We start from the raw sequence: 104688 nt of genomic DNA, 5'->3' as shown, positions 1-104688 counted from the left end.
CATCCCCACACTCAGGGAGGGCCAGGGGACCGGAGACAAGCAGAACCATAGGAGCACATGGCACAAAGGTTATGTGACCAAGTACCATCCACCCCAAGTGCCAAGGGACCAGAGATGAGCAGAGCCATGGGTGCTATGTCAAGACAATCCCTCCAGCCACACGACTCGTATCTTTGACTCTGTGCCACCAGCTGGAGAGTAGAGGGCACCCTGGGTATCAGATAACACCAATGCTCATGGAGCTGGTGGGTTTGGCCACTGAGGTCCTTCTTCACCTGCATGGAGACTCCTTCCTGATGTTGCTGCAAGGTGGCACCTCAGGGAACCCAGGTAAGGGGCTCTGATATACATCTGGGAGACCTGGGCTAGTTAGGTCTACTGCCTATCCTGGTATCCCATGGGGCCCAGCCCCTCACCCTCTCCAGCAGCACCTGGCTCTGGTGGTGCGGTGGCATGCGGTTGCACAACGCCCCTCGCGTGGGCTGGAGCGCGACGCAGGTCCTGCCACTCCCTGCCCGGGCATGAGTCAGGCAGCAGCCGGGAGCCGAGTCCTAGGGAGCAAGGCGGGGGCCCTGCTGCAGGGGGTTCCTCTGCACAAGGACCTCGCCATGAGAAAGCACTGCCCACTTGGAGCTTGCAAAACCACATCACAGTATCACAGTATCACAGTAGATCAGAGGTTGGAATGGACCTCAAGAGATCACGGGGTCCAAACCCCCGTCCAGCCTTTGAGCTTTGGGCCTGGCAGAGGGACAGCACACGACTAACACCAGCTGCCCCAGATGGGGAGATTTTTGTGCCTCAAAAGGGCCTGGGAGCTGTCATCAGTGGGGTTTATAGGTGGCTGTGCCATACAGCTCCCTGGGGATCTCCAGTGCCTGCTGGGCACCACACACAGCCTGCACATGGGCTCCAGCCCTGCAGTAGGTCCTGCGGGTCATGGCCATGGCTGCTTGCAGGGAGGAACTGGCACCCTAGGAGATGTGGCCTGACCCTGTGTGCTGGCAAGGATGAACCTGGGAGATGGCCACTGGCACATTCCTCCTCTCCATAGAATATTTTTTATATATATAATATATATTAAAATTACATTTCTCTTTACAAAAACAATTCAAGAAGGGGCCAGAGGACGGAGTCCATTGATGACACCAGGGTGCAGGCACCTTGGCAAAGTCTGGCGGGCTGGGCAGGCTCCCTTTTGAGGTGTCCCCATCCCCTAAACAGGGGCTCAGTCCAGAGTCCAGCAGCAGGTTGTAGGTGAAGGTGGGCACCAGGGGCATGGCCCCACAGTGAGATGCCTGCTCGGGATCCAACACAGCTCACCCCATCCCCGCTGTCACCGCCTGTAAGAAGAGAGGGCATGAACTCAGGAGGGGTGACGGTGTCAGCTGGCCAAGAGCAGTGTAGTGTGGAGACACCACCCTCCCCCCCAGAGAAACAACATCCATGCCCCTACTTCTGGCGGGCAGTGCTGTAGGGTTCAAGAAGGTGGGAGCTGGCCTGGGCGAGGTTCCAGTCAAACATCTCCAGCACCCGGTGGCACTCGCCACGGGACCTCAGCCCCAGGCAGAAGAGCTGCTCCACCTGCAAAGGGACACGGCATGGTGAGGGCAGTGACAGGAGTGCCACCACCCTCAGGGGAGCCAGGGTTGGGGTATGGGAGCATATGGTACCTTCAAGTACTGGATGGCTCGTTGCACACTCCAGCCATGATTCTGCAGGGCTGCCTGGCACTCCTCAGTGGTCACACCATGCACTGTATCCTGCACCTGGGAGGAGCTTGTGGTCAGTGCCTGCCACCACCCCTGGGCAGTGGGGAGCCTGCAGCTGGAGCAGGGGCACTGGGGCTCTGTCCCTGTCCCAAGAGATTTTCAGCCTCTCCTTGGATCAAGTACAGACTCCTGGTCACCACAAACACAGTCCAGAGAGCCTGGGGGACGGCAGCAACAGCCGTGCTCCTACACCCCTCCCTGGGGTTGTGGGTAGGGCTAATCTAGGATAAAAGGGGGGTTGATCCCCATTTTGGAGTTGCAGTGACGCTTACGTCCCTCACCACATCTGGGCAGCTCTTGTCGCCAACCCCCAGGGTCTACCTTAGGGAACCCAAGTCACAGGGTAGGGATGGCTCTTATGCCCATGGCTACCTTGTCCCTTCTTGCCCATGGGTACTGGGGATTCTGCTTACCAGCCGGATCTTCTCAAAAAGGCGGCAGCCATCTGGCCCATCGTAGACAATCTTCTGGAGGCTGCAGGAGGCTTTCACCAGACACTTGGGCCCGAGGTTGCTGTTGTTAGAGGAGAAGTTGGCCTTGCAGTCTGGTGGCGGCTGCTGCACCATGGGACGGACGGTGGCTGTGGTGACCAGGCGGGATGCTGGAACCTCCTCGGGACTTTTGGCCTCCTTGAAAAACTTCTCGTACTTGTCCAGGTAGGCAGGACGCTCAGGAAGAAGGTAGTAGTGGGTGCTGCTGACCTTCTGCCCATCCTTCACGATGGGAAGGATGCAAGGTCCCTTGGAACAGTCCTTGCCCTGTGCCTGGATGACCTTGGGGGTGGCGTACTTGGGGTCAAGGGCAAAGCTCTGTGTGGTGGGCATTGGCTTTCCTGGTGAGGTGGAAAGGTAGGAACAGAGGGCGGCACGTTGCTGGGGGGAGCCCACCTGCAGAGCCATGGGGCTGGGTGTTCGGGAGGTGGGCTGCGACAGTGGGTCCCGTGGGGGAATCTGGGGAGGCCGATCTTCCTCACCCCCTGAGGCTGGAGAAAGCTCCCCCGACCAGCGCCCAGGCTCATTGCGGCGGAGGGGCCGGGGAGGGATGGGGACACGGGGTGGGATTTGAGGCTTGTCATCCGTAGGGGCAGCTGGTCCCAGGGGGACATTGAGCCTCTTCATACATTCCTGCTGAAGCTCCTCAAAGAGCTCAGTGGTCTGCGTCAGGCTGGGCTGCTTGGTCTCCTTGGGGGGCAAGAAGAGGTTGTCCTCCAGCGGTGGTGCTCGCTCGCCTTCATCCACAAAGCCGTAGTTGGTCTTGCCCCGCCGACATGGGGGGCTGGTGATAGAGCAGACCTCGAAGTCATCCTCATCCTGTGCTACATCATCATAGGCAGGTGGTGGGGGCAAGGGGCGGGCATCCCAGTCCACCACTGGCGTGGGGTGGAGGGGCCGGGGTAGAGCTCGTGTGGGGCTCTGTGGTGGGGTCTTGTCCAGCAAGGAGAAGGCCTCCATGGCCAGCTTAGCCAACGATGGAGCTGTCAGCTCCCCGACTGGTGATGGGCTACCTTGGGGCACCTCCTCCTCAAAATCAATGAGGGTTACCTCACCAACCCCTGGTCCCTCACTCAGGGGCCGGCTAGGTTGGCGCTCACCCACTTTGGTGCCTGGCACTCGTGCCGATGGTTTGACTGGTCGCAGACCTTTCCCTGCACCTGGCTTCTTCAAGCAGAGCTTCCGGAGTCCACCTGGCAGACCCTCCTCCTCCTCACTGACTGGGTCGTAGCAGGGCTCTAGGAGGGCATGGAGAGGGAAGGTGAGTGTCCTGGTGCCCATCCCTGTGGTGCAAGATGGGGCACTTGCACCCTCAAGCCCTCAAATTGCCCCATCGTTTCAGTGACCTTTGCCTGCCCCTTGGGTGCAGTTGTGCACACCAGGGCACCCTGCCCCAGGCTGGCCACTGCTCCAAATCTGTGTTCCCACCACCCATAGGTGCAAGGAGGGCAGAAGGGGGCAAAAGGATCTAAGAGAGAGAAGGGGGGGTCACAAAGGAGGGAGAGCAGCACCTGAAAAAGCCTGACTTACTGGTGAGCAGGATGGTAGGCTGAGGCGGGCGCGGAGGTGGCTGCCCTGCGGGAGAAGAGAAAGCCCAAAGAGGAGTGGAGGCAAGAAGTGAGCAAGTGGAGCAAGCAGCAGCCGCAGTGCTCCTTAGCAAGATGCGTGCATTGCTGAGTCCCCTGTTGCTGCAGGGCGCAGGGAAGATGCCAATAGGAAGTTCCCCCAAGGGGAAATTGCAGGTTTAGGAGGGCTGTAGCACACACACAATGGCTGAGCTCCCTCCCTGTGGCAGCTCTGCTGAGATTCCCTGCACCAGGGAGCCCAGCAGTGGGAGGCTGAGATGGGACAAGGGACGCGGACGAAGGGCAGCAGGGCAGAGTCCAGCCAGGCAGAGCCACTGGCCGCCCACGCTGCTAGCAGTGGCACACGGCCAGGTGACGTGTCCCATCATGCCAGCTCCCCCCAGGTCTGCAAAAAGCAAGTGGCAGTAGAGAGATGGAAAGGAGAAGGTTCAGCCCATCACTCTGGCAGCAGGTCATACAGATGGGGGCTTCGTGCAGCCAATGGGGAGGGGGAGGGGGAAAGCTGCTCACTTTTAGCCCTGCCTGGAAGCTGAGTTGGTCTGGCAGCACTTGGGTCCACACCTAAAATATCAGGAGGATCCATGGGATTTCCCAGGTACAGCCTGTGGGCAAAAAAGGAGGAGAGCACCTGTGGGTCAGCAGGGGCCATGAGGGACCCTCACTCCCACACCACATGCCTCAGGACACCCCACAGCTCCTCCCCACCATGCACCACACCCCAACTAGGACCATCCACACAAGCATCAGGGTACTGCACCCCAGAGGCTTCCAAAGCTACGGTACAGAGCCCAGCACTGTCCCAGTGTCACCCAACCCTCTCCAGCTGTACACTATGTGCTGTACACAGGAGATTGCAAACAGGGTGCCATGCCCAGGGTACTTGCATGGGGTGTGGTGCTCGGGACACCCTCACAGCACCAGGGTGCCACAGCATGGTGCTGTAGCGTGCCCAGGGCACGGCACCCCGGTACAGCATGCCGGTGGGCCCGGGCGAGCCATCGCAAGCCAAGCGCGGTGAGGCAGGCAGCCGGTGCAGCCCGAAGGCCTGGGTGTGTGCCGAGCTCGGTGCTTCTCGGCAGCCCAGGCAGCACGTACCCAGTACCCATGCCCACGCAGCGGGGCGCGGGAGGCCTGCTGGGGCACGAGCCAGGGCTGCATGCGTGGTGCCTTGGTTTGGCCCTCCAAAGCCTGCTGGCACAGCCAGTGACACAGGGCATCAAGGAGAGGGTCAGGCTGGGGCTGAGGGCACTGGCAGAGCTACCTCAGGGCTGGGATGACCAAGAGCAGTGAGGATCGTGACCCTAGAAGATGCACTGAGACTGATGTGGGAGTTGGCTCTGCCCTGTGGGAGCTTTCCAGGCTTTGAAATCCTATCCTGCCACCCCCTCCCAGCTCTCCCGTGTCTCCCAAGCCCAGCACTGAAGGAGAACTCCCATGCCCCCTGCCCCAAGCCAAAGCACCCACCACTCCTCAATGCCTAGCACTCATGCTGAGCACAGCCAGCCTCAACAGGCACACTGGAGTGCAGACATCCAACTTCCCCCCTTCAAAGACCAACCAAGGTCTCTCTTGATGGAGGATGGGAGGAAAAAAAAGAAGAGCATTTTGGTGGCTTGTTTTTTTTTTTTTTCATATTTTTAAGAGAATTCATGCCATCAAAAGCATAGTGCCAGTCTGCACCCCTGCCGTAGCTTCTACGTGGAGAGGTGCAGGTTTAGTAGCCCTGGGACACCCCAGAAGCTTTAATATGGCCACCTCTAGGGTGGTACTTACTGATGTCCCCCTGCCCTGGGACAGCCACGAGGGGCTGTAGGGCTAGGAGAAGGTGCTCCTCCTTCCCCAGGGCAGCCCCTCACAAGCACAGCAGCCCCCCACGTCCCTGATCCCATTAGTAAGAAGAGGCGAGGAAGTTAGTACAGCCATGAGACTACCCAGAGCCACTGTCCCCAGCACAGCAGAGGGGAAAAGATGCTTCAAAGGGGGGGGCAACCAAGCCACAGCTCACTCCCATGCCTGGCAGGCAGCAGGAAAGGCAGAGAGCAGGCAGGGGATGCAGAGAAGACAGAAAATTTTCTTACTCATCAATTTTATCAGGAAACCCCCAGCAGTGCTGTGGGTTGGTATCTCCATGGCCTGTGTGGATGAAGCTGTTTTTAAGCGGCTGGCTGATGTCGTGGGCTGACAGCCCTGCCACCGAGGTCACCGTGTTTCGGGGGAACTGGCCCACTTTTAGGGTCCGTTTATTCTGACCCCGCCACCAGTAATTCTCAGCCCTAAGGAATAAAAAGGACCTCATTACCGGTGAGGGGATGGGAAAGGGACACGCGCCTGCCCCGGTGACAGGGGAGGAGGTGAGGGGACTTGCCCAAGGCCACACAGGCAGGCAGTGGCACAACCGGGAAAGGAACCCAGGTGCCCAGGATCCCAACCCTACACCACAGCATGCTCTGCCTCCCACCCTACATGGCCCCTGCACAGGCAGGTGGCAGGGATTGTGGATGGCAGGGAACAAAGCTCCCCATTTGCACCCAAAAAGATGAGCCTCTTCATCCTCCTCCTTGCAGCTGCTCCAGATAGTCCCACAGCGGGACCAGCGATGAGCAGCTCAATGCAAGCATCACCCCAAAGCTCCTGGATTGTGTGGGATGGCACAAGAGACATGCATGGTGTCTCTTGATGAACACTCAAAAATATCTCAGTCACCCAGAGGAAACTGGAGGGGAAAGGGGGCATGGTGAGGGACAGGGAGTCTCCCTCACTCACATCCACTTCATAAGTTCCTAAGTTGCTGGTGAGCCCAGTGCAAGCTGGTGTGGAGAGCAGGAGATGGGCAGGCAGGCTGGAGAACTCAAGCTGCAAAACCTCCTGTAGCTATGTGGGTAAGGTGGCCAGGATGCCAGTCCTCTGGAGAGCCCAGTGCATCACAGGAACCAGTCAGGAGCTGCCTGCCTGCCCCAGGACGTGGCTACCTCCAGGGTGAGACAGGGCAGTCACCCAGCCGAAGGGGACTAGGGCAGGAAGGGGGGCAGGAACAGGTAGGATGCAGGGAAGGGCACCTGAAGGGGGACCTGCAGCCAGCCTGTGCCAAACCAAAGGCGGCGGGGGGGGGAGGGGGGGGAGGAGTATGACTGTGATCCTAACTCCCATCCCTGCTCCCACCATGTCATTCTTCTCCCCACTTCGGAGCCTCCCATATCCCACGGGCAGGGCAGGCACCGGCGGGGGGCGGCAGGCAGTGCGTGGTGCCAGCCTGGCGAGGCTGGCACGGGCCCCACGGTTTCCTGGAGTCACCTGTGAGTCACCCCCGGCCACCAGCTCAGCCCTTTTCCTGTTTACCTTCCCTGCTCGCCGCCAGCCTGCCGCCTTGCCGGGACCCCTCGGCACAGCCCAGCCAGTACCAGGCGCTCTCCCTCGCCCACGGCGGATCTGGGTGAGGGGCAGGACGGTCCTGCTCACCGGGAGGTCCCTTCCGCTCGCCTTCCCTGCGCCCTGACACCTTCGCATGCCGCCGCAGGGATGCTGCAGCCGGGCTGGCCCCTCTGCTTCCCCCATCGACCAGCCACATCCCACCAGATCCGAGACTGGACCCCCGACACAGACCCGCTCAGGCTCTGCCCTGGCATCCACCCCGAAAGCCCCCGCCTCCCACGGCCGGCTGGGTCCCCGAGGGGCTTTCAGGTAGGTCCCTGCCCCTGCCCACACACACGTACGCAAGCCCAACACCACCGAAGGACAGGCAGGGGCTTGAAAAAGGGTGGGGGGTGTTTACTGTGCCCCGGGCAGCCTCGACGGGGCCGGATGCGGCCTCTGGGAGGAGCGCCCCCCCCCCCCCCCGCTCCATTCCCTGCCCAGGCAGCCCCGCCGGCAGCGCGATGCGGGGCAGTGGCCACGCGGGGAAACTGAGGCACGGGGAAAGCTGTCTCCCCTCCGGTAGTACTGACAGCCGCTGAGGCTCCTGCCACCCCCCGGCTGCAAAGCCCGACCTCAGCATCCCCAAAACGTGCCCACCCCGCGGGGGCCACCGGGGAAACTGAGGCAGGGGAAGTTGCATCCTGCTCCACCGCGCTCCCAGCCCTCCCCGACCCATCGGCAACCCCTAGCACGGCCACGTCTTCCCTTGCCGCGCTCCGAACCCCCCATCCTGCGGTTCACCTGAGACCGGTAGCGGGGCGGGAAGGGCGCGGGAAGAGAATCCCCGTCCCGGCCGTGATGCGGCGACGGGGCCGATGCAGACGCACTGGCGCGGCCGCGCCGCCCTCCGCCGCTCCTTCCCTCCCTCCTTCCCTCCCTCCGCCGACGCCGCTTCCCTTCCCCTCCCCTCCCCTCCCTGCAATTAAACCGCCAGACCCTGGGCAAGAGTCATCCCTGACGGCGGCTGCAGCGGCCCGGGAGAAAGCTGGTCCCTGAAGACACACAAATCCGGCCTGATTCACCTCCGGGCCGTGACTAACCCCGGGCAGCCGGCCCCTGGACGGGCCAAACGGGATGGGGAAAAGACAGAGCCCATGTCTCATCCTCCCGAGGCCACCGGGGCGGGGAGCAGCCTCCTGTATGCCAGCGGTGCAAAGGGACACCGAGCTCCTTTTAAGTCCCCATTGTCCCCGTTGAAGGGGGATGGAGATGCGGGAAACAAAGGTGCTCTCAGGTCCCCAGGGCAGCAGAGAGGGGTGGCTGTGCCTCCGGGTGGCTGGCAGAGACCGAGGAGCCAAGCCTACAGTGCAGGGGGTGACAGGTCATGTCACCGTGGTGCTGGTGGCACGTCCCCACCAGTATCAGCAGGGAGTGGCCCTGGGGCAAGGCCGGGGCAAACCCAGAAGCACAGCGAGGTGAGTCAGCAGGGGCGGGTGGTGCAGGCAGGGCTGCACTGCCTGCAGGCACACCTGTGTCCCTGTGTTCCCCTTCCCACACCCGGGTAGCCCCCCGGTGCTGTGCTGAGGGTGCAAAGCCCCCCTCCCCATCCCTGCTCTGTCAGTGAGTACACTCTTCTTGTTCAAGGGGTCCCTTGAACCCACATCGGCTAACAGCCAGTCCGTGCCCCCCACCCCAATACCTGCCACCCCCCTCTGTGCAATACCTGCCCTCGATGACCGTGATGATGTCGTTCATCTGGATGTGCAGCTTGTCAGGCTCCTCGAAGTCCTGCAGTGCCCTCATGTCCGTGGGCTGAGCCTGGGGCGAAGGGGTGGGGTGAAGACGGGACACAGCCCCCTTACATGGATCCCTGCCCCGTTTTTATGCCATGCCCAGCCCCATGCAGGGCAAAGCCCCAAAAGCAGGCAACAGACAGCATCATCACTCCTAGGCTCTCCTCAGCTGTGACACCCCTGGGGAAAGGTGGCACCTGGGGTCCTCCTGCTGTGAGCTTGTCACAGCCTGTTACTTCCCAGCCTGCAAGGCTGCCTGGCCTGAGCCCTCTCAAGCCTCTCCTGCCTCAATTCTAGTCACACTGAAGTAGAGCTAGCGAGAAGGGTTGCAGATGCCCCTGTCCTCCTCCCTGCTCACCCACCTCCACCAAGAAGTCCCGCAGGGCCACGAAGGTGGGTCGGTCCTCAGGCTTGTGTGCCCAGCACTGCAGCATGACATTGTAGACATCCTGGGGACAGTCCTCGGGTCGTGGCAGCCGCTCACCCTCTTTATCTATCTTGTGCAGGATCTGTGGCACAGCAAGCACTGTCAGGGGGTCCCAGGTCCCCTCCAGGACTGCCAGGGTAATGGTGTGGGGGGGCAAGTCCTTGCTGTGCGCCCACCTGGCTGCCATTAAGACCGATCCAAGGCTCCTGCCCATAAGTGAACATCTCCCAAAGAGTCACCCCAAACATCCAGGTATCACTGGCATGAGAGAAGGTGCGTGTCTTCAGGCTCTCAGGAGCACACCTGTGGTGGGAAGAACATAAGCATCAGGAAATCATGGGTGTTGCAGTCCCAGGTCCCCTGCTTCCCAGGGCTCACCAGGCAAAGGGGACCTTGCGATGCTCCTGCATCACATAGTGGTCGTCATTTTTGGGCAAGGCTCGCATCAGTCCAAAGTCCCCAATCTTGACCAGATCATTTGAGGCCAATAGGATGTTGCGGGCAGCCAGGTCACGGTGGATGAAGCGCTTGGACTCCAGGTAGGCCATGCCCTTGGCCACCTGGATGGCATACTGGCAAAGGGTGGAGATGAGGAAATGGCCCTGGTTCTTCCGCAGGCGGTCCAGGAGAGAGCCCAGAGGGGCCAGCTCTGTCACCTGGGCCATGCAAGAGAAGAGGACAGCAGATCAGTCAGGCTAGGGGGCACCTTGGTCAGGCTGGTGTCCCACCTTCTTATGCTCCACTAGGGATGCCAGTGGAGGACTCAGGGTGCAGACTCAGCCCGGCTTTGCTTGCCCCATCATGTAAGACTCCCCACAGGGCAGCACTGGGTTCAGTCCCATCCCCCTACTCACCATTTTCATAGGGTGGGAGAGCACCACACCATAGAGGCGGATGAGGTTCCTGTGGTCCAGGGAGTGCATGGCATTCACCTCCCGGATGAAGTCATCTAGTGCCTCTGGCTGGCTCAGCACATCTGTCTTGAGGCACTTCACCGCCACATTCAGCTACGGCCAAAGTGGGGATGAGCCCCGAAGTGTCTTCCCTCAGGGCGGCCCCACTGCCCATCTCCCTCCCTCCACAAGCAGCCCCTCACCGTCCTGCCAGCAGGTGTGCACCACTCGCCGCGACGCACAACGCCGAAGGAGCCATCGCCCAGCTTCTCAAAGAGGGAGAGGTCTCGCTCCCGCACCAGGCAGGTGAGGGAGTGCTGACCCCCAGCTTCAAGGGGTGGTGGTGTGGGGGGCTTGCGGAAGGTGCTCTGGGGCTGAGGTGGCATGTCCGACTCAGGGCGCTTCCCACTGAACACCTGCGGGATGTGGCAGCAGGTGAGAAGCGAGCACAGAGATGCTCCAAGCCCTTGGATCTGTGAGTGAGCAGTGTCAGGACAACCCCCTGCCTGGGGGACATGATGACTCCTAACTAGCGATTACCCAAGGCAGACTGGCTGCGGAAGAAGGTTCTGACACTCTAGCTGCCTGCACACTGAGCTGTGTTTTATACGAAGGAAAGGGGTCATGCCTCTCGCCCCAACGCAGCTCCCCAGCAGCTCTGGCAAACTAGGCTGGTAGCCAGAGGGCCCTGAGCACTCCTTGGCCAGGCTGCGGCCACACAATGTGCCTGGGCATGAAGCCAAGAGAAATCTCCAGCTTGGGTAAAGTGTGGTGACGCATCCTTGCAGCAACACAATACAAGCTGCTACCACTGCCAGCACAGAGGAGACATGGATGGGCTCTCCCTTCTTCTCTCACAGCTGGGACCAGTGATGCGCCTGGACTGCTGATGTGCCCCACTGGATGAAGTCCATCCCAGCCTTGGCAGTCAGGACCTATGCAGGGTACATGGGGGCTGGGCTCAGCATATGGCTGGGGTGGGAGGTGGCATTTCTCTGCCCAGTGCAAGGCGGAGTAGCCTTCTATTAAAAGCCTATCCTTGTCCCATCCCAGCCCAGAGAAGTCACACAGAGGAGAGGCCACAACCAGTACCCATCTGGCAAGTGCCTTGCTCTTTTGGGGGGCACAAGGTGCTAGGGGGTGCGAAGGTGGCAGCAGCACCAGGTTTGGATGGGATGGTATCAGGGGCATATGTAAGTATCCCAAGCTCCCTGGTTCTGGTGTGCCACCAGCCTGTGCCCACGTAGGTGACTGGGGCAAAATGCAAAGGCTCTGTGGCTTTTTGGCTGCATCTCATGCCAAAGAGGCAAGTAATGCAAAGGAAATTAGTTTCCCAAATGCCAGGGCAGCAGGGCTGTCCTCTGCCACAAAGTGACACAGAAACCCATGGAGGACTGGGGTACATGCTAGCAGGGCCACGCCGCAGGCAGGGTATGAGCAGCAGGGGCTTCTGCACATCTGCCTGCCAGTCCCCAGGAACTGGTGACATGAGAGCCAGGCACCAGGGAAAAGTGTAAGATAGGTCCAGTTCCTCTTGCCTGCCTCAGTTTCCCTGCTACATCTGCCCCTCTCCCATCTCTACCTTGCTCATCCAGGATTTCCTCTTGCACATGGCTTTCCTCCGCTTCACTGCCTCCCATAGCCGCCGCTGGCCTGCAAGACACAGGGACTGTCACCAACCCAGCACACAGAGGGGGTTCCCTCCAGGCCCATGGACTGCATGCTCCTCTGGACTCCCCAGAAGATGCTGTGCAGCCAATCTGGAGGTATAGGGGGAGGCCTTGCTGGGGCGGCGGAGGGATGTACGTACCAGGGCGTCCCATGCCAATCTTCTCCAGATCCTCATTTTTGACATACTCGAAATGGGAAAGGCGGGTGACATTGAGCTCGTCCCGGATGCGAAGGAAGTACTGCTGCAGCTGCAGCTCAGTGAGCAGCTCCAGCAGCCAGTCTGTCCCCTCCTCCGCCTGCATGCTACAGCTCAGCCTCTGCTGGGACATTGCACTGGGTTAGGGGGGGACCCTGCTCTGCTCCCTGCTGCCCCACCTCCCTGGAGGAGTCACTCAGAAAGGCTGAGTGGAAGATGTTGTGCTGCCTTGCGTAGGGTGTGAGGGATGGTAACAGGTCTGATTTCCTGAGCCTATCCCCAGATCCCTGGGTGGGGTGGGAGAAGTACTCTGTCATGAGGACCCCCAAGAACAGGCAAGGAGTCTTGCTCTGCCTGGACAGAAACACCAACCCCCCCTTCTGCTCTAGCTTAGCCTGTTCTGAGGCAACAGGGGTAGAGGAGGGAGCAGAGCCTCAGGGCATGAGATGGACATGCCCAGCAGAAGCTCCCAGCCAAGGGGCACCCAACAGTCTGACATTGTAGCTGCACAAGGGGTGCCCCAGATCTGGCCCCATGCCTGCCAGGCTACCTTTGCTCAGTTGGAGGGACTGACTTGGGAGGGGATAGCTGCTTCAGCACCACCACTCGGCCCTCTATCATGCCAGCACACCTGGCTGGTTTACAACACAGATCCACAGCCGGTATCCTCTGCCACAGGGGGTGGCACCTCCCTTGATGGTCAGCCACAGGGAGGAGCCTGACAGCGACATCAGGGCCTCCGGGGGCTCCTGATGCCCTGGGGGTGGAGGCACAGGACAGCCCAACACTGCTGGCATCACCCTCCTAGCTCTCCTAGCTCAACAAGAGAGAGGGGATGGGGCCAAGGTTCACCTACAGTTTCCTATGACCCCCCTAAACATGTCTCCCTACCACTCCCCATCCCTGCTCACTGTCCCAGCTCTCGACGTTCACTGCCACTTTTCCGGGAAGGGACACGGCTCTGCCTCCCACTGCCGAGAGCCGAAGGGAAGGTGGGAACCCCGATCCTGGCCCCACAACGGGACAGGCCCCTCCATCCTCTCCTCTCCCCAAGGAAACGACGTGGCCCCCAGCGTCTTCGCCCCCCGCACTCAGGTCCCTTGTCACCACACTTACAGCCCTCAGCACTGGGCTAAAAATACGGCGGGTGCGGCCAGCAGCTGGGCACGGGGGCGCACGGGGGCATGCGGGGCGAGAGCAACCGCCGGCCTCTGGCGTGTGCCCGCAGCTGACCAGGGACGCCCGGTCCCCTCTCTGCAGGCAACGGGGAAAGGGCTGATGACAGCCAGCGTAGGGTCTGCCCGAGGCTGGGGTCGGCACTTACTCGGTAGAGGCGGAAGCGAGTGAGGAAGGGGAAGGATCGGTGCAAAGCCTGGAAGCGTCGCATCCTGCCTGGCTGCCCGCCGCGGCTCCTGGCACCGCTGATGTCCCTTTCCCAGTGCTGACGTCCCAAGGCAGAGCCCGCTCAGGGCAGTCGGGGCACCCGCAGCCCCATCAGCTTGGCTACAGAGATGCCCCCCGGGCCCGGCTGCCCCACACACCCCCGGGAGCTGGCAACGGAGCTTGGGGCGTCCGTCGGCCGGACACAGGCTACGGCTCTCCCCCTCCTTCCGTCCGGCTCTTAACCCTCCCGGCCGGCCCTCCCCTTCCCCAGCGCAACGGGGCCGGGGCCGGCGGCAGGCAGGGCTGGAGGTTACCCACCCTGGCCGGAGCTGCCTCCTGGGGACCCACGGCCGGCAGCGAGACTCGGTCCCGGCTGGCTGCCTGCGCAGCGCTCCCCGGGAGGGGTTATTTTCGGCTGGGGCTGGGACGCACGCCCAGGGGGCCGGGCTCCCATCAATGTGCCGCTTTCTCCCTTGTTCGGCGGGCGCCGGCAGCTGGGAGCCTGGACCCCCGCTCCCATTTCCATGGAAACTCGTCCCGGCCTTGGGAAACGCTCCCGGGCCTCAGTTTCCCCCCCAGGAAGCGGGAAGGGAGGGAGGGAGGCGAAACATCCGGCTCTCCGCTCCCCAACCGAGGCCGCAGGCACGATGCCAGGGGAATGGGCACTGCGGGGGGAGCTTCTGGCTCAGCAAAAGTACCCATTGCCCAGCTGCCAGCTCCCGTAGGGCTCTGCCGTGAGGTGCCACCAGCACCCTGGGGCTCGGTCCCGTTCTCTCGCAGGGCTGGCACCCGACGCCAGCGCTGTTGTCCGCCCATGGGCTCCCCAGGGAGAACAGCTGGCCGTGCCGGCAGTCGCGGCGTGAGAGAGGAAAGACCCGCAGCAACCTTTTGCTACGCCCCCCACCAGCACGTCTCCCTTAAACTGCAGCCACCGCTGCGCTAAGGGGAGAGCTGGAGGGCGGTTAAACACATCCCCAGGTGCAGCCACTCTGTGGCTTCCACCCCCGAGATCCCAGCTGGCACCCAGCAGTACAAGCACCCGACACAACAAGCCCATTGACTGGGAACACCCGGGCATGGTGCCCTCGGCACCAACCTCTGCCACGCGCCAGCTTCCCCCTCTCTGGACCAGGGGACACCGGGGATGCAGGGGGTTCCCTCCCCTCCAATGGTGCATCACCCTCATCAGCTGCTAACAGCACCCACCAGGGGTGGTGTGCTGTCTCCTGCACCCCAGATCACCTCCTAAACCCCAGGGGAGGCTGCCCAGCTCAGCACCTACACTGGGAGCACTGGTGTCCAAACGGGAGCAGGGGGATCCGGGCTTGTCCACTGCACAGGGGGGAACTCAATGCCCCAATCTCCCCCTCCATGATAGACCCACACGTACGAGGTGTAACACTGCAACCTTGTCTCCAAGATGGGCAAGCAGAGTCCTGACAGGGAACCCCCCATTCTGGCAGGGGTCACAGTTCCCCGCCCAGCCCCCACGACACGGCAGGCAATAAAGACCCCCCACTGCCCCAGCCGAGTGCCCCAGCGTCACGCACATCCTCCCCAGGGTTGCACCCAACATGCACCCAGGCTCATGCACGGGCAGTGACGACTCTCACGTGCACCCTGGGACCACACAGGCTCAGCCCCCAGCACCCCGCGTACCTCCCGCCACCTGCACAACCACAGCCGCCCACCAGGCGCACGTCACCTTCCGCGCACCCCCGCAGCTACCGCCCCGTCTGGCCGCACGTGCGCAAACACACTGGCGCCGCACAGCCGGCGGCACCCACTGGCTCTCCCCCCTGCTTCCATCTGACGCACACCTGGAGCCGCCTGCACCACTCTGCACTCACGACTGCCCGCCCCCGGCGCGGCTTGCTCCTTGCCTCCACACTTGCTTGGCATCACGCACGGCCATGCACACCCACCCGAGCTGGCACACAGATGGCCAAACGGTCCTCAATTACAGTAATACCCCAACAGTAGCCCTACACCCTGACGGAGCTGCACCCTCCACACGTACCTACATGCTCCTTATCCCCTCCAAACCGAGCCCCGCCCACAGCCTGACACCCCTCCAGTAACAACTCCATATGCAGATGCCAGCTTGCATCCTGCCACCATCCTGTGCTGGACACTACGTCCCTCCCAGAGCTATGCTGGGCCCAGCTGAGCCACTCTGCCACACACTGTTCCTCTGTGCCTCAAGTGTCCCCATCAGGAAGGAACAGGCAGTCCCACTCCCAGGGGTTGGGACAGGAGTGTAGCTTGGGCAGGGGCTGCCATCCCCACAACACGCCAGATGCCATAGGGTAACTATGAGCGCTGGGAGAGGGGGGATGCCATGCACGGACCACCCCCCCAGCCCCATGCCAGCCGCTGACCTGTGCGCAATAGCAGGGTCCTGCCCCTCTTGGAGACACTCAGTCTGGCCGGATACCCCCTACCACTTCCCCCCACCTGCTCTCCCCGCACTGACCCGCGGGCATGGCATGCTCGGGGCGATGTCCAGCCGCGGGGATGGCATGGGGTGCCCGCTGCCCGCTCGCAGGGCCCGCTGCCCGGTGCTGTCCGAGAAGCTGTGAGGCAGAGGGGCAAGCATCTCCTCCTCCTCCTCGGCGCTGCTCAGGCGCTGGTAGTCGCATCGCTCGCTCATGGTCGGGGCGGCGGTGGCGGCTGCGGCGCGGTGACGAGCGAGGGGCTCTGCGAAGCCGCCCGCGCCTGCCTGGGGGTGGCGAGGGCTGGAGCCCGGCTCGGGATCACATGGCAGAAAGTTGCTGCAGTTCCGGAAAACAGCAAGAGGGTGAAGGTGACCGCGACGGTGATGGAGGGGAGGGGGGAATGGAGGGATGCAGAGACGGGGAAAAGAGAAGGGGGGCGGGGGAAGGCAGCCGCTCGAGCGCCCATCCTCACCCCAATCCCAGCCTGGCATGGCTGTCTTCCTCCTGGTTCAGCAGCCCAACCGCTTGCCCGCCGTCCCCGCGCCGGCACTCGAGCGGGGAGGCGGTGGCATCACTGCCAACCCCAGCGCCGCGCTCGCAGCCCCCTTCTCCCCCCACCGCATCACGGTGCTGCCCGACAGCAGGGATGCGGAGCAGGCAGCCGGGTGGAGGAGGAGGAGGGGGGAGCATGGTCCAGCAGCCAGGGCTCTGTGGAAAGTCAGACGAGTGAGGAGGCACCGTACCCCCCTTCTAGGTACCTGCAGAGGGGCGGGGGGCGCTATGGGGCTGACAGCATCCCCAGCATCCCTCCCGCTTCCCCGCGCCGCAGAGGGGGATGGGATGCGCGGGGAAGATGGCTGCTGTTCCGCAGTAGCCCGGCCAGCGCTGGCGCAGGCACAGCAGGGCCGGGAGAGCAGCCAGACCCCAGCGGGCGCTGCCGGGATGGGAGTCGAGGGGGGCACACCAGGAAAACTCTTTCCAGGATTAATCCTTGGCCCCCACCTCCTCACAAGGACCTGCGGGTCTCCTAGACCTCTGCACTGCACCAGGCACAGCCACCAGCAGGGGCAGGTGGCACTGGGGAGCCATCTTCCCAGATGGGGAACCCCTGAGCTGCACATCGGGACTGGCCCACACCCCAACACTGCCCGGTCACTGCCCCTCTCCTAGCCCCCTGAGTCAGAGCTATAAAGAGGGTGATATCACGGTGGGATCCTGCAGCCCCCTGGGACCTGCCTGTCCTTAGCACATGGCACACCCCCAGGGACCAATCTGTCCCTCATACCAATGTCACAGGGTATGATATCCCATTCCGAGCCCCAGAAGTGCCCCGGTGATCCTCCCTGCTACTCCCCACACACCTACACCCTCTCATCCTCCAAGATACTGGTGTATGGGGGAAACACAAAGCGACACCAGACTGTCACCATGCTAGAGCAGGGGGTACAAGCTCATCCTGCCTTCTTCCCCCATCTCTTTCCTCCCTGGAGAAACACCCCTAATCCTGGGGAGCACCTGCCCCAGTCTGGGGGACTCCAGGGCCCTGGCTGGGTCAGCCCTTCAACAGCTCCTCCTGCCATACCACAGAGGTGAGCTCAGCTGTAGAGCTGAGGCGGGTCAAGCCTGCGGCGTGGGAGCAGCCGGCCACCCCCGCACATGGCCTGCCGGCGTCACCGTGCTGGCATGCCGCAGGATGGTGACTGATGCACGTGCTATGCCACCTTCCCTCCGGTCCTGGGCGCCCTGTGCTTGACCGAAACCCTTGCCAGCCTGACCAGCAAGAGATGGTCTGGGGTCCTCAAGCTGAGTAGGGACAACTCTCATCCCTACAGACAATGGCATAGATTTGAGTGTTTGGTCCCTCCTGGTGTGTCTCAGGCTCAGCTGAGATCCAAACGAAGAGCTACCCTCTAAAGGGGCCATGCCCCCCAACCCATCTGCCTACAATTCCTTTTTCAGGGAGGACTCCCACCATAATGACAGCTACAGGGGCACGCTATACCCTGCTCCCTCAGGCGCTGAGATTCACACTGACCACAGGGTGTCCCTCCCCTCCATGGGGAAGACAGATCTCTCCAGCCCTCTGGAACAGCATGCTTGCCCCCACATCCCTCCCAACAAACCTGAGGCCCGAGACCACAGCATCCCCTGTGCTCTGTGCCCATCACCCTGCACAGAGGACCCCAGGAAATGCTGGGTCCCCAAAACAAGCTCCCAGAGTGGGATAGGGCCCCCCACTCACCTTCAGCACATCACCCTGTTTGCTGTCACAGACGGCCTACCACCTTCCTGCTGGCCATGTCACCTGGAAGTGATCTCACCAGCCACAGCAGCACCCCAGGCTGGTTCACTCAGCCTTGGCAGGGCTCTGGGGGTGGCCCCAAATTGTGGTGACACACTCCCCAGCGCAGGCACCATGGTGCAGGCATGCGGGCACACACATACCCATGCATACAAACACATCCTGTTCCCACTAGATATAGGTCTGCCAGCTGCATCTTGCCTACCCCTAGGGATGCTACCACCATTCACCTCCCTGGGGACCATCACAGCCCCTCACTGGATTGCACCACCCCACATCCCTCCCTGCCCTCCAGGACCTCATACCAGTGGGTGTTTTGCCTCCCTCGGTGCTGGCACCTGGTGCAGCTTGCTTGGCTGGCTTGGGCAAGTTAGAAGTCTTGAGGAGCCAGCATGAAGGACTGGTGACCCCTGTGGCGGGGGTGGCCGGGGAGGCCGAGGTGCCAGGTTTCTCCTCAGTGCCATCTCCGGACTCACAGAGCCTGGCCCCATGGCCCGATCCTGCCCACCAGCACGGAGCATCTCCCAATCCGCACCTCTGTGTGCAGCAGTAGCTGCCTGGGGAGAAAAGACGTAGCCGAGTGGGCCCCCCGCCCCAACCCTGACAGAGCCTGGCGCAACCCCAATCTCCTCCCTAAGCCTCTTTCCTCTGCTAAATCCCCTCTGCAGGTCAAGCCAGGGTGGGCTGAGCCCATCTTACGCCTCCCGGCTTCCTGGCACAGATGGGACAAGCAGGAATTGCCGACCCCATAACCGATTCCCAACTCAGTCTCAAGCTCTCACACCAAGATAGGGTCACAGTGTGGCATTCTGGGGGACAAGCAAGCAAAGCAACACCTCTCAATACCCGCGGCGTCCTGTGTGCCCAAGTGCCATGGAGAGGGCAGCAGGCTTGGCGTCATTGAGCCTTGTGTTGCTGAACCCAGGGACACTGCCACCCTGCCCTAGTGCAAGTCTGGTTTGCACCTGTTTCCCCCCACGCTTGTCTCACCTGGGCCATGGTGGCAGTGCTGCGGGGGTTGTATAGCAGCGCAGCAGGCAGTGTGCAAGGGGGCACAGCATCAGGGCTCAGCCATGGGGCTGGCAGGGCAGTGGCAACACCAGCCGTGAGCTTCCCCTGGGGCAAAGTGGGAGGGAGAGGTCAGATGCAGCCCCTAGCCCAGCACCTATCTGCCCACCCTGGACCCTTCAGAATCCCTGGGCGGTAAGGGGTGGGAATGTCTCCCTGCAGTGAGGGCCACCACCCCTTGTCCTGCCTAGGCAGCTGAAAGTGCCTCTGCGGAGCTGCCTTGTCACCTCCTTGGAGCATAGGTGGGCTTTGTCCTTGAACCTGCCAGGGAACAGGGTCCCCATCACATGCACCGAGCTGTGGGTCCAACTGCCCCCTCTACCTTAGAGGTGCTGCCTCTAAGGTAGCCACCATCCCCACACCACTGCAGGACATGCCCTCAGTTGCAGCTGGCACAAGTTTGTCAGGTCTCAGGCCAGACAGGCATAAAAGCACATCTGCATCACAACATCTTCCCTCTGCACTGGCAGCAGGGAAGGTGGGACTCTCAGAGCTGGAAGGGGTAGAGGTAAAGGCTTAACCACCCCCCCACCCCCTGCCACATCCCCAGCACCATATCAGAGCAGTGTCTTGGACAGACCATCCAACATCTGCTCACCATTAGCACTAACTGTCAGTAGCCTTATTAGCCAGGCTGCAGCATGGGCAGTGCCCTCCCTGGGATTCCTCAGCAGAGGGCTGAAGCAAGACTTTCTCCTTAAAAGCTTCCTGTCCTAGCAGAGGTTCTGTGTGGTACAGCCAGACACAAGCAGGTATTGCTCCCTAGGATGCTTTGTCCCAGCTGGCTACTACCCCTCAAGGACATGACTGGAGTCAAACCCCAGGTGCTCCAGGGCAGGATGGAGCCTCTCATGGGGAAACCGAGGTACACAATGAGGTCTGGACTGCAGAGTAGCTCGGACAGGGCTCAGCTACAAGCCCATAGCAGTTCCTGGTCATGCAAGGGCTGCTCCTCTACCTATGAAGAGCCCCCATATCCCCCCAAGGTGAGGTTGAATCACAGCAGGACTGTAGGCTGACAGCTGCCTGAGGAGGAAGGGAGGAAGGCATCACCAGCTCCCCCACCCCCCCCAAGCCATACCCACAATACCCTGCCAGCAGGGCTGGCCCACACCCTACACTAAGGAATACCGGGCTAACGAGGCCCAGGTAGCTCCAGGGGCTAGTAACAGGTTGCACAGCCTGCACAGCCCCCATCCCACACCCCTGGGCCTTGGCACAGCAGGACAAGGGTGCAGAGGCTGCTTTTGCCCCACTCCCTGTGGGAAGCAGTGGGCACGGGGCTGGCAGCGGGACCAGGGTGGCAATTAAGGGAGGGCCTGAAGCACCTGGGGGCTGTCCTGGACCCTTATCCTCAAGAGGGGCCTGGCAGTGCAGACTTGTTCAGAGACATCCCTCCAGGCAGCTCCTGGGTTTAGTAGAGTTTGCAAGACCTGGTGCTGAAAAACTTTGTTCAAGGGCTTTGCCTTGAGACAGCTCAGCAAAGGGCTGAGTAAGGGGGGGAGCGGGAGAAAGGGGGAGGAACCCCCAAAGCCCACAGGACTCGATGAGGGAGAACCCACACCGTGTGGGGCAGTGAGCCGACACCAGAACCTAGCACTGGGGCACCCTGGGAACACTGTGCCAAGTGGGCCCCAAGAAGGTGAATGCGTGGGGAAGCACCAGCGTCGGGCTCTGCCCCAGCCTGCCCTGCCCAGACGGCCCTGCCCCAGCAGCTCTGCGGGCAGAGACGCTGCCCCTGCCTGGGCTTCTTCAGCCGCCTGCAACCCCATCCTCAGCAGCTGCTTGCAGAGCAGACGAGTGGTTTGACATTGCTGGGAAAAGCCAAGCTGTCACTCGAGCTGTCAGTTACCATCTTACCAAGTTTATCTTAAAAGTTTTTATTAAAAAAAAGAAAAATAAACCCAACAAAGAACAAAAAGTACCCAGAGGATCCTGAGCATTCAAAGAAAAACCTGCCACAACAGGACCGGACACAGCTGTGGTGCTGCCTGCCGAGCTGGTGGGCAGAAGTTCCCCTGCACCTCATTGCTGCTCCAGGTTTCAGCAGCAGCACAACACCCCAAGGCGGGGAGGACAAGGCACCTCTGTTCAGCGCCGGAGCTCCCACGAACCCGCGGAAGAGGAAGAGCAGAGCAAAGCCGCCTTTTCTCTAGGAACAAAAAAAAATTCTTCCCCCGGCTTCCGCTGCGGTTTGGGAGGGTTCAATGGCACCGGGCACCCACTGGCACCAGACCCCACTGCCGCCTCCGCCTTAGCAGACTGGGGCTAAGCAGCCCTATAGGTCTTGGGCACGATGGCTGCATCGACAGCCTGCAGTGCTGCAGGGAACAGTGCCAGCAGCACCCAGCGAGGCGCAGCGGGCACACACAGATGCCGACCCGCGTAATGCCGTAGTGCCAAACCCCGAAGTCCCCTCCCGTCCCCTGCTTCACACGGGGTCGCGCCTCGCCCCTTACCTCTGTGCTCACGCTACTGCCACCGCATCCTGTGCTGAGTCTGCAGCGTCACCGCAGGGAGAAGACGGGCACGGCGGTGCTCCGGGCAGCCGACATGCCCGGTAGGATGCGTGAACCCTCCCGTGCGCCGGGGCGGGGTGGTCCGATCGACGCTGGCGGCGGCCAGGTGGGAACACCAGCGGGGCAGCAGACACCGGATCCGGCCTCACACCCGGGCAGCCCTCCTGCGGCTCTGGCGCTGCGCCGGCGTCCGTGGGCCAGGGGTGCTGCCAGGGTGCTCCTGCTCCCCCGGATAGAGCTCGCCCTCCTCCTGCACCCCGCCCTGGGCCTCCCCCTCCTCCTGCCGGCCTCGCCGCACCCACCAGCGAGCGCGGGCCGGGGGAGTCACCTCCCGCCGGCCCCCGCCCCGCTCCTGCTGCGCCCGGCGACTCAGGCCCTGCTCCTGCCCGACTTTGGGGCCGTGCTCTTGCACTCCCCGCACCGCGCCCCGCGCCCGCCGCGCAGGCTGCGCCCCAAGGCTGCCTCCCGCTTCCCCTGCCGCCGCTTCCTCCGTGTCCCGCGCCCGCCGCCGCGCCCGGGCCGCCCCTCGCTCCCGGGGCCGCCGCGGCTCCGCGGTCTGCTTAGGGCTGCCGGCAGCAGTGACTGGCCGGGGCCGCTCACCCCACTCCTGCAGGCCCGTCCGCTCCCCCAGCGGCACCCAGTGCCACCGACCCGGCCCCCTGCCGCCCCCTGTCTCCCCACCGTCACCGGCCACCAGCTCTTGGCTTCGCGGAAGCAGCCCCAGCCCCGCCTCCTGCACTCCCCGGGTGAAGCCCCCTTCCTCCTGCACCCCTGGAGCCACCCCGCCGCCCTCCGGTACCCCTGGGCTCAGCCCCCCACCTTCCGCCACCCCCAGGGCCCCGCTTGCCCCCTGTCCCCGGATGGTGCACGCGGACTATGGCTTCGCACTCCGGGGAAGTCCCCTATGGGGCCGCCGCGAGCCCCCTCCGCCGCCCTGCTAGAGCTAGAGCTGCAGCCACAGCCCCAGCCCAGCCACGCCGCCCCCCCTATATCCCGCTGCCGCCTCCTGCCGCCGCGAGCTCCCGGACGGAACGCGCCGGTCCGGCCCCCGGCCTCGCTCTTAAAGGCGCCGCGTCTCCGCTTTACGTAACGGCGAAGGGGGTGGGGATGGACCGACCGGTGAGGAGTGGGCTGCGAGGATGGACAGACGGACTCACCCGCAGCAGCCCCAGGCCCCAGGACCCCGACGGGGAGACCGGACGCGATCCACCCTGCACAGCCCTGCCAGGGAGCTGCCCAAATTCTTGCCCCCTGGTGCATGGGGAGGACCTGCACTCTCCGTCACTGCTGTCCCGGCAGATCTGGCTCTGGCTGGCTGCAGCAGAGACCCACGCCGCCCCGGCCCGGCCTCTCAGCCACTGCACTGAGAGGAGGAGCCCCGCCAGGTTTGGGCAGAGAGATGCGGGAAACGACGTGTTTCCAACAAGTAAATCATCCCTGGTGGAAGAGGAGGGAGCAGAGCTATGACGGGACACCCTGCAAGGGCCGAGCAGGGCTCTGGACAAGCTGCCTCCAATCCCAAATGGTGGGCACATCTTCACAGGAGGCAGTGCTTGTAGAGCAGGAGATGAGACCGGCAGCAGGGACAGGGAAAGCCGACTGTACTTTAACTACAAAGCCCCAGACCAGCGCAATCTCAGGCTGGAGATGCAGCCCTTGCTTGCCCCGAGCTTGCTGGGGCTCCAAGCAGTAACCAAGGCCCCATGTGCATCCTGACTCAGGAGCATTCCAGGGGCTGCTGAGGGGTAAGGATGAAGAAGGGGCTGTTCTGGCTTCCTAGGACACAAATAGCTACCCAAAGTCCTGCCCAGCCAGCTACTTTCTCACCAGCTGAGAGCTGCAAAGCCACAGCTGGGTGAAGGAAGGTATTCCATCCTCCTTTTGACATCCACATCAACACTGCAGGCTCTTTAGGGTCAAAGCAATGACTGAGAATCAGCAGAGAGGACCTGTCCATGAAAGGAGAGGAATGGCCACAGGGCTTGCATCTATTGCTCCTTCACCTCATTGGCAGTCCACATCCCAGGTGCATGCAGTGAGAAGAGACTCAAGAGAAGGAACATGGTGAAGTATGGGGTTGTTGCTGCACACCAAGGTGATAGTGGAGCTCCCAGGTAGCAGCCCTGATGGGGCAGGAGAGCAGCCTCCCTCCAGAGGTCCAAGCTCACCCCTGGCCCCCCGCAGCAGCACAGCTTTGTAAGAATTCATGAGAGGCACTGAGTATTCAAGCTTTAAAACTTTATTCAAGCAGAGAGCAGGTAACCCAGAAAGAGTTTAGCACCCCACACCCATCAGATGCCAGCACTGTGCAAGGCATCCCAACATCCAAGTAGAGACACATGTGCTGCCAAGCCAGCAGACAGGCTTTGTCTTTCTCTGCTGGCTACAAAGCGTGTGATCTGACATCAAGATGCATGCAAACACTTCAGTGAGGACTCCCAGACAGCACCTCTTAAATGCCATCCAGAGAAGTGTCACCAAGAAGCAGTAACACAGAGCTGTACACAGGCCTTGAACAGTGGGGTAGTTTAGGAAGAGCAAGGAGTTGCACAAGGCTGGGCACCGAGCTTCAGGAGAGATGAAAGAAAATCCAACCCTTTAAGTCAGTGAGCACTGAGCTCAGTAACTGGACTGGGGACTTGTCCTCACCTCTTGCTTATGGAGGCCATGATCTCTGCTCCCTCTGAACAACATTATTTCCCTCAAGAGCTGTGGATCACTCAGTTCAGGTTTAATTGCCCCATCAAACTGCAGAGTACAGAGCTGGCACTAGCCAGCTGCTTTTTGAGGACAAGCGTCTCAGTTCAGCAGATCTCATAGAGCAGCAGTACTCAGCTTCAGGGCAGGGAACAGAGGGGCACCATGAAAAAGGTGCCACCACTTTCCCCCTCTCCACACAACACCCATGAGGCAAGACTGGAGCTTCCAATGAGAGGCGGGGAGCAGGCAGCTTCCCATGCACACACCCCTGCATCAGCCCAGTGCCAAGGCCAGCCAGCCTAAGCACACAGAGCCATCCAGAGCTATGACCCGTGCCCTCCAGACAGCCAGCCCCTACATTCACCTTTAATTCCCCAAGTCTTTGTAACGGATTTGAAGTAAGTTTACTAAATCACAGAGCACACAGTCTAACTAGCCTAGTTTCCACTACACATTCAAGCACCAGTCCCATGACTGGAGGCAGGAAGCCACTCAAGACAGCACAGCCATTTGAAACAATTCAGCCTACAGAGAAAGGTAGAGTCTAGGGAGTACATAATAACAGACTGAAGTTTGTATCTGCATCACTGCAGGAGAGTGGAAAAAAATAGGACTGCAGGAAATTGATCCATGTTAGATACTAACCATCAAGCTTCACAGATGACATTGCATGGTAAGCATAGAACAATTATGGGAAACACTGTCCCCGATAATTACGTACACCCATAGTGCAACATATGGAGGTCACTGCCTCCGATATAACACCGTGGTAGGCAAAAACTACCTTGTTCTTTACACATTATGGAAGACACTGCCCCCGATAATGTCAGTTAGGTTTCATGATACATAAGGTACTGGAAGTTTGCAGAAAGCTGCCATTTAAAAATTGGGCCAATGCCTAATCTGAGGGTATGAGAAGTTTGTTGTGTGTTGTCCAGGTGGAGCCACACAGCAAGCTCCTCCACCAGGACCAAGGAGAAAGCTGTGCTCCTCAAGCACAGAGCATCCAGAAAGATGGCAGAGAGAGGGTCCAAAGCCCACAGAGGGGCATGAACACCACAGAGAAGCCGAATTTCTAGTATCTGAGTTTTCACCCAGGTTTTCAGCATTTGAAAGATCACTTTTGAGAGCAACCCAGAGACTTGCTACCAAGTTTACACTTTCAAGTTTCTTCCAGAGGGGTGCTTTTGCCACAGAAAGCTTAATTGTTAGGGTTTTTTTTTTTCTTTTTGTTTGGGTTTTTTTGTTTGTTATTTTGGAGGGGCCTGTTTAGATTATTTTAAATGCAAGTTCCAGTATCATGTTTGATTGTAATAGCAGATGCTGCTTTATTCAAAAACGACAGTATAACTGTCATAATTATGGAAGGCACTGCTTCCGATAATTATCTTCTATAAAAAAAACCACCATTTATAGTGAACCCTGTCACTGATAAATAAACAAATAAATAAATATCTCAGTGCCAAACAAGAGCCATCCTGCAAAATGGCATCAGTCAAATAGGGTTTGGCCAGCAAGAGACTCAGATTTCACAGAAGGCCCCAGAGCAGCAAGGTCTGAAGTGCCGGCCTAGAGCAATTTCTCAATGCCACCCGACTCACTGAGGTGCCATTTAAGGATGCAAAGAGGGGTATCAGATAGTCTTTGGGTCATTTTCCCTGGGTATTGAGACCTGCCTTGGCAGAAGGAAGCCTCCAATATATTGCTGGGACCCTGCTGTTGAGTGAAGGCATGCTGGGCACTTCAGAGCTTGCTGATAATCCAGCACTTGTGGGCTATCACTAGGTTGTTTTACTTTTGAACTACAGGTTGGTCTCTGCAGTTCCCTGCCAGAGAAGGGATCCTCATTAGAAGCATTAAAGAGGGATGTACTCCCTGTTTTGTCACTAGATTTAGGGGGGCAACAATTAAAATTTTAAACAGATGGAGGTACCTCCCCACTCAAGGTACCGGTTCAGGAGTCACCCAAGTTGTTAGTTCTCAAGTAGACTGGAGAGCAAACCCCACAAACAGCTGCACACAACTGATTTGGACTGTGGGCAGAGGGGAGCCTGGTCAGAGGACATTTTTTGGTAATCATAGTACCTGCTTTAAAATTGCCTTCTGTGAATTTTTCAAGGTGAGATTTAAATTTTATGCTCAACTTTGGTCAAAAAGGAATTGTTGCCAGAAAATCTACAGAAAAATCTCATGTTAGGGAGTGGGTTTCCCTAATCCTGTACCTTAACCAGGAGTTTGTCATGTCTAGAATTCATTGTCTGTATTCCAGATATCACCTGCTAAGGCATTGGCAGCCCCTTTAATGGTCCAGGTCACTAGGGCCAGCTGCTCTTTCAGCATGTTCACATCCACGTTGCCCTTGCTGGATTCCAGCACCTGCAGGCTCTCCAGTAGACTCTGCAGGGTGTGGGAGCCTTTGCCAAAGAAGATGTGGCGAAAGGGAACGTCTTTGGGTGAGAGGTACGGGGAGAGGAAGTCATACTCCACCTGGTGTAGAGGTGCAAATTTCAGGTTATACTCTTACCTCCTCTTTCCTTTCAAATCTGCTCCATCAGGAGCTCCCAACCTCTGATCTCCACCCAGCCCTTTCCTGCACCAGCTCTGAGAGGGCCAAACCCTCTCCCAATAGCAAGTGCAGAGGTCAGTTGTGCTGACACTAAACAAATGGGAGATATTGGCCTCCACAGTGCCTGTGGCTACTAAGGAAGTGGCCCAACAGTCTCTTTCTTCACAAGGAAAGAAAAAACACCTGTGGATACCTACCTTCATGATCCTGTCATTCAGGGCTCTGCGGATGATCCTGTTTTCCCTGTCACTGCTTGCAATGTCTCTTCTCAGTGCATCTGTAGCTCGCTGGAAGTCACCACGGGCATAAAACAGCCAGTTCAAGGTCAGACCCAGTGCCTGTGAGGGAGGAGCTGTTAGCAAACCTGATTTTCTTCTTTTGCTGCTCTCTTAGCAAGAGAAAGTGTTGGTGTTTTTTGCCAGTTTAACCAAGTAGCAGAGCAAGTTCCTGGCAGGCTCCTCTGAGGTCACCGAGCTCAGTTACGTCTCTGCCCACCCAGAATTTCTTGTAAACTTTCAGCAGAGGTGTAAATGAGATGCAAAGCTGCTGTGCATGATAACCAGATGAGAAACCATCCACATCCATTTCCTCAAGAGCTCACCACAGCCAGATTAGCTAAATCTGTCTGCCACAGCTGCTCTGCCTGCACTGCTCTATAAAGAACATTGATTCTGCTCACATCTTGCTGCATTGTCACATGCAGAGGAGGAAGATGTCCACCCTGTTGTGTCCAATAGCAGCAGAGCACATGGCCCCATAACAGCCTACAGGAATTTGGTGCACTTGGAGCCTTTCTTACCTTCACTTTCTCATCATAGGGCAAAACCTTCCTCTGGAATGCTAGCAATTCTTCATTGTATCTCTCAAAATCCAGGAAGAGCTCATGATCATGGGTCAGTCTGAGTGCTATTTGTCCAGCAACTTCTGCAGCTGCACGCATAAGCCCATACAAATTGTTGATCCTCTTCAGGTTCTCCACAGTGTCCTGAGTAGTGTCCAAGAAGGAATACTCCTCATCTTTCTGCAAAAAAAGAAAGCACTGAAATTAAGCAAGAATGCTTACCCAGCTAGGATTTTGCACCTCCCATTAGCTTGCTTGCTACATGCCACCTCTCTGTGCTGCTAGTAGGGAGACTTGAGCAGCAAAACTCCAACACACAGGGGAAGTGAAAGGAGCTCCTGCATCTTGTCCCTCATTCCCCAGCAATCAGTAGGATGCTCTGTTAGCTTGTTAGACCCAAAGACATGCAGACCTTTTCCACCATCTGTGCTCCCTGCAGAAGTGCAGGCAGGCAAAACCTAGCACCCAGTCTGGCATGTGCTGGCAGCACCCTCCAACCTTTCCTGGCAGGATAACTCAAAGATTTTTAAGGAACAAGTCTGACAGTAATAAAATCCAAGCATTCATAAGCTGAGGAAGATGTTGTCAGAACAGCCCCTGCTGCACACCTGCAGTAACAGAGCAAGCTGTTAGGCTGGTACTAGTTTTGCCAGCCCCAAGCTGCAGCAGCAGCCTTGAACAGTCTGAGTTAGTACTTGCTCTAGCCAATGGTGCTGCTTCCCCAACGCGCTCTGCCTGCTGACCAGCAGGCTGTGGTACAGTCACTGAAGCAATAACAGCTTGACACTTCTTTTAATGCTTTTAGCTCCTGAATCATTCACATTTGAACCTCCAGAAGAGCAAGAGTCCCCTCTCCCAAGAACTGTTCAGGACTTTGGAACAGAGACTGTAGAGTACCCATGCTCCCCAAGCAGTCTTCCCAGCAAGTACTGCCCACAGCCACCAGGTCTAGAAGCTACATCCCCTCCCTCAAAGGGGCTCTTGCATGGACAATGAACTTGGGACACCCCCTTTTGCTCTGTCATCCTGGAAAGCAGATATTCTTACAGAACTTCCCATGGAATTAGCACACCAGGCAGGCAGACAATACTTACATTGCGGAAACCAAAGGAAACTACTGGGATTCCAGAGTACGTCAGGAAAGGGAATGCTGCGTTGTCCAGACCAAGGGGAACACTGCAAAAGACAATAAATACCAATTGCTTTGGACATCCCAGGAGAACAGCTGCAATCCCTAGAGATGAAACTGAGCCAAGTGGTCTCCCCTATCTAGACAAGACTGGTTTTGGCAAGGAGTCCCAGCCAAGCACTCATCAAGGCTGCTCATCCATTTCCAGCACTTGAACTTTGTCGAAGACTGTTCTTGTGCTATAGAACAGTGCCTGGGATGCTTGGAGCAGCACTAAGCACAGCTGGTGCTATAGTGTTCATGCTTGCCTGATCCCACTGCAGCAGGCAGAGCCCACCCCAGAAAACAGTATAACAAACAGCAGAAGCATTCAGTTTGTTCTTCTACAGACAAACTCTCTTTCCCAAAGAGTAGGATGGCAATACTTACACTGTTTTTACCCAGTCAGAGCCAACTTTGTCAAACAGGCTTCTTGAATCCTCCATTGGGTCCTTCACCTGCACAGAGATAAGTGTCACTGCACTGATCTGACCTCTGCTTAGGCTCCCACGTCCATCCTGGAGCTTGCACTGCTGTGCAGATGGCAGTCAGGTGTGCTCTCCTGACCTTTCTCCACACAGCCATGGTTCACGCAGGACAGGCACTCACCTCCCACTGAACTGTGGCATTTGCTGATTTTAGATTTTGATGCATGAACTGAAATTCCCAGAGCACAACAGACTTCACACAGGAGTATCTCAACCCTTTCTATGATTTTCCTAACTGGGGCTTTCTCCTCAGAAGATGTAAGGTGGGGAAAGTGACCCAAGCACATCTTTGGCTATTTTCAGTTCCTCCTTCAAACCAGCCACTCTGATTAGCCCAAGACCCTTCAAACTCACCCCTTTCATTGTTCTCTCCAGTAATGTGTACAGCAACGGGCTAGCAGAAATCTTCATGTGGTTGAAGCCTACAAAAAACAAAGGGTGTTTCAGATGATGGCACAACTACTGCCAGAGCTGCTTAGTTCTGTCCTGAGGAACAGCTGATCTACAACTCCTTGATAAAGGATCTTCAGACAGTCTGCTGGAACATAACAGAGCTGCTGCCTCCTGGCTCAAGCTCCAGCAACCTCCCAGCTTCAAAGACAACAAGAGAATAACTGGAGCCATACCAGTCCTCAAACAAATATCCAGCAGCATTGTCTGGCACAGCCCCTGTTTCTGGAGGTTAAGGGGTGTTTGTCAAGCTGTTCTGGTCCCATTCAGTTTCAAGAAACTTTAGAGCAGCAAGTTACCTAGGACTGCAGTATCCAAGTTAATGTAAGTGAAGGCTTTGGCATGTAGTATGGCAGAGTACCCCTAGAACAAAACAAGCATTTTAAAGATGAGCAGTAGCAGTACACCATCAGGATGTTTAATCCACAGGAAATCTTAACTGTGCACTCATCACACAGAAGTCTATCAATACCTCCAGCCATTCAGTAGCACCCACAGCTCCGAAGTCTCCTGCACTCCAGCTAGCAAAGATGATGCTGCGCCTTGGTTTGTAGCCATCTGCAAAGACAGAGACTGAGAGGTCTGCCCTTCCCCCATGGAGATGTACATTAGCACTGAGGGCTTGCAATGATGAATTGCCTGCTTCTCAGACAGAGCTGAAGCAATCTAGATGCTGCAGAAAAACGTGCACACTGGTGGCTGCATAGACACTGTACCCTACCCTTTCATGCTGACCTATTTAGGAAAACCATGTTGTCTGCATTTCCTCTCTATTCTGTTTAGTTGTCCAAGTCTACAATTAACCCTGGAGATGAGCACTCACACAAAGGGCCACCATGAAGCTCCTGCTGCCCCAGCTGGTCAGCCATATCAGTGTTTCCCCACTTCCAAGCCTGACTGTCCAACAGACAGCTCAACTTTGAGATTTGCAAGGACATTCTTGCATTCAAGCCATACCAGATACAAGCAGGCTGTGCCTTGGAAACAAGTGCTCACAGCAGAGAAGTAACAGTTTCCCAGGAAGCTTTGTCAGATCCCTTATGTCTTACCAAAGGATTACTCCACAACTGGGCTCTCTCCAATGTTAACAGAGCTAAACCTGCATCACCTCCTACCTCCATGCTTCTGTAAAGATATACTAACCTTTTTTCACCATGTCTGAGATCACACGGGCAAGTTCCAACAGTATGGCAGTTCCAACGCCAGCCTTGGCCGCTCCTGGGCCCCAGGAGTCTCTCTGGGCTCCGATCACAACATAGCGATCTATAAAGGAGACATCAAGGTTTGAGCTGCAAGCTTTGGGTTTGCATGAGCAAAGCAGATTTGAGCTTCTGTACTAGGAACACAGTACAGAGTCTGAATCTTGGATCTGATACACTGCTTGCTTTCATTTAGGCTTTCCCTGGCAGCACAGTTCAGCCTTTCCCTTGCCCCTTTGAGAAGGGTCTTGGTTCTGCTCAAGAAGTGGTTGTCTCTGTCTGGGAGCAGCTGTTATGTTCTGATGATCACAGAAGAGGAACGGTTCCCCTCAAGGCTGAGCCACAAGGCAGCTGGCTGTTACCTGGTTCTTCAAATCCCTTGATAGCACCAAAGATGTTGAGAATCTTCCTGTCCACCATAACGTTGTTCACGGTCAGTTTCACTGTGATGTTGCTTTTTGACATCACCTTACATCCCACGACCTCACTTTTCCACTCCTGAAAGCATTCCTGTCCATCCATTTTCCTAAGGGGAAAAAGAGAGATCCTTTGAACTCATTATTCAGCTCTGACCTCATTTAACTATCCTGCGAAAGAAGCAAGTGCAGGTGCAGCCTTGTTCAGGGCCTGCTCAGAAAACAGCTTGCAGTCTTCTACCACTAAGGTGGGGTGTAGAGGCCAAGCAGAACACAGGATTAGATTTTTCAGTCTTGGAGAGACACAACATGGATACAAGCACCATTTCTCCAGTCAGTTTCAGAAAGCGTTTCCTGCGATACACAGCAGAGACCAGCAGAGAGCTCCCTGTGCTCACAGCACCTCAAAAACGTTCCTTGCAAGACAGCCACAGCAGCCTAGCCTGAAGCCAGAAGCAGCAGTTACCTGAACAGCTGGCCTACTGCACTGCTAGAGATGGTTTGAACAACAATGTTAGGTAGTCCAGAAGACTCCACTGGTGGGAACTGGGTGTGGTTGAAAGCAGGAAAGCCTGGGGTGAAAGGGTCTCCAGTTCCCAGGTGAGCCTGTGAATAGCAAGAGGAGTCCTCAAGTCTCAGAAAAGTCCAACAGCTTTCATCTACACAAGAACATGAAGCACTGCTGAAGTCTGCAGTGAGAAAGGTTCACAAAAGCAACAACCAGGGCCAGCTGCATACTCACATGTCCAAAGGGGACAAGCTCATCTTCCTTCTTGTAATCATAGCGATCCAGGTACATCAAGGCACCAACTGCTCCAGCCTCTTTGGCATTTGCAACCTGGAGCAAAGAGAACATCAACTGTGCATTTGTAGTGCAAGTAAGGGGAGTTAAGGCAAGTACATGGAGTAATGGTGTGGAAGGTGGTACTCTTCAACAGCCAACTCCACAACAGATTTTAAGAGCTACCTGACAGTGATAGATACTCAAGGAAGCTGAATACCAGCAAGTTAGTGCTGCTCCAGGCAGAGAATTTAACACCTTTCAGAACAGTTAGGACACTCCACAGTTAGTACCTCACTCTTATGATTCCTTCAGCCCATAGTTGTTCCCCAAAGCAGCTTAGAAGAAAGATGTTATTTAATTTTGATTACACTCCATCTGTTTTCCCAAGATTAGGTTAGTCTCAAGACAAGATAAGCAGCCACTGGAGGGTCATCTGCACATGGAAAATGGCAGCAGCGTGGCCTAGTCAGGTCCCTGATGAATACACCTTCAATCCAGCTGCTTCTGATATGCTACTAGTACAAACGCTCCTGCAAGGCTAGGCAGCAGTGGGAAGAGGACAGCAGAACTAGCGAGCACCCCTTGCAGAAGCACTTTTCAGCTCTGCCTGTGCCTGACAGACAAGCAGAGGATGACTGAAAAAAGTCCTATGACCCAGCCTCCCCAGGAGCACTCATCTGAGGGGCAGCTCTGGGTCAGATCTATAACAGGCTTGTGTATAGTACTTGGACCTCCTTTAAGCCAATTGGCCATTCAGGTCTACTCAATACAGAGGGAATGTAACAGCAATATGTAAGGTAGCTCACTAGCTATGCAGTGCCAGCACCTTCATTTGGTCCAAGTGAACACTCAGCAAGACCCAAGTGAGACACTGCAGGCAAGCTTTCAAAGCATCTGGCTGCAACAGCAAGAGGTGCTCTGGAATTAAGGCTGTTCTGCTTCCAGCAGCCCTATTGCTGCTCTTGCAATACCAGCCAGCTCTGTAGCCAGTAGCCCCCAACTTGCCTCCCTCTGCCTCCCAGCTCCACCACTCTAGATGGCTCCCCCAGCAAGACTACCAGAGGCCAATAAGAATGCCACCATGGATGGCAACTGGCTCTTTTCAGTCTTGGTGTCCAGACCTGCATGTGCAGGCTTAGTGCAAACAAGCAAGACTAGACCTGCAGAGATAGACCTACACACACAAGTATGAAGACTTGAATGAAGACATAGCTCTGTGCCTCAGAGAAGGAAGAATAGCTTCTTGCTGCCAAGTCTGGCCAGGCTTTGGGGCACAGACTGCTTACCTTCTCAGCAAGGGTTATTTTCCCAGCTTTGAAGATGGTTATAGCTCCATTCAGTGAAACATCCTGATTCTGTAACCTCCGAAAATCATCTTTCTGTCCATAGTTTACAAAGATTGGTTTGCCCTGAAACAGAAACACTGGTTATAAATGCAGCAGCCCTATGTCAGTAAGATAGTTGAAACACTTTAGAGTCACAGTTAACAGTGACTCTCATTACAGCAGGGAGCTCAAGCTCAGCAGTGTGAAGTCTGATCATCTGATCACATGCCTGTTTGAGCAGCACTTCTGTCAAGGTTCCTGTCTGGATCCCAGCAGAGAGGTTTAAACAAGTTACTTCTGCTTCCTGCATAAAACTGTGTGCCCACTCCTCACCCCACTCTCCTCAGCTAACTGGGGAGGGCTTTCTACACTCCTTATCTTGAAGGGACTTCTTTTGGACACTGCCATCTGCTAAGTGTAGAAGTACATTTCCAGGATCTTCTTGGATTCACTTACAGTAACAGAGCCACTCTTGCTGTAGGCCACATACTCGTCGGGAGTCTCCAGATGCACCTCTTTATCGTCTTCCAGAACAGACACTTCATTGTTGCTAGTGTTAAATATAAAGAGTCAGTGTTATGTTCTTTCATACATAAACTCCTTGTTTTAACTAGCTCCTGTATTTCAGGCCATGTCCTAGCAATTCTGATGAAGTTGATGCAGAGCCTGAGAGAGGCAGACTAATCCCAGTACTTCCATGCAAGAATGTCCTGGGGTTGTTCAGACACACCAACTAAGGCTAAATTCTAAGACAAGTAGCAGAAAGAATCTCTGCTTCCAAGTCTTAGTCCCTTCCTGAGGAGCTATGCAAATTCATTTTCCCCCTGACACAAAGGGGCAAATAAGACATCAGCTGTCAGTCCACACAATGCCTGTTGACACCATCCTGAGCTGTTGTAGGAGCCACTGCCAGGTCTGCGACATCTGTCTGGGTGACAAGACACTGTTCAATGCTAGCAGCTTTAGACACAGGCAGTCTGCCCTTCAGCTGAGTTTTTATTCAAGTTTGCTTACTCTCTACTTCCTAAGCTCACACACAGGGTTTCAGCTTTCAGCAGAAAGTCTGCTCAAGACTATAGGTATTCATGCTGTAAAGAAGAGATATGCATCTCTAGTAACATACCCGCCTTTGACCTGCAGCTTAATGTAGTGCTCATCATTCCACACTTCATCCATGAGGAAGCTGGTAAAGTGATCATGGATGTCGTGAGCAGTTTGCCCATCTTCGCTCTCGCCAGCTTCAAAAGAGTACTTATTTTCTCTTCGCCTGCAGGTAACAGATGTACAGCTTAGGCTACAGCACCTGGTTGCACTGCAGTGCACCAGCCTGCAACTTGGATGGGCCATTTAAGCCTGTGCTTAACCATGTCACCCCACATTATCTTTATGGCCCTTGTTCTCCAAAGGAGCTCAAGTTCTGCTCACAGGCTGTGCCTCACTCAGAGCTGTAGTTTAAGCTTTCCAGAACTGTTACCTCAGGTTGGCCTCAAGATTTTTGGATGACAGCTTATTTGACAACAGGTCTCTGAGGTCAGGCCAGTAGAAGACAGGTGGTCCAGGTACTTCTTCTTCCTCAGTTTCATCATCATCAGCTAAGTAAGAAGCAGTAGGGGTCATCTCACACCTGCCACTTCCATCCAGACACCTGCTAGCCTTCTGCATTCGTCCACGGTAACTCAAATAGCCGATCAGAAAACCTATGGACAGAACAGGTATTTCTTTGTGCTGCAGAAAGGTGACTAAACCAGCCCCACACCACAAAAGCGCATTCAGAGCAGATTCAGGGTTAAGATGCCTCTCTGCTCTCATCATTTTCGACCAGTTGGCATTCCCAAGGACAGACAGGAGTATGCAGCCTGACATTTTGCCTGAGCTGGCATCTTTTAAGGTATACTGTAAATCTGATCTTGAGCTTGGCAGAGTCCCTTCAGTACTGCTTGGAAAGGAGAATGCTTACTTTAGGTCCATGGCAGTGTTTAAAAACCTTTCGAGACAAGAACCAGAGGCCTTACTGATCTGTTGATCCACATCTTTGGAAAAGCATTAAGAGTTGAGGGCAAACCAGTACACTTGCCTTTTAGCTAAGACACAGTTCCACTGGCAAACACACTGTTGTGTCAATTCTGTACCACAGACTGGAGCTAGACACACTTAAGAGTTAGTGACAAAAGGCTGCAGCCTGAATCCAGGCTCTTTGTCTCCTGGAACAATATAGATTCAAATGGTAATGGCCTCAGATATGATTAATACCAGAATCCACTTCATGCAGTTGCCTCTCACCCTTCCTTACCAATCAAAAGGAGCAGGACAGCTGCGATGATTAGGAAGCAGAAGTTCTTGCCACTCCTCCATCGAGGAGGCATGCTGGCATGCGGGTGCTCTGGTCTCCCCATCTCCCCTCCTCCCTCATCATCAGCAGACAGATTCATCTCCACATGGCTGTTGTCCCCATCCGTCTGCCGGGCAATGCTGAAGCGCGTGTACGACATCGACTCGCCGTTCAACTGTGTTGAAAAGCAGCCATGTGATGGAAGAGTTCCCCATACCAAGCTCCCTACACCAGCCTACAGTCCTTGCAGCCAGCTGCACCTATGCTCTAAATCAAAGACAGCTTGTTCATCTGAAACGGCTCCACTGCAACCTGAGTGCTTGGCTGTCACTGTGTCAGCTGGCTGCTTTGCACTCAGACTCAGGGTCTCCAGGGACTACTTAGCACCTGTTTCCCCATGCACGTTCAGAATCCCCGTGCTGGTCAGAATCTGGCCTGGAGTCTGTTACAAATATGACACAGTCAATGGCTTCAGCATTTCCCATGTGACCCCACATTGAAGGCTGATTGAAGTAGAAACTTCTGGCCTTAATCAAGAGGGCACTGATCTGACCTGAATACACACACAACTCACACAGAAGGGAACTCTGATCAGGACAAATGAGAGGGAAGACAACCTTTGAGCCACATCCACTTTGACATGAATACCCTCATCCAGCATCTAGATAATCTTGTATTAAACTGCCCCAGGCTACTCTTAAATTACACTACTAATGAGTATTATAAAGCAGCTAGGCTGAAAAGAGATGACCCATGGGAATCGTTCTACCTCAGCTAAGATGAAAGCTGAGGATACACCTTTTGTACCCACCAGCAACTGGAACTGTATGACAGGTGCTTATCAGTGCCCAAGCAGAGCAGCTTCCAGTCTGGAGCCCAGTTCTCTAAACAGCTGCAGCACAGAGTCTGACCACCCACAGAACAGCAGCCCATGCAGAACCCACAGTTAAACACAATTTCAGGCACAGCCAGGCGCTGAGCAGAACCACTCAGCTTCCATTAGAGCTGCTGAACTTGCCTGCAGCCACGGTTGTGCTGGGAACAGGAAGAAGACCTGCTAAAAGGCCAGAGGGTAATTTCAGGTGCAACAGTCCTGCAGCCCCTCTCCACTGTACTGGAGTAGCAGCTGGTGCCAAGTGCCCAAGCCCTGGTACAATCTCAGCAGCTCATCCACAGTTCTCTGCTCACTCTCAAACTACAAGTCAGCAGCTAGAGCTAAAGAGATTAGACATCAGCTTGGTTAGTCCAAACTAAGTCAATGTCATTTCAGACCTGCAGTGCCTGCATTCTGGCCCACACTACCTGCAATGAAGTGGCTGTGTGCTCACATTTTGAAAAGGGCAACACCACACAATCCATCCTAGCAGCCTCCCTGCTCAGCTGCTTGACAGCTTGGCTTCCCTCACATTTTGCAGAGGACATGCCTCAGACCCACATATCCTCCATACTTGTTCAGAGGTCAAAGCATCACATTCATAGCCTAAGTGTAGGGTCATCTCACAGTTCAGGCTCTCCAGGACTGGCAAGCTTGGTCAAGCAAACTCAGAGCTACCTCCTCCTGCACATTTGTTTAAACACACAGGTCAAATTCAAAGGCTGGATTTATGGTTGAATTCCCACCCCTAGAGTAACATAATAGAACACATGTTGATTGTCTTGATAGGCCTTTAATCAGCTTCCTCAGCAGCACTTCCTCCTGCAACATTGTTCAAGGCCCACACACCACCCCCAGCCTGCTCCCCCCACCCCCCTTATCAGTTTCCTGAGAGACCCAAGACATCATAACAGTTAACGATAACCCTACCAGCACTGAACCACTTAGGCCACCTCCTCCCACTGCAGCTAGCTACAGTGACACTTGGCTCACAACCCACACAAGCACCAACACTGCTTGGGATTCATCATATTTTCCAGTACTGTCACAGATGTTGTTGAATTTCTATTCTCCAGTATCATCAGTCCATCAAGAGACAAATGCCACACAGGGACTGTGTCTTACCCAGTTAGAGATTGCTGCTCTGGCATGGTCCATTGCCTTCTGGAGGATTGCTCACCAACTCGTCCAAAGCCCTACAATTTCAGAACACAGCACGTCAAGTCAGGCTGTTCCTCTGCTACTACCTATGACATCCAAGCCAGTCATTGCCAGTAGCACAAGACTTGCCCATGGACATTACCTGACTGCTTCTACAAAAGCCACAATGATAGTGAACCTACATCAACATTGAATGCAATCTAGAATTTCATATATTCCCTCTATTTCTATTGAGCTTCAGGTATTTAGGGTGCAGGGAAAGTGGTGTGTGCATAAATAAGGAACAGTCCAGCTAAGTTCAGCCACAGGTCCTATTAGTAGTGGGCTCACCTCCACTCCGGGAGCACAGGTAAGAGACACTTGCTCAACTGTGCTAATAGATACCACACATCTATGGTTCCTGGGGTCTGTTTTGATGATGGGATGGAGGCAATGGTCTGATTGGTTGTCAGAAGTGGCAAAATGCTGCAAGGCATAGCAGCACAAACTCCAAACCCACCAAAACACTTACAACTGCAAAGTCCCTTCTAGATGGCTATATTCTTTAAGGCAATTCCAGTTTTGAACAGCCTCCCAGAAGGCTTTTTATAGTTTGGATTCCTCTAGACAGTAAACTTATCTGAAAGGTAAAATGTAATGGATATAACTTCAGCGTTTCTTCCTGACAAGAAGTTTGAAAAAGCTTTTTAAGTTAGTGACTAGACAGCTTGGGTTGAAAGAGGTGTTTGGATTGGGAGCATGCAACTGGAACATGCCCTCCAGCAGCACTGCTAGGAAATGGCTTTGAACTGGTAGCCAGGTGCATGTAGGTCAGCCTTACACCTGGGAGCTCTGCAATATAAGCAGGCTTTATCTGGAGATCAAAGGTTGGTACTAGCCAAACGGTCGTTCCACCTTTTGCTTAGGGCAAGAGTACATGGAGATGAATCCCCAGCAGCTTTGAGAAGCCTTCTCCAAGTGACAATCTGAGGTCCAGGTTCCCACACGGCACTCGGAGAAGGCTTATGGAAGTCTCCTAAAGCCAGACCCGTTAACTCAGGGGAAGCATCAGGGCTGCGTAAAGGGCCTGCGGGCACAGCAGCTGGCAGGGATGCTCCCAGGGGCATCTGTAGCCGCCCTGGAAGGCAGGGGCCCATCCCTCTTGCACCAGTGACGCCGAACCCCACACGGCTCAAACCGCCTGTCACTCCGCATCACGGGGAAGAGCCATCCTCTCCTCCCGCCGAGCAGACTCGGAGACGGCAAACAACCCCTAACCCCACCAAAATAAAGCAAAGAGGAGAAAGAAATAAAGAAAGCATTAAAAAAGAGCATAGGAGTAGCCTCCGGCGAGGGGCTGGGCGGCCCCTGTATCGCGGGCTGGGCCCGGCTGCACGCCGCCAGATAAGCGAGGCGGGCGATAGGCCGCCCACCGAGGGCGCGTCTCCCTCGGCCCGGGCCTGCAGCCACCTCCTCGCTCCGGTTGGCGCCGAGGCTGCCTCCGCAGCCCGCTCCGACCCACCTTCCAAGGTCAAGGCAGCCATGGCAGCCTCCGCCGCGGCCACGTGCGCTCCAGCCCGCCCACCCGCCGCCAACTGGGACCGGGGCTACAATGACGGCTGCAGAGCCGCCGGTGCAGAGCCACCTCCCCAACCCGCCACGCCGCCCTCGACCTCCCGATCGCCGCCAACCCCTTCGCTCCCGACAGCCCCACGCCCCGTTGCTCACCCGCCACCCCTCTTCTCGCCGCGCCACAGCCCAACTGCTGCAGCAGCGCCGCAGCACCGCCCTACCCCCTCTCGCGCCCCGCCCCGCGGCCAATCAGCGCGCCCGGCCCCCCGCCTCCCGGCAGCGCTGAGGGACCTTCCCGCCGCCCGCGCGCATCGTCTGCCCGGGCCTATGCCGCAGCTGCTCTGGGTCGGGACAGCGCTGGGTCCTGGGGAGTTTCGTGGCGGGAGGTTGTTCCGCACCCGGTGCGCGGTGCCTGCAGAGCCCCACCAAAGGGCTTAGGCATGGGGATGCGGTGATGGGCACTGCCTGGGGAGGGGAGGGAGGGAAGGGGACTTGGGCACCCTTAGGTGTAGAATCGCTTAGGTTGGAAAAGACCATTATAGAATCATAGACTCATTAAGGTTGGAAAAGACCTCTAAGATCATCAAGACCAACTGTCAACCCCAACACCACCATGCCCACCAAACCGTGTCTCAAAGTGCCATGTTTACATTTTTTTTTTTTTTAACACCGTCAGAGGTTTTGTTTTTTTAACACCTCCATATGTTTGTTTTTTTTTTAACACCACCACTTCCCTGGGCAGCCTGTTCAAATGCTTAACCACTCTTTCAGTAAAGAACTTTTTCTTAATACCCAATCTAGACTTCCCTTGGGGCAACTTGAGGCCTTTGCCTCTTGTTCTAGCACTAGTTACCTGGGAGAAGAGACTGACCACCACCTTGCTACAACCTCCTTTCCTCTGATGGAGTTGTAGAGAGCAATAAGGTCTCCCCACAACTTCCTTTTCTCCCAACTAAACAGCCCCAGTTCCCTCAGCCACTCCGCACAAGACTTGTTCTCCAGACCCTTCACCAGTTTCGTTGCTCTTCTTTGCACACATTCCTCATGTGTTGGCCAGTTGCCGCTGTCCTACTTGCACACCTCCTGCAATGGAGCAGCTGCATTCATTTTAAATTGGCTTTGAGTGCCCTCGGGACAGCAGAGGAGCTGCTTCACTGCTTGTGTTTTACTGGGTGGATGCAAGTTCCAACTTCCCCTACCCTAAGGGCTGGAAGCAGGGCAACTGCCTGTTACACAGCGAGGTAAGTTTAACGCTTCTTCATGGGATGAGTATGCTCTTACCACAGTACATGGCAGCCAAAAGAAGCAGCAGATCATGGATTCATCATTCCTGCCCTCTCAGCGCTTTTAGTGAAGAGGGCAGGGAAAATATTTTCCAACCTGGGTGGCACAAACCAGAGACAGGAAGTGCTCAGCATCTTCAGGTCTAAGCAGGTCATGCATGCTCAGGGCTGCCTTTATAGATCTGAACAAGCAGAGGCACCCAGGGTGCCTGTGCTCCATGTTGTGCTACTCTGCCATTTTATTAGCATGATGAGAAGCATGAGAGACCCAGTCCCCATAGTGCATAAAACAAGAACAGACACCCTGTGGCAGGCCACAGGCTGCTTTGTGCCTTGCAGAGCAGTTTCTGTGGCCACCCAGACTGTGCTGGTGAAAGCATCCATTTGGCGGATATGATGGGGTTTGCTCCAGCTCCGAATTAACTGGTCCTCACCCCAGCCCTCTCCTTGGGGCAAGCAGAGTGACCCCATGCTGCAATGGGAGCTCCCTGGTGTGCACAGCTTAGTCTTTAAAAGCCAGTGGGTGCAGAGCAATGAATTTCTTTGGTTTGTTTCTAAGGAACTTGAAGGAGAAGTAGCCCATATAGGTTGTTTGTTGAAACCAAGTTCTAGCACACGTCTTTCAGTAGGCTTCATAAAGTGAAACAATGAGTAAGGAGACAGGGGATTTAGGGTGAAATATACTGTGAAATATACTGAGGAGTATTAAGGGAACCCATAAGCCACCCATGGTCTTGGAAAGCCTATCTCCAGTTGTCAGTGGGATGCTGGATTGAAGCTTCCACCTTGGCCCAGCACCAGCTGAGGCTGCAAAGGGTCTCCTGTCAGGATCTCTCTCTGTCACAGCTTCCCCAGGACTAAAATGGGTGTGATTCTTCCTTTCAGCTAATATAATCAAGATCTTACCTACATGGACCCTGCAGAACATAGAATCATAGAATCAACCAGGTTGGAAGAGACCTCATCTCACCTTCCTCAAACACTTGTTGACGTTTGCTGTCTCAAGAATTGCCCACACTCATGAGTGGGCCCTGGCTATAGCTGGCCTCTGCTCTGCCCTGTCTCTCTGGGGTCCAGCACAAATAGAAGTCATGACTTCCAGCCTGGGTTCTTCAGCTCAGGGCACCCCTCAAAGGCATGCTGGAACCAGGGAATGCTTCAAGGTTTGGGTGTGTGTATGTTCTGCAATGCTATGCTTGTTTGTCCCTTGCTCATTAAAGAAAGAAATCGGCAGGCCTGGATTATTGCCTCAAATCCTCTCCCAGGAAAGGACAGGAGAAGAAAGTTTGTAGTTTGGCAGAACACATGATTGCAAAGAGGATTATGTTTTGTGAAAAGCAAAACATTCCTGTGCTGATAAAGTGGGGGATTAACTAGATCTGCAACTTGATGCAGCTGCCGGGAGACAAGCAGTAAAGCGGCTCTCGGGCAAGATGTACCTCACAGACCCAGAAGCTCCATTTGGCGGAGCAGGTTTGAGCCAGGCTCCAGCGCTGAGGTTCTGCCTTCTCCAGCTCCATCCATCACCAGGTGTGCTGATGCCAGTACTGGATTCTCCAATTGTTTCTCAATGTCTGAATTCGGTGTGTTCCTCAGGAAAGTATAACCCAGGGAAAATAGTCCCAGCTCTGCCCTGGTTGTCATGTTAGGTATGATGTTCCTCCTAGGCTTCTCACTAAGCCTTCAGCTTCTGGCAGTGCCACTACTGGTGAGTGCTGGCTGGGCACGTCATGCCAGACACAGGGCTGTGATCATGGCCAGCCAGAACAGTGTTTCTGGGAGGAGGGATGCCTGAAACAGAGCTCGAACTTGGAAGGTTCCTAAGAGTGAGGTTGAAATGTAAGCCAGGAAAGGGGCAGTCTGAATTATTTCTCCCTGTGGGCTCCATCTGCTGTGTATGCCTTCCAGCTAGCAGAAGAGTTGCTGTGTGCCCTGCTGTGCCAGCCTTGACTTGCCATGACAGATACTGGTTGCAGGTGTTTTCTGTTCCCTCTTGCAGTATGTTTGACTGTGTGCTGAGCAGTTCTCCATTTCTACACCTGTCAGGAAAAAGAGAAGCTAGAAACTCTGCCAGCACTGGCAGTGAAACACCTGAAAATGAAGGTTCTTCAGTTGCAACGTGGTACTCGAGAGCAGCTGAGCTCCCTTTACCTTGTGTTGGCTGCAGGTGGGGAGTGGCCCTTGGTGGGCCACCAGCTGTTGGTGGCTAGTGCCATCTCCCTCAGGCCTGTTACCACGAACTGCACAAAGCAGTGCCTGCACTGTGGGTGATATTAAGCCCAGGGGCTCAGACTGCCCAGCTCGGCCAAAAATCTTTGCAAGGCACAGAGATAATCAAAGCTGGGAAATGGCCAAAGAGGGAAGGGGATGTAGGATCGGTGCCTGCTGACTTCTGAACCCTCATCCTAGCAAGATGCATGGTCTCTATGTGCATAATTTTAGCATAGGTCAGGCCCATAAAAGTCAAGAGCAAGCAACCTGGAGATCTCTCTCTGGTTCCTAAAGACCAGGAGCATTTAAATTCTGAAGCTGCCTGCAACACTGTTGTTCAAGCCCTGATGCACCATGCCATAGGTACCTGCAACTTGCACCAGTGTCCTGATTGCTTCTGCCCACTCTGCTCCCTGCTTGGCCTAGCTTCTGTCTATACCTCAGCGCAGGAACATCCATGCTTGTTCTGACACCTCGCTTTAGCCTAGCTTCTATCATGGTGCTCCTCCTCATTGTAGCTTGGCTCTGGTGTTTTAGGAGGTGTTTGTCTCTGTTTTCCCTGAAGTCCTGGGGGCTCACGAGTCCTCTGACTCAAACTCAAATGACTCCACATTCATTTGAGCAATATCTCATGATGTGACAGTGTCCCTCCTGCAGGATTAATGCTGAACTATGAGACCAATATATGGGAAGAAAAATAAGTTTCACTTCATTTTTACAGCATGGCTGACCCTCGTGTGATCAGCTGTCTTACCCACACTTTGGGAAGGCAGTTGAAAAGCAGAAGCAAAACAAGAGCTACTGAGATAAACAGGCCAGAAAGGATGCCCTGAGCTCTGTGAGCAGTTTATCAAAAACAACACTGGGAGGTGGTTTGAGCACTTTTATGGCAAGAAATGCTGGGACTGATCTGGAAGGCATGGAAAAGCCAAGAGCCAAGTGCTACAGCATGGTGTTGTCCTGTGAGGTTGAGGCCAAGGGTTGTGGGAGATGCAGTGGCCCAGTGGGGTAGGGGGGGCAGTTGAAGGGCTCTTATGAGCTGTACACTCTGAAACAGATGCTGTGAGGCACCCCAGGGTGCAGGGCCAGGCAGACAACAGACACCTGACAAGGAAAGAAAGACTTTGATCTTTTGCTTTTTCTGTGAGCCACTGCCTCTGTATCACAGCCACACAGAAAAGTGCCTTCCTAGGAACAGATTTGAGCAATACATTGGCTGTGCTTCCTGGTCAACTCATGGGCTGCACTGGGATGCAATCAGTTATTATAGGCCCCAGAAGGTAGCTGGGAAATACAGCTTTGTTGCAACCTTGGAATCATGCTGCAGCCCTGCTCTGTGTTGGGGCTGGCAGGCATGGCTCCTGGGAGAGCCTGCCCTCTCTGCTCCCATCTTTCCCAACCAGCAGTGTGATATCCAAGAATTTCACTCCAGCATGAGTATTCCTATCCTCTCTAGAGGTCTTCTAAGACCTAATGGGTTTGGCCTTTGCTGCTGCATTTCTCAATTGCCATGCCTGAAAGAGGGGTGAGGTAGCTGGATCTGACCCTTGCCGGTAAAGCCACCATGCTGCCTTGACAGAGGTCACCCCATCCTGCTCACTCCTGGCAATCCAGATGCACATGGCCATGCTTGGGAACTCTTAATTCTTCAGCCACAGTTCCTGCACATGCTGCAGTGCAGCCTGAGGAGGGAGAGAGATCCCATCAGGCACAGGCACCTGGGAGAGGATCTGAGGTTTCCTGTAGCAAAGGAGCTGTGGAGCAGGTAAGGGGTGGGTTGCATGCAGCTGGGAGAAGGTGTTTAAGGGAGTGGAAACACAGCAGGTAAGGCTGAAAGCTGGCTACAGCTCTGTGTTCCCTTCAAAACAGCACTCCCGTTTGCATTCTTCCTGGGGAAGCACCTGGGTCCGGCCTGGCTTTCCACATTGTCTGCAGCTGGCCTGCTGTTCCTGCCTATCAGCTGGAAAGGAACCAGAAAGCATCAAGCACCTGGAGGAGAGAAGTGGGGTCAAGGACAATGTGATCCCTCATTCCTAGGAATGTGCAGACCTGGGGTATCCCATGGACCCCCTCCTCAGAGACGTCTGGGTTTGTGGGATTTGTTTGCCTCCCTGCGGTGAAGAAGGTCATGTTCCCCTGCCTATCCCACCACAAAGACCACACAAGGAGGGAAGTGACTGTGGTGGTACTCATTATCCCTGGTCTGCTTGCCAGGGGCTGACAAGGAGGCCCAGCAGAGAGGGTCACATTTGTACACTGTCTTAACAGGGTTAAAACAGGCTGACTTTCTCAATGAGGCTCCCTTGCTTGCTGGGTTTTCTTGGGATTTTAACCCCAAAGTCCTGGGCACCCCTTTGTGCTCTTTGTATAACGTGAGCCTGCCTACAGGGGGCAGGGTGGGCAGTTATCCCTGCTCTATCCCTGCTCAAAATATACAGGGAGATGAGGCAATTAGCAAGGAGCAAGGCCTTAATGTTGCTTCCTGCCCATCCGTTAAAGTCTTTTGGCATGGTTCTGGCCCTCCCCAGGTGCAGCCAAGGGGAGAGCAGCAGGACGAGGACAAAGAAATCCTTGGTGTGCACAGGGCTGATACCGCTGCAGCCAACAGACGAAAGTGTGCAGGCAGCCCTGTGGCAGGCAGCCAGGGCTGGTGGAGATCTAACAGGAGCTGTTGTTGACCTGGAGCCTTGAGTGGTGTGGGGTCAGCCTGGCCGAGCTCCTGCTATCTCAGTGGCTGCACTGTGGGACTGTGCTGCTTGTCCTTGCTCTGATAGCAGCTCTGCCCGGTGAGCCTGGCTGCTTTTATCTGGCGGCCAGGGCGGCTGTGGCTGCGGCAGGGGGGCTGCGGGGCTGGGGGCCTGGGTGAGCGTACAAACAAGCTCAGGATGTGAGCACAATAGCAAAGGGAAAAGCAGGGGGATGCAGCACGACTGCCCTGGGGCACATCAAAGGTCTGTCTGGCTCTGCATCTCCGCAAAAAGCCCATGTGTTTGGTGGCTATCCACGGACCTATCCCCTGCACTGCAGCATCACAAGTGGCATAGAGTTTGTGTGGTGGGAAGTGGAAAGGGAGAATACAGCAGCAGATAGAGAGAGGACAAAAGCAGGAGCTAGAACACAGCCCTGAGGATCTCTGCCTCTAGATCATGGCCCTTGCTGGTCTGTATCTGGAGCACAGCACATAGCCCTTCTCTGTTGTCCTTCAGTGCAACTCCAGGTAGGCATTTCAGGTCATTTTGCATAGTCCTTTGTGTGCAATTTCGCAAACACTTTTCTTGAATCAGCAGTTGCCACAGCTGGGGGATGTTGGGGTTTTTCCTTTCCAGACTCGGTGGTTTGAATCCTAGAAAGTGAGCAATGCCATCCAGTATTTGTGGTGTTTCACTTGAGAAGATTGTGTAACCAGAAGGAAAGTGACTGTTACAAAACAGCCTTGGAAAGACAAGCTCAAAAGATGGATGGAGCCATGAAAGGACATCAAGATATGATGAGAGGGGTCTGCTTTGTGGCATCCTGTAGTAACTGCTGTACTTCTCTAGCAGGGCCAGTCCTGAAAAAGTCCCTCTCTCCTCACTCCTGGAGGACATAAGAAGGGGCTGGAAAGCCCAGGAAAGTTTTGCCTCTGATTTGCTCTGCAGTGTGTGCACATCCTGCTGCCTTTGGGTAAAGGACAGCCAGAGCCTGCTCAGTGGGAACCACCCTCCACGATAAGGACACATGTTGACTCAGGAGATTAGACCTGTCCACCACTATATGCTTTTATAAAGTGTGTTTATTGCCAAAAGAGTAGCCCAAAGGACAAAAGAAAAAAAACAAAACAAAAAACAAAACAAAAGCAACATAAAGAAGAAGCCGGCACCCTGTGCAGCACTTCAGGGAAAAAGTGTCCCCTGAAGGGCTGGATGAGGGATGCTGCTCTCAGGGAAGTGATTGTACCTTGCAGGCACTTGGCCCTGGGCACCTGGGAGCAGCAGGCTAAGGCAATGCTTCTGTGGGTTTTTGATTGCAGGGCTCTGCTTGCCTCCTTGCATTTTTTGCTTTTGAAACCATTGTCAGGGTAATTAAACACTCCCAGGCAGGAGCCTTTTGCAAGGCTTTGTCCTGTCACCTGCTGTAAATGCCTTGTTTTAGGGCCGATTAATCTCTCACAGCAATATCCAAAGGCGAGGAGGGGGCTTTAATTGGGGTGGGATTAACACAGCAGGGCTCAGCGGGGAGAGCTGGAGCTTTCTCCCTACCTGCTAATTGCCCCTTATCTGAGCTGGCAGTGGCTGGGACACCTGCCCCTGGCTGCCTGCATGCCAGCTTTGTGCCATGGGGCCCAGGCGATGCCATGTGCCTTGTGTGCTAATTGGCAGAGTGGAGGCTGAGATGTGGTGCTCAAACCAGGGGAGCTTGGTATGGCTCCAGCAGTCAGAGGGCTGGGGATGCTTTTGAAACTCAAGTGCCTGGCACAGCCCTGCTGGGCTCATGCTTTTCCCTTGGGCTCTTGTGCCATCCCAGGGGCTGAGATGAAACCCATGGGCTGGAGCTGGTAGGCAGCCCCTGTCCCCAGGCACAGGCAGGCAGCAGGCACAGTTGGTTTAAATGTGAGCCAGGGCATTTTTTTCCCCAGGGCACGTGAAACAGCTCAGTGCCTCAAGGGCAAATCTGGGAGATGTGTGCCTGGAGAAGGGCTATGACTTTCCCAGCTCTTGGGAAAAAAGAGGTAAGCAGCCCCACACCTCTGCTAAATTGCTGGCCTTCCCATCCATGCTGGCCTGCCCTGCGCCAGCCTGGGCTGCAACAGCCTCCCATGTCCCCTTCCAAGGGATGAGGTGCCAAAAGCAAATGTCCATGGTGGGTTGAGCAGAGGCACAAGTTTGCCCATCCTTGCCTTCTTTCAGCAGGTGTCCTTTGGGATGCTCACATGGCAGGGCTGGACCCCTGCTAGGTGGGAAAAGCTCACTTTATGCTAGGGAAAAAAACCCAGTCAGTTTGTACTTTTGTCTTGATGTGGCCTGAAAGTCAAAGTCTTTCCTGCTGCTCAAAATATCTCTGGTCAATCCAATGGAAACAACCTCTCCTTCCTCTTTCCCTACTTCCCCAGTGAAAAGTGGGCTGGTATGTGCTCTTACCTCCTGACTTTTAGAATCATAGAATCATTTTGGTTGGAAAAAACCTCTGAGATCATCAAGTCCGACTTCTCCCACCACCACCATCCCCACTAAACCATGTCTCAAACCATGTCTACAGGTTTTCTGAACACCTCCAGGGATGGCGACTCCACCACCTCTCTGAGCAGCTTGTTCCAATGCCTGACCACTCTTTCAGTAAAGAATTTTTTTCCTAATATCCAATCTAAACCTCCCCTGGTAAGAACTGAGGCCATTTCCTCTCATCCTATCACTGCTTGGGAGAGACTGTATCCCACCTCACTACATTCTCCTTTCAGGGCTCGTAAAGGAAGGCTCAGCAGGCTCTGTTTCCAGCACCAGCCTCTCTTCTAGCTCTGCTTGCCTCACTCTATTCACAAGAACTGCCCCCGGGGATGCTGAGCTCCCTGTGCTGGTATAGGTACCCTCCCTGGCTCCATCCTAGTTTGAGTGCAGCTGAGGGTTTTGTTGGGTGTGATCAGCCCTTTCTGGAGGAAGCACCTTTTTTTGCCTGTGCACATCCCAGCACTTTTTACAGCTTCCTCCAGATGTGAATTTGGAAGTTTTATTACCTCATGACGCAAAAGGGGCAAAGGGGCATGTGGCAATGAGACCTACAAGAGAGGCTTGGCCTGGGCTGAGCTTTGCTTTGCTGCCAGTGAGCAAGACCTGGTGATGCTGGGCCCCACAATCCTTTGCCTCAGCTCCCTGCACCCAGTTGGGTGTTGTAAGATACTGTGGTCACAGGATTAGACTCCAGACAGGTGGACAAAACCACAGGCACCCACTCATCTTTGTCTCGAGTATGGGCACAGACATGCACATGGACATCCACTTCTACACCCCTATCCCCACGTGTACCTGACATGGGCACCCACGTGTGTGCCCACACCTCTCTGGGCGTATCCACCCCCTCCCGCCCCGCTGCCTGCTGCCTGCCAAAGCAAGAGGGAGCAGGCAGCAGGGCAGGAGTACTTGCCTGGCTCCCTGGTGTGGATCTGGCACCAGTGGAGGCGACAGGCAAGGAAGGGAGGTGTCCTCTCTGGTTCCAACTAAGCTGTGCTCAGGATGCTTTCCACCTCCCACCTGCGACGTGAGGCAGCATCGCTCAGGGACAGCCTTGTCCTGATGAAGAAGATCCACTGAGGGCTGAGAACTTTCCCCCTGTGAGTGAGACTGATCCATGGCCGTTGTGGGTGTCTCCATGGGGTGGCCAAAGCTGGTGGCTGTGTGTTGCAGAGCTGGGAGGGCTCAGGGCCATCAGGGAAGCAGCACCCCCTTCTATAAATACACTGTGTCTCTGCTGGCTCTCTGGGAAAATATTTGTCTGTCTGAGGCAGGGCTTTTTAAAAGCTTCAGAATTTTCACCTGCAAGCTTCTTTCAGGAAACAGACAAGTATGAAAATAAACTCCAGACCAAAGCAAACACCCTCAGCCCACACCAAGTGCGTTTTAACCTCATTCTCAAAAAAAGTAAATGTTTAGGTGGCCGTGGCATAAAAAAGACCTCTGTTTTTCAAAGAAGGTGCCTTTTCATTCAGAGGTTGGCAGCAGCTCAGTCTTTTGCCGGGCCACCCGCTGGAAATGCAGCCCTTGCCTTACAGCAGCCTCATGCTTCTTTGCATCTGAAGCCTTGGAGCAGGGAAGAAGTGGCGCCTGAGGGTGTTGACTGCCTTATTTCCTCAGGATCCCCCCAAGCCAGGTTGGGGACCGCCGACTGTTTGTTCTTCCCCTTTGAAGGAGACAAAGCTCTCGCCACACCAAGCCCCATGGTTTGGGGCTTGGTTGCTTTCTCTCCGGCCAAGTGCGGCACCGTCGGACGTGGGGCTGCTGGGAGGAAAAGCAAACAGAAAGGAGGCCAGAAGGGCTGGACAGAAGAAGGGGCTGTTATCGGGTGCCCCATCTGTGAGGTTCTGTTCAAAGGGGAGAAGAAGGCTAGAGCCATCAAAGCTTGTTCGATGGCTTCAGTCCAGATGAGAAGGGTTTCATTCAGCTTCTGCTGGGCTTCTTCCTGCTTACAGTGGGCTCTCCTTCCTCCCACACCAGGGACAAGACTCACCATCCTCCTCCTCTGTTTGCAAGACAGACCCTCAGAGTGAGAGTAATGGGATGCTGGGCATTGCAAGGGGCAGCACCTTGTGTGGGCATCTCCTTTGGGACTAGAGGGACCCTTGGGCAGGAGTCTCCTGGGAGCACTGGTTTGGAGGCGTGATTGAGGTTACTACTCAGGCGATAAGTAAGCCTGTAAGGATGAGCTCTTCCACTCTTGAGGGCACACCCAGCCCAGCTCACTGCAGCTGATGTACACTCTCTAGGATCCTATGCAGTACATAGGTATAGAGGTGTATGTTGTATATGGCTTTTCCATGAACATCTATGGTTGTACACAGTCTCAGCAGTTTGGGGAAGAAGCAGTTTGCTGACATAAATTGCAGCTGGGCCTATGGGGGTCTGCAAGCAGGTTCCCCGGGGGTTACCCCTCTGGGTGCTCTGGGACTGATGTGGTGATGCCCCTGGGTTGTGCCAACATCTCACTTCTCTTTCCAGCCTGGCCCTCTGGCATGGGAGTATGGTCAAGGTGGCAGAATCCATGGTGACACCCAGACCTACCTGGGGTGGGGGCAGGAGGGTCCCTGGCGGTGTCACCAGGACTTTGTGAAGAGCCTGGCCCTGTGACCACAGCCGGGCAGTGTTTCTGAGAACTGGGGTTGGTGTGGAGCAGAGTATGGGAAGGATTTTGCTCACACACCCTCTGCACCACTTCTGCCTCCCAAGAGGGCGAGGGAGAGGATGATGAGACATCTGGGGGCTGGCATTTCCATGAAGCAGCATGCAAAATTCCCCAGCTCTCCCTTGCACTCCAGCCCAGGGGGACATGGGTGACACAGCCCTTGCTGGGGGGGACACCATCAGTATGCTGCATGCCTCCAGCCTTGCCCTGCCATTGCTGGCTAATGGCCACTCCCATCAGTGTGTCCCATTGCCTGTGGCTGGGCAGGAGGCTCAGGGCTGGTGTCTCTGGCAGGAGTGATTCTTACCCCCGTGTGCTGGAAGAAAGGGGATTTTCCCTTCTTCCTCAGCCCAGGAGAAGAGGCTGAGGCCAGCAGGACTACTCTGTTGAGTTCCTCTGAGGCCTGCGTTTCTCATGGTGACCTTGAGGCAGACTGGAGGCAGCCAACTGTATTTGAGGGCAGTGTGTCCCCAAGTGAAATGCCAGTGTGGTCTATAAATAACACCTGGCATAAGTCTGACCCTGGGCATCAGAGCAATTGGAAGCTGAGCTCTCTCTGCCCTTCTGTCACAGGGCTCTTGCTCCAGTTTACAGATGGGGAAACTGAGGCACTGTGGGCTCCTTGACCCTGCCTCATAGCGAGCCCATGACGTAGCCCTGTGGTTTTGCAAGGCACTGGGAGGTGTTTTCTAGTGGCAGAGGGATTGCTCTCCACTGGGAAGGGAGGATTTGAGGGGGGCTACTTCTTTGCCAAGGGATTCACATCTTGTGCCACCACAGCTGAGCTCTCGGGAGACCCATGGAGCCTTCTCCTACCCAGAGAAAGGGGATCTGCAGGCACCTGATGTCTCACACCCCTGCAGCAGCTCCCCTCACTTGCTGGTCCCTCCCTACCATATCTCCCAGGGACAGCAGCTCCCACCCCACCTGCTGCCTCCCAGGGCAATCGGTGGGGAGCACACAGGCTTTATCTGCAGGCCAGCCATGGGCAGGGCTCCCTCACATCCCTATCAGCAGGGTGGCTCCAGGCCTGGAGCTAGCCCCATCTCTGCCACTCTGGAGCCAGGGCTGATGCCTTTGCCATGGCCCCACACTGACTGTTGCAGGGGGATCACTGAGGGGCCCAGGACCTCTCTCCAGCCTGGTGGTGAGCATGGCATTGCCAGATTTGCATGGGTACAGCTGAGGCTGTTGGGCTGGGTAGTTGTGGAAGGGCATGTGAAGGTGGATGGTGGCAGTAGCCTTGTGTGGCTGCCAGCAGGACCTGACTCTCCCATTCACTTCTACCAAACTCTCAGCAGTGGTTTCTTCACTGGGGCCAAGCTTGTGGGGGCTGGAGGGGGCCAGAGCCCTGGGAAAGGCTTTCCTGTCCTTTTCACAAGTCTGGTTGACCTCGGTGTTTTATTTGTTTCTCTTAAGTCACACCCTCCCTACTGCTTTCAGCAGCTCGTGGGGGGTTCTGCAGGGACACCGACAGGGCAGCAATGCTGCCTCTCTGTCCCCTAAACGCTTGGCGTTGGGGGTATCAGCGTCATCTGTGGCCATACAGAGCATGGGCATCTGTATTATCAGGTGCCTATGGAGTGTGGTTTCGCCTAGTGGTGGGAGCCAGGCACCTACCCATTGCTCTCAGAGTGCTGGTACTGCCTGGCACCAGGGACCAGGCAGAGCAAGGTATGTCCCTTGAGAAAGGGAATGTCCTGGCTACTCCATCCTCCTGAGCAGGGTCCATCCCTCTGTGTCCTGGGACAGCAGTTCTGGGGGAAAATATGTTTTGGCCTCCTGTCAGTTCCTACAAGGGCTCTGAATAAGGATTTTCCTTCCCTGCCATGTTCTGGTCATGGGGAAGCTGGTGAAGGTTTTCTGGGAGCCCACTGTACCACCTGGAGTTGGTCCCTCTGGCCATAACCACAGGGAATTAGAGACGGGTGGAAAATTGTCTGAAAATCCATGCAAATATTTGCATTTTGAGTACTTTTCCAAGTATTGGGGAATGCTGACAGTGCAGCAGCGTAGGTGATGCAGGCACACTGAGAGAGTCCACTTGGCTTATTATTTTTGGGCAGGATTTCAATAGTCAGACTTTATTTTAATATAAAAAAGCTAACCAAGCAAAGGACAGCACTGCCACTGGCCCCCCTGCCAAAACTTGGGGCAAAACAGCCATCCTGGTGCCAAGGGGGGCATCAGCCTTCAAACCATCCCTGCCCTGGGTTGGTGAGTGTGTGGCTTCCATCTTGGTGCTCCATTTTCCTTGTCTGATGAGGGATTTTTAACAGGGAAGGGACTCCCCATGCCTGGTGCTGCTCTGCCCTGGAGCACTGTGGGGGTCTGTGGGTGAGGTTGAGGTTGAGGCTTGCCCACAGCCTTGCATGGCCTCCTTGCCCTGCTCATGGCAGGGGATGCTAACCCTCCCCGGCTCCTGCCTGCCCTGCCAGCTGTTGGCTATGGCAGTAGCCTGGAGAAGGGTGACTGGGGCAGAAGGGTGGCCACAGACCTGGTAGCTGCAAGATGTCCCATCCCAAGCATGGACAGAGGCTGGAATTAGGAGAGGAGGTGAGGGAACCCTGTGCTGCCCCATTCCACTGCATTTCCTCTCTCCACATTCATCCCTGCCAGCTCCTGGGGCAGGCCAGGGCAAGCAAGTCACAGGCATGTCCTGTCCTGTCAGTGCAGGGAGGGCTTGGGCTGTGGGCTGCAGGGGTGAGAGCCTTCTGAGTCCCCTGGGGCCAGCTCTGGGGTGGTGACTCCCAGACCCACAGTGCGCTGTCCACAGCAGGAGGGTGCAATGGATGTGTCCTGGCCCCACACGAGGTGGGATGGGGTGGGCTTGGGTATAGTGATGCTGGAGGATGAAGAGATGGATGAAGAGGTGGACAAAGAGGTGGATGCAGCTCTGTTGTAGGAGCTGATGGGAGAAAGGTGGAGAGTGTGAAGCAAGCCTTGGGTTGCTCAGCTTCAAGGGCTGTGGCAGCTGTGGAGAAGAGGATGCAGGTCCAGACCATTTGAGCTGGTGAATGCTTGGCTCTAATGTCTCAAAGACACTGGCATGCAACAGCTGCTCTGCTGCCCTGTGTTCCGGGGATGGGGCTCAGGTCATGGCTTAAAACCAGCCAGCTTAGGCATATGAGGGTGCTGAAAGGAAGAGGGATAAGAAGTTCCTTGGTGGGATGGGCAGCTGCAGGGTCCTGGCCTCTGCAGGACAGATGGCATCCTGTTCCCACTGCAGCCACAGGTAACAGATCCCCCTAGTTCATTCCCATGGCAACCACACCATCCCCCTCCTCCCTGGCAACTGCAGCATGCTACCTCTGCCCTGACCCCCACTCTTCATCCCATTCCCATGACAGCTGCAGTACCCTGCTCCCATGGCAGGGTGCAGAGGACCCATATAGGGTGCTGGTGTCACTCAGGCTCTATCAGGAGCCCACTGCAACAGGGGCAAAACCTGGTTGCTTGAAGGCCCCTGGGGACACAGTACAAAACAGTGCTCGTTTTCGTTGGGGTGCTGGAAGGACACCAGGAGCCACAGGCACCGCTGGGACCCGTGATGCTGCGATCCACCTACAACGACCACACACTGCTTCCTGTGCCTAAGACCCCAGCTCCTCGGTTAGTATGTCCCCTCCAGCCCGCTGCCCCCTTTCCCGTCCTGGGCTCTGCTTTTGTCCGAGCCCGGGGTGCTGAGCACTGGGCCCGCCCTGCCCTCTAGCGTCACTAAGAGAGCTGCTGGGACCTGAGCAAACTGCTTGCATGGCCCTCAGTGTAGTCGTGCAGGGTCTGGTAGGCTTCCCACAGCCCCGCTGCATCACCTCCCACCCGGCCAGCGCTGCTGAAGGGACGTGAGGATGCGTCCATGGCACTACAGGGACCTCGGGCACCACAAGCCCATCTTCGGGTCGGCCCAGGGGGTGCGTAGGCAGCGTCACCCCAGCACAGGTGCCCTGCTCTCCGAGGCTCGGGGCAGCGCAGGCGCGGGTGCCAGCAGCCTCTCCCAGCACCTCGGGTCGATAACCGGGTGGGCAAGACAGCAGCGGGAAAGGGAGGGGAGTGCTGGAGCCTGCTGGTTAAACTGGAACGAGGCGCGGCGGCCTCCTTGCAGTCCCTGCCCTGGGGACTCTGACCCCGTGGGCCGGCGAGGGGAGTGCTGAGCAGCCCTGCAGCCTCTGGGACGGAGCTGAGGAGAGGCAGAGCAGGATGGACCCCACCATAGAGCTAGCAGATGACCCCAGGTGGGTGATCGGGTACTCCCATGCTGCTTTGCAGCCAGACAAATCCAACCTTTTGGAGCAGGATTTTGGGTTATTCCTTCTGTAAGGAAGGGAGACGTTTAGAGGTGAGGCAAGACAGCCGGGGGACCCTGCGGACCCCGTGGGGCTGGGTGTCCCCACGGCGCTGTCAGCCCTGCGCACCGCTGCCTTTCTCCGCAGGTTCTCCCGCCCGTTGGTGGAGATGCTGATCAGGAACTTCAGCGTGCCGGCAGCGTGCTTCTCCCTGCCGCCCACCTCCCGGCAGCTGCTGCACCGTAGGTGGGGGGACTGGGTAGCGGGGGGACCCTCCTCTTGCCACTGGTGGGAGCAGGACAGGGATGAAGGATGTAGGGTGGCTGTAGTGGGTGCAGGGAGGGAGCAACCCCGAGGAAAGGGGGAGGCAGCAGGGTGCTGCTTGAGTCTCAGCCTCCCACCACATAGCCTGGCCTGTAGGGATGGGGACAGGTGACATAGAACATCGGAGCAGAGGGGGAGAAGCATCAGCTCTGGCATGACCAGACATGTTGAGGATAGGGCAAGAGGCTTCCCAAGCCTGTGTAGTGGTGGGTCAGGTGGCAGCTCCCTGCCGTGGTGGCCCCAGAGGGCAGAGGACCAGATGGAGCTGGCTTCTTACCCCTCCCTTGCAGAGCTGGACCTGGCACAGCTCGCCATCCTGGGCCTTGCCACCATCATGACCCTGCTGTCAGTTGTGATCTACGTGGAAGAGGCTTTCTATCTCACACGCAAGATCCGCTGCCCCATCAAGATGAAGACCCTCTGCTGGACTAGCTCAGCCCCTGCAGTGAGCATCACCCTAAGGGCCCAGGGCCACCCAAGGGGTGCCAGCCCACAGGGTGGGGGAGCGTCAGTGTGCCAAGTTTGTGTCTTCCCCAGGTTGTGTCTGTGGTCAGCTGCTTTGGGCTGTGGATCCCACGCTCCATGATGGTGGTGGAGATGGCTACCACAGGGTCAGTATCACCTACCCAGAGGCAGGGGCACTGGGGAGCCCCTCCTCTTCCCTCTTACTTCCACCTCCTCCTCCCTAGGTATTTTGCTGTCTGCTTCTACCTCATGATGCTGGTCATGGTGGAGGGCTTTGGGGGAAAGGAGGCAGTGCTCAGCACCCTGAAGGATGTGCCCATGGTGATTAGTACTGGCCCCTGCTGCTGCTGTTGCCCCTGCCTGCCCCCAATCACTATGAGCAGGTAAGGAAGAGCCAGGTTAAACCCCCTGCTCCTGAGGAAGGCTTTCACACCCTGCTTCTGCTGGGGATGGAAGAGAAGGCCCTGAGCTTAGGAACCTCAGGGTGATACTGATCATTCTTGCTGTACCAGGAGAAAACTTCGACTGATGATGCTGGGGACAATCCAGTACCCCTTCTTTAAGGCAGCTGCTGTCTTCCTGGGGCTGATCCTGGCTGCTGATGGGAACTACAACCCTGCTGATGTGAGTGCCAGGGCATGGGGATGGGCAGGATGAAGTTCTTGCCTTGCACAGCAGCTTGGTCAGCCCAGGTGTGTTTTCTGTGTCCCCTCCAGATCTCAGCAGAAAGCGTGGCCCTCTGGATCAACACTCTGACTGGTGCTTCCACCCTCTTCGGGCTGTGGGCTCTGGGCATCCTCTTCCGGCAGGCCCGGCTGCACCTGCGTGAGCAGAACATGAGTGCCAAGTTCTTCTCCTTCCAGGTGAGCCCCTGTTCTGCCTGGCTACCCCTTAGGTGAGGGGCTCCTCCAGCACAAACAAGATGAGAGGGTGACGGGGCAGGAGCCAGGTGTGGTTGCAGGAGAGTGGGGAAGACAAAGGGTAGGAGCCTGGCAACACCACACCCCCCACCACCTTGAGTGTTGATGGTTGCAGATCCTCCTTGTCCTGACGGCACTGCAGCCTGCCATCTTCAGCGTCCTGGCCAACAACGGCAACATTGCCTGCTCACCACCCTTCTCCTCCAAGGCCAGGTCACAACGTAAGTCGGGAAGCAGGGGAGCAGCATCAGGTGCTCCCCGATGATCATCTCCATTGCATGGCAGGGAGTGGGGAATGGATGTGGTGGTTGAAGGCTTCTCCTCTTCCAGAGATGAACATGCAACTGTTGATCCCACAAACATTCATCTTGGTAGTGGTGACACGGATGTACTACCGCAAGCAAGATGATAAGCCAGGCTACCAGCCTGTCAGCTTCGTGCCCACAGTCACTGATGGCAAGGTGTGAGCAGGAGTGAGCAACTGGGGAGCCAAGGGCAGAGTGAAGTGAGGGCCTGGTCAACTGTCTCCTCTTCTGGCCCTGGGGAGCTGCCAGCAGGAGAGCAGTCAGAGGAGGAAAGAGCATCTCAGTGTGGGGTGAGAGGGTCTGAAACCTGAAAGCCACAAGCCAAAGTGATTTACAAAGCCTAGGGGGCTCTTATCTGGCATTGAATAAAGATAAATTTGTACTTGAGTCTTGTGTGAGTGACTGGGCTCTGATTGTCACCTGCCCAGGATGACTGGGAGATGACTTCATGCAGGGGGAGGAAGATGAAGACCAGACCGGCACAGCCATGGAATGGAGCCATCCACAACACTGACTTCTGGGTGCTGCTGGCTGGGGCCTGACAGCCAAGGCAATGCCAGGGCAGCGGCCCTTTCTCTCAAGATCTCTGGATAGGTCTTGCCCATCCCTGCTCCACATCCTTCACAGCAGTGGTTGCTCCCAAGAGCACAGGACTGTCCACACCTGCCAGCCTGGGGCCAGGTAAAGCAAGGAGCCTTGAAGCACCATAACACAATTGGTTAATGCTCCCTTATTGGGAAAACTCCCCAAGTTTCCTGTACCACGAGGAGGGGAGAAAACGGACATAGAGCTTTTTGCAGAGGGCTGTGATCAAAGGGCAATTGCTGAGCCAGAAGATGCACTGGTGATTCATTACGAGATAGCCACATTTGACAGACTCCTGGCAACAGCACATGGCTTTCTAGGCACCAGCAGAAGCACAGGTGCCCAGTGATCTCATGGCTTTGCCAAGAAGCAACACCCAAGCAAGCAGCAAAATACGGGATTCATCCCCCCTACATCAGACTACCAGACCCTGCTTACCTCCAGCAGGCAGCAAACCCACACCTTTACACCAGAGAGCCCTTAGCAATGTGAAATCCACCCTGAGGGCAGAGGGCAAGGCACAGGCGTCAGTCCCACCAAGGTCACTGCTACTGCCAAGTGTTACTTGCTGCTCCAGCACTTACCTGCCTCTGGTTACAAGAACTGTGCCACACAATAAAGTCCCAACTCTCTATAAAATGCACAAAATCATGTCAGTGCAGATGTGTGCTAGGATTTTCTCAAGAGATTAATGAGCTTTTGTACTGCTCTAAACAATACGATGATTACATGCCACAGTCTTTATGCCTTGCTTTTACCAGCATCCTTGGCACATTTCAGCTTTGCTCTGCTGCTGCTGTTCTTTGCCATCAGAAAATCCTCTCCTAGGGCCTGCAGCCTCACACCCTAGACCTATAGAAGAATGGAGTAAAGGGCTACTGCAGGAGTTGACATCTCTGGATTTGGCAGCATCAAACTCCACACATTCTTCAATGCATGCTAGTAACGGTTTCTTTTTCCACTCTTTGTGCTTGATTCAATCATGTCTCTTTTGGATGCTTCTTCTGTCGAGTGCATGATGGGTTAGGGGTGTGCAGGACTGCCTTGAAGCAGCAGCATTGGGTACATCTGCAAGAAATGTGACATTCCTGGAGAATTTGGCTCACAGGTTTTGGATGCTTCTTCTGTCGAGTGCATGATGGGTTAGGGGTGTGCAGGACTGCCTTGAAGCAGCAGCATTGGGTACATCTGCAAGAAATGTGACATTCCTGGAGAATTTGGCTCACAGGTTTTGCCCCAAAAATCAAGCTCTGTTCTATTCCTGATACGACAAGGAAGTGTCGGAGATGAAGCTGGTCCAGCAATCCAGGAAGAAACAAAAAAATAAAATCACAAAACAAAACAACAAAGAGTAGTTTGGGATCTGAGTGTTCAATTTAATTTAAGTGCAAGGAGGAAGCAAGGATTACTGGTTACAAGATACAGCTCTGTTATTCCAAGCTACATGTAAAACCACGGCTGACTTCTTACCAAGCACCCCAGGTTTTGCAGAGAGCCCAAGAAATGCATTAAGGTCTCTGCAGAACAAACCACCATTCGTTATCTACACTTCCAGAACACTGTTGCATAACTTGTGTTTGAAACAGTAGTAAGGCTCGAAAGTAGCCTGGTCTTTGTGATCTGGCTCGGGAAAGCAACACAACCTTCATACCAAGGGAAGGGTGAGGAAAGGAAGGTGGGAAAGATGAGGGAAGAGGGAATGTAGGTGATATAAAGTAAGTGCTCTACCACTCATAAACCAGGGGATTAACAACTGGCTTGTACCAAGTGACCATTATTTGTTCCTTACAGCTTAAAATTCCTAGCAGCCAGGCCACACTCCTAGAGCCGCTGCACGTTCCTGCTGAGCTGACTGAGTGGCAGATGAGGAATCCCCAAGATGCCCTTTTCCATACTGGCTCTGGCCTCAACAGAAGCACAGAGTTCTATCAAGCCCTTTGGGCATCGTGACAAAGGATTAGCAAGATAAAAGCTAGAAAGAAGTGTCAGCCTGCTCTTACCACAGGACCCCTGTATCCCCTGGAAGCACTGCACTGTGCAGAACCTATGGCAGCACCTGATGCTTTGCCTCCTTGCACCCACTGCTCCCCGAGCCCCACACATCGCTCTGCAGACCCCCCTGCAGTATTGCTGACCAGGCTCCAAGTCGTCTTTTCTGCTCCCAGTATTGCAGGATACAGGCAGCTCAGCCCAGCAGCTCCACCCAGAGACGACAGGCACCCCAGGCAAACCCGAGCAGAAAAGCAAGTGGGGTCTTCACAGCTTGTCCCTCTAGCGCTGGCTGCTGGGACCTGGGATCTGTGCAGACACAGGCAGCATGGGGAGGGCAACTGCCCGCAGGAACCTGTGGGCTGCAAAGCTTCAAAGTGTTGGTTATAGACACAGCAGCAGGCACGACTTAGACCACGGTTTCAAATGAGCAGGTTACATGGTTAACATCTTAAAAAGCTGCAGCACTCTGAGCTCTTCCTGGCTTGCCTCAAGGGGCACTGTAAGTGGGCACTGTCGTTGCCCAGGGCAGGTAACTGTCACATGGGACCAGGACCCTTGACTGGGCTAAAACGTGCCCTGCATCTGTCCAGCTGCAGGCACGAACGCAGACAGCAAACTGGCTGTACCAATTCTGTGATGCTCACACTGACACAAATTCACATTCTGTCTTTACAGCAGCGACGTCATGGCACCAGTGCACAGGGCTGCTCCAGCCCCTTGGAGCACAGCAACTGAAACACAAACACGCACAAAGCATAGTGTTGAGGGGCCATTTGGACAGACAGCAAAACCTAGTACAGACCAGAGACTGGGACAAGGAGCTTCTCAAAGGAGTACACACGTTGGTTTTTCTACCTGGGCTCTCTTGTGCCCAAGGAAACGCACAGACAAGTGCCCCGAAGCCAAGATTCATTCTCTTCTCTCCAACAGCAACTGAGGACTGAATTTAGCTCAAGATGTAGCATTCTTGTTACGATTAGCTGGGAAGGCCTTTCCCCTGCAGCTGCTACACAACCTGGAGCTGTGAATGCTGGCTGTGCACCTCTACGGTGCTGTGAGTTCTTCCAGGGCGTAGCTCCTGCGTGCTAAGCTGGCAGCCCCCCGCCCAGCACGTCCTCACCGCCACACGCCGGGAAGCTCAGCTATGAGGCACACGAGCACTAGAGGCTCTGCTGGACAGATTGTTATCAGCTCTGGTGCAGCAGAGATGTCTCTATTTCCTAGAAGCCTCTTTACACTATCGCTTGCTGCGTGCTCTTGAGGTCACGCTGGTTGTGGAACCGAGGGGTCTTTCGTTTGGTAGAGGTATGGACACTGCCTGGAGGTGGGAGGAATAAGACAGAGGGGCTGAAGGAAAAAAGAGACAGCTGGGTCTTCCCGCTCTGCCTCTTGCCTGGAGGTAACGGAAAAGAAACCAAAACAAAAGCCACACGAGTGCTATTCTTTGCACTTTTTAAAAGGGTATTTTCTTAAAATATAAAACCCATCTTCCCCCTGGAAACCACTAGAACGTAAACAATAAAAAGGGGTTTTAGGGAGAAGGGAGAGGAGGTTTGAATGTGCTTCCAGGCAGCAGCCCTTGCTAAGAGAAACGGGTGCCTCCAAGGCCCTGTGCTCACCATCAGCCCTGTTCTACGGCTCCCTTGCTCATTTAGAGTTCCCCGGTGGATCCAGACTTAGGATTCAGCGATTAGCGGTTCGCAGTGCATCCCAGCTGGTAGCTTAATCCTCTTCATCTTCACTGATGTCATAGGTGACTGTGGACTCGTTCCTGGAGCGGTTGGCAGGCGAGGAAGGAGGAGTCTTGGTTGAAAAGGGCCAGCGGAAGGAGGGAGATGGGGAGCGGTCGTGTGTGGGGCTACTGCTGGGACTCTGCTTTGGGCTGATGGCCTGCAGCATCCGGCCCTTGCCCTCCTTCAGCATGTGTTTCTAGCAATGGAAGCAGGAAGACAGTCAGCATGGCTCAAACAGCGATGGAAATGGACACTACTTACAGCTTGGGCAGTGTTCTGAGTTGTGTCCCTTCAATGCTTTGGGCAATACAAGAGCAGAAAAAACCCAGACGTTGCTCTAGGCTTTGGAAACTACATGCAGTGCAATCACTCATTTTCAAGCACTTCTAACACAAAGTTTCTGTGATATTTACCCACAGGACAGGAGACCCTGGCAAAAACTAGCTTCAGACTCATCCTAAGCTGGTGACAAAGTGACTGCCAATTTCTTGGCTGCTCAGTGGCCTGCAGGACACAAGCTGCAGTTTACAGGCCAGCTGGCAAGGGTGAGGGCTCCCTGTAAACAGGCTGCCTGAGCCTGGGACAAGGGTGGCAAGATACTGGAAAATGCTGCCCAGGGAGGCCATGGATGCCGCCTCCTTGAAGGTGTTCAAGGCCAGCCTGGATGAGGCCTTGAGCAAGCTGGTCTAGTGGAGAGTGTCCCTGCCAATGCCAGGGAGATTTTTACTACATGATCTTTAAGGTCCCTTCCAGCTCAAACCATTCTATGAATCTATGAACTTGTCTGGAGACTGGTGGCTCACCAAGCATTGCACTGAACTGTAAACCTTTGCTCTCCAGAAGCCCTACGATGCCTGCTGAGCTCTCCAAAATCCTCTTTCCCCTTTTCCCAGAATGGCTCCTTACCAATGCGCCTTCTGGGCCAAACATTTCCAGGAAATTGCCAATGAACTCCCGGGACTTCTCTTCCCACTTCTGAATGAGATCAATACTCTTCTCCTCCACTTTTTGGACAAATTCCTTTGACTTCTCTTCTACATCCTTCACTCTCTTTTTCACCTTATCCACACGTTCCTGGAGGTGGTATTTCTTCTCCTGTAGAGTAAATGGTGGATGAGAACACAGCTCAGCAGATCTGAGAGATGATCATCTCTGCTCTGTGTTATTACACTCAACTGCTGCTTAAGACCCAGAAAGTCCATTAGTCTTGTGACACTTGGCAAACACAGTGGGGCTGTGAGATGCTTCATGACAGGCACTGGCAGAGCATGCAGAGCCAGACTAAACCCAGAGAAACGCACTAATAGGAGTGCATGGAAGAGGGAAATATTTACACAATATACAGATTAGATTTGAGCAACCTGCTGAAGGCCTCTTTGCATTATCACAATTGCACAAGTCTTTCTCTGGGGTGTTTTTAAACAGAGGCAGAATTACATGCCAGGGAGAGATTGAGCAGCTGCTACTTCTCTTGTTTCATTTTTGTATTTGATTGTATTTTACAACGTAGGCATGGTATCTCAGTGATAAAAGTCCAAATGTGTACTACTTCCAACATTAGAAGTGCCTTTTGCCATGTAGTCTGCTTGTGGGCTAGAGCTACTCAGCACGGGATCACAGCATGTCCTTCTCTCCCAGCCAAGCACTGCTGCTCCTGCAGCTCCCCAAAGGGAATAGTATGGTGAAAACAGGATCAGATTTTATCCTAACAAATGACTCTACCTTAAGAAGATGGCTGAAGGAAGAGTGGTGAGGTACAGCAGCTGCTGCCAAGAACAACCCATAGTTCATTCAATTCATGAAAACACACAATTTGCCACATGCTCTGTCTCCAGCTCTTTCGACAGCAAAACATCACCAAGGCACTGCTGACAACGGAGCACTATGAGCAAAACCTCAGTTCCTCTGGGTAGGTCCCAGGGCAGGGGCAGAAGTCGTCTAATTTCTACTCCAAAGACACCAGTTTGGTGCAACTCCTTAGCTCTGCAGAGTGGCCTTTTACTGCTATGTGTCAGGACCGTGCTACCAGTAGAGAAGACTCTACACCTCCACACCCTGTGAGATTCTGCCTCAGCAGCCTGTGGTCAGGCACACTTCAACTCACGTTAATGAAGCTGACGTTGAGCTCTTTAGCTGTGTAGCCCCGCTGCAGGTTCCGCCTGGCATACACGTCGTAGTCCCGCACGATCCGCGTGATGATGTCTGACGTTGAGATCCCCTCCGTCCTCTGAGTCGGTGCAAACATGCCTAAAGTTGGGCAACAGGACCCAGGAGAGCTGTAAGCAAGATATGGCAAAAAGCTGCTCCTGCCTCTATTAGGAAACACCCTCTCCTGTCAGGAGCTCATTTCCTAACTGTCCTCACACCATCACACCTTTGTCTTTGACCGTATAACACCAGTGTCCTCCTTTCTGGACTGCAAGGAAGACGTAGGAAAGATCAAAGCATGGCACAACCACATCGAACTACTATGTCTTCCAATTAAAAGCTCTTTACTGCAGCTGGTTTAAAGATTATTGACTATAATCCACAGCACACAGAGTAGTATAGTGATAAGGACAGGGCAAGGTGGGGGTTCACACAGTTTAGTGGGTGGAAATATAACAAGCTCTGGTGGCTGGGTTTGGATATGAGCTTTACAGCAGACAGCTAGAGGAGCTGCTTTGCTAAGTCCATGAGATTCTTAGTTTGTGAGAATCTGTAAAACACACCATAGTATTTTTTTTCCAAAAGGTGGCTGTTAATTCAGTCACAATAACTAGACTGGAAGCTGGGCAGTGCTTGGCCTGGGATATGGTACAGTCCTAGCCTTACAAAGTATGGCCCAAAGCTGGGCCTTGTTCTGCCCTCAGAGCCTCCTGGGCAGACCTTGCTCCCAGAGAGGCATTGCCACTTCCCCAGGCATAATCCTGCAATACAGGAGCACAGGAGAAACTACAGCAGACCTCTGAGAGGAAGCCTTGGAAAATCTGACCCAGACCCACCTGCTTCTTTTATATGCTTATAAACATCATCACTGCCAGCAGAGGAATAGGGGATGTCATCGTGTGCAACAAAGTCGATCTGGAAATTAAGAAAGCAACACGAGTCAACATTTTATCTTGAATGTGCAGGCCTCCTGCCTTCTGTCAAAAGATGAACTTTTGCTCAACACCTCCACACAGAGGTGTCACAAAGCACAGCAAGGCAATTTCCTCTTAAAAAGCAACACAGAGCAGTTCCAAGTTCTCACTGACAATAGCATATCAATTGTAAGCACACTGCAGAGAGGAAAGGCTGGGACTAAGGACACAGATGTCTAGAGCTCCACAGAGACAAGACTTGTTAATGGCAACAAGGCTGAACTAAAATGCCCCTGAAGACTCTTTCCCCTCCTAAAGCAGTTCAACAGATGTTAGAGACTCCTTGCATCTCATCTTACCAACTGATAAAAGCCTCTCAAGACAGCTTGCTTGGTCTCCTGCTGCAGGAAAGCTGATGAAAATCTAAGCTGCTCTCACTGTAAGTAGGTGGTTGAACCAGATGCCCTCCAGAAATCCCCTGCAACCCATGTTATCCCCTTCCTACTGCATTTCACACCAATCTGCAAGCAGCAGGAACAGTGAGAACTCTCTCAGGGTTTTTCACCATGTCACAGTCTCAGCCTTTTTTTAACATTGCCTTCAAGCTCACCAAATACTTCCATCCAGCATCCCAAGAAACCCAGTCAATACCCATAACCCACTTCATTCTATACTCCAGGAGTTTCAACAGAAATGGGGTTGCGAGGGCAGAGGTCACCCCATGGATGAATTCTTGCTGTAAACAGGAAGCACAGACAGAGGCATAACAGATCAGCTGTCACAAATTACCCTGTGCTCTGCCAGGAACTCAGGAGTGAGCGTCCACGGTGCATTTCTCACCACTTCATCCACGTAACGACAGTGCTGCACAGCATCATACCGCTCGTTTTCGTTCATGACCGTGAAGCCCTTGAAGTTATGGGTTAGCTCATCGCTGCAGACTGAAGAAACAGGCAGAGAAGAGTGAGCCTGAGGTACTTACCCAGTGCTTTACAGTAAAAAGACCTTGCACACATCCTTGCTAAACCAGGCAATGCCAGCTGGTGATAGCGGCTGGTGCTGGTGCTTTCAAACCCAGCTCCAGGAACAGGGAGTGTGCAGGGCACTGAACCTCTGATCAGTTCTAGGCAGGTTGTTTGGGGGATTTCTGACCAAGCTACACCACAAGCCCTCAAGGTTTCTGGAGCCTACAAAGCTTATCAAGGAAACCAGCCAATACAGAAGAGAGCTGTCATGTAGGAGATGCTCCGGTTCCAGGAGCACTGGAACAGTCTCCCCAGAGGGGTTGTGGAGTCTCCTTCTTTGGAGACTTTCAAGACCCATCTGGATGCATTCCTGTGTGAACTGTGATAGATTCTATGGTCCTGCTCTGGCAGGGGGGTTGGACTCAATGATTTCTGGAGGTCCCTTCCAGTCCCTGTTATCCTGTGAGATGACATCTGAGGGTCTATCAGGTAAAAATCTTCTTTTAATCCTTGGTTTGGAAACTGAAGCCCATGAGGGAAAAAAAAAAAAACAAACACCACTGCTTAAGCTTCCAACTTCATAAAATGCCATTCCACAGGCTAGTTCTTGGAGAGCTGCATTAAAACAAAGGGTGAGTTCACAGCAAATCAAGTTAGCTTAATTATGTTCTATGAGAAAGTAAACGAACAGCTCTTCATAATCTGCAATGTAAGACATTCAGAAAGAGGGAGTTTTATTTGGTTATCAGACTCAAAAGTAAACAAGGCATTACCAGGCTCACTGGTATTGGACATATTTATGTTCTAGACAAACATGATAAAGAGTGAGTAAGATTGCTCCCAGCTTGGAGCTAATGTTCACTTGGGCTGTGGCCTCTCATCTCAGTTCCTGGTGCATGGGGAGCAGTTCATTGCCCTCACCTCCTCACCAGACTATCAGAGGCAAGGAGCAAGGTTACACACCTTGCTACATTAACCTGGTAATAGTTTGATCTGAAGTTACTTTTCTGCTTGATGTACATTTATGGACATGGGGATGTCTTTCTTCCTGCAAGATTCCTAAACTCAAGAGTGTGTTGTAGGTTGGAACAACTATTTCAGCTCTCCTCCCTCCCTTCCCCCTTCTAGACATTGCTGTAGCACACAAAACATACAGAAGTATCAGCAATTAGTGAAACTGTGGTAAGGAAACAAACCACACTAAGACATTATGATTGCTCTACCATAATGCATGCAGCATCAGTTTCATTTTGCTTCAGGAAGATAAGGGCAGGGGAAAAAACTAGCTCAAGGTATTCTCAGCTCTAATACCTTAACATCGTTATGCAGCCTGACCAGAGGTCAGCTCCTGATGGACAATATGCACAGCCTGACATGTCTTTAAGGTGGGTGAGGGTACAGGCACAGAGGCACTGCCTGGACAGTGCATTGCAGCAGCCAGAAGAAAGGGTTGCTTTTTTCTCTTTTATATCCTTGAAGGAGGCCTGCTTGAAGCACCTCTTCTAGATCCCCTCAAGCAGTCAGCAGGATATTCTTGGCATCAGCTAAAGACTTTTGAACCTAACAGACAACTGGGAACTTTTATTTGGAGAAATGAAGCCTCACTGACTTCCATGTGGCCAGGCACATGCCCAAAGCAGCACTGTGATCTCTGTGCTCCCAGCAGGACCTCTTTGGGATCAGCCATAAGCAATTCCCAGCAGAGAGCTGGAACAGGGGAGTGACTTGGAGGGCAATAAAGGTAACATAAATCTCAACCAGTCACAGAAGGGCTGTTACTTATTCTTCATCTGTCTCATTCAACAGGCAGATGCTTAACCGTCCCATATCTATTTTTATATGTGCAATTCACCATTATCTGTCTAAACTAAGCAGAGATGTCAAATTAGAACAGTGTGATCAAAAATCTTTTCCTTACACTCCCATTTGGTACAGGACATCTTTCTGCAGACACATCCAACACACTGCAGTAAGACAACATTTGGGACAAGTGTTTGAGGCCATAATGACAAAAGGCTTGCTGTGCCATCTGTATGCACAGCCATGGATGAAGGTGAACTGTACTCCTACAACAGTCAAAGTCAACCAGGTCACTCCTTACCTCCAACAATGAGGTATGTGTTTGGGAAGAGGTTCTTGGCTTGCATCAGGGCTCGGGCGTGTCCGGAATGAAACAAATCAAATATTCCATCGGCATAAACTCTGACAGGGCGATCCACTGTGCCAAAAGGACAGAGAGACATTTGTGAAGATGCCTTCCTGGAGAAACTCGTGGCTGCTGCTCATGTCTGCATTTGGGGACCTTCTGAAACTCAGGAGGGTGTGGCAGAAAACTGGCAGAATGCAGAGCTATAGCCAGGAAAGATTTGGGAAGAGAAACGGCTGGCTCTCTGCCTTCCCACATGGAAACAAATGCAGCTGAGAAGAGAGCTGAAATACAACCATGTCTGAAGGCACATCCACTGAAAACAAGATGAAGGAAGACCAAGGAGAGCACAAGCATCTCCTTCCCACAGAAATCCAAATGCAGCATTAACTTTTTGCACAGCAGTAAGCTACCAGAGAGGAACTGGCCCAAACATTTCACAGGTGCCCCATTTCCTCCTGACAGCCCAAATGGCTTCTTGAGACCTTCTCAGCATCCTCATCTGCTTCTTGCTGCCAAAGATTTAAGTCTAAATGAGGGACCAGACTTCCAATTCCCCACCAGCATGATTAGCTCTCCTCCAGACCAATGAGTGTATAGCTCTATCCAAACATCCAGTTGGACTGCTAAAAGAAAAGTCGATACAATTCTGCTGAACCACTGGCACCATCAGCTAAATCTACATCTAAATAAGTAGGAACAAAACTTTTGTCAGGCCATCCTGGCCTGGAGAAATGATAGCTTATATCTCTGAGGTAAAGTGAGACAGTCCAGCACTGCCACATAACAGTAGGAGGTTCCCTCATTTCTGATCTCCTGGAACCACACAGGTCAGCAGTCCTCTTGCTGCTGGTAACAGAAAGCCACACATTCTAGGTATGTGAAACATTTGGGTATGGCCTGCTGCTTCTTGGCTGAATTCAGGCAGACAGAGAAGTGGTGTGACTAGAGGCACATCAAAGCTGCCAGAAGAGGGCTGGTCCTAGCAGGCCCTTATTAAAGTACAGTCATGTTCTGAAAATTGGCGGGGACATCCTTCCCTTTTCCTCCATAGCTGCAGCAGCTACAGTGTGTGAGCATAGGCACCACCAACAACAAGAAAGCAGGCAATACATTTTAGCCTTAGCTGGCAGGAAAGCCATCACTGTTGAAATCGGAGACTTCTGTGCAGGCTCTGGAGACTTTCAGATGGAAGTTAAGGCAGATTGTGAAATTCACTGGATTTCCAGAACCTCTGGCAGGAAAGCACTGCCAGATCTCAGTCTGAGCTGGTTCATCTCTCAGCAGCAGTCAGGTAGGTAGAAGTACAGCATTTATATTGTCTCTGTAGCCATAACAGAGAGGCCAAGTAGGAGGCCAAGCACCATCTGCACATTCTGTTTGGCAAGAGAGGGTAGCTATCTTGCAGGCATCAGTCCTGTCTCTACCTCCCTTTTGGACCTGCAGAGAGAAGAGTACTTCTTCCAGCCTGATTTTAGAGACTAAAAGGACACGTTTTTGTCATGGGGCTGGCCTACTGTGTTAAATGACACTGACTTTAATTCAAATCCAGACTAGAACAGGATGTTCTGGAAAAATACATATGTTGGTTTTACTTGCCCATTGCAAGTTTCAGAAAAGATGACTTTTAAAGTGCTTAACTTCAAGATGCCTCAGACCAAGTAGTACAGAAAAATGTTCAGCTCTGATATATTACTCTATAGCTGTGAGCAACAGAGGAAAAGCTAAACCACAAACATCTATTTGCCTCAAATAGCCTTACTGGTGAAGTACAGCTCCTCACACACATGAGCTCCAATTTCAGTTGTACTGGCAGGCTCAGTTTCTGATGGGAACAGTTATCTAATCACCAAAGCATTAAGTAAGTCATTGGCTGCAAACCTGGTCTGACACACAAGGCTGGTTTGGTCTCAGAGCTATCACAATCATGCCTCCCCACCCTGCCCCATTTATACAATCCCCTTCCAATCTGGTTTTTTGACTTACAAGGGGTCCCTCTCATCGCTTCTTCATAGGTCACTCTGATGTACGGCTTGCTGTAATCGATTTCCACTTCATCTGAGAAAGGAGCTGGTTCCCGCAGTCCCTGGAGAGCCAGAGAAGGTTAGCTGTGAGGATGCAAGGCTGAGAGCAGAACCTAACAGCAGCACTGCCACTGCAATGTCCTAGGCACTCAGTGACTCACTGTGCCTCGGCATGATTCAAACACGTGTACTAGAAGACTAATTAGCGTTAAACCTCAAAGCAGCCCTGTGGGGTGGTTAGCCTGAGTTTAGAGGGGAAGAGAGAGAAACACAGAGTTAAGATGCTGGTAGTCACACTGGACCCAAGAGAAACGGAGGCTCAACTGTGCAGCTGGTAAAGCCAGACTTTTGACAAAGAGCAGTTCACAGCAGCACAAGCCAAGCTTCATCAAATCTCACTGCTGCAGCTCCAGCTATGTCCACCCAGGCAAGACCATCGCTTTGCTGTGTCCGAGTGCTCATGCTGTGCTGTACAAATTCTAACAGCTCCTTAACAAGGAGAAGAGCAATAGTAACAGCAGAACAATTTCCCAAGGGTATCTGTGTATCATCACCCACTTCTGAGCCATAGTGAGAGACTGACCTTGATTTGTGGCAGATCATCTCCAAATGCTGCAGGAAATTGCCTCCCTCCAATCTACTACCTTGACCACAGCAGTGTGGTAATCAACAGCTGAAGTCCAGGTATGCTTCTAGACTTCTCTGAATGGAAACAAAACATCTGCCCTTCCCCTAACAGAACAAACAGTTCAGTTTCCTTCTAGCAGGAAGGTGTGGGGCAGCGATGGATGTTTCTTTCCTAAGCCACAAGATCTTTATAATAATACCTTCAAGCTGCAGAAAGCTAATCAGCAGTTTCCTCTCTGGCTTCCCTGTCCCCTGCAGCATCCTGCCATGGTGCCCAGCACCACTGCAACCAGAAAGACAGCTTCTCTAACTGTTTATGTCATTCCTTATTGGAGTGCTAAAAATGAATTGCACAGGGAAGCAACCACGGAGCAGTACACTCAAGCAAAGTGATGCTGCTGACAATCTCCCTTAACTTACTGAGGCTGTAGTACCTGTATTTCACACACCACCTCCTCTAGCAGGATCCTTACTGTCAGGTAAGGACAGCAGGTCTTTGCTGTCATCACTGCCATTATATCAGAGACTTGTGAGTAAAACCAAATTCTTTGTAGCTTAGTTGGCACACATCTGATATGATGCTAGGAACAAAAGCATTGAAAAAAAAAAACAAACTATCAAAATTATCAGAGAATCACAGAGAAATGTCCTTAAAAGTCCCTGCCAGAGTCTTGTCCTTGCTCTGCAGGGTGTGCAAGGGTCAGGACTCAACCTGATGCACACAGTACAACACGCTGATGCTTCAGTAGTTTCATTACCACCCTCTGCTGTTGAGCCCTGCTGCTTCAGGAGCACTCTGCCAGCCAGCTGTTTAGCCAGGAGTGGTAAAGACTTCAAGGTAATGTCACAGTTAGGCAACACTATTACTTTTGCCACACTAAATAACACTTCCACAAAAGAAACAGAAAAGGAAACTTCCATCACGAGGTTTGTGACTGAAAAAAAGATGTGGCCTGGAAGTTCAGAAGGTAGCTTGTGCTGCTCATAGAGAGCAGAACGTTGTTATCAAAGCAAAAAGCTACAACACATCACCATAGTTTGCCAAGGACTATGACCCCAGTATGACGTGGCAGGGATAGTAACTGGCTTTTGACAGAGATAGGGAAGAGCAACTAGAGCACATGTGATATGCAGGAGAGCTCCAGGAGAAGAGCTGTAAAAAAGCCAATCATCCCAATATATCAGCAAGGACAAGTTAAAGTCAGCTCTTTACACTAGCATTAACTGGCTCTGGAAAGAGATTGCTGCTTTTACCTTCCTAGAGCCATCCCAATGCTGATCTAGAAGAAGAAAACCTTTCTTTTTTTTTTTTTTTCCTTCTTTGTTCTGGTCTTTTGTTTGTTTGTTTGTTTGTTTTCCCCCTTAACACTCCCGAAATATCAGCAAGACAAATGCAATCTCCTGCCAAAGAGAACCAAACTAACCATCATCCTCCTACTATTTCAGAGCACAGATTCGATAGATCAATAGATTGCTTCTGCAGATGCTTACAGACTTCAGACCCTCCTGCAGTTCCCCTGACTTGAACAGGACTGCAAGGTGCCCCAGTGGTGATGTGCTTGTTTGGAGTACTTCTCCCTCCTGCTGGGCCACTTAAGTATACCCAGCCCTGAGAAACTAATACTTACTTCTGCATGGGTATCTCTGTGCATGCTGGGGTTCAGCTTAAGTGGCTACAAACAAGCCATACACACCACAAAAGCAGCTTAGCATGCTTGCCTCAGACCTAATTTAAGCCCATGTTGTAAGTACATTACTAGTATTGAACAAAGGAAGGCTCTGAACTGGCTTTACAAGAACGATAGCTGCTGCCATTTGCTTCTTTCCACCCACCACTTGCTTTCTGTGTCCACATTAAAAACACCACATTTCTCTCTCTGCTGCCAGGTCGGAATGTCCTCATCTCACAAGCACCTAAAGCTCCTATCTCTGCTTACTTACGAGTGAGCGTCTGGACATTTTGGGAGGGATTCCATCCAGCTCTGTCGCCCCATTGGGGCCAGATGCATCTTTCCTTCTCTTTCGGGAATTCAGCCTGGAGGATGTTGGTGGCTCCATCTTGCCAAGCACGTCCAGTAAGAACTGGAATAAAATGAAGGAGAGAGGGGGAGAAAAAAAAAATAAATAGAAAAAGCAGAGATTTCTCAGCTCTTCCAAAGCAGAGTCAGTCAACAGCAGCACAGTGCACGGAAGGTCAGCGCAAAGACACAGCCACCTAACAAGGGGCTTAGCCAGTTGTATTTGGCATCAGCTGCCAAGGCTTGACAAACAGTGCCTGATGGGAATACTGAATCACTGACTGCAACTCGGGGCTGTTCCGCAGAGAGAAGCGTGCAGCAATCAGCTGGCTGGAGAGAAACACAAGAGTTGCAATGCAAGTTATAAATCATTACTACAAGAATAATTATGCTATTTTAGCATCTGGAAAGCAAACTAAGGATGAAGGCATGCCCAATCTATATTCAGCTCTCCCTCAGCTCTCATTCTGATGAATGCAAACAGTACTCTTCTGTTCCTCACCAAGACAGCTGCTGAGTGTGCTGCATCCCTGTACAACCCTGAAGAGAGGAAGGAGCAGGTTTAAGTGGAAGGGTAGTGGTGAGGGAAGGGCTGCGACGCATGGTCGTAACTTTAACTAGTGGGCTTGCTGTGAGCTTTGTTGTTTGTGTAAGACCAAGCTGCATCTCCTCAGTGGGGACACCTTGGGATGGCTGCCACCATGCTCCCTGCTTGTCCCACTGCAGTGGTGACTCAGCTGACAGTGAAGCAGCTGCTGACACCACATTAGGGCACACTTCTAGCACTTTATGTACCATGTAGCAATTAATGCTTGTTCTGTTGAACTGCTTCTATGAGGAACAGACAGACAGACAGTTTTGGACAGAAATCATGTCAGCCATCTGGCAGTAAGCTATCTGTGCTTTTGAGCTGGAGTCATTGTACCTTCCCAAAAGGGCCCTGGAGCATTAGGAAGCCCAGCACCTCACGTAACTGAAGCAAAGCTAGGGATTTATAGAAAGGCATGGCAGCAAACATTCCCTTTTCAGCTGCTGCAGGAGCTGGAAACTGGATTTACAAAATTTATAACTAAGAGCAGCATTACCTCCTACTCACTTGCAGTGTGCTCTCCAATGCAGCAAATAGCACTTCTGACCTGCCATTCCTGGGAGCAGCATGACCCCTCCAACCCAGGAATGATGCTTACGTGAGTGCCTCAACACCCTAATAACAAAAGCCGTGTGGAATTTAAAACGTCTCCCCACCCACATGCAGTGAGTGTGCTGGAATACCTTAGGTGGGGCAAGCACCAAGTACAAGAAAGGGCAGATGTCCTTCTGAATGTCAGCCCCTGTCCTTGACAGAGGGTCTCTTGTGAGTGCTCCTGTTTGGTACGAGCTGAGACTGTCCTCAGGTAGGGCCACTGGGCAAAGCCCTGCTGTTCAGCATGGAAGAAGAGTGGGCTTTGGGCAAGAGCTGTTATGAAGCAGATTCAATGATCAGACTTACTCAAGCACAAATGACTTCAGGTTAAGGAATGTTCCAAAGTAAGGAATTAGGTGTAGTTTAATAACATGTGAACTTACTGCTCTCCCCACCTAGCATCAACAAGATAATACCTTATGAACAGTGTTAGGGCCAAACATAGCTGAACTGGTTTTGGGCTGTGTGCATATAAATATCCCAGGCTGCTCTGGAACACTCAACACTGCACTAAGAACAGGAAAAGAGAATCTTAGCTGAGTGAGAAGCCAAAAAAACTGTTGGGGAGAAGACAAAACTGATTATGAAGAGCAGCCAGAAGGACATTTCACAACCCCACGAGCCACCTAGCACTCTCTCCCTCCTCCATGCCTGTGAGTCACATTTGCTGAGTTTCCTCCTATTCCAATAATTAATTTACTATTTCCTAACAACAAACAAACATATTGGAGTGTGCAAAAGCAATCTCAGGCAAAAAGGGCTTGCAACCCTGAGCTCCACATCTTCAACTACTTCGGCACACATTTAACCTTCAAGCAAGATCTGTGCTATAAATGCAGCAGCTTCCAGAGTGCCTCTGTGAAAACACAGGGTATGATACAAATAGTTCTCCAGTTTTGCAAGGTGCCATCTTGCAAGCACACTCTGCATCAGTTACCTACTTCACCACTGTGGTCCTAGCAGAAAATAACCGCTTTACAAAAACCAGAAGACCTCTGTCTCTGGTTCAAGCAATCCCCAGTGTTCAGGGAAACAATGGGGGGAAACAACAGTAGATCTTCTTGTTACTTGGCCAGAACAATTTCACTGTGCTTCAAGTCACCTGTTGGTCTGACACGTGCTTTCCTTCCCTTTGGAATGAATTAAAAGGTCTGTTAACAGGCTGAATGCATCATTCTGAACCACTGCCCAGCAAAACATCACAAAGCACTGGCAGAGGCTTTGCTGCTGAAGTATGGACATGGCAGGCTCCACGCAAACAGATGAAGCTCTTCCCACATTAGCTCAGTCTATCAGAGCAACCAGGCTTCTCTGCACACAGGTACAGTCTCTGCTGAGTTACTGCCAGCATGTTACTACTGGGTGCAGAGCTCAGGGTCAGGCAGAGAACTGCAGGTTACACCACAGGGCAACACTGTGCTCTGCACACTGTGGTACAGAGGCACTGTCCAAGCCCAGGAGAAATCTCCAACAGCTTCTTCCAAGTCCTCCCACACTAAACCATCTGCTTTCCTCCACCCTAACTCACTTTTCTACGTCTCAGGGTGTAGTCAAATGATAGCAAACAAAGGCTTAAGTGAATGGATTTGCTTTGCATTAAGTAAGCAGCAGCAGTCGGACAGCACCAGCTGCCCAGCAGCTGCAGCTCCACCTGACATACCATGGGAGAAATCAGCTTTGAGGATGCTGTAAATGTGCTCTATCTGCTCTGATGTTACAGGCTAGATGTTACTGAAGGAGCCTCTGCAGTGTCCAGAGAGCTGACCTGGGCACCTCATGAGCGATGCAGCTCTGCTAATTACTCATATTAATGCAATAATTTTACCACTCTTCAGGGCTTTGAAACCTCTACCCCATGGCTGGTGTGTTCCTGGGAAGTCCTCTCAGCACCAAACACATCATTAAAAACCGGGAACATGCTGTTTTGGAAAACAAGCCACGATTTGCTGTGATAAAGAGACTAATCTTAGAATGCTTCATTTTGACCCAAATGACTAAAATAGCATCTCAAACAATTACTTACTAACAATGGGATCCAGCATCTGTAGCTGAGCTTAACACTTGAGCACACAGCTTTGCTTCCCCAAACGTGTAAAACACTGAGTGTTCCAACATTGATGATGTTTGCAGCAGATGGGGAAGGGGAAGGAGAAGGTAGCTCTCAAAGCTCATTCTGAAAAACTCCAAGATAAAACCCAGGCATAACCAAATGAAAAGCCCTGCTATAAAATATTAGCACTGTGCTATTTTGTATAAGATGTCACCCCCTGCATTACAGAGGCTGTGCTGAATATGAGAAACTGCTTGCAAGGAACAAAGTTAGAAGTGCCCCCACTAGGGCAAGCCATGGGCAAGTCACCATCTCTGTGCCCCTATACAAAACACTCAGTGCTTTGTTTCTGAAACTTCTTTTTCTGATGCATGCCCTGTACCAAACAAGCACCTTGCATGGCCTGCCAGCTAGCTCACCTCAAGAGTTGTACAGGCTCTCCAAGGAGTAACTGACTGCCAGATTGGAGAAGAGTTGCTCTTCCTGTCAGGGAATCACTGAATCCCCCTGAAACATAGCCACTTCTGAGAGGGAAGAAGGACAAGTGTCGATTACGACAAAGGGAAAAAAAATGGGGAAGGAATTAAAAACTTCTCCCTTAGTGTGAGGTAACTACACCATGATCTGAGCTGGAATTTAACCACAGCACCAAAGTTAACACTTCTGGCAGATGGACTAGGTCAGGACAGGCACAGCAAATCTTGCTTAGCCAAAGCCTGATTTCACTGTTCATGGATAGTAGAGATGTTTTGTTTAGCCTTGGTGGTGCCAAGAGAACTGGTGCCTTGCATTACACAGAAGAGTTGGATCAGATAGTTCTGCATCCTAAGCACACTGATGGCATGAGGTCCTGACCTGTCTCCATTCTTTGTGTTTTGATGTCCCAAAGAAATTATTGAAAAACATTATCTGCAAATCTACAGGCAGTACCAGGATTGTTTCTGTCACTTCCACTGCTTTTCTCTTGCAGATTTACACACCAAGACAAAATAAATCCTGCTACTTAAAGCCTGTGCAAAACATGAGCTGACTGCAACAACCCAGTAAATGCTCCAGCCCAGGACTGCTGCATTTCCCACCTGAGATCTGAGCCAGCACAAGACTAGCAGGTAGACTGGACTAGTAAAGCCCCTCAGACATCCAGAGCTGCCAGGCTACCCAGTGGCACTGCCTGCTCCTGGACTCCCTCTGAACTTGGAAGGCATTGGCAGTCAGATGTGGCTGTCATGTGCTGCTTTGCCCACAAGATCATTCCACTCCACAGCAGCAAGTTATTTCTCTTTTGCTGACTCATCTGCAGGAAACTACTACTAAACTTTGCACTCTGCCAGCTGTCTACAGAGAATGGCCTTGACACATGGACAGCACCTAAGCTACAGTCTCAGGGAAAAGGAAGAAGTCCTGTCACTTCCAATGATTTCCCTGCCAGGCTGTAAAGTACCCAAACAACCCTGCATCCATCAGTCACAGTGCAAGGAGAATCCTTTTCCCCATCCTTCCCAATGTCCAACCCCCAGCTTGCAATTAACCTTCCTGGTGTGTTTCCCTGTAGGAATCAGTTGTAGACAGAAAGATGTTAATGGCAGAAGACTCATCGCAGTGAGAAACTGACTAAAGCCTATTTACAAGTTAACCTGTACGTGATTACTGGGAGAGATCAGGATCTCTCTTCAATCTGTGCATAGAAGTCCTCCCAATCTCCAAGGCAACTTCATTCCCAGATGAGGCTTGCAAGGCTCAGCTCTACCCCAATCTCCAGACTGAGAGCATCTGCTTACAAAACTGAGTGCTAACAGTTGCAACCCAGCCTGCTCACCTCCACAGAAGACTGCAACTCTCTCCAGCATGGCTGCTCTCACCACAGTCAGCATCTGCTCCATCTAGACAGTCTAAGCCCTCAACTCCCCCAAAAAGGTTACTGCAGGACCTCGCAAGCAGAGTCCTGTCTACATCTAAAACACAGGCTGCTTCAGCTACTCCTGCAGTGCTGCATGAATGTATAAAAGCGATTCCAGTTCAGCCAGTGCCACAGACTGGTCCAACAGCACTCAGACCTCTGTATACAAGCAAACCAAACCACTGGCCTTGCATTCCCTACTGCTACAAGCAGGCTGGTAACATTTTCTCAAGCAGATTGAAGGATGCAAAAGATCATAGAATCATAGAATCAGTCAGGGTTGGAAGGGACCACAAGGATCATCTAGTTCCAACCCCTCTGCCATGGGCAGGGACACCTCACACTAGATCAGGCTGGCCAGAGCCTCATCCAGCCTGGCCTTAAACACCTCCAGGGATGGGGCCCCAACCACCTCCCTGGACAACCCATTCCAGGCTCTCACCATCTGGTACCTGTGTCCTGCAATCAATGAAAAGATGCTGCTTTTCACCAACCAAGTCCCAAATGGCTCAAGATCATTCTAACATCACCACAACTGACAACAGTGCAGCACAATCACCTAGGCAGCACTCCTGTGGAATACACAGAGAGAAAAAACTGCTAGCAAGATCTTCACGAATTCATGGTCCTTCTGGGTACACCAGAACCCCAAGGCAGTGAGAGTCCCAGCATGCGACAAAGTCTCTGCTGTGGTGAGTGAAGCAGCAAGAGTTGGCTTTGTGCAGAATGCCTGAAGATTTAGAGCCTGCCCAGGGACAATAAAGTACAAGGATAGGTGGTCATGCTGTCCTGACTTTTGTGTTGAGTTGCATTGCGTTTCTTTTTCAGGCATTAACAACACAGCCTTTCGAGACTTCAGGATGCAACCTCCTTTAGCAGGTTTACACATCACTGCCAAATCCTTGCTTCAACAGTTATTGTTTGTGGCTCATCTTAGAGTAATCTCAAAACAATTACAACCCAGATCATGGACCAAGAAACTCTGAGTCACAGATTTTAATAATTCTGTATATGCAGGGAATTTTTTCAGGAAATAACCAACAGACATTTGCCAACTGAATTTCAGAAACAAAGAGAGTGGCTGTAGTTCACAGGCCCTGGAGTCCTGCAGATGGAACCTCCACCAGTATTTCCTTCTGACCACACCAGTCCTTACCAGCCCCAGGCTGGGGGACCTGGTGCTGCAACAGCACAGGGCTGGGAGAGAGGGAGGGAAGGTCACCTGCAGTGTCATGCACCTCCCTCCACAGTGAGCGAGGGCTACCGAGAAGCATCACAGTTCTCAGAATTCCTGCAGACTTTAATTACACAACCACTAATCAATGCAGCCACGACTCTGGTGGGCACAAAAAGCAGGTTAGGGACAACGTGCAGCAGCAAGGTCACACCTTCCTTCTTGACAGTCAGGGCCACCTCCTTGCTCTCCTCTTCTCTCCCAAGGCCTTGGCTGCATCCCCCAGGTGGGAAGATGTTCTCCAGAGCCCCATGCTTCAAGCCCTGGGGACATACTCCCAAAACTGCTGCTGCGGTCTCCTTTCAGCCTGCCCCCTCTGCTGCCACTCTCACCATCACCTGAGCATTGCTCCTAATGCCCCAGCCTCTCCCCAAGTCCTATCAAAGGGGAAGCAGCACACCATGCCCCTCCACAGCAGACATTGCCCCCTTACCCAAAGAGCCCCCCTGACAGCCAGCACCTCCCAGAGGCCCCCTGCCTCCTAGCAAGGCTGGCCCATGCCTGTTCCACGGCCACCTCGCTCGGGGAAAGGTGCCGGAGTGGAACCCCGCAGGGGCAAGGTGAGGAGCAAATCAGGTGCCTCCAACCACAACCCACTCACCTGCCTCCAGCCTCCGCGGCGGGCACCCCCCAGCCCTACAGCGAGTGCCCCGTCCCGCCGCACGCTACTCCACACAGCGCTCCAAGGGGAAACCTGTCCCCGGTGCCACAGCACAGCCCCGCACGGCCGCGGCAGCTCTCCCCACGTCCCACCAGTGACAGACCCCTCATCCCCCCACCTCACCCCCCCCCCAACCTGCCAGTGACAGATCTCACCTCTGAGCCCCCTCAGCAGCAGCCGCCGGTACGCACTGACGTTCCCCCTGCCAACGCACCGCTGCCCGCAGCTCCGCCGCCCTGCCCGACCCAGCCTCGCCGCCGCTGCCGGAGCCGCTCCCGGCGCCTGCCCCGCCCCTCTCCCGCCAACGCCAACGGGGCGGCGGGCGGAGCCGCTGCGTGTCGAGTCCAGGCGGCAGGAAAGGACCGGCCGTACCCCGGGAAACCGCGCCCGGAACCTCCGTTCCGGCTCGCAACGCGTCCGCTTCCTTTCGCGGGGGCTGGCCTTGGAGGGTGGCGAGTGCCTCGGCGTCCGCGCCAAGGGCTGCTGGCGCTGAACGGGCGCAGGCTCAGCCCTGCTTTGCAGAACCCTTCGTGAAGCTGCCGTTAAACACCTCCAGAACTGGAGTGAGCGAAAGGGGGAAAATCCTGATTTAGAATCATTGGGTTGGGAGGGACCTTTAAAGGTCATCTAGTCCAACCCTTCCTGCAGTGAGCAGGGACATCTTTAATTAGATCAGATTTAACCACCATGACCTGATAAAATTGTCAAAACATGAGAGGATATATATGATCTCCTGGCAAGTTTGTTTACATAGGGGGATTCACTGTTCCCCAAAACTTGCACTCCCAGGTTCACATGCACCATTGCCTCACCCTCTACTTCCCATCAGAAGAAAATGAGAAAAAAAAACACTTTCAAGCAAACAGAGAAACGGGAGCATGCTGCCTCCAGGACTGTGGCACAAGTAATGATTCTAGAAGAACTGTAATTTGTTACCTCCCTTCTTTCCAAGAGCTGGATGGGCAGAACCGTGTTCTGCCCTCACAGTTGGTGAGGGGGGGATTTGGGACTCACCTCACCCAACTCAGCACTCCAAAAGCTGTTTATCCGCTGAAATTGTTAGCTATGATCGCTCCTTGATCAGCACAGAGGGAGCACACATCAGCACAGACAGAGCAGGTATCGCTACAGAGCAACTCAATTTCCTGATCAACACCTGAGATGCTCTCTGAGGGCACATGCTCTTGCAGGAACCAACCAGGTCCTCCTACATTTAGGGAGATGAGAGGCTTTAGCATCCTTTTCAGATCTATAGCAGCCTTTTCTATTGCTCCTTTCCAAGCCTGGAGTCCTAATAAATTTTTCCTCCAAATGTCCACTCTCCTATCCCAAAACAATTACAGAGAGGCAGGGATTGGGCAAGCAGTGCAGTATCTGCTGAAGAGGGCAACGAGCAGCGATCACTCACAGTGTCCACAGGTGCCAAACTGCACCAAACCACTGAGGAGTTACAGCAGGGAGGAGTTTGGGCAGTCATGGGGCGTGCAGGCTGCTGGCCTGACATAGTGTCCTAAATACCTTGTCTTCCTATCAGTTAATACCATCTCATGTGACACTGCTGGGATCCACAGCCCAATTGTTAGGGGAGTCACAGGAACGTATCTGGATAACCAGGACAAGAGGTCATCTAAAGATGGGTTACTTTACAAAGAATGCTCAGAAAATGTTCATCTGAGAGGCACAGAGAGGCTACCGCCCCTTGTAAAGCAAAGGAAAATGACAAATAGTGGAAATGGCAAGGGGCAACCCCCAGGGAGGAAATATTAAATACACAGATTTATTATGTTACATTTCTTATAAAGATTTCATTCATTTCAGAAAAAAATAACAACACCACCAACAAAAAAGCAACAGAACCCTCTCAAGGGGGAAATTGAGTTTGCCTTAGAAACAACAGCTCTTGGCAATACCCTTTTAGGACAAACCCAACACTATATAAAAACAAAGGGCAATTTAAATAAAGAACATAAAAATATTGTGCTTAAAGCTGTATAAATATCCACGAGGAAGAAGGAACACTGTAGTGTGTAGAACAGGTGCAGGACATGCTTTGTAGAGCTGTTATTTAGCTAGGCAGTAAAGAAGGAACATGATGCTTTTGTGTCTGTTAACAAAACCCACCCTAAAGTGTTCTCCACCACCTCTGTCCTTCTGTTCAGCATTTACCATCTTCAGTAGTAGTAGCAGCCAAAGGCAGCTACCACACAAAACAGGCTGTCCTGGGGAAACAGAAAGGCTCTGTGTTAGTAAAGGCAAATTCTTTGCTAGCCTAACTGAAAGGGCAAACCTAAGGGAATGTTTAGACTGAAACATAATTTTCTTAGACTGAAATTTTCTGTCTTTTGGTTTCTCTTCACCTTAGTTGTGGTGTAACCCAGCTCAGTGTGTCAGAATGCCAGAAATGCCTCAGTTTACTCCATCTACACAACTGAAGGTGTATAAGTGTCAGTTTAAAATAAAATAAAAGGAATAATAATAAACACTTGACTTTTGCTCATTCCTGGATTCCACCCATACTCCATGGCAGCAGATTAGCAAAGCATTTAAGAAAGGACTTTACCTCTTGTGCTTCCTCTGCCCACCTGCAAAATGATGTGACTATAACAACTTTTGCACAGTCCTGTATGACTTACTTTGAAAAGAAAGTTTTACTATGTTGGATATTATTTCTGTTTTGTGAATGAGGACATAAATCATATTGTTTCAGTAGAGTCTTAGTTCCTTCCTTCTAGTGGTGATTGGGTTTTTTCTGCTTCACATTTCAGGTCACTCTGCCTCTCATACAAAAGCAAGAGGCTTTACATTTTCCCCTGCTAAACCAGCTGATACTTACATTCATGAACACGTCATGAGCATAGCTGTCAGTGTCAGCATCCCAGAAACATCGTGCAGCCACACTAGACAGAGGAGACAGAGCCATTACCCAAAATGTTCACCTGTAAGGACTTAAGTAATCACAGATATGTTCCTCAAAAAGGAAACTGAAGTTCCTGGTCTGTATCAGGAACAGTGTGGGAGTAGGGAAGTGATGGTGCCCCTGTACTCATGTCCAGAGAAGGGCAATAAAGTTGGTAAAGGGTCTGGAGAGCAAGTCTTATGATGAGTGGCTGAGGGAATTGGGATTGTTTAGTCTTGAGAAAAAGAGGCTGAGCGCAGACCTTATCGCTCTCTGCAACCACCGAAAAAAATGTTGTAGTGAGGTGGGGGTCGGTCTCATCTCCCTAGTGTCAAGTGATAGAATGAGAGAAAATGGCCTCAAGTTGCACCAGGGGAGGTTTACATTAGATATTAGGACAAATTTCTTTAAGGAAAGGATGGTCAGACATTGGAACAGGCTGCCCAGGGAGGTGGTGGAGGTGTTCAAACAATGTGTAGACGTGGCAATATTGGACGTGGTTTAATGGCCATGGTGGTGTTAGGTTGATGGTTAGACTCAATGATCTTAAGGTCTTTTCCAAGTGAAATCATTCTATGATTCCTTTAAAGGTAAAGGAAATAGGGAGCATTCTCCTGAATTCTGAGCCTAGATCCCCACTACTAAATTCCATCACATGCTGTAACTCCTTCTGTATGTGGATCAAGCACCATCTTCAAATTCATCAGCTCCCAACTCAGCAGCAGGGCTTAAAATCTCATTGCTATGGTGCTTAAGAATTTTTGATGTCTGGTCTATGCATATCTGTGGCTAAATTAGCTTATTTGTTCTTGTCCTTCACCTCCTGCACTTTGTGGTACATACTTTCAAGTTATTTATAGGGAGCTATCATATTCCTTGGCAGACACTGTGTTACTGGACCACAAGCTAAGCTCTCCTTGTCCTTTCATATCTATACTTTCTGTTCCCTGACTACCCTGCTGGCCTTTTTCTACACCTGTTTCAGTCCAAGCCTTACCCAGAAGACAAGCAACCAGACTGTAAGGGGTATTACAAATGATACCTTGCTACTGCTGATGTCATTGAAATTCTCCTTTCACTGCTGCAAATGCCCAGATCCCTGCCTGTCCCTGTCAGTCTAAGCAGACAGGATCCTTCTTTGTAGCATAGCATGTTGTTCCCACACATATGACTTACTGTCCTATAACTGTTTCCTACAACCTAGGAAAGCTGGAAGAAGCTTCCAAAGGAAAAAAAAAAACAACACACAAGTGCAAACAAAATGATAGGAACAGAACTGGAAGATGAAAGACTTACTTCACTCCTTCTCCTCTCTGCTCTCCAATAACAACCTGCACGACCATTTTGTACCTGTCAAATCCCTCCTCTGCAGAAAAAGAAAAAAATAATAGTGAGAGCAACAACTTGTTTAAAACATGAGCCCAAAACAGGAGCTTTCTAGATACAAAGCAAGTGTTCTCTACAAGTCTGCAATTGGCAAAGAGGACAGGCTTCTTTGCAGCTTTGTTCTCCTAGGTACAGTGCACCATGGTCTTACTGTAGTTAAAGCTTGAACAAAGTATTTGGCACCTGTCAAAAGATGGATCTAAAGCAGAAGACACCTCCTGAGCAGCCACACTATGTCAGCATTCTACTTGGACAACTTTCAAGAACTGAACACAGGGCAAAAAATGTCAACAAGGCAGTTGATGGACAAAATCCAATTTGAAAAAAATGACCTTATTTAAAACCTGTTCTGATGCAAAGGTATTGCAAAGATTTTTCTGCCACAGAGGTGTTTCTTTTGCATCTAAGCTATGATAAAAACTTAAAAAACATAAAACCATATGCAGTTCTGGGTTATATGTCTGCAAAAATGGAGTTCTTTTACAATAGCAAAGAAATACCTTTGGGGCACAGGCCAGATCCAATCTGGCCATGGCAAAGTTCCAGAAGCCGAACCAGAACAACCATGTTTAAAATAAAATATAGATCCTACTGCCTGCCTTCCACAAAGCAGTGTCCCAGGAAGACTTCGATTCACTGTTTCCACTGGAGAACTGAACACAGCATGCTGAGTCTGGGAAACATGCACCATGTCAATGCTTATCAGAGATGCCAGCTGATACAAGGGTCACACTGGGCCAGCCTGGCCTCAGGCTACCGCGACTGTGTTTACAGATCACTGAAGCCAAGCCCTGTGCATGTTTGCTCGGCACCAACACATGCCGCGAGTACAGCTGCTGCTGGATTTAAAGCAGATGCCCAACCCTGGAAGAAGCATACAACCACAGCTTCTGCCAAGGGTGGCAGCACGTCTGTGCCTCCATGTCAGGCCAGCCCAGCAGATGGAGCACCAGCCTGTCTGCAGGAAGGAGGCAAAAAAAAAAGTGACCGTGCCCGCTCATATCTGTGTACTTGTTCCAGCATCCAACACAGGAAGCACCTGCTGAAGCCTGAAGTTTAGTTCTTAAAAATGTTGGAGGGCAGCTGGCACAGCACCACCATGACCTTTTTCCAGTGCTGTAGTCACATCCTTCCTTGGCCAATTGTGCTTCTAACTCTATCCCACTTTGCTTCTCCTACTGGGCCTCATTCTGATCTGCCTCCTATTCCACTCTGCCCCAACTCTAATGTAACTCACAGCAGAAAAAAAAAAAAAAAAAAAGAAGGAATGTTTCTTTTATTGAAGCAATGAGCATCACTTCTTTCTGCTCCCTAATGCAGCTTTTTTTCTCCCTAAAGCCCCTCTGGGGCTGGCATCCCACACCAGCCAGTCTATACTAAAACAAATCTTGTCTGCTTGAATTAGGTTTCTAGTGCTGCAGGCAAGGAACATGTGTATATAGGCCAGATTGTTTCATAACAGTAGACTTGAGTTAGTTAATAGAGGAAGGAAATTTCAAGAATAAAGGAGGAAAAGGGGATTTTGTCAAAAGGGAAGGCACACAGTAAGAAAAGAAGTGACTTCTTCTGTAAACCTCCTTACCTTTCAGTCTGTCTTTTATTGTCTCCGATAATGACATTGTAAGCTGAGACATGTCTTCTGGTATGTACTGTACATTGGCCAGCTTTTCCTTCAGTATTGCATGGATGCATTCTTTTACTGTGGATGATTTAAATCTATCAGAGCAAAAAAAACAGCAACAGAAGGCCCATAAAGTTCACACAACATGTAGAAAGATACACAGTGAAAAACCATGGGGGAAAAGCTCAGCTGCGATGATGATACTTAACCAGCCTTGCCAAAAGCCAAACACCCGTAAACACAGGTGCAAAACCAGTCCCATCAGAGGCTGCCCTGCCAGCGATGTTCCCAGCTGTGCGTTCCTTGTTTCCTCCCATCCCTGTCTCCCTACACCGCATGTTAAGATTGCTCTGGGATCCCAGTGCCCCTTTAATCCCCAAACCCTCGGGGCTCCCTCATTCCCAACATCATCTTCCCAGCCCTCATAGCCCCATACCAGCCCCCTATGCCCATGGACCCACTCCCTGACAATCCCACCGCAGCTCCCCCATCCCCTAGGTCCCAGCTCCACACCGAGCACGCCCTTTCCTTTCCGCAACCTCCAGGTGCAGAACCAGCACCACGCAGCGTCCCAGACCTCCTCCGGCTCACCGGCGCTGGAGGCTGGGTCGCAAGCTGTACGTATTCCCGGCCCCATCATCCGAACCCAGCTCGCCCATGGCCGCAGCGTTGGTTGCCGCGGCAACGCCGGCACTTCCGGTAACGCCCAATGCTTCCGGTGATGTCCCTCACTTCCGGTAACGCTCAGCAGTTCTGGAAGCGCTCACAGGTGCCCGCGGGGTGCTGCTGGTGGCTGAGCTTGCGGCCCCTGGGAGATGCGGGCAGGTGCCAGTGGGATTCCCGTGCCTAGAGACTCTGCAACCCTATGGCCTGTGTGCGGGGGGGTTGAGTTCGTGTCCCAGCCCGCGGCTCTGTCCCCAGAGCCTTTCTGAGAGCTGCCGGCTGCTGTGGTGGCAGCTCTGGCCAAACAAGACAGAGGATAGGGCAGCTTGAAATGATCACCATTACAAAGTAGAGTCTCCCAGTTGGTAGACTCAGTATGATTTGGTTTGGAAGAGACCTTAAAGATCGTCTAGTTCCAACCCCCCCTGCCATAAGCAGGGACACCTTCCACCAGATCAGGTTGCTCAAAGCTGCATCCAAAGCTGGCCTTGAACACTTTCAGGGAGAGGCCAGCTACAATTTCTCTGGGCAATATGTGTCAGTGCCTCACCATCCTCACAGAGAGGAAGTTCTTCCTAATATATAATCTAATTCTACCCTCTTTCAGTTTGAAACTGTTACCATCATATCGCTGCAGTCCCTGATAATGGATCCCTCCCCCTCTTTCCTGTAGGTTCCTTTTAAGGACAAGGTCTCCCCAGAGTTTTCTCCAGACTGAACAACCCCAAGGCTCTCAGCCAGTCATCTTCATGCCCTTCTGTGGACTTGTGCCAACAGGTCCATTCTCCTTACACTGGGGGTCCAGAGCTGAATGCAATGCTCCAAGTGGGGTCTCGCAAGAGTGGAATAGAGGGGGAGGATCACCTACCTCCCTGTGAGGAACACCATGAGTCTCCACTTGGACATCAAGCCATTGACTTCAACTCTTTAATGGTGACCATCCAGCCAATTACTTATCCACTGAGCAGATCGTCCATTGTCATCCATCCATGTGTCTCCAATTTAGAGACACTGCAGAACAGTGGCAAATGCTTTACACAAATTCAGGTGTGCAAATCCTGTCTGTGTGTTGCTGCCAAACCATGTGGTCTCTCCCTGCCTCTGGCCCATGCATCCCAACAGCCAACATGGACTTGCTCCTTTCGTCCAGGAAATTTTTTCATTTTCTGGAAAGGCCCATCACACCCTTGAGCTTTTTTCCATTTCCACAGCTGCTGTCTGTCTCAAGGAAGATGTGAATGACAGTTTGTGTATGACACAGCCCCCTCCTGAGAGGCTGACATGCTGCTTCCTTTGCTGTTTATCTTGATGCAGCAATCTCCATGATCTTGCTTCCTACGTGCTGTGGCTGACGCATACGAGAAAGGTCCCTGGGTGCTTCAAATGGAAATATTGTGAAGGCACATCCAGTCCCAGTGCTGAGCGTGCTGCTGCTGCTGACGAGTGGCTGAAGCAGGCCACTGCGTGCAGCAGGGCTGGCAGGCACAGGGGATTGGAGCTCTGCAGGCAAGGTGCAGCCTATGGGTGCCCCTCGGGTGCAGGAGGGTGTAAGTCTGCACCAGGAGGCAGGAGGTGCCTCTGCCAGGGTTCTGCTCAGGATGCACCGACGCATCCCAGCTGACACCAGGTCCTACTCCAGCCTGCTCTGAGCACAAGTGGATTGCTGAGACTGAACAGCAGCAGCAACAGCAGCAGCTCCTGATTTCCACAGGCTTTAGCAGCATTGTTCACTAGAGATGATCCATCAGAGCCCTTAATACTGCCAAGATGAGCATCAGCTTTGCCCACTGCCAGGAGCAGCAGCCTGCTGCTGTATAGAAGGTGGCAGTAGCCCCATGCCATACCCATGTGGTACCTTTACATTGCTGTTACCAGGCCCTGCAAATTTCTGCTTGTTTTGGGAACAGGTTTGTATCTTTGCTCCATCACTCTTCATACCTGATGCTTACTCATCACAACACCCACACCTCTCCACCCCCTGGGCTGCTGCCTTTCCCTACAGGGTCAGCCGTTGCTCATGCAGATCGTTGGTGGGGGCCCACCTAATTTCTGAGAAGTATCTGAAAGACTTCAGGCACTCCCTGTATATATTTGCAAACACTATTAACCATTTCCTCTTCTTGCCTCCTGCCCATGTCAGACCCACAGACGTGCAATTTATTAAACCAAAGTGGGAAGGATCTTTGGAAACCTGTGGATTTCTCTTCCTCATCATCTTTTTGTTCCTCATTTAAGAAGTTTTGCTTTCCCTGGGCTTTGGGGGCATTCAGCTCTGGGTTTAATTTGGCTCCATCTGAAATGTTTGGTCATTGCTTTCTTCTTCATCTTTCAAATTTTCAGTGCTCCTTTAATACCCTAGATACACTTAAGCCATTTTGAAACTGACCCTCGTTCCTTTGAGGTGTCTGCTCAGAGTAATAGGCTCTGTGCCCTGACAGTGATGGCTGCAGGAGACTGAGACTGCATGTGGGTGCTAGCCACATTGGTGGGACCCTTTTGGACACATTGGGACAACTTCTTGGAAAGGAAAAGGACGTTTGTGCTTTGATGAAGTGGTGTGTCATGCTTGCTGAAGTTCCTTTATCTTAGTTTTCAAGAACAAACTGTTTTTCCCCCTCCTATTTCTTCTTCTCTTTTAGCTCTTCCTCTGCTCTTTTGGTGGCCAAGTAGAAGAGCACTGCCTCATACAATTTGCCATATTCCATCTCAGAGAATGAGAATCTATTGTTTTAACTTCAAAGAACCTTTTCAGGCCCCCTTCAGCCAACCCCAAGGTGTGCCATACACTCCAATGGGCTGGAGGAGATTTACAGCCATGAGTGGGAGTTTCAGCATGGCTGGAGTCAGGCTGTTTGCCTGGGTGCTAGAGAAGATGGTGTAAGATCTGGCAGGAGTTGTGCTGGTCTGGCAGGGTGCAAGCAGAGTGCAAAGCTTGCCCGAAGCCCAGGGGCTGCAGTGGGGCTGGGGCTGGACTGCAGTGGGGTTGGGCTCCTCTGATGTTGACAAGGGCTGGGTTGTGGCATGGCACTGCTGCTTGCTTTGCTTTCCCCAGCAGCAGCTTTCTCGTGGTGAGACTGATAGTTTCTTGTATTCTTTCCATGCTTTTAAAATATTTTTCAGCAAAAATCAGATTATTTTTTTTTTCCTGTTCTCTTTCTTGTGTCAGAGTAACCTTTCCATCAGCGTGCTGCCAGGAAGCTCCCGAGTCACCCTGCCCTGTGGTTTCTGCTGCGTACTATGTGGCTCCATGAGCAGCCTGGTGCTTCCTGGCCACACATGGCCTCATCCTGCACCCCAAGCAGCATGGAAAGGCTCTGGTGCTGGTCCCCATCCTGCTGGAGTGTAGAGGGGGACACTGGGACATGGGTTTCCAAAGGAACCTGAAAATGTTGCTGTGTGGTCTGCATCTAGCCACACTGGATTCTAATGGGTGTGGCAGCCTCCCTGACCTGAGTACCAGCTTACACCCCATTGCAAGCGTACATTGTAAAGTCTGAGCAATTCATACTACAGCTCTAATCAGAGGCCCCTGCTGCTGCACAGAGCAGGGAGGATGAACCAGTTTTTCCTTCTGATCCCTGGCTTGGTCAGTTGCCATCTTGGTGGTGATACCTGTCATATCTTCCACCTCTAGAAACCCAAACATGTTGTAAGTGCCCAATAAGCTTCCTCACAGCTGCCCGGTTCACTGTTTGGGGACACAGAGCCTTGAGGTGGAAAAGCCTCTTTGCTGTGAGCTTCCAAATTTTCTGGGATTCAGTTTAGTTTTGCTTAGTTAATTTTAATGAGAATGCAGGAAATGGTGAAGGAAGAGGCGATGTCCATCTTGTAGCCCATCAGTGCCATCCACATGGTGGAGAGCACTCCCGTTGTCATCCAGCCAGGCAGTGTGGTGACCTCTGGCCAGGGACCTGGAAAGGTGGCAAGGAGGGGACAGGCCCTCAGGCTGGCTCTGCAGCCCAAAGACGGCCAGAAGCTCGTGAGAAAGGAGTGATGCTGCAACGCCAGGAAGAGACTGGAAAAGACAACACAGGACAGGCTAGACTGAGTCACCAATCCAGGGTGATCCCTGCCTGCTGTGGCTCAAGATCCGCTCCTTGGCCATCCTGAACACTCCCCCAGCCCACTCACCTGCCAGGGCCATGTTTGAAAATGGGTGGTGAGCTAGCCCCAGCCCCACAGCTTGTTGTTGAAAGCCTGGAAAATAATGAACTCATCGTGATGATCATGTCCCCTGATACTTTCCAAAACCGTGGGGTGCTGAGGCTGTGTTCGAGAGAAGCGAAGGAGCCATCCGCAGTGCGTTTTCACTGCTGCTGATTTCCTACGCAAGTATTAGTCAGCGAGGTGAGTGGGCAATGTCACCAGTGGAGAAATCAAATGTGCTGCAAAAGTCACCCCAGTAACAGCACCCTGGCCCTGGGCACCTCCTAATCTGTCTATGGAGAAGCACACTTAAGGAGGTAACACTCCTTCTCCTTCTCCTTCTCCTTCTCCTTCTCCTTCTCCTTCTCCTTCTCCTTCTCCTTCTCCTTCTCCTTCTCCTTCTCCTTCTCCTTCTCCTTCCTTCTCCTCCTTCTCCTTCTCCTTCCTTCTCCTTCTCCTCCTTCCTTCTCCTTCCTTCTCCTTCTCCTCCTTCTCCTTCCTTCTCCTCCTCCTTCCTTCTCCTCCTTCTTCCTTCTCCTCCTCCTTCCTTCTCCTCCTCCTTCTCCTTCTCCTTCTCCTCCTTCTCCTTCTCCTTCTCCTTCCTTCTTTTCCTCCTCCTCATCCTCCTCCTCCTTCTCCTCCTCCTCCTCCTTCTCCTTCTACTTCTCCTTCTCTCCTTCCCCTTCTCCTTCTCTCCTTCCCCTTCTCCTTCTCTCTATCTCTTCCTTCTCCCATCCCATATGGCAGCAACATACCAATAGATGCCCCATGGCTGTGTAGACACTGCCTGGCTGCCCAATGCCACGTGTGCCCCACACCTCATTATCATGGGTACCCAGTGGGAGCACCCATGGGTGCCTGGGAACCTAAATCACTTATGGGCCAAGCGTGGAGCTGAGGATGTGTCACCTACTCCACCACCAGCAAGGGTGTGGGTTTTGCAGTGCCCATCCTCACTGCTTGGCAGCTGGGTGCCTGCATGGGAGTGTGCCAGGAGTGCGCCGGGAGGGGAAAGGGCCAAGCACAGCTCAGCTGATCCCTGCCTCTGCAGGGAGGAAGCTGGGGGTGGGAGCCAGCCCGGGTTTCCCTCTGAGGCAGAGATGGGCATGTTTCATTTCCACCCCAGCCCTTGTGATGCACACTGGGAAACAAGCCAGCCCTGCGAGGAAGGAAGCACAGTGTGAGCTGGTGGTAGCACAGCACGACAGGGCACAGCACTCCTGCCTTGGTGGGGGACTGGTTGGCTCACCATGGCTCCAGGTGCCTTGAAGATGATGTGGGGCAGCATGGAGGTGGCCCTGACTGGTCTCTGCACCATCCTACTCTGCTCTGGCCCTGTGCTGGCCAGCTGTCGCCAAGGTAGGTACATGCTTGCTGGCACAGCCCGTGCTGATCACAGTCAGTGGAAAATGTCTAAGCTTTGTAGTTAAAAATAGCTTTGGCATGAAGAAGGCAAAAAACCTAAAGCTTTTAGATGCAAGTGGCTGAAGGAAGGGAAATGGAGATGCTTGGGTAGAAATGGTGTTAAAGGGTAGAGATGGGGACAGGTCCCCAGGCTGTGGTGCCAGCACCAGAGCCATGTTATGAGCAGACTGGCTGCAGTAGGGGTTTGGTGGTGAGCCTCTGGGTTTGCCAGCACCATGCAGAGAGTCTGGAGTTTTCTACTCTGGCTCGCATGGCTTCGGGCTGCGCCCTTGGGTTTTGCCCCCTGGTTTAGATTTGAACCTGACAGAGCCAGAGTCCTGCCTGTGGGTTTGCTCAGGGTGAAATCTGGGGGAGAAAGGGAGGTGAAGGGCAAGGTGTGACTCTGGGCAGGGTGAGTGAGAGCCCTAATGAAGCTACTTTCCCCCATCCTCCCAGCTCAGCCCTTTCTTTGGTGGCTTTGGATGTTTTCTGCCCTGAAGGTGGGCACAGGACTGGACATCCCTTGGGGCAGATGTTATATCTGGCGGTGGGAAGATGCAGGGAAACATGTAAACCCAACCTCTGCTTTTGGAAATCCTCTGAGTGCTTCATGCACTGCTAGTAGCAGCACTGGGTTGGAAGAAAAGCCCTGAGCCTGCCAAATGTTTCCTGTAAAACACGAGAAATCCAGGACACTGCAAAATTTACATCTCTTGGAGTGGGCACTGCCACAGCCAGTTCTGCCTGTGGGGTACTTCCCTCCCTCCCTCCTCCTGCTCAGTCTCATCTCTCATTTCTCAGCCCAGTTTTCCTGTAATCCTGTATCTATTCAAGGAATCATCCTGGTTCCTTTTCTGGTTGGTGATACTGAGACCATGGTCCTACAGCCTCAGACCAGTGCTGGAGGAATGGGAGGGACTTTCTAACTGCTTGCAAGCCCTGGGGCTGCTATCTTTGGAGATTTCTGAAAAGGGAAGATAAAATTCTTAATGACAGGGATTTTTCAAAGCAGTGGTTCTTGGAATTGCTTGGCATAGAATCAAGGACTCAAAGAACCATAGAATGGCTGGAAGAGACTTTTAAAGGTCATCTAGTCTAGCCCTCCTGTGAGCAAGGACATCTTCAACTAGATCTTGGCCCAACCTGCCCTTGAATGTTTCCAGGGATGGAGCATCTACCACCTCTCTGGGAAATCTGTGTCAGAGTTTCACTACCCTCATTGTACAGAATTTCTTCCCATGTGAAAAATGCTTCTTCCTGCTTTTTAGTGCTCCCAACAAAAGTTAATGCAGCAGCTGCCGCCTCATCCTGCTGGACAGGGCTGGCTGAGCTGGGATGTGTTGAGCCTGGCCTGTGTTCCCAACACCCCACCTGCCTAGGGGAAGGATGAACCCACTGGGATCATGAGCTGGGAACTGTGACAAAGCAGCAGGGATGGTGCAAGTGGTTGGAGGGGCTGCAGCCATGGCCAACTGCTCACTGTGCTGGGAGTAGTCTGGCAAGATCAGACAAAACCCCTCAGGGTGGGTACCTGGCTGCCCATGGGCATGAGAGGAGGGGACAAGCAACTAGGAAGGACATAACCCCCAGCTACCTGTTCATGGTAGTGCCCTGTTTGCTTTCCAAGGATGGAAATTATTTCAGTGATATCAGGAGGTGTAGCTAGATAGTGATATGAAGCCAAGAAGGAAGACAGACTTAATATTTATTGTTTAGATTCTTGTAGGCAGGGGTCTCACCTTTCTCTATATTTTTATAGGCACATGAATCAGTCAATTCATAAAACACTGCAATGAGTAGAGCAGAAAAAGCCAGATGATAGTCTGGTCTTTAGAAAAAAAAGGAATGAAATGCCTATCTCTTATAAGATGTCCGTAAAATGGCTAAATAGCCAGGAAGCAACAGATTGTAGAGGAAACAATCATGCACTGGCCACAGGATAAACATGCACATACCCACTGTTCCATCTGACTGCCATTCAAAAATGGAAAACTTATTTTCACAGAATCACACAATGTTAGGGGCTGGAAGGGAGTTTGGAAGCTCATCCAGTCCAACCCCCCTGCCAGAGCAGGATCACCTAGAGCAGGTCACACAAGAACACATCCAGGAGGGTTTTGAGTATCTCCAGAGAGGGAGACTCCACAACCCCCCTGGGCAATTTTCCATAGCATTTGAGTGTATTTAGACACTGAGCTTATGATACACAGAATAGTAGGGGCTGAAAGGGGCCTCTGAAGATCATCTAGTCCAACACCCCTGCTAGATCAGGATCACCTAGTGTAAATCACCCAGGGACACTTCTAGGCAGGTGTTGAATGCCTTGAGTCTCCACAGCTTCTCTGGGGGAACCTGTTCCAGTGCTCTGCCACCCTCTGTAACAGTGGGGGGCTAACAGGGGCAATGGTAGGCTCCAATTGTCTTTGCATCCCTGGTTCCTGCCCAGGAGGTACGCCTGTTTCTGAGATCTGTGCCTGCTGTAACCATGCCTGCTCCTTGTTTCCTCTCTCCCAAACAGTGACCTTCTTCCCAGCAGTGTTAAGCCTTCCTGCAGGCAGCTCAGCCACCTTCTTCTGCAATATCTCCTTGGAGAATGACTCTGAGCTGGAGTACAGCCTCAATTGGTACAAGGAGACCCAACACAGCCAAGCCCAAAAAATCGCAGGGATCAGCCGTAACAGCCTGCAGACGAAGACAGAGAAGTATGTGCTCACCAACCACACTTCTGCCTTCAAGATGGAGATCCTGAACCTCCACCAGAGCGACTCAGGCTCCTACTACTGTGGACTGATCACCTTCTTTGAACCCAATAAAGTGATAGAGAGCAACAGGTCCCACCTAGTGGTCACAGGTCAGTGTCGGGGGTGAGCTGATAGGGACAGGCTGGTGTCAGCCCTTGGTCCTATGGCTCCCAAGTACCTTGCAGCTCCAGGGCACAGGGCAGGCAGTATCTTGCTGGGAGAAGCCCTGGTGTGAGTCAGGAGAGCATGTCTCTGCCCTTTCCCCTCTCCTTTGCATGCAGGGTTGAGGCCCAGGGACACAGGCTGTCTTCCCATGCATGCATACTGTGGTTAGATCTGGTCTTGAGGCAGGAGGTTTCCATCTGTGTCCCCAGTGATGCTGTGAGGAGGAGTGAAGCCTTCCCCATGGATGGAAGAGGGAGACCAGTGTAGGAAGCTGCCTTCACCCCTGAAGAGCTGCTCTGGAGAAGGGATTGTGGTTGGGGTAATGGGGTCCAAGGCTCAGCCCCATGTAGAGCCAGTGCTGGTGCAGATACTGTTGCAAAACCATGCCCTGGCAGGGTCTCGTAGCCTCTTGGCATGGACACAGAGATCTCGTAGCAAGATCTGCCCTGCCCTTGCTTGGTAGCATGGGGTCTTTGTGGGGCTGGAGTTGGTCTTTTATAAAAAGGAAAACCACTACAAAAGTCACTGTCTTTCATAACATCTCAGCCCAATGTGAGCTGATGCTTTGGTGGCCCCAGAATGTGGAAGCTACAGAGATGCTTGGGGAAGCTGTATCCTCTGTGGAGCCTTGCTGGGCATGGGGATATACCTCAGGACTTCTGTGGGTGCAGAGAGGTGCCCCTGTACCCCAGCTCTCAGTGGGGTGGGATCATCTTTACCACATGCAATGAGAAAGAAATGGCCAAAATATCCTTCATGTCATCCTGAATTCAGGGCTCCTAGAGGGATTGTGGGGCTGTGGCAGCCTGCCTGGGGCTGAACCCTTTCTGGGGACAGCCCCCATGTTCCCCTGTTGCCTTTCACAAGGATTGTAGAGGCCATTTTATACTTCTGACCTGCTCTTTTGTTCCCCTTTTTGTGGATGGCTATTGCAGCAGCCCCTGAGAATACAAATCCCACTGATGAGCCTGAGATGGAGGAAGGCAGTCCCCCAGACCACATCAAGGCTGTGCTCCTGAGCATCCTGCTGTTGGCAGGGTTGGTTGTTCTGCTGGTCTTTGGCTACATCACTGTTATGCACAGGAGAGGAGGTACGATGCCCTGTGGTGGCCATGCTGTGGTGAGGGGCTGGGGTCTGCCAGGGGACCTGGTAGGTGATGCTCATCCAGCAAACCCAGCTGGGACCTGCAGCCAGCCAGATGCCTGCAGCAACCTGGGCTACAAAAGCTGGTTCAACTGCTGAGCTCAGTTGTTGCATGCAGGTATGTCCATGCCTGGGGGAGAAGGGTGCTTTGGGCACTGCTCCCCCTCTCTAGAGCCCCCCGACCACATGCTGTGGCTTTGCACTGCTCTTTAGTGTGGTGCCTTAATGCTGCCTGTGAGTCCTTCCCAGGTATCTTGCCTGGGTACCTTTGAGGCACCTCATCATCTTCTCGCTGCAGCCTCAGCCATGACACAGGCACCCAGTGGGTCTGTCCTAGAGGGGAGCCCTGACAAATTGCACCCCACTAACCCCAGTTAATTCTAGGCTGTGGGCTGGCATCTCACTTGTCCTTGTAATACTCAGGGTGGAGAGGGAGTGAGCGTGGGGCAGCTGTAGCAGTCCTTGCTAGTTCAGCCCCAGCCCCAGATGCTCACAGTGTCTTGGCACACAAACGTCTCCTAACCAATGTGTTACTTTGCAGATGTGCAGAAACCACCAAGTGAAAAGGCACCAGAGGTGAGTTTTCTGTCTCTGATGTCCTGTCGTGCTGCCAGGGAGCTTTGTGGCATCACTGGGGTGTGGAGGGTGCAGAGCCTCCCATTACAAGCCCTTCACAAGCTTCTCACTTTTCCTGTCATTGATGCTGCTTGATCTTTTCTGCACAGCAACCTGCAACACAGCCCCATCACAAAATCAAAAAACCTGCCTGAGACAGCATGGGACATTTCTAGCCCAACCCGTGTTCAAAGTGTGGTTTTATTTTTGCCAGTGGGTTGTGTTGCTGTAGAAAATAGGAGGAAATGCTTCCCCCCACTATATTAAGATAAAGTTTCTTGTGCTGCAGCTAGCACCTGTTTCTTCTCTTCCTTTTGCTGGGCACCACTGGGAAGATTCTGGCTCCATCTTCTCTCCAACCCCTTTAGGCAGCTGAAGGTAGCAAGTAGGTTCCCGTTTTCTCTCCCCTCTCCATGTGCACTCTGTACCATCTCAGAGCCCAATGGAGAGGTGGGAAAAAAGATTCTAGCACAACCCTGCCTTCCGTGGCTGGGTGGGCAGGAAGCCCAGTCTGCCTGCAGAGGCAGAGAGTTGAGACCCACATGGCTTCATCAGTGACCCAAAAGCTCGTGGTCTGGTTTCTCTGAGCAAATGCTATCCCAGGTCTGTGTGTCTTTCTGCCATGCTGGGGTGCTTCAGAGCTGGTTTCAGCACTTGCTGTAAATAGGGAGCTGGTGTTATGATGGGAGGTATCTCCAGATGATTAATCACCCTGATGGGGTTTCCTTGCAGAAGGAAGAGAAGCCCACCATGGTGCCCGTGCCCACTGTGGACTATGGTGTGCTGGAGTTTCAGGTGGACCAGCATGCCCAGGTGCCTCTTGAGACCTGGGTAGCCAACCAAACCGAATACGCCACCATCGTCTTCCCAGAGGAGAAACCTGTCACACCGGAACGGGGCAGGAAACCCCAGGATGAGAGGACTCGGCAGCTCCACTTGCAGCCTTGCTGAGGGATGAGGTCCCTCCTGGCTGAGGTGCCTCCTCACCACGGAGTGTGGGCAGGGACAACCTGGCCCAGCCTCTCACTCCCACCACAGTTTGCAGTTGGGAAAAATCCAGCATGCTGGGACCAGAGCGACAGAGGCACCACTACTGGAGTTGGACCATGCTGGCCATGGTGGGATTATGGCTGTGGGATGGGTACCACAGGATGAGAAAGGTCCCTGCTGGGCTCCACATGCCACCTTTTTGCTCACCGTAGGGAGGATGGGCTGGGACAGAGCAGTGATGGACAGGTCTGTCTCAAAGGTATATTATGTCATGCCTCAGTTTTCTACCTCCACCTGGAGCTCTCTGGAGTGGCTGCACTGCTTCCCTCACTCAGGTCTTACCCAGCTAGCAAAGCATGACTGTGGGAGGAAATGCTGGAGGCCAGAGCTGGAGTGGATCCTGGGAGATGCTGCTCTTGGAAGCCCAGGGCTTAGGGCTTCTCCTCGCCTGAGGCAGAGACTACCTTGTGTGCCACTATTTAATGAACCCCTGGGAAGCGGGTGGCTGGTTTTCCTCCTGTTCCCAGTTATTTCCCTCTGCAAGAAGGGAAATCCCCTCCTGTGTCCCTCCCTTTGCAGGGGGGAGATGGATCTGACCTTGTGAAAAAATGGTTTCCCTTCCAGGGAGTCTGTTGACTGGTGATCACAAACGCGTGGGCAGGCAAATAACGGCTCCTGGCAGCCTGCAGGCAAGAGCCAGGAGGCAGCAGCCTCTGTTGTGGTTCCTGGGCCTCTCTGTGCATCTCACAAGCTGCTCTTCCATCAAGCTTCTCTTAATAATGTAGAGAAGCCAATGGGCTTCCTCCTCTCAACCCGAAGTTGGTTTCCCAGGTGCAGCTGCAAGCCAAGCCCCCACCTTAGCAGGCTCAGCTTGCCCAGCCCGTTTGGGAGACCACACCTGCTCTAATGGGGGCCTGGCTCCCATCAGCTGTAGCAGAGCTCACAGCGTGGTGCTTGCTACAGCTTTCTGGCTCCAAATTTCCATTTTGCCTCTTGAAAGTGATGCCAGGGTGTGCTACCTTCCAGAAACCAGAACAGGAAAAAGTGACAACTGCTCAAGAGGGAAGAAACCCTGAGAGCAAGTGGCTTTAGAGGCAGAAGAAACCTACCAGAAGACAATGAAACCCAGCAGAAAGAGTCACTTGCATCTCCCACGTTGGTGGCACTGTTGCTATTTTTACTTTTCTCCAACTAAAACCAGTGCAGCCTTGCAGGAGCCAGCCTGCTGCAGAGGCTGGAAAGCCCCTGAGAAATGTCCAGAGGGTCCAGATGGGCTGAATATCCATCTGGGATGGCTTTCACTCTTCCTCAGGGCAAGAGAGTTGATGTGGTGACCCCCCATCAGTGCTGCTGAGCTTTCCAGTAGCCACCATGGGCAGTGTTGTAACTTCCACAACGTTCACTCACTGCAAGCCCATTGAGGCTTTTTGCAAGCATCAACCCTGCTCCTTGCTATGGCAGAGCCCTGCTGTGGCTGACCAGGCTTGGCTTGCCCGGAAAACCAAGGCAGGAGGCAGCCACAGTGCGTGAGAAGCAGGGGCTCAGTCAGCAGTTTTGCTTTTGGCTTTCCTGTCAGACATGACAGCAGTGAGAGGGTGGGCAGGATTTCGCTTCATGTTTTCTGTCCTACCTCTTGGGCAGCACAGGTTCCTGCTCTTCATCCTGCCTGCACCTCTGGGTTGCAACCATGGCTCCTCCACGAGCAGTTAGGATGGGGTCCCTTCCTCTCTCCGCAGATGGTGGTCTGCAGCGCCCAACAATCCAATGGAGTTGGAGGTGTAGCAAAAGCATCTCCCACTGCCATTTGGAATGGTAGAGCACCCATTCAGCAGCACTGCCTGCACCCCTCTGATCACCCAGCAGCCTGACTTCAATCCTACCCCTTGCAGGGCCCTTGGAGGACAGAGTGCCTGGCAGAGACCGGAGCTATGTTCCCCTGCACTGGGCATGGCACTGGCTGTGGTGGCCAGAGAAGGATTGAAGCTGGGATGAGCTCCAGGCAGCATGCAGGTTTCAAGCCCTATAGCTGAGCATCCCTGAACAAACAAGCATCCCTGACACAAGCAGTGTCCTGAGATAGGTGTCAGCCCCTAATTCCCAGCATTCTGCTAGGGTACAGGGTGCCAAGTGTGTTCATATACAGGAACTGCTCTTGTCTTTCCACGCAAGCCAGGAAAGCAGCCAGCCATGTTTGTGACTCTTCTCCAGCGTGGGGATAGCAGTCTAGTCCTTCTGCAGTCACTGCATGGGATCTGGAAAAAGCTGTTTCACCTCCTGTTCTGAGAATTCCCTAGTTTTGGCTTTCCCATCCTACATCCTTCCTTCCCCTGCCCCTCACTCTGTATCACAGCCTTCCTACTTTTGCACACTACAGCACCCATACCCACTGGCTCCCCACTCTTTGTGCCAGCTGGCAGGTTTATGCCCCTTTTCTCCACTCCAAGTTAAGCTGACACCCAAGCACACTCAATTCCACCTGTCGTGCTAAGGCTTGCATCAGGCTGAGGTGACATCCTCAAATCCTTAGGCTTTTCCTGCCTGCACCAAGAGAAGGCTGGGCTGTGATGCGCCTGGGATGGTTTTGGGGTACACCCTTTCTGTCACAGCTGCTTTGCTGGCTCTGGAGGGGCGTAGGTGGCAGGGTTTCAGTGGTCTTTGGTTTGGGTTGTGGAGAGGAAATTCACTACGAAATGGTTAGGCAGACTCTGCCACCTGGCTCTGATTTTTTACTTCTCTCTGAGTCTTGCAGCCACCTGCCACTGACAGAATAAGAACAAGGTCCTAGCCTTGTACTCAGTATCCCACTGTGGGAAAGCTGAGGCTTACAGCAGTGGTAGTAGGAGAAGAACAAGGTCCTATGAAATTAAATAGTACCTAGACCTGACTTTCCTGTTCTCTCAGGATGTGCCATCACTGGGAATCACTGCTCAAAGGCCAGGGGGGACAAGGAGTAGGTTTGGGTCTGCCTACCTAATTCCTACCAACACCATGATGTGATTGATGGAGGATACTCCTGACAATCCCCTCCCCTGTGCTTTGTGCTCACAGGTGCAGAGCAGCCAAACTGGGGAAGTGTTCCGATTTGTTTTCCCTGTATCATCCCAGAGCTTGCATCTCCAGCCTGGCTGTGCACACTCATGTGCAAGCACACACAGATTCTCATGAGCACACAAACATGCACAGAACTCCCCTGCTAAATCTTCCTTCCCCCCCACCCCCACGCCCCCCCCTTCCAGATTTGCATACCTGCTATGCTCCAAACAAACCCACCCCCTGCAGGCAGAGAGTCCCCAGTCTGCGCTGCAGCTCCTCCGGTGCCGGGGCCTGGGTGCAGGCTCAGGGGTGGCTGCAGGTGCTGAAGCTGCTGTTTCCTGCACGCCCTGGTCTGGCAGTTAGAACAACCACTTCCGACCACGGACACACAGCACTTCCCTGAGGGGTGGCTGCCGCCACCGCTGGTGACAAAATGCTTTGTCAGCTCCGTGGGACTGTGCATAAGCTGGGACCTTCAGAGAGCAGATCTCATCCCTGGTCCTATGCTGGGTTCTTGCTCATGGGTAATGGCCTGGTCCCACTGGAGACCTCAGAGAGCTGGAAAGGATCCCAGTCAGCATCTGCAGGAAGTTGGATGTGTGACTTAAACATTCCTGAGCTATATCTAAGCAAACAAAGCCCCCTAGTCAGATGCTTGAGAGCCAGCCTGGCTCCTTATATATGCCAGCCTTGATTGAAGGTGGTCAGAAACATGTGAATAAACATCCCTCAAAGAAACTTGAGCCCAAAAACTGAGTCTCACAAAAAGTGGGTAGACAGATGAAGATGGAGAGGAAGACCTCCCCTTGCTGCTAGCATTAGCATCTTTGAGACGCGCCATGCCAGGGAGCAGCAAAGCACCATTCCTGCAAAATGGGACACTGCAGATGGCAAGGGGAGGAGTGGTCAGATAGTGTGCCAGTAAGGTCTCTTACAAGTCAGCACTGTCCTGGTCACTGGAAGGTCTCAGGTTTGGGATAGGTTGGGGAGGAGGTGTTGCAGTGGTGTGTGAGGGTTATCTGGCCTCTGTGGGTGTGACTGGTCTGTCGAGCCCTGTGGTTTGGAAGTGTCTCCTGGCCTTAGATTGCTGAAAAGTGGTTATTTGTCCTGGAAGAGACCGGGTGGAGTGTGCTGGTGGAGTGTGCTGGTGGGTGCTGTGGTTGGTGGTAGTAGGGATGAGCTGCTGGACAGGTTGTCTGGACCCCTAACCACAGCCAGCTTCCACAGCCCTGGTGTGTCCTGAGGCTCCTTGGCCCACAGCATCTTCTCCATCCTGTCCCACTGAAAACCTTGCCCTGTCTGTCACTAAGCCTGCTGTAGGCTTGCAGAACATCTGTGTTTCCTCCCACAGCCCTCATTTTGCTTTCTCTAGTTTTGCTTTGAGTCGGCTCCAGGGTTTCTCCTTCTCTCTCTTCCTCCCTTTGGCAAGATGTGCTGCTTGAGGAGGATGCCAGCAGGCCAGATCCTGGTACATGGGGGTTTAGAGAGCCAAGCAGAAGCCCCCAAACCAACCCCTCCCCCCCCCCCCCCCCATGGCACTAGGGCAGAGCCTTGTCAGAGGGGGCCAAGCTCACTCCTTATACCTTGAGGGACCATCACAAGGCTGAGCAGACAAACAGGGAGCCCAAATCTATGTATGGTGGTACCTGCCCACATCTTCACATCCACCTCCTTCCTTAAATCTCTTCCCATCACTCAGCATATCTCTCCATCCCAGTACAGGGTGATGGGGCAACATCATCTCTCTAGAGATCACCTTGGGCATATTCCCATTTCCGGAGGACCTGCTCCCTCTTGCCTCAAATCAACCCTGGACAGGTGCACCACTCAACTCCAAGAACTCAACTACAAAGCCTGGAAGGGAACCTACAGCCATTTCTTGTCCTTAGAGGTGGTGAGTTTCACCATGACAGAATGACAACCATTCAACGTTGACAGAAGTAAGGTTAGTGGGGGAGAGGAGCAGAGAGCTGTGTCCCAGGATATGGATACCCAATTCATCATCTGCTTCAAGGAAGCAGTAAAAAATGAGAATGGAGGAAACTCTAGGTGAGTCAGCCTGCCCCTGCACTCAGAAAGCCAGTGGAACAAATTAGTAAGGCCACCAAGTGGTAAGGAGGGCAGTGCTGGGGCTGAGAATGCAGCTTTAGCAGGAACATGTTGAATGTTGTGTCAAACCAACCTCATCTTCCCTTCATTAAGGCAATGGACTGGGTGCCACAGGGGAAGCAGGAGTGATGCTGTCTGTGTGCTGCCTTACATGATTTTCTCACAAAGAGATTAAGGAAATGGGAAATTCTGCCACTGTGGGTGGATGGCTACCCAAGAAATTATATCCCATGAGCAGTTATCAATAGCTTGCAATGACAGGCAAGCTATCAAATCAGAATCACAGAATCACAGAATCAATAAGGATGGAAAAGTTCTCTTTTTTTTTTTTTTTTTTTTTTTGAGGAAGCATGGATGAAATGAAGGCAATATGCTATTGAGGGAGAGTGTGGGGGCCATCTAGGAGGAGGGTTAGAAATTGAACTCACCCTGATGACATGGAGAAAAGAGCAAAAATGCACTGAAAGAACGACTGGTGAAGAATTGGGCATGTTTAGTGCAGGAAAAGATGAAGGAAGTCATCAGAGTAAGGAAAAAAGCCCCAGTATGAAGCAAACAGTGAAAAACAGAGAAGTGTTTAGGGTTATATTCTGTTTCCCAGATGGCAGCCCATCTGTCTTGCAAGGCTTGCCATGCCCACTGCTGAAGGGATGCCCTGCTCTGTGATCCTGCCTGGGGACCAGGGCTGTATGTCCCCTTTTAGCCCTTCTGGGGACTGCTGGCAGGATGAAGCCACCTGAGAATGGAGCTACTCCAAAGGGAAGGGATTGATGTCCCAGCAGGGATGGGGCACATGTGGGCCAAGTAGGGTCCTCATGGGCAGTGTGGGCACTTTTTCCTTGGTCAGAGGGGTAAGGGTGAGGAGGCTGACACATGAGAGAGGGAGAGGAAGAGAAAGAGCTTTGGAAAATAACCTTTCTCCTTTTGCCTAGGTGGCTCACCTCAGGGTGGGAGCTGAGGTCAAAAATAATTTCAGGCTGTGAGAAAGTGTCTGGGAAATTGTTGTCCAGGCTGTACCTCGTGTTTGTCTCCTTCACACATCTTACCGAGGAGCTACAACCAGCATGCTGGGATGGAGAGGACTGGCAAGGGCTGTCCCTGGCAGGAGCTACTCAGCCCAGCAGGACCATGGGGCCAAGACTGGGCTCAACCCTGGTCCCTGCCAAGGCCAGGCTTCAGGGGAACTGCAGGAGTAGGTTTTGTTTCCATACAGGTGCTGGTAAGTGACAAGGTGCTTGGGCAGAGCTGGGAGGTGTGTGTGAAGTGGAACAGGACATCAAACTAGTTTCAGCTCCGTGGGTGGTTCTGGGAAAGTCCCTTTAGTAAGAGCAAGTCAAAGGCTTTTAATGGGGGCGACCAGCACTGGGATCCTTCTCAGAGAGACTGTGAGGGCTCAGCACATTGTGAGTCATGATTTGAGTCGTGTTGCCATGATGTAATGTGGGCTGCTTTCCATTAGAGCTGAGTTTTGGAGGCGAGGGCTTGTCATTAAGCAGTGTCGCCCCCACTGAGCAGTGTGCCTGAGGGGCAGCATTTTATCCCCTGGGGTGAGGATCGTGGGGAGCAGCGTCTGCCTGGTGGGAGCATCCTTCTGCCTCATGGCCACAGCCCTGGGGAGGAAGAGGTGGGCTGAAACCACAGGTCCCCCAAATGAAGTGACTGGTTTGTTTGATAGGAGAGAGGGCTGCCTCCCCAGGAGACTTCTCCTCTTCAGAATAGCTTCAGGTGTTAAACACAGGCATGGCTGCCCTAGAAGTAAAAGGGAGATACCAAAACATTTAGGTTTTCCCTACCATAAAGCTCTCAAAGGTAAATCTCAGCAACTAACACAGAAAGGTCCAAGAGGACAGGGAGATACTGCAGGGTGATGGCCCCATCCTGATCACCCTGCTGCTGGTGGCTCATCATGCCATGCCAGGTCACAGTATTGCCAGGCACTGCATGGTGCCAACTATGAGGCCAGCCCTGCTCCCACTTAGCTCCTGCTTTGCACACTGAGAGGCTTGCAGCCCTGGAGGCCCATCTGAGGCAGGCTGCACAAAGGGGTCTTCTATAGAGAACCCATAGAAATGGAGCCCCAACGCTCTGGGAAAGGAGTGGGAAGGTGCCAAGGAGATCTCTTGCTCCCAGTGCACCAGACCAGAGCCACGGATGTGCCCCACTCCTCACCTGTGAGCATCAGAAGCACTGGTGGGATGA

At 53.1% G+C, this 104688-nt stretch overlaps 7 protein-coding genes across 8 annotated transcripts; 3 read left to right on the top strand and 4 right to left on the bottom strand.

Moving 5' to 3' along the window:
* Positions 1–1170: 1170 nt before the first annotated feature.
* Positions 1171–12286, bottom strand: TNK2 (tyrosine kinase non receptor 2). Its single transcript, XM_054385787.1, has 15 exons — positions 12124–12286; positions 11896–11966; positions 10517–10729; positions 10275–10427; positions 9799–10076; positions 9597–9723; positions 9356–9502; positions 8924–9018; positions 5928–6122; positions 4360–4451; positions 3794–3838; positions 2186–3501; positions 1674–1769; positions 1457–1584; positions 1171–1343 (listed from the first exon to the last, which is right to left on the bottom strand). The coding sequence occupies exons 1-15, from the start codon at positions 12284–12286 to the stop codon at positions 1337–1339; spliced, it is 3126 nt and encodes a 1041-aa protein (XP_054241762.1). The 3' UTR covers positions 1171–1336.
* An 11833-nt stretch (positions 12287–24119) lies between these two features.
* Positions 24120–39925, bottom strand: TFRC (transferrin receptor). Its single transcript, XM_054386321.1, has 19 exons — positions 39899–39925; positions 38156–38226; positions 36118–36331; positions 35302–35524; positions 34951–35094; positions 34284–34377; positions 33789–33911; positions 32461–32556; positions 32185–32324; positions 31665–31828; positions 31247–31366; positions 30576–30661; positions 30403–30466; positions 30008–30075; positions 29556–29623; positions 29092–29173; positions 27956–28177; positions 27354–27494; positions 24120–27077 (listed from the first exon to the last, which is right to left on the bottom strand). Exons 2-19 carry the CDS (start codon positions 38186–38188, stop codon positions 26835–26837), a joined length of 2325 nt encoding a protein of 774 aa, XP_054242296.1. The 5' UTR covers positions 38189–38226; positions 39899–39925; the 3' UTR covers positions 24120–26834.
* Positions 39926–52187: 12262 nt separating this feature from the next.
* Positions 52188–57750, top strand: SLC51A (solute carrier family 51 subunit alpha). Of its 2 annotated transcripts, XM_054386094.1 has the most exons (10): positions 52188–52249; positions 54618–54714; positions 55533–55627; positions 56000–56154; positions 56247–56320; positions 56399–56557; positions 56687–56798; positions 56891–57037; positions 57210–57315; positions 57425–57750. In XM_054386094.1, exons 2-10 carry the CDS (start codon positions 54653–54655, stop codon positions 57559–57561), a joined length of 1047 nt encoding a protein of 348 aa, XP_054242069.1. In that variant the 5' UTR covers positions 52188–52249; positions 54618–54652; the 3' UTR covers positions 57562–57750. The 2 variants fall into 2 exon arrangements, with proteins under 2 accessions (XP_054242069.1, XP_054242068.1); XM_054386093.1 differs by lacking the exons at positions 52188–52249; positions 54618–54714 and adding an exon at positions 55300–55334.
* A 1598-nt stretch (positions 57751–59348) lies between these two features.
* On the bottom strand, positions 59349–79760 carry PCYT1A (phosphate cytidylyltransferase 1A, choline). Its single transcript, XM_054385703.1, has 9 exons — positions 79732–79760; positions 72475–72615; positions 69869–69968; positions 67838–67954; positions 65561–65712; positions 64694–64772; positions 63814–63956; positions 62616–62804; positions 59349–61905 (listed from the first exon to the last, which is right to left on the bottom strand). Exons 2-9 carry the CDS (start codon positions 72589–72591, stop codon positions 61699–61701), a joined length of 1104 nt encoding a protein of 367 aa, XP_054241678.1. The 5' UTR covers positions 72592–72615; positions 79732–79760; the 3' UTR covers positions 59349–61698.
* LOC128970508 (uncharacterized) lies at positions 78352–80110 on the top strand. Its single transcript, XM_054385738.1, has 2 exons — positions 78352–78373; positions 79527–80110. Exons 1-2 carry the CDS (start codon positions 78352–78354, stop codon positions 80108–80110), a joined length of 606 nt encoding a protein of 201 aa, XP_054241713.1.
* Positions 80111–81730: 1620 nt separating this feature from the next.
* On the bottom strand, positions 81731–86138 carry DYNLT2B (dynein light chain Tctex-type 2B). Its single transcript, XM_054386175.1, has 5 exons — positions 86071–86138; positions 85441–85574; positions 83769–83838; positions 82410–82473; positions 81731–81795 (listed from the first exon to the last, which is right to left on the bottom strand). The coding sequence occupies exons 1-5, from the start codon at positions 86136–86138 to the stop codon at positions 81748–81750; spliced, it is 384 nt and encodes a 127-aa protein (XP_054242150.1). The 3' UTR covers positions 81731–81747.
* Positions 86139–89842: 3704 nt separating this feature from the next.
* PDCD1 (programmed cell death 1) lies at positions 89843–97308 on the top strand. The gene is made up of 6 exons (XM_054386270.1): positions 89843–89874; positions 91415–91647; positions 94211–94543; positions 95534–95689; positions 96284–96318; positions 97090–97308. The coding sequence occupies exons 2-6, from the start codon at positions 91539–91541 to the stop codon at positions 97306–97308; spliced, it is 852 nt and encodes a 283-aa protein (XP_054242245.1). The 5' UTR covers positions 89843–89874; positions 91415–91538.
* The last annotated feature ends 7380 nt before the right edge of the window (positions 97309–104688 follow it).

The sequence above is a fragment of the Indicator indicator genome, chromosome 13 (genome assembly GCF_027791375.1).
Source record: "Indicator indicator isolate 239-I01 chromosome 13, UM_Iind_1.1, whole genome shotgun sequence".
Lineage (NCBI taxonomy): Eukaryota > Metazoa > Chordata > Aves > Piciformes > Indicatoridae > Indicator > Indicator indicator.
The sequence above is the reverse complement of the archived record's forward strand: the minus strand, read 5'-3'. Positions and strand labels throughout refer to the sequence as shown.

Excerpts from the sequence above, each read along its gene's own strand:
- TNK2 (XM_054385787.1), bottom strand. The coding sequence starts at position 12,286 with ATGCAGGCGGAGGAGGGGACAGACTGGCTGCTGGAGCTGCTCACTGAG. Across the intron at positions 10,077-10,274 it reads TCTCCCACCCTATGAAAATG|GTGACAGAGCTGGCCCCTCT; the intron begins GTGAGTAGGGGG and ends TGCATGGCCCAG. Across the intron at positions 9,019-9,355 it reads TGCGGGACTTCTTGGTGGAG|GCTCAGCCCACGGACATGAG; the intron begins GTGGGTGAGCAG and ends CCTTCGCCCCAG.
- DYNLT2B (XM_054386175.1), bottom strand. The coding sequence starts at position 86,138 with ATGGGCGAGCTGGGTTCGGATGATGGGGCCGGGAATACGTACAGCTTG. Across the intron at positions 85,575-86,070 it reads CGACCCAGCCTCCAGCGCCG|ATTTAAATCATCCACAGTAA; the intron begins GTGAGCCGGAGG and ends TTGCTCTGATAG. Across the intron at positions 81,796-82,409 it reads CTCATGACGTGTTCATGAAT|GACAGCCTGTTTTGTGTGGT; the intron begins GTAAGTATCAGC and ends CTGTTTCCCCAG.
- LOC128970508 (XM_054385738.1), top strand. The coding sequence starts at position 78,352 with ATGCGACAAAGTCTCTGCTGTG. Across the intron at positions 78,374-79,526 it reads GCGACAAAGTCTCTGCTGTG|CCTCCGCGGCGGGCACCCCC; the intron begins GTGAGTGAAGCA and ends ACCTGCCTCCAG.
- TFRC (XM_054386321.1), bottom strand. The coding sequence starts at position 38,188 with ATGGACCATGCCAGAGCAGCAATCTCTAACTGG. Across the intron at positions 34,378-34,950 it reads AAGCTGCAGGTCAAAGGCGG|CAACAATGAAGTGTCTGTTC; the intron begins GTATGTTACTAG and ends ATTTAACACTAG. Across the intron at positions 28,178-29,091 it reads TTTCCTTTGGTTTCCGCAAT|AAAGATGAGGAGTATTCCTT; the intron begins GTAAGTATTGTC and ends CTTTTTTTGCAG.
- SLC51A (XM_054386094.1), top strand. The coding sequence starts at position 54,653 with ATGCTGCGATCCACCTACAACGACCACACACTGCTTCCTGTGCCTAAG. Across the intron at positions 54,715-55,532 it reads CCTAAGACCCCAGCTCCTCG|GTTCTCCCGCCCGTTGGTGG; the intron begins GTTAGTATGTCC and ends CTTTCTCCGCAG. Across the intron at positions 56,155-56,246 it reads GGACTAGCTCAGCCCCTGCA|GTTGTGTCTGTGGTCAGCTG; the intron begins GTGAGCATCACC and ends TGTCTTCCCCAG.
- PCYT1A (XM_054385703.1), bottom strand. The coding sequence starts at position 72,591 with ATGGAGCCACCAACATCCTCCAGGCTGAATTCCCGAAAGAGAAGGAAA. Across the intron at positions 64,773-65,560 it reads AGTTCCTGGCAGAGCACAGG|ATCGACTTTGTTGCACACGA; the intron begins GTAATTTGTGAC and ends CTTAATTTCCAG. Across the intron at positions 63,957-64,693 it reads TAAGCATATAAAAGAAGCAG|GCATGTTTGCACCGACTCAG; the intron begins GTGGGTCTGGGT and ends GCCCAACTTTAG.
- PDCD1 (XM_054386270.1), top strand. The coding sequence starts at position 91,539 with ATGGCTCCAGGTGCCTTGAAGATGATGTGGGGCAGCATGGAGGTGGCC. Across the intron at positions 91,648-94,210 it reads GCTGGCCAGCTGTCGCCAAG|TGACCTTCTTCCCAGCAGTG; the intron begins GTAGGTACATGC and ends TCTCCCAAACAG. Across the intron at positions 94,544-95,533 it reads GTCCCACCTAGTGGTCACAG|CAGCCCCTGAGAATACAAAT; the intron begins GTCAGTGTCGGG and ends TGGCTATTGCAG.